The sequence below is a fragment of the Liolophura sinensis genome, chromosome 7 (assembly GCF_032854445.1).
Source record: "Liolophura sinensis isolate JHLJ2023 chromosome 7, CUHK_Ljap_v2, whole genome shotgun sequence".
In the NCBI taxonomy this organism is placed as follows: domain Eukaryota; kingdom Metazoa; phylum Mollusca; class Polyplacophora; order Chitonida; family Chitonidae; genus Liolophura; species Liolophura sinensis.
In genome coordinates, this window is record NC_088301.1 from 43,470,659 (window position 1) to 43,614,837 (window position 144,179).

Below are 144,179 nucleotides of genomic sequence, written 5' to 3' on the forward strand. Positions count from 1 at the left end.
GTCTTCCTTGCATTTTGGAATTTACACATTTTATATAGTGAGTAAATGTATATATGGAAGAGTTTCATATTTAGATTTATTGGGCATATTACTTACCGTGGTAAAGATTAAGATATTTCAGAAATCAATAAATTTTGATGTTTCGGAGAGATTGTATCATTAAGTCCTGTGAAACCAATATATGTTAGCTTCTCGGTTTGCTAAGTGCCGTATATATTACGAACAAATAAGTTCGTACAAAATTCGCTGTCTATATCGATACCTATATTTCACTATAAGATATGTTTTTTTTATTAAATTCTTACCTGAATGTATGTCTGGTACACGTGGAGGCATACCAGTGTTGATAAAGGGTACAAGTGTCAAAGCATTAGTCTGCATATGTAATGATTCATATGACTAACATTTGCTTATTAAAGAATTATAGTCCAATTTACTAAAATATAATGTGTTCTAATCATATTTACTATAATATGAATTAAGTTAGAATTAATTCAAGTGTTAGGTGCTACAGTGCAGTTATATGTCCCAAAATTATAATAATCTTATCATATCGAGCGCTTTAAGTTAGTCACCGAAAAAGTTGATGCAGTCAGCATGCAGTTAAATACATTTGTCTGTAATAACAAGATCTACATGTACCTCAACGCTTGTGTTGTTAGAGTATTCACCTGATCGCCACTACATTGCAAGTCGTCGATTGGGTCGCGTCAGTCTGGTTGAGCCAATGAAATGTTTTCACCGGGCCTGTCAAACCCCTGGAGATAGTCGGTCGTATTGGCAAATAGATTTTACAGTTTGTTTGTGTTTTGTCGTCCGATACATCAACTTTTACTGGCCTGTGGATGTTTGTCACCGACATTCCACTCAGAGCTCGAGAAACTGTTTTACACTGAAATGTCTTCTTACCCTGTATGCAAATTTGAGCGCTAAATCGGAGTGTCATTTTAAGCCTTGTACTTTGACAAATGTCAGCGCCAAGTAGCTAGCTTCGTCGAATTAGGAAAAATCGTAGGTGTTATCAGAAGTGTACTTATAAAGTTAAAACTTCAAAAAAAAACCCTCAGAGAAGGATGCAGAGCATGAAGTTGGGTTCTAACTGTACGCCCGGCCGCCAACCATCAGCGGGTGGGGGGACCTTGCCGCTCCACCATCACATCCCATCAAACGAGACGGCAACCATTTCCAGTGTCAGCCTTCCGGTACACATGAACAACGGGTACTGCAGACGCATGCCTTCCTATCCATCAGAATCTAACAACCTACATCTACAGAACCGACTCTTTTGTGAGGACCAAACGAACAGGTCTTTCTATCGTGGCGGTTGTGCAATTTACTCTTCGGATAATGTGGAGGTCGGCGCAAAGCAGGCCTCCTTGCAGCAACCGTTTATCAACATCTCTGTTGATCCTGTCAAAGAGAACAGGTGGTTAGAGAAAGAAGTCTCTAACAGCAAAGATGGTCTCTACCCTATCAAGAACTCTAACACCGACGCTTACATGCTCCAAATGCCCCTTAGTCGCCGTACAGAGGAAGCTGCCAGTAATCTCGAACAGGCTGTCAACGGCACCATATCATCTGATCAGGAGTTAACAAAGCAAATCCCCACAAAAGACAAGAATGGTTTGGCCATCACTCATTCAGAGAAAATCGGTGAAGTCTTAACGATAGAACATAGGGACGATGGACGCAGCTTAGTGGATGTGAAACCCACATTGTCTTACATCGGACTGATAGCCAAGGCGATAATGGAAAGTCCACAAAGCCGCCTAAGTTTAGGGTCTATATATACTTGGATAGAGAGTAACTACCCATATTATAGGAACCGAGGACAAGGTTGGAGGAATTCTGTGCGACATAACCTTTCCCTTAACGACTGTTTCATCAAAGCGGGCAGGTGCGAGGACGGCAAAGGAAACTACTGGGCAATACACCCGGCAAACCTGCAAGACTTCCTAAGGGGGGATTTCCGCCAGAGACGACGCTCCAGACGCCGCGGAAGAAGGAAGGAAACAGATCTCGGAATGTTTCACATGGCTCCGAACGGCTACATTGGTGCCGTTGCTTCCTCCCTTCCTCCTGGAGTTGCCTTCAATTCACCGCCCCCCATCAACTCGCTGTACTCGCCCTACACCGAAGCGGAGCGGCGTGCATACAGGCTGGACGAGGCACTCCTCAGACAGAGTATGAACAATCCATTTGTGAAATGGTACAATGGGACGAACGGTAGCTATCCTGGCTCAACCCCCAACTCGTCTATGTACCCATCGTCCCTTACCCAGTGGCAAGCTTACCACGACGGTACATCGCCAACTATGTATCAGTTCGCTGGCTTTTCCACTACTAGATAGTGAAAGGTAGGAGTAGGTACGGCTAAATCGTCTAACAGCGCACCGATGCCCACGTCTCAGTGTTATCCAATGCAGTATCATGTGTATGAACTCTCTTTTGAATTTGAATATTGATTCTGGATTCTGTCTCAGGGAAGACCCTTCATAAAATGACGACCAGCAAAAATGAAAACGTAAAAAGTGACGGTTTCACTTTTTTTCAGTAAGATTTAAAAAACATGCATGCGTCACCACAAACACAACCTAAGGCATGTGCATTATAGGAAAATATTAATTTTGAAACGATGTGTATACATATATCCAAAAGTTTCGCATCGGTTCACAGCGTTTTATTAACATTCTTATCAGCTTCGAATACTTATACTGTTGATTTATTTTACAGGTGTACGCGTACCTGCAGACTAATAGTCATAACGTATATAAAACACACTTCGCTGTCATGCACACTGAGACAACTAAATAAATGCTCAGACGTTTCAGCCTCTTTCATTTTCTTTAGATTCAAGTAGCCAAAGGTTTGATTTCCATTAATTTAAAAAGTGCATCAAATAGAAACATACCTTTGTCAAGGTGTATTTAAAGCCATCATATCAAAATTTCGGACCTCATGCACATTCACTCACAGACGCATGAAGTTAGTAAATATTCTTCGACTAGTGTCATACGTATGTTGTGTGATATTATTTCAGTCATTGCTTATACAGGAATGTCTCTTTTTGTCAAATTGTCTATAAAATGAGATATAACGAATCAATTTAAGAAGTGAGAATACTTATACAAAATATTCTTGATACGATTATGGTTAACAAAGTTGTCTGATGTTGCTTTGTCAAATAAATGAAACCCTTTTGTTGAAGTTGTGTTTAAAGAAAACTAAATTATCTAAATTATTTATGTTAAGTGCCTCAGAGTTGCTTTCATGGCGCACTTTCACAGCACTACGGCAACTTCTGGCTTTGATAGTTGGCGTATATTCATCCAAACACGTGAGAAACACGTGATTCTCTTAGACTCTTTGTTTCTATACATTAAATTAAAGTGAATAATTTGAATCTTATTGTTCTGTTCAGTGAGACCCATCATTCCTCCACTGAAGTAAAGCTTCTAAGCATGTTAGAGTTACTTGCATTTAAATTTATTATTAGCTGATGTTGTACTACAGAAAAAAACACGATGAAAGATAAAACAAGCGCTCGGGCTTGTTTAAGGTGATCACAGTTTTGAATTAGTTTTATATTTGTTTTACCTCTTCGGTGACAAACGGACTTTATGTATCACAGTTGTATATTTACTAAATGTCATCTGTGTTGCAGTTACTTGCCAAAATTGGCAGACATGCTATATAAATAATTTATGTTAAACAATGTGCCTGGTTTGCTACGTGGTCCTAAGGTTATTACTTGACGTGAATAAATTGACACCAGTTTAGGGACATGTGTACTTACATTTGAACTGACCACGTAGCCCGATATACACAACAGTTTATGACCCATATTGTTTGGCTTCTCCATGCAAATGCATTGTATTAACCTATGCATACATGAAGCGGCTGGTATTTATATAGACCGTACATTTTGATAGTTTTAACTTAAGCATTATTCATGAATTAACATTCATTTATTAATTCATTTATTTATTTGATTGGTGTTTTACGAATAACTGAAGAATATTTAACTTATACCACGGTGGGACGAAACAGAGGGAAACCCGAATGAAATATACATAAAGGAAGAATACACATATCGTAATAAAACAATTAACAATGTAATGAATCTGATGCTGTTAAGAACCATGAGTTAAATTTAAGAAGATAAACGTATATTGGCAAACAATGTTCCACAATAGCAATTAACTGATGCTTACACGTCGCTGGAATGTTGTCCACTTTCTGCATATTGCCACAGCATGGCAACGGCATGTGTTCAGCGTTTGAGTTATGAACAGAAATGTACACCAAGTTACTAAGTCATTTAAGCCTTAGTTTAACAAAAACAAGCAGCCTTGTGAACCAAGTTAACACAAATGAACGATATTGTGATAAATGAATTACACCCACTGAGGCAATGCACAAACTTTAGGTGTCATGCTTGCACTCTCCGTTGCTTCTGCATTAAATATCCAAGCTCCATAACGGATATTCGTATACCAGTCGCCTTCAATAATCGCGAAGCCAATTTTTAAAACAGCGTCCAACACAAACATATGTAAAAAGTATATAGGTGAAAGCGTTGTATGTGGAGAGAAGTCAACGGGGTTTTCAATGTTCCCGGAAAGACGCAAACGATGTTCTAGGCGCGTAAATTTAACATGCTCAGTCTTACAGGTGTTCACATTCAACTTGGCTGTCCTAGTCAACACGGCGGAAATACATCAAGTGGTCACGGTTTAAGCGAAATTAGATAGAACCATGAAGCCGATCGAGCGAGAGCCTCTCAATCAGTAATCACCCTGAAAGCCCATTTTGTACACGACTGTCTGTTTCGACGCCTAAACTGACACACATAATTCTTGTAGTACATGTAATAACGTTAATTGATTTAAAGCTTCTTGGAGAAGGAACAATTGATAACACATTTGATTTTTGAAAATTTTAAAACAGGTATTCGGTTTTGCAAATAAAATGCATAAATTTGATATCCCATATCGTCACTTTGTTAGTTTTCAATATCTTTGACAACCGTAATTAAAAAATCCATCAGTAGAATAAAGTTTCCATAATCATGCTCGTTTTTCACAGCATGTTATAGCACGTCTTATAAGTCCTGAATATAGTATACATTTCTCTTTTTTATCAGCACTGCAGACTGTTGGCATCCAAGCGTAATTACAAACATGAACTATGATTACAATACATAGTGTTGGTTGTTATACATTTTATAAATCGTGGAATCTCGATATAGAGGTATAACTCCATTGAAGCGAAAAAGGCAGGAAATTTATAAATTCCCTTTACGCGCTCTCACTGTTTGCTTATGGGCCTTGATGACAATGAGCGGTCGACGGCTCTAGTTTTGCCGTTTGCACAGTTTGTTGAAGACCATGCGTTTCCCACCAATATGGTCTGCATATCTGTACGTCACATGTGTAGGAAAGTTACTTTGCCAGTGGTTGGTGGTTTACCCTTGGTTCTCCGGCATCGTATATTTCACACTTTTCTAGCTTGGCATTAAATAACAGTAAAAAATAACTATAAAGTAAAATAAATAAATTCATGAATTAAAGAGAAATATATTTATTCGTAGCAATCCTACAATCAGTAGTTTGTTCCAGATATTATCCCACTTCCAAGAAGATGTCGATCATTGAGTGATGCTTATGAGGTGCCATTTGTCATCGAACGATTGCAAGTATTACAGTGCTAGAATATAAAATGTATTGATTTCCATTTGTCATACGTGCATACTTTCCAGACAATTTCCTGGTACAAGCTGAACAGCCTGGTGAGTACACTGTGCTGTAATATAGTCTCTTCAGATAATGCGCCACAAACTCTAGAGTGTGTACAAGTAAGTTATTCGAAGGGGAATAGGATGTAATCTGTTCAGTCTGGCACCAACATTGAAGCTGATCTGAATTAACACATATGTGGTATTATATTCATCGTGTTTGGTATATATGATGACAACACGGCATTTTGAGTAATACTAGACCAGTGACGTCTGATAAACTGCAATCAATATCACTGTTTTTTTTGTTTTTGTTTTTACTTAATTCTGCTTAAGCCATCGTCCTAGGGGGCGTGTTAATTGCTACTACTTATACATTTACATGAACAGTTAGAATAAAACCGTGACTGAGGGAAAATGACAATTTTCACCGCTCACGTGTGACCATTTGCCAGCTATCACACTGTCATCGCTGCTCTTGTTTTACTCTCTATGCTGTCCGTCTTAATTATATTTTAGATCAAAAACTTACTACATTTAAAGAACAATTTAAAGCGCCACCAAGATGAGAAGGAAATGTCCCGTACAGATGCAATGATACGCATAAAAGATTACAGCATTTACAGTAAAACCAGTGCGGCGACGACACCGTGACAGCCACCGGTGAAATACGACCTCTTGTAAGTTTACCTCAGATAGGATTTATTCTAAACTATATGTTAATACTTAAAGGGTAACAACTTACGCCCCGCTTAGAACAATGGCTGAAGCAGAATTATAGGTAAAAAAGGGCATTCTTATCAGTTTACCTAAGCGAGAATTTATGCGTCGAAACAGACATTTGTATACCAGCCGTCAAACAATAAGGACGTTCCAGGTCAATAATCGCAAGGCCAATTCCCAACACGACGCATAACACAAACCACCAAAGAACTAAGAAAGTATATAAAGTACAATAATAGGACTGAATCATGCAGAGAAGCGGTGAACAGTTTTCAGTGATGGTGGAAAGACGCAAGGTATGTTCTGAGCGACTGAGTGAAGTCAGTATTCAAATCGTGTACCATGCTGGAATATAAGTTGTCGATAACAAAACACCTACCTCAGTTGCGCTTTGATTGGAATTGTTTAACGTGGTGATCTAATTCAACACGATGAATATACACGCCTCAGCGCCGGGTTAAGCGGAATTATATACACTCATGAAGGAAAACGTCAGAGATTCTGGACGCTTTGTCCATATTATTTACAAGAAAAGTATTTACCCACTGAAAAAATTAAGAAACTTGGAGTGAAGGCGTTTGATGGAATAACCTTGACACACTAGTTTTAACAGCAATAACTTGTGACTTTAATTTAAATCGTCACACAATATACAGGATCTAGCAAATGCTACAAGTTTATGGATGCTACAAGTTTATGGATTTTGGTGCAAATGCACACAAAGTATAGCAACCTTGAGACAAGGACATGTACATAAATGGTACCTGGACATATAAACGATATGAAGACAACATTTTGAAAAAAAAGGTATGATCTTCTGGCTTTATGTTATCGATCAGACCACATTTATGTATACAGGCCAAGGAACAAAATCGAGACCACTGTTTGTGGACCCCAATTCATCTGCAAACTCTTGCTTTTCATTCAATTTTGCCTATTGTACAATATTAACGTATTGTACTTGTACATACTCTATTTCTGATGCAATAATTATATAAACCATGGCGTTAAACAACAATCAAACAAACAAGTAAAAAAAAAATAAAATAAATATTTGTTTATGCTTTGCACACGTGTACACTGTCTTAATATCTTGTTTCAATACTGGTATTTTCTCTTCCATACATGCATGTGTTGAAAATAAAAGGTTCAGCTTCTTGTTTGCATTTGTTATTATCTGACCGTGCGCCGCGCCAGGCCAAGTTCATATGGTTCGTTTTCAATACTAGAGACTAAGTTTGTAAGCAATAGTCCATATTAAAGTATAAAATACGGAAGACTACTCCATGGAAAGTGTGTATGTATGGGGTTTAACGTCGTTCTTAAAAATGTTTCGGTCATATGACGCGGAGGAGTCATTAGGCGACCATGGAGAGTACAACACCACTTCGGTAATTTGATGTCTTTATATGTCTGTCCGTTTTACTTTATTTTTGTACATAAAAAACGAAAACATCGTTAATGTAATCTCAAACAGAATGTAAATTTTGAATTATGCACTTTCATTTAACTCTTTGCAGCTATATGACTTTGTTGAGGGCAAGTGGACATGATTGAGCATTATTATGGCTTGTGAAGGCTACCGAAGCCTCTACCCAAGTAACACGGGATGACAGAACTCTATCATGGGGAGAAATCTAACAGGCACCTCTCTGGCTCGCAACACAGCTTTCAGTCTGGAACCACATGTCAGGAAGACTGACATGTTGAATTAACACACGCACTCAGTCACGATGTTGTAATAATCGGCCCGTCGCGTGGCGCGTACACGTTCATAGCTTGTCAATTACAACTGCGGATATCCTGCCTTGATTCAAATGTAGTGAGCTATAAAAGGCCTTTCTGTTGTTATTAGACTAAATCCTCCATCATTGTTACTCGTCTGTTTCCAAACAAAACGCATTTGTCATATTTGTATCTTGAAAGGTAGTGTTATGTGTTTTTGTTTCCTTACACAATATGTGATTTCTTACACAAAAATGTTTACATTTACCGATGCTAAAATTCTTCCACGGAGACACACTGTAGGCTTATAAGTGACACCGTGTAAAAATCATTAAACACACGGTCGTCAACATATGCTTAAGCGCAATTTCTCAAGCGAAATAATAGCCGAAGATTACCAGTAAAACTAAAGCACTCTGTAACATGTTGGAAAATTTTGGAATCCCAACCAAAACGGCAATAATTACTGTTCTTTGAAACCATAACATTTGTGTGGAAACCAGGCAAGGGTATAGTCACAGCATCGCATCATCACACCCTCGCTCAAGGCCTCTTGAACATGGCCCAGGGCGTTCAAGCCACATTGACGGCCATGCTGCGATTCTGTCCTTTTCTACAACCGTAAATTACACAGGTGTATATGCAAACCAAAGCTCTGTAATATGCGACAGACAAGGAATCAACAATGGGGGATGGAAATGTTTAAGATATGTAGTTGCAAAAGTTACTACAAATCGTACACCATCATGATATCCAGTTTGAACTGGAATAAAAACTCAAAGGGCCCTTTCTGACCGCGTTGAAAAACGGGTTTTCAGGACAGCTCACGTGACATTGATGAGTGAGACCTTGGAAGTGCATACATGTACATATGTATTTCGCTGGCTGGAATTCCAACATCTATGAGCATCGGAACACACATTGACATGTCCATCGTCAACCTTAATGGACCTTCCAGATCAATAATTTATCACATAACGGACATCCTTCAATACAAGCCACCAAAGAACTAACAAAGTATACGTGAAATTAAGAGTTGCTTCGGTTTCTTTATTCCAGGTCCTTGTCTGCGCATAGAGATATCACATATGTAAAGTCGGAACAGATTTCAATGGTGCCAGAAAGACACTGTTTGGTTTGCTGTATATTGGCAAAAATTACATTTTCCCACCGAACGTATTCCAGTTGACATACACAATGATGCCACCATTTCCTGTTGGTGTCCTACACCCGAGTATATTCACCATAAACTTAACGACCATCGAATATAAATAAACAGAGTTTTTGCGGAAGGAGTCAACACTTCAGTTAGATTACAATACCAGCATACATATTTATTTATTTATTTGTATGGTGTTTTACGCCGTACTCCAGAACATTTTACTTATACGACGACTCCCAGCATTAGGGTAGAGCCCGGGGTAGGGGGACCCGCGACCAGCGACAGGTTGCTGACAAACTTTACCACGTGCAACTAGAGACGAAGCCACAAATGAATGTCATTGATGGATAGTTAATCCGTTACAGCACATTAGGATTGCTCTGTAGCTCAATCACGAATTACATAATTAGTCTTCTCATGCTCTATTTTGTTTGTTCTCAAAACCTCTGCATCATTTAAAACAGTTACTACGTAAGGGTACACACATACGTATGTGACTGTATATACACCAGAAGTCCTTCTTTTGCTGCTAGTGTTTGGATAAAAACAATAATAGTCATTTCCCGCCAAAGTTACAAGCACGATGAACATTATACGTCTCCTAAAACGAACGAAAGTAAATACATTTTCTTCACCATGTGGGTAACATTCGTGTTGTGTAGCCTGAATGAATTTGCCCAGCAGGTTATGAAGACGTGACAAAAAAGAGCAATATAACATGTATACTAACAGATACAATATTACGGAACACTAACAATAGTTTACAACTATGAAGATAATTTGCTGTATCCGTCTGAAATAACCTGTTGAAAAATACCTTCAGATCGGTATACAAGATCATTGGAAATGCATCCATCATACGCAGGTACCAAAACTAAAATGCTGAATACGTTTATGATTAATTCTATCACGATCGCAATAGTATGCTACTGTATATTTACTCAGACAGCATAATGTTGTTTTGACCATTGCATAGTAGTATTGTAGGTTGAGTATGTCTCTATGAGTGCTGATTGAATATCTGAAAGCCTGACTTGATTACGCTAGAGTGTGTCGGGTGAGTGTGCCGATTGAATATGTCTGAAATCGTCGGTTGAATATGTCTAAGAGCAGATGATGAATGTGTCTCATACAGAGATTTTTTGTTTAACTGAAACAAACATGATTATTTGGCATTTGTCGTAAATAACTATATAGAATAGCTTATTGGTCTAATGTAGCAAGGCATTCGAAATTCGAAAAGTTGAGTCCCAGTAAGAAATATCATTTAAATCAACTTCATACATTTAGACGTAACAGTAGCGACCAGCATCGAAAGAGATCCATAAATATCTGTTTCTACAGCAGAGTAAACTTGTATTTATGTTTGTGTAAATTGATGAGCTGCAGATCTATGCGTCGAAACAGACATTCGTATACCAGCGGTCAACCAGGACGTTGCAGGTCAATAATCGCAAGGCCAAAACGCAAAGACCACTGAAAACAGAATAAACATATAAACCTTCACTTTTGGAATAAATTTTAAAGCCCATATAAATGCATTCATATTTAAATTCATGGCCATATTTTATTATTGAATGTGGAACGTATTTACCTAAAAGGTTTTAAAAAACCACAAGTATTTTAGTTTTCATTTGTGTGTCTGATGGCGACTTCTTTATTTATTTGACTGGTGTTTAACGCCGTGTTCAAGAATATTTCACTTATACGACGATGACCACCATTATGATGGGAGGAAACCGGACAGAGAACCCATGACCACGCATCCGCAGATTATGATTTGTTTATTTATTTGATTGGTATTTAACACCGTACTCACGCAGATTATGAGGTCGATTACTTAATTGTATATGTTTCCGGGCAATCCATCTTTCCCCAACCATGTGGAACATACATGTATATTGGTCTTCATGTTATAGGTGAAAAAAATTGGAATATTGCGTTGAACAATAACCAGTCGATAAATAAAGCAATCATTGCATGTTGCCCTTTTTTAAAAATCCATCTTAAACTAGGGATGAGTGAGCTCAACCACCTTTCAAATCGGTCGAGGTGCTGCCTGTCCTCTGGGTCTAATCCAGTATATGTTTGCTTGGTACAATCTGCTCGTGGACTTTAGTACTACGTTGGCTATAAGAGGTTTTTACATTCCGGCGGAGGTTTGCTGGAGACTGAATCTTAATTTTCAACCCCGTACTCAGGGGTGTTTATAAGCGCCGAATAATTGACTCTCTTTTGATCAAAGGATTTATATAAATAGTTGAGTAAGACCAAGTGGGCAGGGAAAATGTCAAGTAGATCGTAACGGTAAATGATATCTATTTATCAATTTGCCCTTGTAGTCTGGCGCACGTACTCAGGCTAAGGGCGTGTACCTGTCTACTCGTACATATATCGTCCAGACATCTGATGACAAGCACAAACCAGTTTTCTTTGCAATAGTTGCAATGATAAAAAAAACCATTCAAAATAAAAAAAGTAATTAATACTTTGGGCACAATTAAGATTTACACATCTTTGGACTAACCTTAAATTTTAAAAAAGAAATAAATTGTCAAATTCTTTTACTAACGGGCAGCCATTGGCATGCCTCCCTAGGGCAGGGAGAAAGCAAGAGGCGCCATATAGTGGTTTGTTTGGCAGCAAACTCGACCAAACATTCGTATAAACCCCTCATTTACCAACATTTCAGAGACACCATTGACAGATTGCCTATCCTTGATACTGTTTTCATGACCAATTGCAATCTCCTCAAGTCTGGGAGGCCTCTTCTTTGTTCCTCACGACTATACTATGGCTACCATTTACTGGCATGGACTACCTTATATCTCAAGACAAACATCTTGTAAGTCTTTGTTTATTTGCCATGTGTATCTTATACAAGCCCCCAGTTGTGTGGCAACCCCAACAACTTAGCTGTTAAAGAGAACACAATTCTGGTAGCCAATCAGCGTATAATAAGGACAAACAAATCAAGAACAATCTTGTATAAAACACGCTTGCAGAGGTCCTCCCAATGTCCGTGTTTTCTGCTTTGAATCAGTCCTAAAACAAAAGATTATTAATTGCTTAATAAGCGTTTCTTTTGGTTTTGTAATAAAGTTTGCGGTATTAAAAATATTTATTTATTTATTTATTTATTTGACTGGTGTTTTACGCCGTACTCACTCAGAATATTTCACTTATACGACGGCGGCAAGCATTATGGTGGGAGGAAACCGGGCACAGCCGAGGAAAAACCCACGACCATCCGCAGGTTGCCAGCATGAGCTGGACTTAACTCACAGCGACCGCATTGGTGAGAGGCTTCTGGGTCATTACGATGCGCTAGTGTGCTAAAAAAGTGAACCACGGAGGCCCCTCCAGCTCGACTATTCGTGCCTTTTATGTCTAAGATAACACTGCACGGTTCCAAAAAAATTGACTATTCCACCCTTTAAGAAAATGTGCCATCTATATATTATTTACCGCACAGAAAATGTATAAGTATAAAACCCTGAATTATATGTCGGTAAGTAACTTATCGACAAACCGAAACATAACCTCTCTGACATCCGTAAGCATAATGTTCATAAAAATCCAGGATCACCTTTGGAAATAAGTGAGAGGATTTATAGTTTGATATATACGTGGAAGATCGGTAAATCAGAAAACAAAAGTTGGAAAAGTTTTGTCAGTGAATTTTATGGCTTTGCTCAGCATGAATTGGACGGTAGTAAGTCAAATATGTTTCATGTACGTAGGCATACACCGAACGTTGAGTTTGCGGGTTCAACCTTGCAGGTTCTTCCACCGTGACCTCCTCGTATGGGAGAGTCTTCAGGGCGGTGTAGAATTAAATTAATCAAACCAAAGCATCTCAGCTGAAAATGTTATTGTTATTATTGTATGAACTTACGTTTGGTAGCTAAAGGCGTACAGCACAGGTCCTCCAAGCAGTGGACCTACAACAATTGATCGCGAAAAGTGGCATAAAAAAAAGCCCAGGCACATATTTTTATATTCGGCTGTTTATGATTTATAGTGAACTAGGACATAGGTCACAAGACTTTAAATGTGGTGAATGCTTCGTCAAATCTATTTTGATCTTGACAAAAAATATCAAAGTTGACAAAAATTCTTTCATTAAAAGTCTGTAACAGTACCACATCGTCTCGCGTTTTTCTCTGTCGCAACCAAAATTCCGTAAAGGAACAATTGACAATACAGCAACAATAATGTAAAGTAACAGCTACAAGGAATGTGCGCAACTCGATGCTAAGTCAGTTCTGTAAACATACAGCATGTTCTTGTATATGTACAGTGTTTTTTTTAGATCACCAATAAATCAATTTCAGCGATCTGTATATACAGAGAGTTGGAAATGAACCCGAGGTGGCAATGGCGCAAGACTATGGTGGCGAGTACACGCTTTCTATCGTCCATGCTGTCAACGATTTGGTATCATTTGGTAATGATTCTTTGGTATTCGGATGTATTAAATGAACAAGGCACGTTTTCTTAAGATGACACACTATGTATAGCTTTCGGGATCTAATGAGTAACCTCAGAAAAATTCTTTTAACGGAAAAAGTGGCAGCTTACGGGATTAATATACAGCCACCATTTTAAATACGTGATTTCTTGTTGTATTCTGTAGAATACAGTTATTTTAGAAATAGTTTAAGGCTTTAGAAAAGGAAATACACTACATAAAGAAATCAGGTAACCTTGACGCTATAGATGTATTCAAAAGTTAGGCGTCATAGCATTCATAATAATACTAATATTCGCATACTAGTTATCATGGATTTTGGTAATAATCACATGACCAATTTCCAAAGCAACGTTCAACACAAACTATCAGAAAACCAAAATAGTAGGTTAGAAATTAGGTGGAGCCACGTAGAGATAAGCAATCCACACAGTTTTGACGATACCAGAAAGTAAACTTCATTGTTATCTATATCCTGAACCATGACATATAACATACATGTCGTTGATTAATTTAATGTATCTTAGTTGCGCTTTGATTGCTACTATTCATATAGCTCCATTCAACAGGATGCATTACTAACCCCTAACACAGGGTTAAGCCTTATTAGACACAATTATGAAGCTAAACATCCGAGATTCAGGAGACTGTGTCTTTATATATTTACTCAAAAGAGAATTGCGCTCATTGTAAAATTTAAAAAACTTAAGGAAAAAGTTATGCCGCGGAACCAACCGTCGACCAAAATGGATGTTCCAGGTCAATACTGGTGCGGATAATTCCCAAAACGTCGTTTAACACAAACTACCAAAGACAATATATGAAGTACGAAATTAGGAGTAAATTATGCAAAGAGAAGCAGTCAACGTTTTTCAATGATGCTGGCAAGATGCACGGTACGCTCTAGGCGAATGAGTGAAATCAGTATTCAAATCGTGCTTGTATATAAGTTATCGATAATATAATATGTATCTCAGTTGCGTAACACGATGAATATATTGCCCCTAGCCCCGGGTTAAGAGTTAGACAAATTATGAAGCAGGGTTACTCACAAGAGAGTTGAACTCATAGTAAAACAAATGCTATAAATGCACACGCCATATGCACAGTCCTCTGGTTTAGTGCTGTCCAAGTAAGGGTAATTCTCAACGACAAAATTGAAACTTTCCCTCTTGTCGTAAAGTTTACGAGAGAGGAAACCGTTCGGGTCTTTGTACAGTTCTTGGTTCAGATAAGATGTACCATCTGGAGAGTCTGTGGTTTCTTTCAAATCTATCGAAGGTGGATATATATATCTTTTCACCAGGAAAATATCGAACCTGGTAAGGATTATACTCTTTAGTAATTAATGTCCAAGACGATAATTTTTGGCGTAAAAAACAAGACAGGATTTCTACATATAGACTTCAGACATATAGAAAACTATCAAGAGTGGTAGAGATTACGCTGTTTTAATAATTTCATACACAATCGTATTCATACGAGAATAGATTCTGCCAAAAGAGGGGCACAATTTGTACTCCCTATTCACATTCCCTATATCCAATGTTTCGCGGCATTACACGTGTGTACATGTTTCTCCCGGCGGGTACCCAGACGGTAGACTGAAGAAGACCTTGAAATTAACGCAGCGGTGATGTGTGTTTGTCAACACTACAACAGATAATGATCAAATTCTTTCAACTGATCTCCACTAGGAATCGTGGTATAAAGAGTATAGAGATCCCTATTGTAGATGTCCACCATTTTAACCAAATACTGAAACGCAATTATAATTGCGATAAAAATTGTATGAAAAACACTAAAGGAAAACACTAACGTGAAGTATACATCAAATGAAAGTCCACTTAACCCTGTCCACAAAAATAGCTTCATTTATTTTTATTTTTCAAATTTTTTCAAACAAGTAAAATGCATTTCAAAGTTTTAATTTTCGGTGGCCTTCATTTCATTATTCTAAGTGCATTTAAATACTTATCTATACATGTATTCGCGGACTGGACCTTGAAACGAACTATTTCCAGCAAAAAATATGGATGTGACGTCACTGATACCCTCTGGGTCACTATATTTTATTCCGTTGGAAAAATTCTAAAAAAAATAAATCGAACTGTTTTCTTGGACTTTGTTTAATGGTCTTTCATCTGATATATACTTCATTTTTTGCTTTCTTTGCCTTAAAAAAAACCCAACAGACATAATCAAACACAGAATATTATTGTGAATAACGAGCAATGGCTACAAGTGATGTATACAAGTGATGGATATACCATATGTCATATCCGCAAAAAGCGCTCTCAAATTGATAATGAAAAAAAATTGCTACCTAACACCCAAATTACTAATTTGCTGTTATATGGTAAAACGGTTTACATTGTTCATGGTTTACGAGTTTGCTCCTCGACTTATGGCTGCAGCATTGTGGTTCATGGATATATATAACCACAAAATTAAATAAAACAGCTTCGAACTGTACAATGCATTGAAGAAAAACTTATTATATTATTATATAATAAACATGTTTGTATTTGATATAAAACTGTGGTTATTCTAAGTAATCATAATTGGTTAAGAATCGGAAAACCAACTTCCAAAGCAACGTTCAATGCAAACCGCCAAAAAAGTAAGATTTAGACAGTAATCGTGTACCATGAAGTTCACATAATGCAACTCTTCGTGTACCCAATGTGGCGGCATTATTCAACACGGCTCAAATATGTCCGGGCACTTATAGCTCCGGGCGTTGCTAGCATCAAGACTTTGCGAACCTTATATCAGCCTGGAATCGGACCCTTCACGTGCACACCTGCGTTATGCTTACGAAGGCTTGGATTTTATTTTTGTAATAGTCAGTTATCTTAATTGTCTTGGAACACTCGATGCCCTTTTGTTATACGTCTGAATTTTTAAATCTTTTCCTCGAACTCACAGTTTGGCGAAAGGAACGGTGTAGAAGAAAAAAACGTCAGCTTGCACAAATTGTTTTCGGACAAGAATGAGCATTAAGTTTTATTTAATTTACTCTACTTTTATCAATGATGCAGAAAATCAAAATTGTTCCAATCAAATTTGGCGCTTAAAAATGGATTAATTAACGTCCTGTGGGCGTCATTGAATATAGATGTTTTTTATGTGTCAAAACAGCAAGGCGGTTCTTCTTAGTAAAGATCAAACGATTTAAATGATCCACGTAAACGATTGGTTTAAGCTTTCAATGTAAATGTTTGTGGCTAAAATTATCTTTACCGAATGCCGTAAGTGTGTTTGGTTGAGTTTGGTGCGAGCGGCTGGCCAAACCACGGAAGTTTAATGTCCGCCCCACGAATTTCCACATACATTCTCCGTGAAGTCGCTGTATAGTCTGAAGTTTACCTGACGGATCGTGTTAAATTCCTGAAGCCCAGAGGTTCACTCAGCCTGAGACAAACACGATCATTAACCCCGCTGAAGAGGATCGTATCTCCTGAAGTCTGCTTGGCCCGCCCGTCGCCTCCTTTCCACGCTTGATACAATGCAAATAAATATTCCTGGGCCAAGCCACACAGAGTCCATGCCAAGAAAGGAACGCTACGTAAGACCAATGGTAATTAAAGAGGCTGTACGGGAGATTTTTGGTTGAAAAAATCATGTTCGTTAATAAGTCAAATTTTCTATATTTACCAGAATTAACTCAAATTATTGCTTTTCAGTATATATCTCACTCGTACACCTACAACTGAGCGTTAATTTGATTCGTTACGATGCTACCCGCTTTATAAATTGTAGGAACTTTATTAACGACTTTGAAGGGTAACGTGGTATACATGCATGAATTCGCGCGAAATGTTATTTTATGAAAGGAACCCTAATTATTACTAATCTAAAATAATAGTAAAAAAATTCTATTTCATTGCCAAAAATCTCGGGTATATCTCCTTTTAAATGCAAAATTTTAATAACCAGCAGCATCCATGAACACATTCAGGGAATATTTATCATTAAACTCATAACATATACGACTGACTTATATCTGTTTGGGACATATCTCCTCAAATTCACTAATAAAGACTTTATATAAGCACTTATGACAATTGCTACATCATGTGCTCTTGTCTAAAGCAAGTGTGCAGCTAAGATATATTCACCTGCGTAGCAGTCATAGTTTAGCGTGAGAACTGTTAGGGAAGCGCTAAACAATACAATCACCGTGACCTTGCTATCAGAGTAGATTGCCTGGTAATACACTAATGATAACAACAGCAGTCTCACCATAAATTATATAATCAAATATGGACGATATTTGTTCAACAAATACTGTTTAATACATCCGATTATAGTTTATCTTTAATCCAATATTTTGTGTAACAAGTCTGAAGAAATATTCGCAGGGAAATGTAAACGTAAGTGTGGCCTGGTTACTTGTATGTAAACTCTTATATGCAACAAAAATAATAAATTAAGTCGTTACACACTTTAAATTACATACTTTTTATAGCACCGTTTCTAATTTAAAAAACGATATCCTTCCAACACGACAATACCATTAAAATGCATTGACTTCAGATCACGATATATGCCTTTAAAATACGATGCTTTTATTCAACACGATGGATTTATATCAGCGAACAGTTAGAACAACATCTGCTATGCCTGGCCTCTTGCATTCTTTATGTGTGATTGTATATTAAATGCGTGTGATGACAACAAAGTGTAATTCTTGAACAGTGACATCTTATAAATTCCAGGCAATATCATTGCATTTTTTTGACCTGATTATGCTTAAGTCATGCCAGTTGCGGGGGGGGGGAGGGGGGGCTGGTAATTTGCTCCTATTTAACCAATTTAACGAACGGTAAGAGCCTTTAGTTGGCTCATTGGTCAGCCCACTGCCCAAGATTAATTGTCACATAGTTTTGAGTTAAATAAAGAAATGACCTCTGCAGACTGAGAAAAAGAAGTCCAACTTCGTCCCCTCAATAATGTTGATATTTTATCATGTGCATTTTATGTACGAGACTTTCCAAAGAGGGGTGAGAGTTTCTGCGCCTCTTCTATATATTATGTATTGTCTTTTTGCCTACCTTGGACACAATCAAGGAGAGATTTTTATCTCTTAGGGACATTTGTTTGCATTTTCCTTCATTCTGTACAACTCATGTTTTAAGAAGAATTAGATAAACTCATATTTCCAAGAATCACTGAGCAATATACAGGAACTGTGAAACAGTAGGCTGGATCTTCGGAGCTCCAAGTTTCAAGTGGGGCTTTCAGGACTTACACATGCATGTATGGTGTATTTGTATGGCGGCCGGTTGTTATAATGTGATGACAACACAGCATTTTGAGTCATTCTAGAACAGTGACGTCTAATAAATTGCAACTAACATCAGTGCAATATTTATTTTAAGTATTATTTCATTTCATCGTCAACCGCAAAATTCAAAATTCATGTCAAGAAAGAAAGTAATTGTAAACAGCATTGGATATACAAAAGACATCAGCATGGAGTACAAAACAAAGACGACAGTATGACAATAGGTACATGGTGAGATGTAATCGGTGAAGTCAGGCCTCTTGTCAACTTGCCTCTCTTAGGGTTTTCTTATTTAAACTGTAAATGTATAAAAACTTAAACAATAGTAAATGGTACGCCCCTTAGCACCTTAGCTTAAGAAGAATTAGATAAAAAAAAAATTGCGGTGATGTTAAATGCAACTAATTAGGTGTTTATGGCCTAAATGTTCCCAAAAAGTTGTGTTGTCATCACATTTAATGAACATTTACATCAACTCAGTGCAAAGCGATCAGGAATCGGAAGTGCTCAATTTACTAACAGAATGTCTGTTTTTGATGCCTAGGTTTGGTGGAGACTAACTCAGAGCAAGATTGCCCATATTTGTAGACACCTGGGAGTAAATGTAGTGCATAGTGGGCTTAATTTATCGAATACACTGCAAATGGCTGGGTACTCTGACATCAGCTGTTTTCTTAGTACTCATAAAGAGGAGAAAATGTATTATTTGAGTAATCTTTTAACACGCATATAATCACACATTGAAAGCTGTGATTATCTGGACTGAAAAATGTCTCTTGTGGCGTCAGAATATTTTAACATGAGATGTATGGTTAAAGGCCATCAGCATCGAACCGGTGAAATACGGCTTCTTGTGAATCCACCTCATGTAGAAAAAAGCCTCATGTGTACAATTAACAGATTTGAAAGCATTTAACTTCCTTGATTAAAATCTGAAAGAATAAATCTGAAAATACGGTTGCATATTGTTTCCATGCAGTTCTCGTTCTGATGACTCAAGCTTCATATTTTCATACATATATTATTTAATTTTACTAGTTCTGGCGTTCAGTGTCTTTCTTATTGGTCAACCGTAAAATGCGGTGATCCCACAGTCTCCTCCAAATGAAAATGTGTAGCAGAATTGTACAAGTCCTTTCCTTCGTGTAACTTGAACTACTAAATAATTTCACGTTGGATATCATTTGTGGATAAGCGTGGAGTAAGTCACCAAAATTACAGTTGACATTTAAATTAGACTAGAAAATGACTACGCAATAATAAAAAAAAAAACAGATGACGTGACGAAACAATCTTGCCATAAATTAGATCAATACGCAATATCCCAAATGTGTGGGTGCGCATGCATAGTTTTCACTTTAAACCAGCCCCCCCCCCCCCCCACCCGAATCAGCCCAAAAAGCAATATTTACATTAACCAGCTGCTTTCAAAATCATAAATATTATTTTGTATGATAAATTTAATGTCTTCATTAATGTTATGCATGTCTATACCTTGTGTACAATATGTATGTAAAGAACCTAACAAAAGAGAACCGAAAACATTTGTACAATTATAAATTTGTATATATATATATATATATATATATATATATATATATATATATATATATATATATATATATATATATATATATATATATATATATATATATATATATATATATATACACATGTATATAAAAGTTTCCTGACAGTAACGTCGGTAACCTGTTCGACTTTAAAAGATAGTTAGCTGGGAACGGTTTAAAAGAGTTGTGGCGAAACAGTAATACGTGCATCGATGTTTAAATATGTTACAGTCTGTAGCTTTCGTTCTGCCTATCCATTTTGTAAAGATCCATCTCCTTCACTCTTTGACGCATATACTACTATATATGTTTGTGGTGTTAGTGCTCTTGTAAAAACGAGATTCCCTGATGGGAGGATATAGTAAAATAGTTATTGACATATATCATTGTGCTCTATTATATCTCCACAGACCACATGGAGACGCCTCTTGAGAGGGTATGGATATTAATAATACATTAAATTTAGTTCAACATGTCTCCATGTTTTTCAGGCGCAGCTATAGCAACAGGTTGCCGTCGTTTTCTTCCACACAACGTGGGACCTCGTTAGCGATCACCTGGAGATGAAGTCATGTTGGATTTTACTTTATCATAATATTGCAACTACTATGAAGGCATTTGGAACATGTTCTTATCTGTACTAGATACTCCACTATTTACAAACGCTAACAAAAATTTGTTTACCTTGGAATTAATGAAATTTGATTATCTTATCTGAGTGACAGGGGTTGACAGCCCGGTGTTGACTTGAAATCAAGATTGTCACTTTTCTTATTACTAAAACAACGAGCGTCCTTAAGCAAATTCCCATCAACAATGCATGCGATCTTTCTTACAGGTTACACCGACGCTAAGGATACTTCAGCGCTTTGACATATCATCCAGGTAAGATAAATTATAGTTTCATTTCAATAATTCCACGATAGTGATGATAGGCTGTTAATCTAGCTTTGCATGGACTTGATATTTTTGCGATTATAGCTAAGCGTTCGTGTATCTTGTCGGTCACTTAGCTCCCACCCTAGTGGACAATTGAGGCATGTGGCGATTGACTGGTCCTCAGAGTCGGGGTGGAGAAGCGGCGTGTTCCGCCGCACCGTCGGCTCCCCCTAACGTTTGGTCAGGGCGGGTGCGTCTCGCGTCCACTGGTGTTTGCTTGAACGTACCACTTAACGCGTATCACTACCCTTCACACACCACCTCGACATTCCTTACGCCCGAAGACAATGTTATCTATCAGACAGAAACGATACTTAGACAAATCATTTCGTTGACGATTTCTGTTCGAAGCCTGTCACCGTTTCGCCAACAGTAGATTTGAGGAGGGGACCAATCACTCCGCTGCAGCGACAGCGATTGGTCAAAGACGACCGCAAAACTTCTCAGCAAATAGTCAACGGCCATGTTATGAAAATGTTGATGGCAAACCCCGCCTACAACTGTCAGGACGCTTGACTCTAGAAGAATGAAGGGGTTTCGCTAATTGATAAGATAAGCAGCTAGTACTAGACAAACTGGCTACCGGGCCGAGTTGACACTCGCGTCGAACTATGATCGGCGAGGGGATTATAACCAGCTTGTGTCCCTGGCCCCGTGTATTACATGGACCCTGCGGCAGGTGGAGCGACGTTCGTCAGAGTGCCCGGTGGGTCAGCTCGGCTTTCAGTCTGCCATGCGAATGGAGGACTCTCACCCGATAGCGAGACACGGGTTCGAATACAGGAAGTCACCAGTGCAGGACACAAGAACTGCCCACCCTTACAATTTCTTCAACGGACCCTTCGAGGAGGCATGCCACAATGATGGATCCGTAATCAGACGAATGTACACAGTCCAGCAACGTGGACAACATGCAAGTCTCTGCGTGCAGTCGTCGTCGTACTGCACACCCTCCGTGGAGTGTCTTGCGGGTGAGACAGAGAACGTTCAATCACGGGAAACCGAACAGGAATCTGAAGTGGACCGAAGAGTTATCACCCCGGACAGCACCGACATGGTCTCAGATGCCCAGACCAAGGCCACAGCTACCAGCGCTGGTTCCGCATCATCAGATCCAAAGGAAGGCCCGGAGACGAAGCCTCCCATGTCTTACATCGGACTTATATCGAAGGCGATATTGCAGTCGCCGGACAGACGAATGAACCTGGGTTCCATTTACACCTGGATGGAGATGAACTTCCCGTACTTCCGACAGAACAGTCGCGGGTGGCGTAACAGTGTCCGACACAACCTTTCCCTGAACGACTGCTTTATCAAAGCCGGCAGGTGCGAGGACGGCAAGGGGAATTACTGGACGATACATCCGGAAAATTTGGACGACTTCATTCGAGGAGACTTTCGCTTAAGACGACGTTCCCGACGTCGTGGACGTAAAGGTGACAACGCAAGGCCTGACGTGCTGGTCAAACCGACGTACCAGCCTCCTCATTCGGCGGCTGGGCAGCTATATGTACCCGCTTCCATGACCGGGGCCGTCTCATTTCCGGCAGGCCAGCAATATCTCCTGCAGGACCCTTCACCGTCCTACCCTCAAGCTTACAACGCACCGTACACCATGTACGATTCCAACCCCGCCCAACACGGACCTCCAATACCCCCATACGGTACGTGGACGCACCCCCAAGGCGGGGATCAATGTGTGGACCTTATAGTGCCTTCCGGGGGGCACAATTACAGCCACAACCCCCCTCATTTGTACGGGTACACGAACTATTCTTACCCGGCTTACGGTTATCAACCCGGGCAGTGGTAAAGGCGCCAGAATCCACTTTATGGTCAGCACATCATGATCTGAACAGCCTGTGTATATCACGGAGAATTTGTAACATTCTGTAGCAACGAATGATGTCCAGGGGTCTTATTTGTGTATTTCTGATAATGCTTTTCAAAAAATCATCATTGCACTCTTCGGACAGTACTGTTGGGCAGTAAGCATTTTATAGGATTCTAGAAAATTTTACCATCAAAAGTAGATAATGTCTAAAAAAAAATGATAATATTTTTTTTAAAACACTATTACAGCATCAGGTATAAGAATCTTGTACACACACTGGAACGTTTTATTGCTAAATTATTCTGGAAACATTCTTCATTTAATTGTAATTGTACAAATTTTTCGGAGGCATGCATGAATTGTGAAACTGGAAAGTATGGATGGTTCTAAGTTTAGTTAATTTTTAGTGAAATATTATGGATGATATAATAATATCTGCTAAAATATGATGACATGAATTGTAATAAAACGCGTGGTTATTTGTTATTTTATCATGCTATGCCAATTTTTATTTCTGACGCATTGAAGTCAAGTGCCGCAACCCTATCTCACGTGCATATGTATAAATTATGTTCAAGGTCATGTGTTTTTCTGAGTGGAAAACGCTTCGTTTCAATTCATCTATGAACTTTGAAACACTGGATATCTCCATGGTCGCCATAAAATGCATGGTATGGACACGACTCTAATATAGTAAAACAGTAACGAACGCATTTTCTAAGAAGTGTAATACATTACAATGAAAGTCTATACGCATGAATGACGCATCTTGTAGTACTTTTGTTTCACGATATATGTATTAATTTGTTGTCGTTTTACATTCGAATAAATATCGATGTGTTTCTTTCGTTCATGTGAAATGAATGAAATGTAACTATGCCTCCTGTTTAATTGAAAGAGGAATCACTTTTGATAGATATGAACAAAGTTCTCAAGCAAAACGGGCGGCGCATATGTTTGACGACTAAATGAGGGACAGTGACCAGTTTTTGAATAGCATGTATGCAAGGATATATTGCTTTGCACACATGCCGTTGTGTAGCTCGCGATGTAAGCAAGATGTGTATCACAGGTACTCAGTTTGGTACACAGTAAAAGTGTAGCCACAAATGCAATGTATGCAAAGTACACAGTAATGTTCCTTGCCAAATTTGCTACAATTATGCGTGCCTGTGGTACATATGTTTTTATGGGCATTTTTGTACACAATTGCTTTTAGAGAGTGGGCCAAGCAATTCATGGTATATGTATATACCACTGAACTGCAACTCCTTCTGCATGTTTTGAATGTCTTAAAAAACATCATAATTTTTAGAACATGTGTTATTCATATTTTTTGATAATATCTGAAAATTCAAACAAATCATATATATGTTATTTACAGGAATTGGCCATTGAAAAGAAGTACATGGTATCATAATATACCAAGGTAGCGTTAACAGTTTCTTGTGGGAAACAAAAGTTTACAGAAATATTATAATTAATTATATAAAAATCATCATAGAAAAAAATCCTGCCTATAGAAATGTATAGAGATGGTCTCTTTTATACATTTTAAGCTCGAGCCAACAAATAGACCTAGGTATGCTTTGTGTATACTATTATAGCATTCATCTATATTTTATATATACGACGCGAGGTAATGTTCAACTTAATAGATATCTTCATACAGGATCTGTGTGAATGTGAGAAATCGCATATGTTTAATATGTAAATCTCAGGGATTTGTCTGAATAAATGTTCACTTTTTATTTCTACTATGTCAATATATTTGGGTTTTACTATTGAACATATTATAAGATATATACTAAGGATTATTAAAGTTTGTTGATTTCTTTTTCAGCCTCATATGCATATGTATACTGACCGTGAAATATTCGAAACTTATTCACAATGTCACTATTCAGTGTAGACGAAATCATGCAAGTACCGGACTCAATGGTAATTTCTGACTCTGCATGTGGTGATTATTTGCATCACTCTCAGTATACATTTTCTTTAGCCGGTTGTTCATACTAAACGTTCTATGACTTACTACTAGTTTATACCACCAGAATATTTCCAGACGAGGATAGTTTACAACAGTCGAAGCAATCGTATTTTGCGTATGTATATATATATATATATATATTATCCATTACAGTATGTATACAAATATACTTTAGTCTAAGCCATGCGACTTTTTCTTTGCCATTACGTTAAACTTCAGATTTAGTTACGCTTAATTAGAAAAGAATTGGTAATTTGTATGTGGTATTCAATTGAACTATCACATACATTAATGAATACCAATAATATAGGTGATAATTTGTGTTGCATTTCAGGAAACTTTAGTGCACAAAAATGAACCCCTATCCGGCAATTAGCATCATTTATTTTTTGTCAAATTATCTGTTTCTCACAGCTTTTTGTTTAACTTGGACAGATTACTACTATATATGGTCCAGTTAGAATAAAATATTACATTGATTGATCAATTTATTCATTCACCAATATACCATCTACAAAGGTATCCAAATTAATAAATCAATACTTTTTACGAAGGTAAAATCAAGCTCGCTAAATACGACATGCTGGATATCAGGTATAGCTCTGAGATTAGTTGGCCATGCATGTTCAAACTTTCACATTAAATAATTAGTAGTCTTAGGACAGGTTTCGAGATACTCCAATAGCTCACCACAGCTATTTGAAAATATATACGAAATCTAATCATGTTGCAAAAGAGTCGAGATTTTGTTGGAAATGATTGTGTTGGTAATTGGATTATTGTACATCTGGGATTAAAGAGGTGTAACGTATCCTTTTTTGAGTATCCATGTGCAAGACTTAATATATGGATATCTAACTCGTGCAAGTAGCTATATATCTGGATAAGATCTATTGCTCAAAAGATGTCACACATGAATACAGGAACAAAACTTACAAAATGTTACAAAGGTAAGTACTGCACTGATGATATGGTGTTAATTCAGACGTCTTGCACTTGCATACTTAATTACATGTGGACAATACAAAAGGAATTAATTCATGCTAAGACCCGCACAATTCTAAAGGCTCCACGTGTATTACCCCGAGTTGATATAGAGAGAAACTGACAATTGCAAGATCAACTTCCATAAATTCTGCCTGTATTAAGCAAGGTGTCATATTTCTAAAACCCCTTGATAAGCAGCATACATTTCCCTCAGACCATCAACATTGACAAAATTAACTAAAGCCATATACCTTTAAATATGTTTATTTGATTTATTTATTTGATTTGTTTTAGCAGTACTCAAGACTATTTTACTTATAGGCCTATATGACGGCGGCCACCTACGGTGGAAGGAAACCGGGCCTTTAATTATGCATGGTATATATAATACATATATTGTATATGTAATATCCACTCAGTTCACCCCAATTGTGTTCCTAATACTCACAGTTTGTCAATACATTGTAGGGTACACATTCCTAATGAATTATTTTCTGTTTTAAACCAAGTAAACATACAGCATATAACAATAGAGTATATTTTATTCAAGATTTTATTGTTTTTATTGTGACTGCTGATCATAGAGGTTGCATTAATACTGCGTCAAGCTCGCCCACTTCCTATACTGTGAAAAAGGCTCATTCACAAAGAGATGTTCGACCTTGTGATTGTATGGACACAAGTAATCGGTAGATATACATTTAAATTATGTTCAAGAGTTTTTGGACAAGGTGATTTGTTGCGTAACATGCAGCTGGAGTTTCTGTACATGCGAAGGTATATTTAATAACCCAGACTGATGAATTGAATCCTCCTATGGAAAAATATCATGTAATATAGCAAGATAAGAAACTGTGTAGCTTGTCATGATGATCTTTCATATACTATATGGGTTATGGGTTATCTTAATGGCCAAAAGCTTTATAAAACAGTTATATACTTCAGCATACTAGTTTTTAAGCCTTATGATATATGTCTACATATGTCAGTTCGCGTTTACACTGCAACGCATACAGCGTATACAGCATATAAACCAAGTTATCTACCGACATGTTACGCACTTCAGATACTGTGTGGTCGAAGACATCCAGGTACATGCTCTTCAACAAACGCTACAATACGCCCGGCTTCCTCCTACCATAACGCTGGCCGCCGTCGTGTAAGTGAAATATTCTTGAGTGTGGCGTAAAACACCATTCAACTAAATAATTAAATAACAATGCGCAAACAGCAATGCGCATGGGCTTTGTAAGCGATGCCCAAGAAAGAGCGAGTGCATAGAGATCACAAAACTGCTTATGCATGTTCAAGGACGGGAGAATACCATGTTGCCATATACAACGTGTCTGTATGAATACTTATACGACCCTCTGGTGCTTCTTGCGGTGGTGTTTGATTTGAACATTACATATGCTAAATAGAATTCACCAGTTTGATATTTGGCATTAAATTTTATGGAGATCAGCTGAATTGCAACGGTGTCATTCCGGCGTAGCAGTGTCAAGGCTTGTGCATCGGCATACTGGGCTAATTGCATAAACGCAAACTCCCCATTGTGAAGAAAGGTTGTTCATTACTTTTATAATGCACATACCTGAATCTACCGGTATATTTACATTTTCTCACTGAATAGTCATTTGAGTGAGTTGCTGGTTGCAGTTCTTTCAACATAATAAATTTGTGAATATCCCTAAAATAAAAACATTCACCTGGTCACTTCAGTGTTTCGATAAAGAAATATAATATTTGTTAGTGGCTGAAATACTATATGCGCATACCGCAGCCTGTCAGATCATTGCTTATTTTTACTCATATCATCGTTGGTTGCTTCTGGTTTATAACACGCATACATTGTAAAGTGCTGTATTATATACAATCAAGACCTTTTTCTTAAGCTTTTCAAATCGTAGACAATTACTGGTGTATATATATGTGTGATTATTTTAGCCATGGTTCAGCAATTACATAATTATGAAGATGATTGTTACTTAAAAGGCATATGAGTTATTGCTAGCGATTTAAGAATAAGAGTTTGTTTAAACTCTTTGCAGACAAAAACATACATTACTTTTGCATTCATACGATAGTTTAATATCACAATTATACAAGGTGAGGGCTCAAGTTCATTTTTGTAATTTACCTCTACACATCTATAAGACCTTTTAATTTCCAAAATTCAGAAACACATTTAGATAAGGAAATACAAATACAAGAATGCATTGTTTCACACAAATTTAACTCAAAAATGGTCAGCATTTCGGAATGTATAGAACGTTAACACTAAAGTATATAAGTCTGGTAGCTATAAATGCTGCCTATTTGATGTGGCAAATCCAGTCTTTGATTTTTGTTTCGTGATTGCTCCCAGTAATGTGAACTATAATATTCATTTTATAGTCTTCAATTTAATAAAAAAAAATAAGAAGAAAAAAAAAACATCATAAAACAAAACAAATTAAATTCACTTCAAAATCATAAAACTCCTTTCCACGACATTTATATACACCATCCTCCCCATATATACCGGTATAAATATATGCTCGACTGTTCAACACAGGCCTTCTTATAAATTAAGGCAGGATATTCATGTAAAGTGAAGCTTAGATTTTTAGTAATACATGTATCAGGAGTAAAGTTGTGAAATGTATAAATCAATAGATGTATATAGGGATATAATTTGTGATGCTTAACATGCCCCGGACGTAAAATGAGATACATGTACATCACAACCGTGAAGCGGAAATTCAAAGATCCAAAAGTTCGATCAATATCTTACAACAAGAGCGTTGTACTGGCTGTAAACGTGCAAGCTTACAAACAAAAGTCTACTATAAGTTAGCATAAGGAGATTCAGTAATGCAACCCAAGATGCGATTTACCTCCCCTCCTTTATGGATCGCCCTGCTTTTGGCACGAATAACATTTGTAAGGCATGTAATGACAAGTGAGGATTCAAGGGTTACTTTTTTAAAAGCCATTTTATAAGAACAATTATAAATCTTTTAGTAGTTTTAATTTGTAATTGCAAAAGTAAGTAGTCTACATACAATGAAAATTTATATCACAAAATCGGAATATTGCATTCGAAACATTCGTAAATTAGCATAACTAGTAATTCCAGACTCCTGATGTCTAATAAATTTTTTTCCTTATTCTCCATAGATCACGATCCTAACGGACATATAAGTTTCTATTATTTAGGCATTATTAACAGAATAATAATCAAAATGACATATATTAAGCCGTATTTCAACGGTTGAGTGTGACTGTCGTCGCTGCTCTTTATGTCTACTCTCTAAGTACATGTATTTTACAGTCTTTTAAGCAAGACAATTTCCTTTCCGCTGCAAAATACATCAAAGTGAAAATCTGTTAAGTGACAAGAACCGCTGCCATCGCGTATATCAAGCTGACACATACAATGCAGGTGGTTTGTAAATTCTCTGCATATGTTTTCTTTTTTGTGTGTCTCGGATGTCGGCGGCCATCTGTATAGACTCGAACATACAGTGTAGGCTTTCGCCTTAGATGACAAAGATAACCGAAAAAAAAGAAAGTACACGCTTATGATAGATGGTATCTGCCAGTTGAGGACATTTCTTTAACACGTATACATGTTTTGGTTGTCGAGATAAACTGGTGTTTTAAGAAGTGCAACTGAGATATTTTACAGAAGACTAAAAAGATTTAAGCAACGCTAGCTACACCTTATGAATGTATATAAAAAACGACGGTAATGATTAATTCCAATTCAAAATGACATTACCTCGATAAATTAAAAAGAAAAAAAATATGTGCCCACAACATTTATGTCTGTTTTTTATTTTCATGATTTTTTAAAAAAAATTTATGTATTAATAGCCTTACAGATACTTTAGCCCTTGTCAAAATTGTATCTTCTGTAGTTTGGGATATAATGGAAAAACTTTGTATGTGAAATACATGTATGAAAAATTGTTAAGTGCGATGTATAATACAACCACCACATACATACATACATACATACATACATACATACATACATACATGCATACATACATACATACATACATACATACATACATACATACATACATACATACATACATACGCACCCATGCGCCCATACACACATACACGCATACATGTGAATGCCAATTGATCATGAGATTTTTTTGTATACCTATAAAACTGACCGCCATGGTATATGTGAAAAATTCTCATAAGTAAAACACATAAATTTCAGGTTTCATATACCCAATATGGTTCTGTGGCCTTTACAATTCTCTCTAATTCGTTAGCGTGTCCGCGCAGTTCAATGATCCATGGAGCCTCTCACCATTGCGATCGCTGCAAGTTCAAGTGCAGCACATGCTGACTTCCTCTCGTGGGTTTCCCCCAGGTTCTGCCCGGTTTCCTCTCATCACAATGCTTGGTAGCCGTAGTAAAGACCCCTAACTGAAATATTCTTGAGTACGAGGTAAAACACCAATCAAAATAAATCAAATAATTAATCAGGAATAATTAAATATGCAAAGACCCATTCAGTTTTTCAACTTTAATCTTAAACTACATAAAAGAGAACCTGGAAACAAAATTTCATAAAACTGGGACAATATTTAGAGAAGATATTGCACTGAAACCAACGACCAATGAGATCTTCAGGAAAGAACCAGGCTACTTTTCGAACCTGAGCTGAGTTTTCTGTTGCAACTCTTATTGAATTAACTTACAACTAATGAAATAAATGTTTCAATAAAGCTTTACAAATGTAACAATTGATCTGTTTGTATTGTTTTTAACTTTATTTATTAGTCCAAAACCGGTCCGGAGTCTTTGCATTCTATTTAACAGGATATCAGTCCGTCAGCCCATCACAAAGGTTTTCCAAAACTTATGAGAAAACGGTTCATCGCACTGGAATAAAATTTTTCGTACGTAGATTCATCATCACAAGCTACATATCAAGTTCGAGTTTCGAACACCCACATTCTCACTGAACAAAATATGGCCTGTTTTGTCCACAGAGTTTTCTGGACAGATCATATTGAATAGGCCTGCTCTGAATTACCTCCCTTGATACACGACAGCGCCTATGAGGCGTGAAACTACGAGAGGTGGAAACTTACGTTTTAAAACATGCAATACGTAGGTTATGTCACTATAATGACAAATATGTTCTGGGCAACAGAATGTGAAAAAACATGATATCAGCCCTTGAGATGAGCTGAAATGGCGACGGATCTTAAATGAAGTGTATGTTTCTCGGTTGAAGAGTTCCCCGAAGCTGTTTATAGTATTTAATTAGGGCCAGGGTTTGAAAATTACCTCCGGATTGATTTTAAAAAACACATAACTAGTAGACCTATCCTGGACTTTCCAACTAAGTTTACACAATTAAAATTTGTGCTAACGCTTCGTTTTCAACTAACTTATATTCCACTTGAACTCCAAAACTTGCCATTAGCCATTATTCGAGGTCCCACCTAACCACAGCTTACTCCTAAAAAGCATCTTTTAAACGAGAGAGGGATAACAGTTAAGAGAGTTAATTCGGGAGTTATTGTCGTATTGATCCCTTTGATCGAATAAGCTACCAATGATTGGGCGGTTGGGCAGGTTTGAAGGAAAATTCAATATTATGTCAAACTTCAAATAGAAAAGATTAGGCTGAAACAAAGATACTTGAACAAACTCAAAGTCATGAGATAGCACAGCTGGGCTACAATCTCATCCTCACAACAACCTCCACATTTAACTAAAAACCAACCAACCCAAACAACCACCCAGCCAACCAAAAATCCACACACCAACATTAACACCAAACCCACGTCTGTCCTGTCCATGTTAATTAATACAAAAAAGTTGCAAAGATGCGAAATTACATCCGCAGGAAAAAGTCCTAAATTTATCATGATTCTTTCAATAAGACACTTTATGTTCATGACAGAATTTGAATTGGTCTTACTGAAATGCATATTTCAGTAAACGTATCAAAGGTAACCCCTATATACAGAAATATTTTTTCAGTAATTGTTGGAATTGCAACGCCTGTTGAAATAATTATTGCATTAAGCGTTACTATGTGAACAATTATGTCAAGAGTGGTATACTTTATTTCGGTCTTGCAGCAGGTCTCATATAAACAATATAACCATTGAGATTTATGTTGTTCTTCTTCCTCTGATTAGTTTTCAAGAAACGAGCAAACCAGACCCACACATGCACCCATGCACACAGTTACCCATTCACCGCAAAATCTGTAAATTGCTGCCGCTTCTTCAACATAATTCATACTTTTCATATTACATGCAGTTTGCACCTCGCTACAGTAGTAATAATGTAGGATTTCTGGGCGTTCACGAGTGTATCAAAAGGAAATTCGACTAAGGCGCCCCTCTCCTGGACCAATAGTCCTTGATCAAAGAATGAACGAATGATTATGGCCTAACGCTGCCTTGAACCAAGAGGCCGCTTACATGCTGCGGCTTTAAGTGAGGAGGTTTGTCAGGTAGCTGGAGAAGAGTGATGGTTTCCCCGAGTTTCCTCCATGCCATAATTCACAGATTCTCTGGGAGTTATCTGTCGAAAAACGAGCCATTCGCAAGAATTCTGTGGTCAAATTTAGCCTACTGGATTGAACTAATTAACGAACTTCATTGATCACCTGTTCATAAATAGGCCTGCAGACACTGATGACGATTAACCAGCTGTGTACATGTATATTATATTTGTTTGGACATTCTTTTCTTTGTTAAAGGTTTTTATATCGTATATTTAATTCCCCGTGATATTATTCTCAGTTATTATCATAATATATAATATAAACTGTAGCTTTAGCTAAACGATCTGAATCTCAACGATTAGGTGATTATAATTTATTTTCACCTGGTAGCCTTCTCATTGACATCAACTTTGCCAGTTAATTGCTGTAGCACGTAACTATGACTAAAACTATCGGATCTATATACTAGATGAATATTTTTTTCCAGATGATATATAACACCTTGCCTAATTTTAGCTGCAAGGTATGTACAATGATAAGCACCATGTGAATGACTACCCGTCATATTTCACGGGGCAAGAGCAAATAAATTTGAAGTAGTGTGAAGCATAATTTAAGGTGCTCTGTATATGGGATGGGACTGAGTAGAGACTGCAATATGCCAATTACCTCCATTCGGTCGTAACGATCATTTCGGTCAGCTGCAACACATGTGGGATAGCCGTCTTTTCATGTAGGCTAGAGCATTCAGTGACCCAGTCACAGGCGTACTAGCGCAGCCCAATGACTCTGGATAACTCTCCCCAATGCTATTCCTTGCACGTTGACAAAATGAACATACAATCATGGTTTGTGAAAAATGATAACGCGTTCCTTAAGATGGTTTATGAAATTTATGTTCACTCATATAATTTTATTGTGAGGGCCCACCTCCATGCATGCTTTTTGTTGGATGTGATCCGAATGATAGTTTTCCTAGTGTAGTAAAGTGAAACTCCTTTCGGAACATCCCGAGATTTCATTTGCATATCTTCGCTTAATTGGGTAAGAAAAATATCTACAATTACAATTGAATATATTGAAGGAATGAAAAGCCTCTAGGTGTAAAAGACCAAAGTAACGCACTACTTTCAGGAATATTTTATACTCTACAGAAACGGGGTTGACTCATTGCAGACTTATAAGCCAAAATTTAAAACCTTGCCAAAATGCTTAGTTTGTGGGACTGCATGGATATTCAAATTTTGACACATTTGCATGTCCTAAGATAATATTACTGAGTTTGTCAAATTTTATTTTCTAGGATACAAAAATTAGTTTTGACATGAGTCAGAAAATACTTTCTGTATATAGACTTTCCATAACAGAAACCACAAACAGTCTTGAAACTTAAACATAACAGTGTGGATATATTATTTGTATATATACGGGTTCACTAAATCTCTTCTGAGGGAGAATAATTTGCTGCTGTATCCCGAAGTGGTCAATATACTTACGACAGAATTCATGATCACAGCTACTATAATTTGATATGACAACAGCGTCGTGATTTTATTCGAAATTTTGCTCCAGTCTATTGTAAGAATATAAACAACAAAATAACATGCAATAGCGATGTTTTGTAGATAAATCATACCGGACTGCATAGATCTTTATGTTGCTTATATATTCTTTTCAAGAAAACATTTAATGCATGGTGAGAATTTTTGTAACTGCAGGCCTACACATGTTGATTATATGTTACTGGGTAAGAATTACGCTTGTGGGTATGATATTGAACGGTCGCGTCACTCTTCAAGTCAAGAATATATTAGGCCTACATGGACATATTATATATTTAAATATATATTGAAACTGAGCATACAAATATAACAGCAGCAGGCTTATATGATGATTAATATATAAGGCTTTACAACATTAAGTTTGATACAAAACTAAAGTTAAACCTGGCATAAGGCGTATTGCTGAGCGGGAAATAAATGAAATCTCCGTTATACGGAGGAATATGTGCATGGCTCCATTCATCATCAGCTGGCTTGGAAATCTTCTTGTTTAAAAAAAAATAAAAATGCGTATGACATTTGTTGTATCTATATACATGTCTGTAATGTATGTTCTGTAGCATGCAGCAATGTTTTTCATATCATTGACTCTGTTATAGTACTCGTAAAAAAAAAAGAAATTGGTAATTAAAACCACTGATTTTCTGGGACTTTTCAAGGTTAAACCCTTGACTTTTCTGGAACATTTAATCTTGTTCCCTCCTGTTCGCTCTTCCGGTAGAGCAATTAACACCTGTGCCATCGCCATGTTGGATTGGGAATTGTTTCTAACCTTTAATAGTTCTACAGATTTCTAAATCCAGCCATGCCGACTGAACATTTCACCTCACTGACGGATATTTAGACAGACGAAACTGTTAAACCTTTACTTACGTTGGATTTTTCCTTTTCCAAAGAAAACAAATATTCCACACAAATTTTCATGACTTCAGGAGAGAATCAGGGCATCTAGAACCCATAGTTACATGTCCATTTACCTGACCACTGTCTAACACCAAACACTCAGCAATGTATGACTGGACGGAGGAAAGTGGATTTCCTGGAGAAAACCATGCACTGCGATCTTCGCCAGGTACCTAAATTAAACAACCTAAATTATAGCCACAGTCCAACCAAAAAGTGCATGGGTTAGAGTCTGTAGGGGAATCTTATTCTCGTTGCAGCGTGAACAGAGTCAAATGAAACATCCTCATTATACAGTTTATATTTTACATTAACCAAGCTGTCACATCTGTTACATCGTAAACCAGTTTTCAGACAAAGCCAATTCATGAACTGTAAGTTTTAATAAAAAAAATAAACATGAAATTCGAACCGCTTGATATCCTTTCTGGAGCAGAGTTTCACTTCGAAGTTACCGAAAGGGTTAGGGAGACTGAAATGACTGCACTGAAGATAATCCTTGGGTTAGATTGGCTAATTTAAGCCCCCTCTGTGGATTGCTGGAATACATACTAAAATCATCCAGGTATGAAACTGGACTACATTGTCCTCATATGTGTCCTATAAATAACAACACAACATCGGCGGATAAATTTTTGACGATTTTTATTGTCCCCAATACACTACTGCCTACAATTCTGCTGGGGAAATCCCCAAGAAATACATTGTAGAATGACTGTGGAAGATAGCCCATGTTAAAAATACTCAACGCATGGGCAGATGTGGGTTTTCAGTCTGATGGTTTTAATTTTGTACACTAGGGGTATTCAAATTTGGCTAAGTCCCCCAATGGTGACAATCACATCCGAAACACGGGTGATAACTTTAACCGTGTTCCTGAGTGACAATCAACAAGGGTTAACGTAACCTTGACCTAATTACAACCATATAACCTTGACCTGAATAAAATATCCCGGTCTACGATATGCAGTGTCCTTCACCCTTAAGTAGCAATACAGGGTCAGTACATGGATTCATCAGCCAAGGTACAAACTATACATGAATGGTCCATTTGTTAAAATAGAGATCGCTAACAGACAAAAAATTATATATATAATTTATATATATATATATATAGATAAATATAAGCACGGGCTACACTTTTCTACTAGCTAATGTCTAGCAATATTTCATCATAATGTACACAGGTTCCTCCTAAAATGCAAAGTTCAATGTTATTGTAAAGGGTTGACATTGTAATTATGCATTTATACCCGACAGACGGATGATCATCCGTCAATCTAACAAGGGAGCTAACTCAGTTAAAGATGTGACTAGCACAAGGCCGGGGCTCCAGGATTTTAGTTTCATCAAAGATAGCATTCAGTTCTCTCAAACTCCTCACATATACATTCTGTTTTTGGTCCAAAATTAAATAACACGTAACATTCACATTTTTAACACCTCTGATGAATTGTAGAAGTTGCTAGTTTAGAAGCACGTATAAGAAAGCACATGATCACCTGCACAACTGATCACCAGAGATGATAACGAACAGACTACAAGTAACTGGTGACACCACAGGTTTCACAGGTAAATGACTTTTTTTTTGGTATTGCCCCATATAAGTGACAAGATACAATTAATAACTTTGATATCCTTCCGAATACAATGACAAAAAATGTCACATACCGTAAATAGTATATCTGGCATTTCAAAACAATTAAATTCGTCACCTAAAATGTGGAACGGTAAGGGAGAAAACTCTGTATATTATGATCACGGTTTCTATGCATACGATGAGAGAAGGGGAATCCCTGATGTGAGAGCACCACAGCAATCAGTAAGAATGGTTGCTAATTCACTATTATGCCATCACACAAAACAATACAAGAACATCTAAAACAGAACCTCTCTGCAGCAATCTCACCTCATGTGATGAGTTGGTTGCTACAAACAACACAAGAATTACCTGGGAATGTTAAAACTAGACAATGGTTGGCGACTGAAAAAAACAATGGTTTTGATATTTAAAGAAGCACATTAAGGAAGTACTGCTGGTAAACGTCAGACTTATACCTTATTAGACATTTCATTCACCTTTACAAATAAATAATTCAAAGTGGGTAAAGTATTGCAGTGCATTTAAAATAACCATCTTTGGTCTTCATAAATTTTAAATTGCTGTCACAACTGACCACATTTGCTTAAGTAGGCTTCAGCACCTAGCCTTAATGATCAGAACCGGGACACAAGCAAAATATTTTACACCCTTCGGAGTCAAAAGTTTTATGACCGTTAACTGGGCAAATGAGATCTATGTGTTTTGTGGGTACACCAATGAGAACAGAATAACAGCTTGAACAACTGACTAGGCTAAAGATGTCTGTCATCTTAAAGAATTAAACAAAAGTAATTCACCAGGTGGCCAAAATTTAAATCAGTGAGAGAATACAATTCAAAGATATGAGCACTATTTTCTAGACCACAACACCATACGTGACCTTCTGCCTGGACATTAGAAAAATAACTGTAGAATGCATGTTATCTAATACACATCATGAGGTATGGTACCGGTTGTTTGATTGTACACATAATTGTTTTGTTTTTTTTATTCGGTTTTCTTTTTATACACGCATCACCACCTGGAAGAAATATTCACCAACTGCCTCCGATTAAAAAAAGGTATAAATGTTCTAAAATGTTTGATACAACCCTGGAGGCCTCCCAAGACCACAGTATGACAAGTTTCAACACTCTGAAAGCTGATAGAAAATTAACACTAAACAAAATGTGTAGATAAATATATCAGCTTTTCCTTTCAAATTTTTGATACAAAAAAAAAAAAATAATAATAATAACAACATCTGTTGGTCATCAAGTTCAATTCGGTTCTTTTTATTAAAGAATTAAATTACTTCAGGTCTTTGGTCTCAATGTCATTGGGTTTTGATGACAAACAATGAGTTTTCTAACTCATGCTCAAAACTGACTTTTCTGTCAAAAAAATCATGTATATAGATAAGATCCTCTTAAAAAGTCTATACAATGTACACATTTCCTACATATATGGTTATGAAAACTAGTTCCTTAACAAATGGCTGAAAAAGTAAAATAAAGAAAAATAGAACTAGACCTCTGGCAAAGCTGTAATATGTATATCCTCTCATGCACTCTCAGATTCACACAGAAAATGACACAAAGAAAACACCAGGGGGCAGCACATATGGGAGGCAACTCTGTGCATGCAGCAGAAAGACACACACCTATGTCTCTCCTTCCTGAAGTGCAGGCACCCATCTCAGGTCCTTGCCCGTTATTGCACAATCCTGGACAGAACTCGGTTTAAGGTTGATTTTGTAAAGCTTTGATTGTCGAATTTTCACCAGTGTGTCAATAACGGAGCACTTTTGCCATTATAGCCGACCACACTATATAAACAGAATAGCATAAAAAAAAAATAAATAAAAAAAAAAAAAATTTAAAATAAAATAAAACTACACAGGACATACAGCTCGAACGTTTCATTGTAAAACACAAGTCAGATCTGTAACTGGGTTTCAGCTGTAAAACGCCTGGCTTTGCTCCAGCCAGCACAAAGTCAACAACGCACTGGCTTTTTTTAAGTCCTCATGGGAGATAAGTAGTTCTGTTTATAAATTAAGTTTGCGTACACATTATCGGTACACATGATTTGTGTTTACAGTCTCGAGTAACAGAGTCTGCTGTGTGGACAGCGACATCCACTCCTAACGTAATTAGTCAGCATACTTGTAGCATAATGTGTTCCTTCAAAGCAACTCTCAAATTTCTGTGGAATGTGCAACGGTTTCCGACTGGCTGCTCTCTGCTGACAGCCGTTCCTCATTGGTCAAATCTGCTCCAACAGAACTGGGTTTACTCATGTCCATGGGAACTTCTGACTCCTCCCCATTTGTAAACTCCTCCTCCTCCTCCTCTAAGGGTTCCACCCCGTCTAACCCAGCGCTCTCTCCTTCCTGCTTCACTGACAGCATAATTTCTTCTTCCCTACAAAAGCCAACAAAAAATTTGACTGTCAATAGGTACACAGAGCATCAACATATGGAACATGACCCCTCATGTTATTATACTTTACACCTGACCTCCACACATGCGGTACATGTTGAGATAGCACCCGTAACATTTATCTTAATACTGATTTCAATAAACATGAATCAGGAATATTTTAATTTGTATTAAGGCGATCATTAGATCTAATAAAATCAGGTCAACTTGTTTTATTTTTTTTTTCAGGGATTACAAGTATTTCATTTTTTGTCCACTGCAAAAGTCCAGACAGCCGCATGTTATCTGCAGCAAACAACTTTTTAATGACAGCCTAATTAATATGCACAAAAGGCATCAATGAAAAAACACCAATTTTTGGACAAAACCTGGCATCAGTCCATGAAACGCTTTTTACAATAAAAACCTTCACATTGTTACCAGACGATGATGCCAGTACTTGGGGTATCATGTAAGCAATTCATATACTTTCAAATTAGAAAATTTAAAAAACATCAGAAATAATGATGAGTTTCACATGCATACCTTGCCATTTCTGGTGAATTTTGGCTTTCTGAAAGATTTGTCTCCCCTTGTGGACTGGGGTGACCTTTCATGGAGAGATCTTCTGCTGTGTCCAGATTCGTCGTCTCGAAGTGCGAGTTGTTGATGAGGGGAAGGTTTGCATCAGACAGCGCCGCCTGCGACAGAGATAGCTGTGTGAAATGACACAGGAATTTTATTACAAAAGTACAGATACAGACGTGATAAGGTTCATGCAGCACAAATATCTGATAAATTTATCCGATACCCTCAAAATTTTAATTTCTGAATTCCACGACTTTCAAATATTCTTCAGGGCTGCATAAACCCTTATCACATGCATTTATTCACCACGATGACCCACACATTACTGGTGAAGTCATCTGCATGAGATGCCACAACACAGAGGATGAATTTAAAATCTTTTATCGCTAAGGGTAATACAAGTCCTACTGAGTCATGTGACCAGTTGAGAAATTTAGGGAACTATTTTTAATCATATTTACTTCAAGATGGGCACTGAAAAAATTTGAGCAAAAGGATTTTACTATAGACGAACAGAAAAATTGAGGAGGTGAAGGAAAAATGAGTCATGTGCCTCTGGAACATGGTGAGACAGGTGATCAGTAAATTAATGTCAACAAAGGTTGCCTAAAATTATTACCTAAGTCATATGATACAGTTTGTCTGTTTTGGCCTTTAGTGACAAAAGATTTTGAACATCTCTATTAAAACGTAAATTCTGTTGAAAGTCTCATAGCATTGTTTTGGCAATGTATGTCCGCTACCAGCTTGAGTTGTTAAAATAATGGCTGAGAAATGAGCAAATGTGAAAGTACATATCAAGTTTCAATTCAATCTGACAAACTGTTTTGGCAAAATGTTTGGAAAACTTTTAAAGTCCAAAACACCACAAAAACAGCTGGAAAAGGATTAAATCATCTGAATGTTTAACCTGATAGGTAAGACTTCATCATAAAGTCCTATGCTACACTTTTATTTTATCCTTAGTTGGCGGATACATATTTCATACTCCTAAATCTACACAGGGTGCCAGTTTTAACAGAAATTGCCACTAAGGAGTCATGTGCGGTCATAAGCTGACCAGATACAATGACAACAGATGTACCATGTCACAAACTGCAGACTATATCAGACAAGGGCAAATCAATATTTACATAAAGCAAACAATTCTGCACCTCTTGAATGTATTCACTTACTCTGCCAACAGCCCACTTGATAATTAATGGAACCGATCAACGGCGGGATCACAAGCCAGATTCCTTTTCCTACAGACTTGGGATCTTTAATTCATGCTTTTAACATGCAGCTTACAGATATCCTGATCTAGACACTAATATATCAGGGAGAAATATCTATTTATAATATGGCTGTAAGCTATAAAATGGTAATGGACATCCATTTGCCAAACTATATTCATGTACATACGGTCAAGCAGGAATTCCTCATTTTAGCTCAAGCATTGAATTCTAAGATCCTAAGTGTATATCACTAAAATGGTGATAATTTTGTATGAGCCTACAGCACAATACCTCAAAAAAATTTGGGGGGGGGGGGGGGGGGGGGGGAAATATTCAAATTTAAAAAAATTAATTGAATGAAAAGATCAATTTATTAGCAAAATTTGAACTCAATCATGCATAACTTACTCGCAAACTAGCATTGATGGTGTCTCCATACAAGGATGGCTCTTGAGATAATGATGGAGATTTCATGGAAATGTTCCTTTAAAGAGAAAATGAAACAGTTTGTTACATGAAGCAAAAACATCAGAAATGTTCATACACAATAGAAATATTCAAATTTCCAATTTCAAATAAAAATGCTATGCATCATTCATGATCATTGAAATGCCTTAAATGTCACTCTAACAAATAAGACACTATTACATTTTTACTACTTTGAATCATTAAGTTGACAAGTATTCTTCAAATTAAGCCAAGGATAAACAACACCTTCTATTCCTGGACACCTGGCATGTAAGCAATCAAATTTTGTCATTTCAAAAATTATATTTCAGTATCTTTCCTCAAGTGTTGCCTAGGATATTTTCATGTTCATACAACAACTACGGGAAATTCAGAGACAGCACAACCTACCTACCTACCTGATACATGCTCTTAGATGATACAGATAAATTGTACACATTTACATACTGTATGTATATGTAATGCATGCTTGGGTAAGAGTTAACTCCCTTTATCAATTTGACAGAAAACTGCAGAAAGCATTCAGTATCAATGCAATAGGTGTTACAGAGGCGAAAGTCTTTCCAGCTTGAACTGCACGAAGCAAAAGCCGTTCATGCATTAGAGAAGGCCAATGTTGACCAATTACATATTATTATATGGTGTATTTCATCAGATGCCAAAAAACAATCAAACTGGTAATGATGGTGTGAGTAATTAGCATTCAGAGAAATTCAAATGCCAACAGACATTTGTTGGTTAGGTTTAATTTTATGAAATGAAGTTGTACAGATCAAATATATCCTGCTAGAAATTACTTTTTTTTTCCAGATGTTCGACATGAAACTACAGAGTTCTAACTACAGGGGTCTATGAGTATGAGCTAGTCTATGGCGTCTACATGGAATGGTAGCCATGATAGCAGGCAGGGCAGGGGTCAGAGGGCAGGGGTCACAGAGAGAAAGGCTGCTTACTGTGGAGCCTCATTTTCATGATATTTTCTGGGCCGTCCTCGTGTCAAATGGCGTCGTCTTACAAACTCTAAGTCGTCTACCATCCAGAAGGAGCCGAAATCATCCTCATACCTTACAAAACATTTATGCAGCGACAGATTGGTGCGAATAGCATTCTGTGCAGCAAGAGAAAAGAGGGAGAGAAAACAAGAGGGCCCTGTGAGTAGGAAGACAACGGGAGGATCACTGACATGGGGGCACTGTCAGGGGAAACAAGCACAACTTATATAGTAAGACACAAAACTCACATACCCGCTCATTTTTTGCGGTCTCCTTTTGTAGAATTCGACTTCATCAACGGTCCATACGGCCCCCTTAACATTCTCAACTCGCATAAAACATTTGTGTAGGCTAAGGTTGTGTCTCACAGCATTCTACACAAAAGAACATAAGAACAAACACATTTACTACTGCAATCTACTCAAACAAAACTTTAAGGAAACAAACGATCTACAACCAGGGACCGTCCATTAAAAACATGGCAACACTGGATGATGACCATGGTGAAAACATCATATCACCCCTTCCCACCTTCGTCAAAGTGACGGCTCAGTCAGACCACCCAAAATGTTTAGGTGAGTGTTCAGATTTGCCAGGCAGTGCCTGGACGGTCCCTGAAATCAAACATTTTGCTTCATTTTGGAGGGATCTAATTAATTGAAATTTCGACTTTTTTTTTTTTTTTTTTTTTTTTTGAAAATCAAAACTGAAAATGACATTTTACGGCCTGTTTGGCTTAACTGTACAATATCTCAAACAATCTTAAGACAAAAATTGCAAATAATCAGTCGAAATTTTTCTTTAGAATAACTATTTGTTTTAAACACCACATACACCACGAACCAAACATGTCACAGCACTGACAAGTTAAATTCATGATAACACCTCCAGAATAACGCAACTTCTACATCACTACCTACAAAGGTGTAATTCACTCTGATGTAATTAGTCTCCTGAGGATTGTGCAACCCAGTGCCAGACCATGCAAGCTAAATATCCAATAGTCCCCTTACCTGCAACTTTATTATGATGTGTACACAGTATGGGCTTTGTATAGTCCACAGTGTGAAGTACCATTATAGGGATTACATACATGTAAGAAGTTTGCCATAATAAACCAAAATTACCTTGTCAAGACCAATCATATAGTAAGCCTTTTTAGCAAATACAAATTATACATGTAGAATGTTTTACTGGTCTGGGTTTTTTTTCCAGATCTCGGTCAAAAGAATTTGTCTTCGTCAAAAGTGATGTTCACATTTGAGATTTCCTAAAATTTAGCTGCAGATTGCACTTGTTATTAATTAATTAACTAGCGAGCTACAGTTTTCCTTCAGATAAAATGCTCAGAGCTAAGATCACCATGACCAATGTGGCTAAAGTGATCACAATGCTTTAATCCCTTTGCGTAAAGAACCACCTTCACAAGACAATATTTTTTCCTAACTTTCCTTGCAAATCTAGGTGCAATTTATGACGTAACAATAAACGTTACACGACAGTGAACTGAAGATGGTTCCAAGAACTAAAACCTGCTGGAAAAGTATAGTTTCAGTCCCCTTGAAGCACATCCTACAAAGCTGAACAACAAATACAGCATTCACTACAATAAAGACCATGCAAAAACAATCATCACATACAAATATGCTTAGTAGACTCAACACAAACTTGTGGACTTAAGTGAAAATTTCAAATTCGTTCTTAAAGCTTATTTTTCGATTTGATAACGTAAAATTTTGCACCCCCCCACCCTCACATGAGTGTTATCTTAAGCCAAATGTATCCAAATTTCAACTTCCAGTAACAAAAACTCAGCGTTTTTGAAAGATTTTAAATGTTAAGAGAAATGGCTGTGAAATAGAATAGGCTCCTGCATCTTACAGCTGTTCAATACTCTAGTACATGTACATCTACATGTAAATGATAACAGAAGTTTCATTATGCGTATACTGGTATAAAGTCTCTCATCTTACATCATGTTTTTGGACGTTTAATTCATTTTCAAATAGTGATATGATCATAGGTACAATAGGCTCAAAAATAGGGCGCATGGGCTTCCCTAATCAAATCTAGTAACACCTCCCCCCCCCCCCAGCCCCACCTCCTATTCTCCCAATTTACTTTATTGCTCCAGAGTTTATGTACATGCATTAATAACTAAATGCAATGTTCTAAACCCTTGTCCCTCAGCAAAAGCCCTTGTCAGTCCACATCAATATTAATAAAATGCAAATCAATCACGATATGCTGTTAAGAGAGGGGTGTTTATCTTGAGTGCGAGTAGCTGGCGCAGATGATGTTGTGTACAGGCCTGACTGTAAACAAAGTTTGTAGTGCTCAATACAGGTCATTACACAGAGCAAACAAGGCCTCTTAAATCATTACCTACTGGAGACAACCACAGTGTTAGAACAAATGGTGACGACAAAACAGGCTTAACCCGCTGAAAAGTGTAGGCAATAAAAACAGACACAGACATTGGCTATCTTGTCCCCGGTAAATATGGATTTGTGCCCATATACACTGGTTGTTAAGCTGTGTCACCAAAGTATTAGCAGATGATTCAGTTGTCATTTTCCTGTGATAAATGCTCCATTCCTTTCAGAATATAAGAGAAATCAATGATAAACTGTGGATGTTGGGTGTTCATGTCTGAAGACTGGCTTGGATATGGGCATGCAGAACTGACCTCTACTCACACCCATCAAGGTCGTTATCACCCCCATCTCCCCCAAAGCCATACCAGGGAACACACCCTGGATTAGCTTGGACTAGAATGAAAATAAGTCCACTTTCATTGGCTAACAAATATCTTCATCAGCCATAAGGTATCACCTGATCTATTTCCAGTGATGCAATCACTATGCCCAGATCACATAACATGTTGTTTACTACATGTCAGTGACCTTTATATGGTTTCCTTGTCACAACGATTGCAGTCAATTCCCTGCTAATGCAGATAAAAGAGGGTTGAGACCCGCATATAAGAGCAATTCCTGCTCAGAACAACAATATATCTTCAAACCATTTATTGACCACTAAACCTGAGCTAAATGCTGCAAATGGACATGTATGGAAACATGTATTTATTGTTTTGTTTGTTTGTTATTTCTTGAACTGGAAGTGGACTTCTAAAGAGGAATTACTTTTGTGCAAGGTACTTGTGACTGACCACTGGTACAGAATTCTGAAAGGGCTGGACCTAGCCACATCTCTAGAGAATAGATGCACAAAAATCAATAGGCTATCCATAAAGAGCTGGCCTGGCCTGCAGCACTTCACAGGGAAATATCAAACTGGGCTGTGTTTACATTAACCATTAAGATAAACAACCCTCCAGGAAAAACTAGGGCTGCCAATACAAGCTGTAGTCTGGCTGGGCCCATTGTAAACAATACTCAACAGGCCTGGGTTTTCTGAGGACAGATGGCCACTGTGTAGGGAGAGAAATTAGAAAACAGCCACAACAGTCAAGAGAAAGATTTCTGGCCCCAAAAATGTGTCGCCTTTCACACATCCTAGAGCTTGACACAGGCACCAGCCAGAGCACAGACTATGAATAGCTTTCCTATGGTCTTAAGAAAACCTGAGGAAGTACATAACCATTGCAACATAACATATGTCCTTTGTCAGTAATTCTAAACCCAGTTGTTTGTGACATGAGCATGTGTTCTGCTCACAGAATACCTTCCATTATCGGGTTTTAATGCAGAAAATATAGCCTACATGTATCTCCACACAACAAATTAATCACTGTAGTAGCCATGGAAACCATGATTTCACAGTCCATCACCTGTCAGCCTACCTGGTCCAGTAGACTGGAGAAGTCTTGGTCAGTGTTGATCATGAACATACAACACTGTCCATAGAAAGCACATTAACTGCAAGACGAATCAGTCATAAAACATTCATATTTTCAGACTGCAATTCTCCTGATTTTCTTTTGTTAATTAATAATTAATCGGTATCATTTCAAAGCAAGAAACAAAAATAAACGTCCATAAAAAAAAATCAATCTTATAACAATATTGAAGTATTTCTGGATAAAGATTACCGATATAGGAATTCAATGACTTACAATAATCTGTATCTGGCTCCACCTGCTGCTACCTGTACACACAATCGGATATATCAACTCTGGACAAAGGCCTTCTAGCTCACTGCTAACAGATTGGAGCTAACCATTCAAGCTTCAAACTCAAGTGGAACCAATTTCTCCACCAATTTATCTTTCACTTCAGTTTAAAACATATCGATTTGATGCATTCCCATGATGATGATAGCTTGACAAAAACAGGTAATTCACAAAGTCTGTTGTTTTCTTTGTACATTTCTCAGTGTCATGTGGAATCCTTTGGTTTCCAAATGGTTATGCTATAACAATGTACCATATACAAACAAATACTTTAAAGTTCAGATCATTCTTAACATCAGTGGCTAATAAGTAAGAAAAAAATCACACTATGCTGTGCACATGCACTATGTTTTCGTAAGAATGCTAAATCAAGATGCAGCAAAACATGCAGACTGGAGACGCCTTACTATAAAAAAAAAATCCCTCTTTGACACAGTGGGTATTTGCTACATACAATGATGTAACACCAGGATAGACCTTCTTTCTAATGACACTAGATTCTTTCCCTCAAGATTATATTGCAAAAAAAAAAAAAAAAAAAAAAAATGGTGCAGGTAGATTACCATTATTTTACAATAATGTCCCATTTTGTGACACTTTCTGCCACAAAAATCAAACAACGATTTCCAATGCCAGGGGTAAAACATCATGTAGGAGTGTGAAAGGAAACCATGAATCAAGTGCGGATAGGCCTCATATGTACCATCTTTTCTAGGTTGAACAGATTGTACATACAATGAACACAGATTTAACAATCAACAGCATATAAATAACAACATGAATTTGAACAGGATTCTAGTGCTTTAACCCCTGTTATACTAACGTGAGTATATCATTAACCTGGTCATTCCAGGTGAGGTAAGAACTGACAACACCTGGATTCTCAATTCCCTTAATTAACACAGCAGAGAACTTGTACAATAGTACAAGAGACAAGACTAATCCACTATTGGCCGCAGGTACGTTCACAGTTTAACAGTTGGAATAGTCATAAAAACATTACTTAAGACACAGGTCTCAGGTGAGAACCCATAGCAATGTTATCACTGATCACATTATAAACACACACACACATGTACATGTATAACAAATGGGGTACATGGAGAAACACAAAAAAAGAAAAACTAAAAAAAAAAATATATTACCCACAGAATATCCAAATCATTATTCAAGAGCATTTAACCATTAGAGGCAAAAATTAAAAAATGATTAAAGAGATATATATTCTACCAGGTGTTTACATAATGGATTCATTCATGTTAAGTTTGAACAGCTTGTTTCCCCCAAACTGTCCTATACAATAAACCAAAATGTCACAATTTGTTAACAGAAAGGAATACATACATGTATTCAAATATGCATGAACATTTATCTTTATGTTTTTTTTTTTTTACAGCTCTAACTCACCTTCCAAGTAGCTTCATTCCGCCGAAAGTAGGCAAATGTGTTTTGGAACCATTGGTAGATTTCATTCAGTGTTAGTTGTTTGTGAGGAGATTCAATTATTGCCTAGAACAAAAAAGTACATTATTCTGTACGTATTATAAGAAAAGAAAACAAACTGAAAAAGTATTCTTGTATACAAAATACATTCACACATAATGGTGACTTTGAAATAACAATTCCAAACACATAGCAAACTTGACAAAACATACAAAAATTCCAGAAGTCCAAGAATACAAAACCAAAATCCTCAAGCAAGTATTGTTTTGTTGACAAGGTAAACCAGCAAAGGCTGTTGACCACGTTCTTGGAGCAAACAAAATGTTACTTTTGAATGACACAGAGGTTAAACGATTTAGTCGTTCTTTCCTTTAAAGTATTATAACTAACTCAAACTAATTGTGTGAACATGTAGTGTACCACAAATGAGAGGGGGGAGAGAGAAATTTTCTTAATAAATTTGTCCAATGCAGGCAGCCCAAAAATAATGGCTAAATAATGACATTTCTGCTTCCCATACTAAAGAGTTACTCAGAGATGTGTTTCTTACCTGTCGTATAAGCGAGGCATATGTAAAAGGTGGTCGCACATCTGTATTCTTGTAAAATTCACGATTTCGCTGAATTTCTGAAAAATATAATGATCATTTGAAAGAATATCGGATAGCAAAGAAGCAAACAGATAAATTCATCAATTTAAACTCTAAATGTTACATTAGAAATCAAATCTTTACTCAACGACACATTGCATTCTCAAGTTACAACACAGTGCAAATTAATATTCATAATAAGCTGAAACAAACTTTTACATATGTCAAGGTAAGCTGAGTTAATACTGCAAAGTGAGAAATAAAGATGGATGTTTACCTAGGATCTCACCTGCTGAAATGGGGAGATTGCACTTGTCAGAAACGCGCCTGCGGATAGGTCCCGCAGCGCTGGGCGACTGGAGGGAGGCTGGGTTAAGATGGGTTTGGGGGGTGGAGGGCTGGCTCGATGGAGTCATCATCAGGGGCGTCGACACTAGCGACACCGCTGATGGCGGAGACGTCGGAAGTAAACTAGCTATACCCGTCGATGCTTGCTGAGGAGAATGTTGCTGTTGATGTTGCTGCTGCTGTTGTTTTGGAAGAATTCGGATCTAAGGAACAAGTAAAAACCAGGGGTCAAAATTAACTACAAAATATCTCTGGAAATATAGGACCATTGATTCAGCTGAATATAGCATAACACTAGTAAGCTGTTTTATCAAAAATACAAAATGATTTGTCTTTGGCTTGAATCTCAAACTGCTTTGCAAAAAAATACTTCAGTGAAAATAGGTGCGCCTTTGTACAAAATAAATGTTTGGTGTAACAATACTTGCATATAAAGTTATTAAGGTTTACAAGTTCCTTTATTAAGTACATGTAAAACCTTAAATAATGGATGTTATTCCAACACTCTTACCGTATCAGATTTCTCTGACTGGGGTTTCATATGAAGATGCTGCATCATTGCTTGCAACCTCTCTTTTTCTTTGGATAACTGAAATCATAGAATAAATTCCTTTGCAATCATTTTATGTTTATTTACCACAGCTAATTCCATTAAAATGTTAATATTTGTTTCTACCCTTGTACGAAATATCACTAGTTAGTGTTAATGCTTCAACCTTTAATTTTTCACCTGTTTGCAAGGTATTTATTCTAGCATACTCTGAAGGCATTATTCTGTGTTAACTGATAAAATTATACTTCTTGTGAAGTCCTGAATTCTCTAAGAGAGAGCAGATTAGCAGATTAGCCAAATAGGTGCCTCAGTAGTTGTCATTCTAACCTGTAATTCCAGCTGGCTGACAACTTGCATCTGCACTCTGGCCTGAGCTGTGTTACGGTCATCAAGCTGATGTTCACTGTTTAAGTGCCTGGAAAGTAATTATCACCATTACTGATCATAACTGTTATTATTTTCATCCTCAGGGGAAATTATTTGTTCCATAAAATTAATGATAGTTTTGTCATTGCAACCCCCCATCTACATACATGAAGACATGTAAAATAAGCATTCCAAACATTTATGAAGAACATTTATTTATCCCATTGTTAAAACCCACATGCTGCGGCACCCACCACACTGAATTAATTAAATCACAATCAACTTTTGAACAAATTCATAAAGTCCATCTAACAGACAGTCAAAGGAAAGAGCAATAATAATGTCTTAAAAGTATTACACTGTAATAGAAACCTATAAAACTAAGACAGGAATTATAATGTGAAGACATGAAAGATGCTAAATAAAATGTGCCCCGGGAAAACAAGCAAGGGACAAAGGAGTCTTGTCCTTAGCCGTACTGGGTAGTTCTACAATATATTTATTAACCAGTACTATTCTTTGCATAGTGTAAAAGTAATTTAATATACATTAAAGAGAAACTAGAACAACTAAGCCATCTATGATCTTATCTTATTATTGAAATATGAAATTAAAAAATGAATATTGGAAGCACATGGCATTAAAGCATATGGTTAGAAAATGTATCAAAAGAAAACCTGTCTTAGTGGAGTAAATATCAGCTGTCTACAGAAAACAAGGCTGCAGTCTATTAAGAAATCTGAACGCTGTTGAGACCGACATGAATAAACCTCTGTCACACTCTGATTCAATATATCCACAATGACAATGGTAGGCAATACTTTAAAGGATACTATAGAACGAAGATTATGTTTCTCCGCCAAATGAAGAAAATTATGACCCAGAATTTTTGCCAAAAAAAAACTTAATTTTGGGGATATTTTTATACTTGTTAATTACCCCTCTATATTATGCATATTTTCCATTAATGGTCAAATTTTTTCAGAAATAACGTCATCGTCTTGCTTGGAACTCGGTGAACACTCATGAAGTGCCCACAGCACGGCTTCTTCAGGCCAGCTTGGCGCCCACTCTGTGCCTCTATTTGGTCTGTTCCCCACACCCCGCCCCCCATTAGTCCAGTCCCTTTCAGTCTGTCCCCAACCAGAGTTCTTTTTAAACAGGGATCAACTCTGATGTCACCGCTGCAAGCTACTTAATTTCCAGACTGACGTCTGCCCCCAAGTTTAAGTTGAAAAATTTGATTGTATTGTTATATGTTATTTTACACACTAAAACCTGCACATTAAGAAATAAAACCAAAGGGTTTCATGTATCCTTTAATATAACAAAGAGTGAAGATCAATAGTTTCATCAATGCCATGTAACATACATACATGTAAAAACCGGAAATTCCAGACAGAATACATGAACTAAGACGGTGATGAAATCCATTTGTGTGAAGACATTGTCATTTTACAGATGATGGTGCAAATCACTGCATTGTAACATGGGCAGGTACATACAACAATGAACATTATCCACACTTCTTGAATACAACTCCTTGACCTTGTCCTCATCCTCAGGGGAAATTATTTGTTCCATAAAATTAATGATAGTTTTGTCATTGCAACCCCCATCTACATACATGAAGACATGTAAAATAAGCATTCCAAACATGCTTGCTCTAAAATAAATATTTAACAAAATAAGCCATGGATTATGGATTACATGACATAGTGCCAATGCTCAAATGCCCGGATTTGCCCCACCATACCTTAAAGCGACAATGTCACAGTCAAAAGGGTGGTGTCGACCCGTTAAACTCCATATTTCATTTACACAAAACAAAATGGATGGGAACTTATCACTGTATTTTGCTTAGACCTGCAACTTGGGAGTTAAAATATCCATGCATGTGTTCTAAACATACCTTATTCAGTGATATATAAAATATGTCGACACGTAGTTATGAGACAGCATTTTATATATGAGAGATCACAGGATCACAGGTGAAACTTGGCGTTTTCCTCAGTAGGAATCCACAGGTTTGTTACAAAATATCATGTCTAACTTTGGTACATTAGCTTTATTTTTTCCCCAACATTCCCTGATACGACAAATACCGAAGGAATAAGCCCAAATTCGAAACAGCTGAGACAAGACACTAAAGGCATATTAACTTGACCATTAACAGGACAGGAAACTGAATGTACATTGCCTTACTTTAAAAATGTTGGAAAGTCTTCACATGGTGTGTCACAGCCTGGCCATTTACACACACCATGCCCATACAGCGGATGCGAATTGGGCACTTCCTCTGCTTTTATCCCAATCTGGGGCTGGCCCATCATCATTCCACCTGTGAAAGAGTCAAGTCACAAATACAGACACCATCTGCAGCAGACACTGACAGCAACTTTAGCCACGTGCCTCTGTACTAGGCTACACCGCCAGATGTTTGCATTAAATTGGAATAATGTTTTGCCAACACCAAAGTACAAACAAATACAATACAATACACCTGCAATGTGTTTGTTTATGATTTGACAGACATTATTCTGGTTTGTTTTTTTTTTCTTGCTCTCACAAATGTTTTGTCTTCACTAACAAGTTAGTAATAAACGAAAAAATAAAATCAACAAGACCGGAACAGAAAGAACATTTCTCATGAAAAGTAACAAATTTGCCATCAATAATCAGAACAGTTTTTTTTAATAATAATAAACGAAAATGTTTGTTACGCATAACACACCAGAAAGTAAGAAGCTGTCCGATGACACACCGTTTGAGAGGAAGTTTGGGTTGTGGAGGAGTGAAGATGCCCCTTGGTTTCCCATGGACATACCGTTGACTGGACTCTTAAGACCTCCTTCTTCCATGCCACCCTGTTGGGACACCTCCTTCCATAGTGCCTGGAGCTCCGAAGGCGTCATCCCTTTAACACATGAATTCAAGCACATGATATTAGAGTTCAGGTAAGACTGGGCTCCAGAGTGTGTTGCATGCCCCTCACTCAAGTGGGCCTTGCTCAGTTGCATATACTGACCCACTGCCATGTCCAGATACCACCTATACAGTCCAGAGTCAGCTGGCACTGGAGTAACCACATTGGCACCTTTCCTCCTCCACATCACTTGTTTTTTTTTTTTTTGCTTTAAGCAGGTGTGAAAATATTACACCAAGCACAATGCAGCTCAATACTTGTGTAACAGAAAAAACTAACAGTCAAAATCACAGTAGTAATTCACTGTGGCACATCAGGAAGACGATTATTCAGGCAGAGTAAATTGGAATGGAAGTCTTTTTTCCTAGTAAGATGTGTATAAGTGTTGCCTGTAAATGTCTCAGGTAATAACATTGTCATCACGTGATTGCATCAGTGAGGTAATAATTCTGCAGCTGGGCATCTCTTCTTTAGGTAAGACAGCAGCACCATGTCAGAGTGCATGTACATGAACCTCAAACGACCAGAAACCCCAGCAAAAATACAATATCCAATGCTGAATCCAATGTCTTACAACTTCAATCATCTCATCATTAAAATGTCTCTCTTTTCCACAATCCTGAGATAACTGGCTTTCTGCAAATGCAGGCTTATCAGGAAAAAGATGCTTAGGCTAGCTCTATGAGAATCAGCCCAGGTTCTGGTAACAGCCTTTGGTCAAGTTAAACTATTCATGGATTTCTCCCACTGACCACCGAATAGTCTCCTGCTATATTTGGCGCAAACAAAACAAGTGATTTCAACACTGATCAATGCTGTGGCAAGGCAAAGCTTGCCCCTGCTTCAGACAATTCCAGGCACTAATGAGAAACGTGTTGTTTACACACAATCCCTTTATCCCACACCGAACAACTCTAACTCTGTCCATCCAGTTTATCACCACTTCAACTTTTGTGTCAGCCCTGCCAATAAATACCTGTTTATCAGATTGGTGGTGTGCACTAGGCAGTGAGAGGGGAGGATATGAGAGCCTGTACATAACACATACATGTACAACAGTAAACAAAGACTGGGCCATGTTGATAGTGGCAGGTGAGGCAAGCCCACTACAACATGTGACTAAGGCAGGTTAACCAATAACACTTTATCAAGTTTTAGCATCATTTACTGTCTGGAGCCTGGAGTGTATTTTAAATTAGAAGCCTTACTTGCCATATAAATACTGAGAAAACAAAAAAAGCTGATATGTTAATTCATAGACTGTGGGACGACTCTCTTATGTACAGGATTATTACCCATCACACCCATGTGTCTATAGTGGACTGGCCCACTCAGCTAGGTCATTAGTTTACCAGAATCGAGTAAACAACGTCTGTTTTCACACTGTAAGCTCTGGGTACAAAAAAACAACACCACAGGATATGATTGTGAAATGATAAACAGAACGGCTAGGACTAAATCCAACCCATGTTTGTTTAGTGCCTCAGAATATGAAACCCAAGATGACGTTCCGATAAAATAAACATGCCAAAGTAGACATAAATGACCAAAATGAAACCATCTTCATGTTCTCATGCACAGCAAAACACTCCCAAAAATCAATAATATCTGATATTATTATTTGCACACACGTTCTTTCACAGCAGCATTTAAGTAATACAGCATGGAAACCGCAGTTATACTGTGAAAATGTATATAGGCTTTAATACCCTGTTAACATCTGTACATAATCAGTACAGCAGTCCGTATAAACTCAGCTGTTAAAATAGATGAGAAAGTTTTCTTAGGAAATAAAACTGGATGAAATTTGATTTTCATTCCCCTTGTTTTCCTGCTACAAAATATTTATTTTAAACTTATACGTGTAAACTGTGTGTACATGTACATAAAATGAAATGCACCTTAGCTTAACCTGTATGTCTGACTGAATATCACAAGGCAACTATGCACATGCACAGACTGTAGAACAGTGCAATAAACTGAGATAATCCGAATTCTTCAAAGGTGAATATTAATGGACATCCTGAAAATCAGCTATTTCCAACATCAACATGTAACTGAACACAAAATGCTTAATCTGCAATTTATGCATACACTAGCTGGACATGAAGGTTTCATACTTGAACTCTCTTGGTCTGTGCATATGCATGCATTTGCAAATCAAGTATGTGGCAGCTTCTTGATTGACAATCAAAAGTTATCTCCCTTGCATTCTCACACTACAGACATATCCACTACTTCTCATCAGCATCACCTTGTCGATTTTTTGAGAGTTATCTATTCAGAGAATCACACCAGCTTTAGATGACTCATGACTTTAAAACAAAAAAAGTGTAATATCAAAACAATTTTTCAGGACAATTATTAACAATTTCTGCTATACAGGCAAATTGTCAATTATTATCAAGGGGCCAAAGCGAAAATGTGTTTCTGAAATCAGCTGCTCATCAGTTTGTGAGGACTTATCTATTACAATGTTGCTGTTTTCTCTTCTCTCCCAACTGTGGTGGCCCAAAGGAAAATGAACAAATCTAATTTCCTTCACCTCCGCTCCGGACGACAACTTTATTGGTGCTGGGGCACACAGAGCGCACAATTGGTTAGTTTCCTAAAGTTTTGTTGTGCTAGAAGACGCAATCTGCGGGGGGACAGACAGGGCTTAGCCTGGCCTCTGTGAAAAACTAGCCGGGAACAGTGGCGTTTGTTTACGCACGGCCCAATCGAAGGGCCACAGTCAGCAGACTGATTGAATTTACGTCGTGCTCAGCTGGGGCCAGGCCACTGCGAAGACGACTAATTCTAAATATTGGCATTTCCTGCGCCTCACAACATATTTCTACTGTCAACACTGAGCAGAAATATATTTATGGCAAGTTAATTTCTCGAAGCCCCAATTCCAATGATTTTTGGTCATTGGTAAACAGCCAAGGGCACAGCCAATATGTAGAGGGGCTTCCTCAAATAAATCCTAAACACACTCGCCTGATGAATCTATTCAGCTCTAATTCCTCGCCTGCCATTCTCAAATCAGTCTTTGTACACAACAGGCCATGGCTTTGGGGCAGATGGTCTCCCAAGTAAATTAACTTTTGCTTTTGATCTGTGGTTATTTATTTTACGTCCTATGTTTACTCCAACCACTGCCGGGTCCATGTTATCGGATTTCTCTCTTGCCAAATGGTGGAGGGCTATCTGGGGCCTGAGTCCAGGGGAGCTACCAATTGTGGGACTGGAATCACAGGCGGAACCAGCTTTCCTCTATTGACACAGGTCAAGTCAGACTACTTCGCTAAGCGTCTTCTTCTAACTTTCCAATATCCTTAGCCTCTGCTCAATCAAGCCCTCATCGAGGGTCTTTGATTTTTACCATAGCTGGTCACGAAATAATCCGGAGACAGGGTGAAGTAAGATTTCTATCCACTCATCCCATTACCAGTGATATCCAAGCCACTTGAGATCCTCAATAACACATGGTCTGGCCAAAATATAGCGACAACTCAAACAAAACAGCTCCCGTTTCCAATAGCCCATTTACATCGGCTTCTGAAACAGCTCTAAATCTAACTGCTCGAAGGGCATCTTTATATTTCAAGCCATCCCCTCAAAATCTCACTTTTGGCAACACTCTCAAGGAATTTATTTAAACAATACCTTAGCCGGAACTCAGCATTGTAAATAATTCAGACATCAGCTATCCATTCACTGTGTCACTTGTTGCTAACTTTGTGTACGAGTTTTTCGGCCATACAAGGACCAGAAAGTTTCATGACCTTTGAGGTCTGAAAGGTCATTGTTTGACCTTGAGGGGCAATGGTGTGCTCAGCAATGGCAAGATTGATGTGATGGAGGTCAAGTGGACAGCTCCATGTAGGACATTAACCATTATTGTAGTCCATAAAACTAGACTTCACCTGTAAATTAGGGACTGAAAATTTCCACCAAAGTTTGATCAGTTTGAGGCAGAGTGACGGTAAAGCTTTAATAATTGATATGGCATTACATCAACTGGCAGCAAAATGGTTCACAGAAATGATTCAATAACTTCAAATTTACACAAGGGCTTCAAGCCAATATTTAGTAGAATGATGACATATGTGCCTTTATAAACCAAAACCTGTTAGAAAAAACAAGGCATCTTCATGAATACGAGTCATAGGGATAGATTTAATGAGAACTAGTTAATATTCGTGTAGATGATATTGAAATACAAGAATGTATGATGTTGGTATTAACTGAGACAAATGACTGCCGTATGAAAGTCTTATGCTGGTATATCAAGACAAACAAACTAAGCAATTTCGAAGTACATCTACACATGCATGTCATGCACACCACACCACAACACCTCAAGAAATAGTATTTTTTTCTTTTTTTTTTTTGCTATTTAAAAATTAAAGATTGCCACTGAGGACAAACTACTAGAGGTAGTTTTGATCTCACCAGTGAGTAATTGTAGCACTAAAATGAGATACAAATCAATACACTGAAAGTCAGAGTGTTTTCCACAACTGATAAACATGTGTAGTATCAAAGAAACTGTTCAACATGTAGATAACTTAATATATTTTTTTTCTTTTTGTAGGGGACAGAAGGATAACAGTTCATAGAGTGTTATAAATACCATTCATTAGACTGCACAGTGGGTGAGTGAAGGGGGGGGGGGGGGGGCTGGAATAGTAGGGTTATTGCTCCACTGCATGTAGTTTCCTTATGCACTGATTCTCCCAGGTTTAATACTGCTCAAACAGCCCTTAGGTAAACAGACAAGTTCTCCACACTTGGCTGATTAATGAATAAATGAATAGTGTGATAAATAAATGCATAAATAAATAATTAAACTAAAGACATACTACATGTTTAAAAGCCAAGAGATAAAAGATGTACCCTGAATGCAAACAATATAAATATACATATATATTAATGGTGTTGTACTAGCTGACCTTGAGCTCATTCATCTTAACACACAGTCGACATGTTACATCTGTTGTTAAATTGCTACATTCACTATCATGGGACTCAGACCTGCTGCTGCAGATGTCTTCAAATTGTCAAAGCTGTATGTGACGAAAACAAGTTTTACATAATCTTGACAGAATCCTGAATCATCTCATCATGCAGTAATAATAAAGACCATAACTTAGCAATTAACACAAGTATAATCAACGTATCCACTTAGACAGCAATTTTCAAATCCCTTGTGTCCTACTGCTATGGTGGACTTGGCTCTTCTTCAAGAACTTAAGATCATCTTCTTTTTTTGTAACAATAATTCACTTCTGTTCATCATCAAAACAAAAATAAACCTTAAGATTCTCCACAAGTTACCAACCATTCTTTTAATGGTGTCATTTTCTTAATTTCAATTCAAATATTCAACAAGTTTATCTTTTATTGAAAATAGTATTGACTCGTATTGTAAATGGCAGTTAGTGAAGTTGCTTTCAATGTGATTGGTACATTTAATTTTGACATTATGGTCTTTATTATTCACAAATAACTAATAGATACAAAGTAAGAATTACTGAAGGATTACAAGAAACATGTTTTTATAGCTTACAACTTTGACAGGTTAAGGACAGCACACTCTACAAACACCTTGTTGCAGATTAGTGAATGGAAGAGTACAGTTGATTATTCCTTACTGCTTAAATGGAAAGAATAAGACTGACCTCAGATCTATCTCCACCAGCACTTGCATGCTATCATAAAATAACCTCTTGCAGATAGTTTGTCATGTATACCAATGATAAGAATAAAATCACTACAAGTACAGGTGGGTGTTGTGAAAGGTAACTGTCAACCAACAGATTCTCTTGTAGTTTACCTGTATAATATACCTGAATCCTGTCAGGTGTTCAGCAACGTAAAGTCAAGAGTGGGCTTCCTCAGATTTGCCATCTCCTCTAACCTCTGATATGGATTTTATTTGTAAACTATTTATTTGGAACATTCTCCTGGGGCTTGAAATTCCACAAAGATTCACACAATTTGACTTTGTATCCCTTATTTGTTTTTCTTGTTTTACATTTATTCTTTAACATCTGCTGAGAAACTAGACAATGCTATAAAAACCTTGGGTAAATTTATTTTTCCCAAAACTTTGAAGACATAAATATTGACCTGGATGTAAAAAGGAGACACATGGATATTATTTGGAATTATACAGGCGTGTTTGTCTGTCGGGGAGACATCCGAAGATGGGGTGATGATGAAAATCAGCCGGCGCTTTGAGACTGATTATTCTGTGAGCACAAACCTTACCAATGGCCACATATAATATCTGTTCATGATGCACAAATATTTACTGTTGACCCTCTGGCCGCACACTCATTGACATGATAGGAAGACGAGGTCTGGGAGCCAGCCGTGTCCTCTCTCAGTCCTGGACCAGACGCCTTGGCTCCCATCACACCTAGCGCCTACAAACACTCTCGCATCTTCAAAAGACATTTTAATTTTCCTCTGATATGCCAAAGTTCATTGTTCCTCTGCTATTGTCTTTTTTGTTTTCCCTTCCACCTGTGTTCGGTTGCTCAAAGCCCTTCCCAAACAAGCGAGTAAATAATATTGGGCCGTTGTAATTTAGCGGGTAATACCGAACAAATTTGAGGGGTCTTAAGAGGAGATTTGTGCTTGGGGAATCTAAGCACTACACCTGGCTGTGGAAAACAACCCCTAAGACAGCATTGGACCACATCACGCTGTCATAAATACTTAAAATGACACAGAGACCCTCTCCGCATCACCATCCTCACTTCTATCTGCTTACCTGTCACTAAGGCCGGTCAAACTCATAGCCACAAACTTAATTACCTGACAGTCACAAAAACAGTCTGTCACTCACAAGGCACAATGTTTGGCCAGCACCACTACATCAAACCTGCACACAGTCAATTAATTACCTGCAGATTAACACCTGTTTACAGACGAGGAAATCCCCAATCCTTCACCTCATTGTTTAATGCTCCACAGAAAAGTCCCACAACTATGGAGGTCAGGTGGGTCAACAAGTTAGAAACACCAATCTTAAGAAGAAACCATTGCCTGGTCCTCAGCAACCAAGTACTGACTCTGAAATTAGATTACTATCCACGCCTGAAAAGACAAACCCTTAACTTTGGGATACCTAGTTTCAACAGCATCTGTACAGGGCCATATTAACTTTACATAAATTAACATTAATGTGTTTCTTGTTCTCTACAGACTTTACAAAAGAACTGAGTTATGGAGATTACCATGTGCTGTTGAAGAAGTGAATGATAATATGCATATATATATTTCCAGACTAAATTCTTCCTGACTTTCTGACTTCACAAAGAGTACATAAAAAGCGTGACTAACAGCACAAGGCAATAATTATGAACATTCCACTACAATTTCTGCTTGCCTCACAAAACACACTATCTCAAATTTCAACAACTTTGACGTTTCACACAGCTGTCTGTAACACTTGATTTTTTAGCTCTATGTCCATAAACAGCTCACTCTTTTTAATCCTCCCCACCACAAAATTGGTGTAGCCATTAAAACAATAAGGCAATAATAAACTAATCAACAAATATCACACCATACATGCAGGTGCAATGTATCCTCTGAACATGGGAAAGGTGTTAAGAGCTGTTGAGGATATCAGAGTACAAGGGACAAAATAACCACAAAATAATGAGAACCCCCCCCTCCCCCAAACAAAATTATCCTCTTACATGAACAAAACAACTCCTACAGCACAATGTCCAGTATTATATATATATATATATATATATATATAACCTCTCACTTAACAGTACATTAAGACTCATCTTAACAATAATTACTGTAAATCTTCAACCTTTTCAGCTCTGTTTTCAGTGGAATTTATGCATATAATTACCGGGTAATATGAAAATGACACAAAAATGGTCTGTTTACGTCACTTAAGTTGCAAGCTTCATAAAACTGTGCAGATTATTTCTCTACTGCAAAAAAAGTCTCTCAGAATGTTTCAAAATACCGGTAACAGTGGTGGTTGAATAGGTTAAAGAATAAGGGAACACAGCTTTCATAAGAAAGTATGACTTACTAAAATAACCACAAATCATATGTACAAATTTTAAATAGGTGTGTGTCTGAAGTTTTAATCTGTTCTTGGTGAGTATGATTTATTCAACTTAGTCAGGAATAAAATAACTCAATGTTGTTGTTTTTTGGGATTAAAATAAAGTCTCTAACAACAAAGGGCTTGGGATTACAATGTCAGTAATCTGGAGTTAAGGGTACACTGATCCAGGTATCTCCTCAGAAACTAGCTCAAACATTGTAATCTGTTTAAATGGGAATTACTTAAGTTTCAAAACCTCTCCTCCACCCTCCCACCAACAGACACAGAAAGAATAACAAGTCCTGAAGCTATTTCACCAACCATATCTAATGCTCAACAGGTCATACGAGAGAAAGCCGTATATCCTTATCCGGATACCTAATGAAACATTTATCACGGTAAATGATTTAAAATATCACCCATAACTATGTTACACGTTTTACCTGATTCGGAGTTCTATAAAATCTTACATGTAGGTATACTGAACTTGTCTGGAAAGTAAAATGATATCCTACTTGGAATATATTAGTTTCCAAAAATCACTTTTTGGGGGACTAAATTTTTGGCATTTACCTTATGTTAAAAACTCTTCATTGAGTAACACCCTTAGTGCTGACTATGGATGCAAAGCTATTAGAAATCTCCAACATTGGTACCTGGTGACTGGGAGATCCCTTAAATGCATAACACCTATTCATATTCACTTTGACAATCAGGTATGTCCAGGATACTAGTTTTTCACAGAATGAGATATATATATATATATATTTCCACGGTCAACAATTCTGCTGAAGATTAATTTAACGTATTTCACCAAAAGTTTGGTATGCAAATATGCACTGTCAAAAGCATATAAAGGACTTACGATACTTTGATGTGTCAACAGCTTATGTTTTCTAATAAGAACTTAATCGAACTTCACAAAATGCCCTCAAGCGTCCCAATAAGGTGGACGAATCAAGAGCAAAATGTGTCACTTGAAAAATGTTAACTTAAAGTGTAATACAGCAATACAAAAATGTCTTACCTTGAGGTACTGCAAATGGCTGGACGAGCCCCATTCCCTGAGATAGAAGATACTGGCGCTGAGTTAGCTGGATCTGCTGTATTAGTTGTTGTTGTTGTACAGCCAGTTGCTGCAATTGTTGCTGAAGGTGTTTGCTGTTTTTATTCTTATCAGACTGTTGTTGTTGTTGCATCAGTTGCGACTGCTGTAATACATTGAGTTGTAGCTGTTCATTTAACTGGTGCAGAATTGTTTCTTGTAGCTTCTGCTGCTGTTGCTGTAATTAGAAAACAATGATTTTTCCAATGATCCATTGAATTTGATCCAATTCAAACAATATTGAATCAATATAATACATGACTAAGACTTTCATAGTTTCATTTATGACATATCATGGTGACATGCCTGCCATTACACTCTAATATTAAAAGAATATTGTATAGAATCATATGAAACCAACAACAGTTTACAGTTATATTAGACTCATCACCAAACGGGACCATTTAGGCAATTTATCAGCTGGGCAGGTGTATCAACAATGTAGAGCATCAAATAACATACATGTACTATTCCTTTATAAAACGAATCAAACATATATATACATAAACTATATATATACGTATTTTACTACAAGTATATTTTATAATAAATATTTACAGGTAACATTTAATTATGATGCATATAGTGCATCCTTCTCAACTCTAATTTGCCATGAAAATGGTGTAAAAAAAGTACATGAATGTGGTAAAAAAAAAAAAAGAAAAAAACCTGTTGAACTATTTACATCCATTATTACATTAAAAAAATTGTGACCATGTGTCATATATTATGCCACAAAAATATTACAGTTCATAATGAATAGCATAGAATAATTAGTTGTGAGTATTATGTGTGTTGTTTAGAAAATTTAATATAGTAGTGCAGCACTTGTTAATATTTGCTCACTCGGTAGGGTACAAGTCACTTAAAGCCTGAGACAATGCACCAATCACTATTTACAATAGCAGCCGGAGGGACACTCACTATCTCTTCACTGCTAGGTCTGCAGTCCATCTCTTGGTCAGGAATTGTACCTCAATGACCTTGCTAGTCTTTAGTGACCCTTACCCACAAAAGTTTATAAACACCCAGTTCATGGGCAAGCGAGACTGGACACTAGATGACCCATGAAAGCAATGCAGGGAATGTTGCCTCTAATCTGCCTTGGTCAGTGGCTGGACTTGATTGTAAATGTCATTGTGGATGGTAATCAGCTATTGTGTCCTCTCTTCCGTATTTCACACCTCAAGCTCCACGCTGAGGTCTTACAATAAACACAGTGTGGTCGGGTGACCGTCACTGTTAAACATACCTCGCCCTTCTCCGACAAATCTGAGTCGCTCGCCGTGCGGCACAGGCTCTGACGTAAACACAAGCGTGGTCAGCCCGCTCGCCGCAACTCAAGCTGCACTGGCAATCGCTCTCATCACCTTATACCTATGTAGCAAAAAGACACCCTGGCTTCCCCACTTTTTCCGCGCCCACTATGTGATGTTTACGTCTTTACACATCTGAGGTGTGAAGGATTAGATTTCCAGAAGGAAGTTTTTCCCGTGTGTTTGGCCGCACAGCTAATCTGTCACGGCTCAGCCCTCCATTTACCACTGTAACTATTTCAAACATGATTCAAGCTCAGCTCTGCCAGATTGCTACATGATTTATTAATTAATATCTTGTTAAGAATTCAAACAAGAATCCAACGTGATGACAAATTTGTACAATATCGTATCGTCGACTAATAGAGTAAAGAAAACATACCTAAGAGTATTATTTTAATGGGGCGGGGTACAGTTTTCAGAGAATCCCTGCCCCCTACTTCGCCAGATGCATATTTTTGATCACTACATACTTAACCATGTAAATCTACTTTTTCAGCCTTAGTCATGATATTGCATCCCCACTATATCACTAGCATGACAGAAGTGTTATGAACTGTTTTCAGACACAAAATTGCATGCAAATTCATTCACAACTGCATTTCTAATGGCAGAAAACATTCCGAACTGATAAGTGTGCAACTGCATCTTGGTTTTCATAATCCGAGATGGATTTTCATCTATCCTGTAGATTAATTTTTTGTTCACTTAATAACAACTACTTCAAAATGGTAACATGAGGAACATAGCACTTGACTGGTTGGCTGGTTGGTTGGTTATTCCATGACATTTATATGATTATGCTCCATTGCAAATCACTTGGTGATAGATAATTGGTTAATAACAATGTACGCTGAACTATTAAACTGACATTATATTAACAATTGCTGACCTTTCTATAAAAAAAAAAATCTCATTTGCTATGCTACCTAATCACTATTATATTCTTGTTGTTCAGATAACTTGCGTTGCCCCAACTTTGCAAAGCTACGTCAAGCTCTAATACTATGCTGCCATGATTGTTACACCAGGTATATATTCTACGAGCAATATCCTTATAATGCCTACTTACTATTAAAAAGTGTTGCTGGAGTAAGAGGGAACATATAAGCGATCATATATTACCTGGTGCTGCATAAGCAATGACTGTTGCTGCATCATCTGTTGCAACTGCTGAGGAGAAAGGATTTGTTGCTGTAGTAACTGCTGCATCTGTTGCACTTGGTGTAGTGTCATGCCATGTTGTGACATTAACATCATCTGTTGTTGCGCCTGCTGCACCGCAGCCTGCACTGCTTGTTGGGCGTGGTGGTTTTGTTGCGAGGAAACAGAGACCATAGTCCCCGGGGTACCATCCATTCCTGACTTTCCTTTCCGTTTCGACAAGCTTCCTAGTCCCCCTGGTGGAGAGAGTTTTGCCAGGGGAGATAACTGACCAATACCCTGTGGAATAACAGCAATAAAAGACTTGTCTGTTCACATGAATCCTACTATAACCTAAATCTGTTCACACGAATCAGAACGTGTGTTCCATCATAACTCTGAATCCTAAACCGTTAGGTGTGGTGACCACTAAAAAGGAAATATATATATATTTAGATGCAATTCTGTGTGTCTCACATGTATGTGAGACATAAAAAAGAGAAAAACAACGCGTATCTAATAAACAAGTTTTCTGTGAAGACAAGTTCATTCAACACAGAAGCTCTAGCATGACAGTTCAATGGAGAAAACACTGAGGGTAGGAAGGCAGAAACAGGTAATTGCCTGTTGAGCTTGTAGATCCATCCCACCAACTAAATCCAGGCCGACAACTGTTGGGCGAATGGAGGAAAGTTGAGTTGGGACTGTGATATGTACTGACTCAACTTCTGTCCATACAGGACAAGATAACAGCCAAACAATAATTAGAGGGATTCATAATGGTTGGTTTGAGTAAGTATTCCTTTCCATTGAGAAACGGCCCCAATTTGAAGTCTGTCAACAAGCTGAAGAATGAACACACAGTGTGTGTCAACAGCAGGCTGGCTGGACAACCCCATACCCTTCTGAACATTGAAGTACACAAGTGGCCCAGACCACTGACTGTAGCTTGTGAATCAAAATCAAAGATAATATTTGAAAACTAGCAAGCAACCTGAGCTAATGGATACTTGGAGAAGAGGAGGAGGAAAAGGCAGGGATGATGGCAGAAAACAACACAAGGTGTGTACTCAAGTTCTTGTGTGGGCCCTTGAGTAAGCTGGACCGTCACCTGCAAACATTGATCCCCACAGAACATGCGCCGCATAGGTGACAAGATCCGCCACAGGGCCCGGTAACTGTCTCCGCCCCCGGCAACCAGTGAGGACTGTCACACATAAACCTCGATCTCCGAGGGCTGTGTTCCTGCTGCCACTTTCACCGTTTATCAAGTCGTACACCTTAACTTGTGCAGTGCAATCAATCACTTATAACCACTCACAGGAAGAAAAAGAAACGTCACGTTTGGACTCTCAACAGAACACATAAAGTAACTTACGATGGAAGCATCCACTTTCGTTGCAATGAACACTTTAGAACTTTTCGAACTTTTAGTGAGAAGTGTGCTATGAGAGTTTATGGCTACACCTAATAATTTAAATTACTAAAAAAAGAACAGAAAGATAAATAAAATAAAAAAATTAATAGAATGGTTTAACACTAACTGCAAAGATACAATAATAATGAAAATACACTAAAAATAAATAAATAAAAAAAGCACATTTAAACCAAATGAGAAATAGATTACATCAAAATTTATCAATAATGCTTACCTTAAAATATTTTCCCTGACTAATATTTTCCCTCAGTAGTTTTAGGCAGGGCAGTGTCTTGCCAACCCACTGCAGCCATGTGACAGCAGTGTTATTGTGTTAATTTTGGATTGACTAAGATGGGAGAGCACTGCTTCTCTGACCAGAGCTGTCTGCACACTAACCTCAGGCCCTCAGCCCCCACCTTTGACTCTCCGCACCATCCCCTTCCCTCCACTCAGATACCTCTGCCAACGAGAGTGCTGCTCTGACTCACTAAGTTTACTTTTGTGGCATCATAAATAGATTGTGTTGACATCAGGCCACAGTGGCACTATCAGAAATTCGGCAGCCCGATACAAAGAGCGTGGCCGGCTCTGTCTTCAGACAGAACACAAGGGGAAGCCACAGGCATTGTGGTTGTTACTTTTGCCACCGAATTCGAGTCAACAGTAAAAACATGACCAGAAAGAAAGGAGGAAAAAATTACCCCGTGCCCACTGTAAACAAAATACGGTCCTGTCTGACAAAAAGGGATGAGATGGAAAACAAATATTGCACGCAGAAACGCGGAAACCAAACGCTGCTGTGCATCGAGGAACGTAAAGCCAATCTGGCCTCTTTAGAAAGCAGAGCATGTCCTAGCCTAAGATGTGATCAGGCCCATTTTGATCACACACAGACACTGACCCAGCCTCATTATACCCACAATATTCCGGCCAAGATTGCCTAGACATTCACCTTAACACTGGTCAGATGACCTCAACACTATGGGACATATTGGTCTGCAGAAAAGGAAGTGGAAGTTCCTGGGCTATAGGCCCAAATCCATACAAAGACCGTTAATGCTTGTGTCTGGTTATTGCAACAACAGGCCATATACCAGGAAATGACCCTTAAATTAACAAGAATGATAAGCATTTGTACAAGAGTTTTGCTTAAAAACAAAGATATACATGTAATAACTCGAAGGTAGTGTGAAAATTAGCATGTAAGAGGGAAACCAAGATAACATTTTTATTTCTTCTTAAATTTTCTTCTTCATTTTTTCAATCAGTGTTGGCTATAAAATGCTACAAAATACACCAAATATATGATTTATAGAAAGAATTACACAGAAATAAAGAAACAGGAAAAACTCTCACAATGTCTTACATTTAGGGCTTGGTATAAGATAAGTGGTCTTGAACATTAGAAAAGTATTAATTCAACACAGAGCTGGCTCAAGGACAACAATGCCAAGTCACAAGGGAGGATGTTGAAAAAAGCAAAAGCCAGTCTGTCATGGACAATCAAGGCAATACATGATTTCGAAATTCCAAAATGACAACAAAGAAGTGATGAAATGCCATCACTCTACAAAACATCAACATTCAGAAAAAAATAATGGAAAAATAAAAAAAATCTCACTGCACTGACTTAATATATTGATATCAATGACTGGTATATCCACCATTGATCGATATACAAATTTAGTTGATTGACAAGTAGATAAACACTCCTATGATGCGGAAGCTATTAAGGACCTGATTTTGTCCTGAAAATTATGATTTAGTTGAGTTTAAAAACTATCCAACCACCAAACTTTTACAGCTTCTAGAACCAATAGTCACATGTACATGTAGATTTTGTACAGTAGTGGGGCACACAGATAACTTCCAAGGATTGTCCAATCTACTGTATCGCGAAAGAAAAAAAAATGACCGCAAAAAGCAAGCAAGTGAAGAAAATGAACCATACTTACAGGGGAATCTCTGCCATCCCCATTTCCGTTCACACTGCCATTGGACATGGTGTGGGGTAGGTCATTGCCATGGTTACTGGTGGTGGTTGTTGTTGCAGTGCTTAGATTAATGGCTAAGTCCCTGTCTCCCTCCTCTCTCTCCATTATTCCATTTTCCTTCTGTTGGAAAAAACAAAACACAGACAATCAGTTGCAGAGCACCTTCATATATCCTGAATAGATACAGTTCAGAAAAAATTACTAAATTAATGCCAATACAGCTTTAAAAACAAAAACATATTTATGGGTGGGGGAGAGGTCTTACAGTTTGTTCTTCTTTCTTCAGGTCTGTTTAGAAGAACAGTTAATTGATGCACATAGTGCAAGACTTTGTTCAACCTATTCCAGATGTTACTTGAAACAAACTCATAACCATATATGGTACACCTGTGATTACTGCCATATGTCATACTGCAGTCATCCTTACATACAGCATGCCTGACTTATGTGAACAGCCAGGATCATCCGACCTCACATTTAAATGTCAGTCTCAATGAAACTGTTACCTTGGGTGGTCAATCTCAGTTATGTGTACATCTTCTATGTACAGCTCGTGACATATGAAGAAACGGAATGAACACTACAGATGAGCTTAGTCTTTACAGTTAAATAAAAGATTATAATCACTGTTCACAACACATACTGTATCTGTGAATGTAGCACTACAGTAAACATGACTCAAATTACCTGTATACATCCACAGAACCTTCTTTCAACAAATATGTCCCCCATTTTTCTTTAGGCTATCTACATGTACATGTATCCTTCAAACTCCAGTTTGACTCCAAAGACTCCAAATCTATCCAGTTCTCCAACAGTACCCTTACTGAATTCAATAGTTATTACTGAATGAAGTTTTTATATGTATCTTCCGACATGTGGTTTATAGCAGCTTTACAGGTGATTTGTATGTGCCCACCTGTGAGTAGTTCTATAATGTGTTTAGTCTCCTGGATGATCACAGGTGTCACATTACCTGTCCGTGCTCCAGTTTGTATTTATAGAGTTCACATTAAACACTGCAGACAACAGTGACATAACAGCTAGCCAGTAGCAAGTCAATCTTAGATCCAATCAGTTAACAGCTGAGCATATTGACAAGTATGTGCTACCATAAATACCCCTATCACCTAACACAGTCCCATGTACACAAAATGCAATATTTACAACATTGACCCAGGTTTGACAATTCACTGAGTAATTCTTACTCACATGCAATATGACAGAATAAATTCCTGCCTTTTGAATTTCTGGAATATCATTTAAGAAAATTAAGCAAATAGAAGCCAAAGTTTTAGGAGGAACACTGTACAGTGAGGCTTCTCTCTAAAAACTTATGTCAGGATTGGCAGGTACAAATTAGTTGTCATGCTGATGTTTATTTTTATCTTGTGTAGTGTAAATGACACTAATTAGACAGATCTCTTTATTGGCTTGTTATGGGACAAGCTAGAAGATTACATCTTTCTCAATAAGGTCTTCAATTAAACATGTTTCAGTTGTGAACATAGTACATGTTCATAATTTCTGTGAATGTCTAATATCTAATGTACAAGTAGCTACTTTAACAATTTTGTATATTATAAGAAACACAAGCCTCTCAGCATTTTTTTTATATATACTATTCTTTAACACTGTTGCTCCAGATAATGCCTCCAAAATGTGCACATCAAGTAAGTACACCACAGTAGTTCAATATACATGTATTCCAAAACTGTTTTGTTCTATACCCAATTGTCTTTCAAGCTGAATCTAGAGGTAAAAAAATGTTTTTTTTTAAAGGAATGAACATTAAAACATATCTTACAATCAACAACAGGCTAAATTCAGATAAGAATAAAAAAGGAGACAAGGGTTTCCTAACCAAACAGGGTCTGTTAGACCACATTTACATCTACCTGAGCCCTGTATCTTATTTCTTCTGACAGGTATATGTCAACCGTAAATCAAAAATGTCTATACTGACTGTCACAATATTTGTTCACAATAATAGTAACCTTACAATTAATCTCTACTTCAAATCTGTCTGAGAAAATACAAGCAAAAAACAAAAAAAAGTGAAAACCACACACATAATTTCACCTGTCAAACAAGTCATGTTTTCAAGCTTCCTCACAATTTGAGGTGTGCTTTCATGCACATGATGTGCCAGTGTAGAGCCACGGTAGGCGTAATTAACACAAAACATTACAATGCTTAGCATTTTAGAGACAAATTAATACATCAACCCTTAAACTAGAAGAAGAAACAGAAAGAAAGAAAAAAATATTACTGTAAATAGATTTCCTAATGTTAGGTGCATTTTTGCACCTGCTGACTAAGGTTGGAAATAAATATCTATATCTGGTATTGCATCAACTGGTAATTCCACTTTAAATGTGACAACAAATTCACAAATTTTTACGCCTGTGACTTCACTCAGTTTAAAATTCTCATAACTACTATCAGCTTACATACAGTAATCACACTTAGTTCTGAGACTGTCTGATAAAACTTTGCTATTAACAAATACACGTACACAGATTTAGTTACACACTTCCACACAACAAACAAAAAGCCTTCTCCAAACAGAACAAATATTCACCTGTCAGAATAATCAGTCATTCAGCATGGTGGTGTGTTTTCCAATAATTTGACAATAGATGCGGGAACTCCACAGAAAGATCTAACGCTAGAGAGGTAACTGAGGATCTCTCTACTAGGAGTACTTATTTACTTAGAGCTTCCCAACCGAGCCACCTCACAGTGTGACCCTTCAACACCACATCGGTTCTCTTGCCATCTTCACAACTACACCACTAATCCGGGAATGGCAAAAATGTCAGCGAACTCACAACATCAGGGGAAACACTTCTCCAGAGCAACGGAAAAACATTTAGATGTAAGAGACATTGACATCAGCACAAACTTCCCGAAAGTGGTCCTTTCCCAGCACACCTGATGGCGCTGTTCAGGTACACGCAGATGGAGGAGATCCTCCCAATTGTCAAAAACAGGTATACAACATAACCTTCAGGGCATTACGCTCTTCTAACTTGCCCATCATCTCATCAAAATTTCATTTAAATATAGAACAAAAGAATTGTCAAATTTAATGTCTCAATAAGTGTACACAGTAGCCGCATCTATTTAATTAAATTTCAAATTTAATCAACGGGTTACCAGGTCAGTTGAATCATGTAGAGTAATGCTGTCTGTGAACAAAGCGATGTTTTATACAACACACACAAACTATAAGACATTATAAATACAAAACTACTACAATTAATATTAACACACCGCAAGAAAATACTGATAAAACTCGTAAAATGGCAATTCCAGATCAAAATTTTATGAGCTTTATTTTAAGATCCTAAACAGATTTTGAAGTTTAAAATAATAAATTTTTCACATTTATTTATGACTAATACAGCTATGAAATCAGCCAAATAAGTTTATACCGGCTTTATATTTAACCTGGAAGTCAAGGAATGCAAAATTTTGAGATTATGAATCACGGAAGCAAAGATCCATGATCAGTGGTTTACATACTCTTAGTCACTGTCCACACTGGCTGTGTTTACTGTACATGTACATCTCCCAATGATTTCACAGGTAGCACAATGTAACCTTTGCATAAATCCCCTGTGTGACAAGCGCAAAACCACATGTACACATAACTCACCTTTAATATTTCATATGCAAATTGATAGCTATTCACATTATCCAACATTTGAAAAGGCAGCCAAAAAAAAAAAAAAAAACTAACAGAAAAAAAAAATTTGTACCCACATGTCATAAATGAATGATCAGAAACCTATCAGAAAACTTCTAAATAACAGTGAATGACCATTTTCAAAGCTTAAAACAACACTGCAAGCTTAACCATCTTGAAGAAGCAATCAAGACAATGTGTTAATGATGGTCTACATGTAGCTTTCATGTTACAGGAAATGGAATTACTTCAGGTTGCATTTGAATATTATAAACAGAACAAAATACATGACTGAAAAAAAAGGAAAAAAAAAATATCAAAAACCCAACAAAAATAACAACTAACATCCAAAACATGTTAGGGAATTTACACGAAAATATCAGCAGCTTGAAAATTACTTTCAAGATAAACTCACCTAATCGTGGTGTGTTATCCCAAGAACTGTTTGTAAGACGTAAGAGTGTAACCAGATAATCGGCCCTAGAGTGACTAATCCCTGTTGGATGTCTCTCACAGACAGTTTTGCTTACATGCTTCTTACTTAATTATGGCCATAAACTGAGCTCCAGAGACTTATCAGAGTGACTGATCAGTAACATTTTCACAGGGGTTCTCACATACTTCATTCATGACTAGGCCCTTGTAGCTAAAAGTCGTTTTTCCACTGGCGATATTTGTGCCTTATTAAGAAGATCAGATTTCCTGCCATCTCATTATTTGACACAGATAAACAGATGTCTCTAGAGTCTATCTTACAACCAATCTTTAATTAAACAACGACAACACTGCTGTTACGAACTGTTCTAACACTAATTACTGTGTAACTGTAAAAGAAAGAAAGAAAAAAATTTCCTACAATTACTTCATTCACATGCATTTTTATTTCATCTCTATTATCAACATTCTTTCGCAGACGCTGTCTATAATTTCTCAATTTATGATCTCACAAGAGCCTAACCTTATGCAAATAGTTCAAATTTAATTCATTTCTTTTTGTTTTAATCCTGAACAATGGCCTCTTGTGATCAACCCCACATTCAGAGGAGTTACCAATAAAACTGTCTTGACAAAAACAAAGGCTATGACGATGACCTACCTGACTCCAAAGAAGGTCAAAACATTTAATATTTTTAATTACACGTTTACATGTAACATCAAATCCTTGAATTTCTCAATACAATGAAAATTAGAGTCTATTTCATTAATATTTAGTAATTTATTCATATTTCATTCAACTTATGAATTGACTTCAATACACACAAATAAAAAGTGTCAACTAATACTTAAAAATAAATACATATTAATCTTTGCTGACATCTAGCAATACTTATTTCAATTCTCTTGTTTCAAATGAATATAAATGCACATTTAAGAATACAGAAAGCTATGAATCTTGAGTTTTCATGCTATGTTGAGATGCAAACACATTCAAGAACTTTTTGATGTTTACAGAAAATTAACGTACATAAATTTAACGGTCCCCAAACCACAATAATTTCACTTAAAAGACGCATTTAAGGTAATGACACCTGTTCACTATTTTTATCTACTAATCTGTTCTCTTGATTACTTCTGTGATGTGGAAAACATTCAAATCATCTATGTGGGTAACATATGAACTCTTAAACAATAAAAGTGATTGGTTAAGTATTTGAGTTTTTCTTCAGCTCAGCCCAATCTGTTGCTTATCACTGGGTCTCTTTCATCTGGCTAATACTGATGAACAAGCTAAGTTTATCCCTCATGTTACAAACACCAGAATCTGTAAAATTTACCAAATAAATTTACCCACGCTTCAATAGTTGCAGGTCTCTCCACCACCTCCCCCCCACCCAAAGCTCCACACCTCCCATTTAAATCTGTGTACTTTTCTACAATGCATTGGTACATGGCTTAACTGACATTAACATTCTTATATGAAAATTAACGAGATAATTTGAATGCTTTGGTTAATAATAAAATTTTAATCATGAACAAAAGAAATGAATCTTTAATGGAGCGATGAAAAGCAATAGAAATACATCATTCTATTTGTACAAAACCTGATCAGTAGGCAATAAATCTAAGAGGTTATTTTAATCGCCTGTGATCTTCCTAGAGTAATTCGACAAGCATGTTGTCAAGCATGATGCCCCACAAAAAATGCTGGAATGTTTTTCAGCACATTCACAACGTCAATTATCTAATGAGGCTTGTTAACACATAATTAAACCAACAAAAAAACAATGTCTTCACGATTCTATTGTGCTGTGCATCTTACTGATATTTGATTTTGCTGACATGTCAGCGTGATATTTAACAATCAATCATCCAAGGAGCATAGTATGTGCATATACATGCAAGTCACATGGTAACACAGATCCCTTCCCCCGAAAAGGCACAAAGTTATGATGTACTCTACTATAAATAAGAAATGCCTCCAGCCACATGTTTAACTCAGTTACCTCCCCTTACCCAGCAGTCCTATATGTTTAGTAATAGCTACATAGCAGCTTAACCAATCGATTAAAATGAACTTAAAAGTGATTTTAAAAAAAATCTTTTAATATACTTTAAAACCAAATAAATATGAAGTTATACAATATTTGATTAGTTCTGAACACGAATTTTTATCTTCACATTTAGGAAGGTCTTCATCTTGAACAGGATGTTTGTTTATGGTAATAAATATGTACAATTGCCTTACTTGTATTTAATAACTGAAAGCCACTATCAGAATTCATGATCTATACATTACAGATCTAACCATTCACAAATGCACTTGACTGATACGCCATGCAAAGGACTAAAGGTGAAAATATTCAAGTCACACCAATACTCCATATATAAGAAATTGTAACCTCACCAAACTATACACTTTTGCAACTATGAAACTATACAAATAAACTAATCAAGATCTTTGAAGAAAACTACTGAATTTATCTTGGAACACCTGTTTGTACATTAATGTGTACACTACTGAGAGCAAAACCTAGAAGTAGCAAGAAGTCGACGCTGAGCGGCCAATCATCACAACTGTGTGCTAGTGAATTTTTCAGCGTTTTGCCACCAGATCCGACAGAAATTGCTCATAAATTACCATTCATATACATGTATTTGAATATTACACGTACTTTCAGAATGAGAATCTGTTCTCATGATTTGTTTATCATTTACCTGAATATATATGTAATGGTTTGGAGCTTCTTCTGGCGACATGAATGGAAGATTGTTTTAATATTGTTGTAATAGCGAGTTTATAGAGTGGAGGATAACACATTTCCTGAATGGTTAGGTGCAGACAGGCAATATAAAAACCCAATGAATCAAAGTGTGAACACTAAATACTGAATGGAGGCACAAACTGACATATGACTACTTTAAAGTGGAACCAGGCAATATACATGTGCAATCTCAAAGTTCCATGCCATTGTCCCCACACTCCAAATTTGTGTATTACTTTTCATAATAGGGGGACAAATATGGTGTAGACACTACTGTAATTCTTCAACCTATTTGCATGTTTACAAAGTGTTTATTCAAGCACATTCTTAAGGAATTATTCTGAGTAAACTGACACTTATACTTTCTGTGAAGCCCTCAACTTGTCCAATTCAACTAATGTAGTTTTCTCTGCAGAAGTTAAAAATGTGCATCAATTGCACGGAAACTTGCTCCTTCATATGCGAAAAAACTAAGGAATTAGGATAATACATATATCATATTTTATACAGGGCCCCAGCCCTCCCAAGTAAAGTCATCAATTGTTGACCACAACTGTTAAGGCATAATCATCTTACCTCAAGTTCACAGTTTAGAGTGGGACATAAACAACTATCAAAACGGATCATGCATGGTCCAAATATAGAACCAAAAAATTCATTACCGTTAACAAATTGTACAGGGCGCTAGTTCCAAGCAATTCCTTTGATATCACTGCTGAAGGAATATCTTGGTTATCTCCCTTACTGTCCCACGCATCTTCTTGTTTCAGCAACTGTTTTCCATCATACCCTGAACATTGATGGAGGAATGCAGAAGGAAGTTGATTGTCCTTGATCTCAAACTTTACATGGGTCTTGGGCTGCCATGATTTGTCTGTGGTGGTTGACTGCCTGCCTTTACAGGACAGGGAGAAGGACTGTTTGAATGTTGGAGACAGCTGGTCACCCAGAGCGTCCCTGTACACTGTGCAAGAGCTGTCTTGGGCTGGCCAGCTTTTTCCTGGTTCCAACAGTGGGGTGAAGGAACCCAGCTGCACACGAGGCTCAGGTCCCTCCAGGTGAAAACTACCACTATGAGCATTCCGTACACCTAATCCCTTGGGGAGGCTTAAAGGTGCTCGAGGAATTAAGGTAACCTGCGCGAGACTATGCCGAGGAGAAACTTTTACAACATTGTTTCCAGACCAGAAGAAATCCCCTTCAAGATCCTCTGGGCTGGACAATTCACTTTTCTCAGACTCACTCTTTCTGGAGGTTGAAGACGCACTGCTATAGTGAGACAGCGCGCTGTGGTAACCGTCATCCTTAGGAACTGGGTGCACCTGCGGTTTGCTACATGCAAGGTCCAGGGTGTCTGATATGCGCCGATGCGGTGTCTCGTCTTGAGCGCCACGATGGTTGTCTGCCCCCTTGGACCTGCTGTAGTCCTCCAGATACCTTGCCAACAGGCAACTCTTCATTGTCACACTGGTCGGGATAGAATCAGACAATTCCTAAGGCTGCTATTCCAGTATTCCACATGCAGAGAATAGAGTGCAGCCTTGAGGGTTCTACAAGCCCACATGTAATCAGCTGGGAAGGTTGTTGAGCAGTGTCATCACCGATAACCTTTCCACAGAACCATGCGCTTGATGCGGCCTGCACTGACTGTCTCACCAATAACAGACTGGTCAGACAATGGGAAAACAAGCCTGTTTACCGGTGAAGTGACCGCCGGTGAGGTCAAGTGTGGCCTGCGGTCATGGATGACCAGACTCTGGCTTGCCTCTTCGCTAACCAGTGGTTGTCGGCCCAGACGTGCAACCCTTGTACCACCAGGTAGCTAGAGTCACCTATTGTCATATGACTATGGGGGCAGTGTCAGCTGGCTAGAACCATTCGGGCGTGCGATTCCTACCTAAAAACACACTGTTACCAGTGAACCGTAAAACGAGGAGAAAAGTCAGAAAACAGAATAGGAGAAGAAAAACAGAGAAATGAACGCAGTACATGATAGCCTACATAGAAGTGCAAATACTACCAGACAGCCGACAGCCCTGTCTGGTAATCGCTTGCTCTGAACAGATGATCCAAGTGGATACACACACACACACACATATATATATATACATATATATATATGTATATACTGTATGAACATGGGTAACTTTGACAGAGTCAATCCCCTTGGTAGCTTACTATTCCGCTCCATGTTCGGACGTGACAAAAAAGCTGTTTAGTCTGGCAAACAGACAACATTATACTGTTTCTCAAAACTGACCTCACATTTCCCACGTGGATCGGTCTGCTACATCTAATCTGAAGTTCTTCACAAAATCCATTCCTCTTACACAGGTCTATATGTACATAAAATCCATTGAAGTTTACTGTAGCCATTGATGTAAACTTTCCCAATATCACGGAATAACCTTTAAGAGTAGACAAAATTTTTGGTACCGATGTTATTTTGAAGTCAGCTCATAACTTCCCTGTGGCCATACAACTCCTGGAAAGTGCAACACTAGCCTGACCACTTACTGCCACATACATGTAGCTACTTGAAAGTATATGTACCTAATTTCACAGCCATGCAAACATTGTCTAATGCTACTGCCTATCCTATCCCATGCCATTTGAAAGGTACAGGGTATTGTACTCTGAAAGTACATACGAAACTATTTGGCCTCACAAAGGTAGATCAATTGTGAAGAAAACACCAGAAACCAAATATCACATCCAGAGATCAGGCCTAATGTGCTTATTGCTGTGCCAACGTATTTCTGTAGTAAATTTAGGTTACATCAGCTCTTTTTGCAACATCTTGCTGCTAATTACATGTTTTCTGCATAAGTTTACTTGGATTCATATTTTTGTCATTGATTCTTGGGTAAATAAAATCCAGTTATTTGCCTGTCATATCTAATTACAAAAGTCAGTAGACAAAAACTTCAGCACGTGGCATAACAATAAAGATTGCTCAACAAAGAATGTGTTTCTAGCCGCAACCCTTAACAACTTGCCCAAACAAAAGAAACAAAATTATTCCTGTAGACATCTCATAATTAGTTATAATAATTAGATATAATCATAAATAGCCTGGTTTGTTTTTCTTTTTTCACCTGTGTCCTATCAATAGCAAAAAAAAAAGGGGAGAGACATTTTAGGAAGGTAAGAGTCATATGGCTATTTTGAAAATAACCCTGAAAAAAATGCCATAGCATTGAGCGTGTATTTATTATTGACATGGTTATGTCAAAGTTCGTAATACAGGTGCAGAGTCAACTATTAACCTGGCCAACAGATCATTCATACTAGGGTTATTCCACCATTTTTCAGGAATTTCAGGTGCAACTTAGAGCTTAGCTAATGCAAATTCGTGACCATTGTATACAATATATGGTGCTTGTAAATCAGCAACAGTTTGACTTATCCACAACTGATATTTATGATTATTCACGTATCAATTTGATTGTTCCTTATTGTCCACAATAATTTAATATTAGCACTGCATCACGTTTACTTGAAATTGTATGATCCGATAATGAAATAGCCTCTAACCACCTGATACCTGTCTGAATACTTAACCAATCCAAGTAAATGTAAAGGTGAGGTTATGTTGATAATTACCATTCTCATTTGTCTCCATAATAATAATAATAATAAAAAATCTTGAAGTCAGATACAGTTATCTAATTATCCATGAAATTGAACATTTCAACAGGTCCAGACTGATGTATTTTTGTCCTCTTCAGGTCACACTTGTACATGTACACAGGTATGTATATCACACAGAGTATATCAGCACCACCAGTCCTGTCTTAGCAGCATACAAGGCACGTATATGAGTATTGAAAGAATTAACCCCATTATTGTATTGTTGGCATGATGTTAAATAGAAATTTTCCCTAATCCTGTCAGTGATATTAATAACGAACACTCTTAACACTGAACAAGCACATCTATTTTGGTTGTCTAAGAGTCATGGATTTACATTTCCTAATTCCAGAAACACTGCAAATCATTTGAGCATAGTGTAAACTTTATTTAAGATCCTAAATGTTGTTCTAACGCTTGCACCACACATGTGTCTTTAAGGACATACTGCTGAGCATCATATTTGATCTACAACATACATGTACATGTATCAAGGGATATATGGTATGGTTTGGGGAACCTATCACCTGAGCAGCTATGGTGGTTAAACAGAGTTGTCCGTCTTGTTTATTTTAAACACTCTTTTCGTTTTTATGAGAAGTTAAATATTCCTTATTTATTATCAACACAGCTGCATTCATAACTGCCACTTGAATATTTTGTAACTCTATAAAAACTAATCACAACCAATGAAAGTCACACTGGACATGTTTTGGTTTTTATTCCGCATTTTTCTGGAGTTCAGAATCAAATGGTTGAAACTATATTGTATATGATATGAAATCAATCTTTTGAATTTCCTGTTTCTCATGACATTAAATTTCGAGATATAAAATGATTGAGACAAAATGATAATCAGCAAATCTTACTGACAACTGCTGCAGGTAACATTTAGGAGATGGCAAACAATGGTACAATCAGCCTTATCACTCTAACATAAAGGTAACGCTGGTGACAACACTTTTACATCTGGCTGATGTGTACAAATAACAGGATGGGACCTAATGACGTCAGAGAATGTGGGGTAGACCAGGGAGCCAGGAAGTCATACAGATGGCCGTAACAGCCCTAGTCCTTTTCCCACACTGATCAATGTATTATTACTGTAACGATCACTTATACCAAGGAAATACTAGTTCTTGTTCAAGGTAAGTTGTCCAAAACATTTTTTACAATGTTGCCTATCAGATGAAAACCCCCCAAAAAACTTTAAGGGTTAATTTATGAGTTAGTTTAAAAAAAATTCTGACTAAAAATTATAAAGACTGGATTGAAATTAAAAAGATTTAAATTGTATACATAACTGTCAGTGAAAGTCTTGCACTTTCTTTTCATTTGGGTATTTTATTACGTGTTGTGCAATGCTAAATGCATCATTTGTTTTCTATTTGGACTGTAATGAAGAAGAAAAAAAAGACAAAAAACTTATTTACAAAGAAAAACTACATAACATCTACAAGTGTCCATTGAAAAAGTAGGACATTACTTGAAATTATCCATGCATAAACATGTACAGAATTGAAAAGATGTAGGACAGCATCCAATAAGGTCAAGCTGACCAGTAAACATCCCCCTCCCCAAACCTCAAAAGCTCCCGATGTTTCACCAGTCACGTGACTGTTCCTCTGTGATGATCGCATGTACTGTACTGTATATCCTTATCTGAAGGAACTGTACACCTGTGATTGATGAATTCAACAGGTATAATGAATATGGAGGAAGATGAGTACCTGGTGAGAAGTTCAAACAAACACATTTGTACCAAACAAACCTGTATGACTGCAGTAGTGCTCAAGGTAAATCAAACAAGTACACAATACAATACTGCAATTAGATTGTTTGTTTGTCAACTTACAACTCTGTATAAAAGTGAAAAACATCACTGACCAAATATAAACAACAAATTCTTAGAAATAGTGATTTATTACAATTAATTCTTTTTTATAACCACTTAAGTCACAGGCAAGAGAATATTTCAGCAGCATTAGTAATTTTAGGTTTTCTTTGATTGAGTGTTATTTAAAGCCATGCTAAAAAATTGACACTTCTACGATGATAGTCAGCTCTATGGGTGGAGGAAACCACAGTACATAGAATAGATGATCGACCTTTGGCAAGCCGCTAAAGATTGTTCCAATGTGTAATGCAGACAATTTGACTTTCAGCACTCCTAAAACCACTCTACGATCACCACCCACTGTCTGCTGTCACACAGTGATCAAGAGCCTGGGGAATCAACAAATTCCACGGCTACAGTCAGGATTGAACCCCCACTTAGTGTGCGTGCTGCATGGTTTGTGCACCTTGCTCAGTGAGCTATTTATTTTATGATATGTGGATAATTTTATTATTTCCTGTTCCAAATACATGCACTGATCCATGGAAATCTAAATTTTAAGAAGCAACCTTATCTTTCAACATTCAAAGATTCTTGTTTTTTTCTTGCTATGTTTCTCACGTGGCTAAAGGTCTATGAATTCCACCATGCCTCATGTCTCATATGTCATTGCGAGATCAGTCAACTTGGGTGATTTACATGCTCTACAGTCCACTGTGTACACTCTTATTGGTGTAAACAACGCAAGGTTTTCTCTTGTCTGATTCAGACCAGTGGGCAGTCAGGTAGAACAAGTGACCAACACTGACCTCAACTGTTCAAAGCTCATAAACATCCTGCATGGCAATGGTATGTATAAAATTCTATTTAAGTGTGTGACTTAGATCATGATTTCCAGTTTATACACACAAAATGACAGCCATTACATGGCACAAGAACATGTATTATTCTGACGACCTGTGAACTACAAAATACAAGATAAGAAAATACGTGTAAACTTCATATAACTTTTAAGGTTAATCTCGCCATAATATTGTTTTAGAAGCAGAGCTCTAGAGTTTCCAGAATAACTGTAAAAGACATTTGATTTATTGGTTGTTCTTAGTATCAAAATCATCAAAATTTGACTGATTGTTCCTTAGGATGTCAATCTCAAATCAATGCTGGTCTCTTCCAATTCTTCAATTCTTTCATCTGTACAAGCATTGCCAGCAAGTAACATGTCTTATCTGCTAAAGGATCTGCTGTCTGTCAGGAACAGCTCTTAGCACAGACTGAACCCAGGATTAAAATTCACAAAGAACCAAGGAGTTCACATACATAAATGCTTGCTGACAAACAGGTCTGATGCCAACCCCTTTCACTGCAACATTTACATATGATTTACATAAGTGTATACATCTGCGCACACACACAGCTGTCGGGCAAGCAACCATCTGTATTCTAATCCATAAACTACCGGGGTATTACCATAAACAAAAATACAGCAAGAGTTAAATAAACATTTAAGAATTCAGAGGCAAAGGTACCAGGGGTCAACTGTAGGCTAACAAATGACCCCTGGCTATTTAGTACACCATCAATATGGAAATACACATGTTTCCCCTGAATTAAAATCCCAACAAAATATGCATGAGTGATCGCTGAGTGGCTTGCTCAGCTTTTATAATGAAAGGCCTGTTGACCATTTATGTTTATATCTGCATTTTTGTTTGAATTATGCTTTTACACCGTATCGGACCTACCATAGATGTATATGTTTATTGCTCTTGGCAGGGCAATCGCTCTTACTATGCAAATTTATAAAATAGACCTAAAATATTCATATTTTTTCCTTTTATACATTACACCAGTTATACATTCAGCATCAACAGGGAATAAAGCGCAACTTTTTAATTAAATTCAGAACAGAAGAAACTCAATAAATCTTTATTTGAAAACATACACTTTTCTAACAGCATCCCCTGGGAAAATGTTGGAAATTTATTCCATTTAAGACTAATTTCCAACTGGGGTTACTTTTCTTTACAAAGTTATTAAGTGCTGCCCCAATGATACTAGAACTGTGCACGACAAAATGAAGGGTTTTCAGCACTTCCAAAATAAGTAAGGAGGTCCTTGTTCTTGTCACAATGTTCACATCGACATCAGGCCTATGATTAAAACTATTCTTTTAAAGCAGAACTTACATTAATTACACCAGTATGCACACTGTCAAAATGTATGTGCACCTCAAGGCCCTACATTCCCATTTTTTGTGCTGAGTGCACTTTGTATCTGACCATGAAGTGCTCCAAAACACCTTACATGTAAGGAAGTGTTGACTGAGCAGATTAATCAATAAATCTGAAAGCCAGACATCCTTCCACCTTCCCAATCCCCCTTTCTCTTTTGCAAGCAATAAATCAGTTCACAAAAATTCTTAAGTAAAACATATTTGTAGTAAATATAAAGTTCTGAATGCATCGATGTCTTGTTGACCTGTGTACTCCAATTCTATTGCATGAAACACTGTATGAATTCTGGTAAACATCTTTTCCTTGAAACTGCAAACACAAAAGATTACCATGTGGTTTAAATCGAGTCACATTCTAGTTTGGGATTGAGATTTCATAGAAATGAAAGGTGTAAACTGCAAGCAAGGGCTTGAAACTGTGGTTGGCAAGAAAATGTGCCATGAACAAATCATTCCATCAAGTTTATAGACTAAAGAAAAACTCACCTTTGCTGGTTTGAATATGAAGTACATGTAATCAACATTTTGCATGGCCTTCCTTTCTAAAACACTTTTAGGCTACGATAACCATGGTTAGCTAACCATACCTTCCTCATGATCAAAACATACTTCATTGTTTCCTCTACATACATTAAATAATTCGTAAAGGTAACAGGTGCCCTTAGTTTCTTGTTAAGGTATGGGAATGGTCCTTAACAAACTGATCAAAACTTTTTAAAACAAGAGTAAAATTTTCTTTTAATTATGGACGACCAAAGAGTTGCTTTCTAAAACACTTTTAGGCTACGATAACCATAGTTAGCTAACCATACCTTCCTCATGATCAAAACATACTTCACTGTTTCCTCTACATACATTAAATAATTCGTAAAGGTAACAGGTGCCCTTAGTTTCTTGTTAAGGTATGGGAATGATTCTTAACAAACTGATCAAAACTTTTTAAAACAAGAGTAAAATTTTCTTTTAATTATGGACGAGCAAAGAGTTGCTTTGGAACTGCTAAACTACTAGTATCTCCTGTCGCCACAATGTTAATTTCACATTTGATATTATCTGGAATAAAAATCTTTTTATCATATGAACTAGCATATGTATAATACTGTTAAAATGTAAAAACCTTAAACACACATACCGTTAGGCAGAAAATTAAGAAGTAAGCCACGCTTTTGAGTTGTAACATGATGCCATGCTTAAATTTTGGTGTTCATCATTCAGGGTTAATTATAAAATTAAATTATCTCAGAACTGCTGAAGCACATAACAGTGTTTTAATTATTACATGTTACACAAAAAACACACGTGTACCACTGATGAACTTTCAACTTCGTTTCATAACATAAGTGAAATATTTTTGAGTACAGCATAAAACAATAAAATTTGATAACAAACAATGTTTGCACTGTTCTAATTCTCATAGGTCAGCAGATTAATTGAGAATATTTTCACCAGTATTTTTCATTCAAAACTTATTGAAACTGAAATAAATAACAAAAATATGGAAATATAACTTCTTAATTTAATCTTAGATTACAACATTTATCTTCATACTGATGATGACTCCAGTTAAAATCAGTAGTATACTGTCAATTAAATCATAACATGCAAGCTTATTGTCAGCAGAAAGTCATTATTTAGGCAAAACTTATTTGTCAGATTTCTTTTACACTACTCCTGTTTTAGCAAATACCTAATGAATAAACTCCACAAATACTTCTATCATTATGTTCATTCAATTTCAAGTCTTGAATTACAAGCGGCAAATATTGGACAGAGACATATATATATATATATATATATATATATATGCCATATAGTGACACTCTATGGGTTATTGGGCAAGGCTTTGACTGGCTTTAAAAAAAAAAAAAAAAAAAAAAAAATGCTAATGCCACAATGCATCATTCTCAAGCTGAGTGTGTACATATTAGGCTGTGTGGAGGGGAAGCCCTGCTTCAACACAAAACAGTGCCCCAGAATTGCTGGGAACAGTGTTGACTTAAAGCTAACCAATACAGGTAACTAATGTTGTAAACACACCAAAGTAAACAAACACCACTGATAAACTACACTACATATCCTCTGTGGGTCAGACCAGTGCAGATCTCTTCTGTCAGAACCATCCCCCCATACACTGTTCTACAGCAATAGGCTTTCCATGTACAGTATTTGTCATGTCTCAAAAGGGCAGAAGACAGTCAATGTGCCTTCCGAGATGCTATACACTTGCAAGATACTATATACATGTAATAATCTGAAACATCAAATGTCCTACTTCATAGATGTACTTCATTAATTTTTTTTTTACACATTCTACCTTTCTATCTTGTAAACAAACAAGAAAAGTTACTGATCAATGTTCTCTGTCATGCAGTCATAAATACACTGTAGTTGCTTATATCGTAATGATGTGTTTGTGGCACACGTGCGGCCATTAAATTCCTAATGAAACAAAGACATTATCCAAACATTATCAAAGTAGTTAAATGCCATCATTAATATGAACATAAGAGACTTTCCTTGATGTTCGTTTTAATCTTCTATTGTTATGTTTAAGGGGAGTTAAATGTTAGGTCTTCTAAAGCAAAAAAAGCACTTCTCCTCAAAAGTAGGGCCTGTCACCACAATACACACTGTGCATATAGTCCCCAGCATCTCATCACTATTTAACACTTTGTATTTCTACATTAATAAAAAATTTCTTTCTCACACTTGAGACCTCGTTACATATACCTCATTACCATATGCTTAAATGCTCAATATTTGCTGATAACCGATTTAAGTTTATAATAATTATTGGTGACAACTCATTCAACCTCATTATAAAAAAAATAGAAAACTTGAAACATACATGTAATATTAAAGGAAGTAACAATTCATTTTCATATCAAAGGACCTGAAATACATTGTAGATGTGAAATAAATAATTTAAAAAAAAGAAGATTATACCTCTGTGTCTTTCCAATTCCATTTCTCAAAAGGGGAAGAAAACCACTTGTAGGTTCCATGGAACCTGATAGGGGCAAGAGTCTGTGGTGAAGTCATTCTCCCACTGCTCAGGTGACGCTTAAAGATACAGGTGTCACTGCACGTTACAACACACTTGCTGGTCAGCAAATCACAGGTAGGATGGTCAGCAACAAGTCTACAGTGACATTTAGTATTGCCAAGATGTTCATCCAATGTGTTGATCTTCTTCAGATCAGCATGGAACGTTGCCACACAAGCACGCCGATTACATTAGCTGGTTGCCAGGCAGTAGGCACAGCTTGGCCAATGAGGGCTTAGTAGTCATACATATGAATGAGCTTTGTAATAGCCACTATGCGTTTCTTTTCGTTATCCTCCCCCAACACCTCCCTGATTCCCCTTGTCTAATTTATGTACAACTGTGCAGGACTTTCGCTTCAGACAATTAAATTGTTTCCGACCAGTGATTTCTATCACTGGGCCCCAAGGTGAATTCATGGGAAAACATGATGTAGAATTCTTAGGATAACAAAACACCAGACCATTGATAAAGTCTGTTGGATATTTTTGACTTCTGACACAGCTGTGTGTAGCAACAAATCATCATATGTGGACACCATTTCCTCTCAAAACACTGATAACCGTACAATCTCATCTTTCTCAACAAGCCATTAACATTCTGTCATAATATTATGCTCACCAATCCTGGAATTATCACACCTGAGAACTAAACCAGGCAAACTTCAATTAGATTCAGCGATAAGCTACACTGATCAATACAGACTATAGAGCAGGAAGCAAACAATTGGAGAAATCCATGATTTTAAAGGGAGTTTAAACTTAAGGTCATAAATTATTTGCATGAATACTGCATGGTTTACTTTCTACCATTAGTCTTTCATGAGCCTGCCATTTTAGCTATATGTTATTGGTAGCTGTGAACGAGTTCCATGCGTGCACCTGGACAACAGAAAAACCTTGGTAACTTGTATAAATATAACAATACATTTTCTTCTCATTAATAACAGCAAAATTCATTATACATGCACTTGGCACCGCAAAAAGAAACGTCTGCAACTACAACACTCTTGAAATGTGGAAAACAGACGTGAATGTTTGACTAGGCAGTACAGTATATACAGTAAATGTACATATTAAGCTAGTTTTACTTAAGAATCAATAAAAACACTTCAAAGGCACATCTACGTAGTACACATCTCATTTTAATAACAGGACAACCACTTTTATTACTCCCATTAAGTCAGCATCTGACAACATCATTTCCCTGAATCACATGCCCTGGGCCATGGGACTAGGTGTTCCTAAACTCCACAATACACGGATATCTCAATTCTGATAACACTGATTCTTCAAATTTAGCCCTTTTTGTTCTTTCTGCTTTCTTTTCACTGACCTCAGATGCAAAACTACGCAAAACTCATATAACTCAAAACTGGCAAGATTTACAACACTTTAAACATGTATCAATGTCACAACTACTGCATCTCAGGTTTTTTTTTTTTTCTTCCACTGTTTTAAATGAATGAATGTGGTTAATGGCCATAAATAACTTTTGCAGGGCAAGACAAAAAATCCAGTTGTTACAGTTGAAAAAGTCCAGAATTATATAAAACTTGTCTTGTCAGATCAGCCACTGGTGATAATGCAGACAATAGATGAGGAGTTTCACCTCCACTAATCACTGTGGAAACCTGTATGTTGTACAGCATGCCGGTTCCCATCATGCTTTGTGGTTGTCTGGTCCATGGAGCTATCAAGATGTGGCGAGACAATAGATATTGCCTCCCCCCCTAAAACACCTGGCCGTGAAATCCACCCCTGCGTTATCACCCAGAGAGGAAGTTCTCTAGAATACAACCATGTACTTATCACATAAAAATTAACTGGCTTGGTGGGAAAATTCATGGTGGCTTATAATGCTACACAACAAATGTGTGAACAATCCACATATTTGCCTAATTTTAGGAAAATACAGTGACACATTAATCTCTCTGATCAACACGTTTTCCCATTGTGCATTCTTCAATGTCAAGTAATTTGTAATAAATTTTTTTTTCCTTCTCCTTGTTTTCACTCTGTACATATGTAAGTATGATCGTGTAGGTACACAAATTAACTCCAGATAACATCTTCACCCCATCCTGATCTTTTATTAAAGCTAAAATCCATTCAAATTTCTAAAATACCTGTCCTGGGTTAAAACTGAGAGATAAAAATTTAGTGAATTTCTTTTGTTATCTTAAAATATGAAATGTCAAGTACATGTTTGAATTCTCACATTTTACATCTAACAATGAACAATGGTAATTAAGAGCTGATAGTGCTTTAGCCTATTCTTCAAAATCTTGGAACATAAATGGAGACACATAAATATAAATTAAAAATTGAAAAAACTTTTCTTATCCAAATTCTTTTTTTTTTCTTTTTAGGAGAAAAATTTTAATGATATGTATCTAAGCTACATGCATTTTCCACCCTGCAAGAGTACATCCTACAGGCTCTAATCTATATACTACTACATCTGGAAGTGCTGAAACTTGGACTTTTTGGGAATTTTAAATTAATTAAAAGATGAAGAATGTAAGAGATATTTATAAATTTAGTGGTTCAAAACTGATTTTGAATGCAACTGATGCAATTTCATCAATGGCATTCAAACATTTAAACAACTATTAGCATCAATGGATTGTTATGAACAACTGAAGAAAACACTAAGAAAACACTCCCTTTCACAAAAAGGATAATGAAAGCTAGATATCACTAGGCTATCAAATCAAAGTTTAAAAAAAAAAGAAATTTCATGACAAGAGTTATTTCCCTTGAATAGCCAATACAGATTTTTTTTTAAAATAAATCATTAAAGCTGGTAGATCTTTTGAATCTATAATATTCATGATTTTTATTCAATTTTTTTTCTGACACTTTACTTTTTTCTTCCAACAACATAACTGTATTTTATTTCACTCCTGTGTCCTCCTCAGGGATTATGTCACACTTTGGATCTACATAAATACAATAGCAAAAATAAACTGCAGAGACCAGTCAACTTTATGGAGGGGACATAGGGTTATACTTGTTTTTTCTTTTACTTAAAATTAAGTTCTCTTACAGGCCAATGAGTATTTCTTTTCTACCTGCCATTTCAAATTATGTATATCACTTCCTTTTCATTTCCGTCCATAAGTAAGTATATCTCAATACATGTACTTCTGAATTAGCAAGAATGCCTGAAATAATTTAAACATACAAAAATTTGAACATACATGGAAACAAACAAAAAATTCTAAGCAAAAAATTATTGATAAGCTAGTAATAGGATGAAACAAGCTGTCTATTACTGTGTTGGCTTCTGCTGTGAACATTACATCATTACACTTCATGCAGTCACACACTTTTCCGACCTTCCACAAACTGGACACAAAAAAAAAAAAAAAAAAAAAAAAAAATCAAAAGTTAAAATTATTACAAATTCACTATCCGATGATATGACATGAATACAGACAAATCACTATTATTTCTCTGATCGATGACTATAGACACATGGCTGCTTTAATAGACGATAGTCTATAGGCAATGTAAATCTTCAGTTTAAAGAGCTACTACAGTGTGAACGTCCTAAAAGGAAGGTTAAAATAATAAGGATTGAGATAGTCGGAATTGCTTTTGTAAATTGTTAAAAAATAGCAATGCATTAAAACCGCCACTTTTGGAAACAAAAGTTTTCTGTCGTTTCCAATTTAGCCTGGTGTGACGTTATGCAAGAACACTTGACGTCACCCATCGCTGATTTATAGCAACAAGTGATGTCATACTTTCAAATGCGCATGACGTCATTCCAGAGTAACTGCCTTACTCGACGTCACATCCACTTGATTCATTGTCACATAAGGAACATTGTTACATCAGGAACATTATCACGTCACATCAAGAAAATTTTACAGGAACTGCCGAAGATTTTGTTTTTGAGAACTCTTCACATATACAAGTTAAATAGTGTTATTCGTCGCAAATTTTGTTGAACCCTGGTGTTAGCTCTGTTCCCTAGGGTATCCTTCATATCATTTTAATATTTCCGCATAGCTTCTCTTTGGACTGAAGTAAACTTTAAATATCTGAAGGCAGAGGGACTTATCTCCCTTGACATAAGCATAACAGTACACCAGACAGTGGCATCTAACCAGAACATGCACACAGTCACAACATTTTAGACGCAGTAGCACACATACAACACCATCAACAAACTGATATATAAAGCACATACAAGAGTATTACAGGACACTTGAGTGTGGAAGTACAAATCAGGGCATACATATAGAGATCAACGCCTAAGTCTGATTACCATGCGCAATGCAGTACACATGGATACAGTCTGTAGGAGGCACTGAATTTGTGTACCACCATTACATTACTCACCCACTGTCTTACAGCCCCTTGTCAAAAAGGTACTGGTATGATATCCACATGAAAAGCCAGGTGTTACACACGCCACAAGTTATGACACAAATACATGGGCAATGTACAGGTACTGTAGGTAAGCGGTATTTGGGGTACAGTTCTGCTTTGCCCCCTAGCTCCGTCTCCCTACTGCAGTAGACACATGTACTATGGCACCAATGATTTTTCTCTCCCAAAATCTAGATCAGAAGCTAGACAAACCATTTGTAAACAACCCTAATAACATAAACCCACCAGCACTTTCCCCTGTTGCTATGGAAACCATGGTAACGCTGGACATCGCATATAAGCTAAATATAAACAAGCCATTGAGCAAAGTGAAAGGAAGTTGCAGGGACTATTTTATTTGATAAAGTGGATCTCCGAGGAGATTCTGACACCAAAGCGACCCCCACCTAACCAGGCCAACCCAAAAATATGTTGTACTTATAATACTTATCAACTCTACACCACAGACAATAGCAGGAGCTTAAGAAACAGCAGCAAGTGCTAAGTGCACATGTAAAGTCAGAATAGTGCAATACGTGTACATAATGATAAGTACACGTCGCACAATGACAAGTTCATATGTACAGCATGTACAACAGGAATAGACTTCAGAATAACATGCAGACATACCGAATGAAAATAGTTCACACAATTACAAATTCACACAAACGTGTACATCAAGAACACATAGCTTACAGTGGCAATCACACATACAGTGTTAACAGTTCACAAAATGACAAATTCACACAAGACGTGTACATCAAGAATATACATCGTGAATAGTTCACGGTGTATATGGCAATTATGCATACACAACATGAATAGTTCACAGTGTACATGACAAGTACAAGCCAATCGCACGCACGACATGAATAGTTCACAGTGTACATGACAAGTACAAGCCAATCGCACACACGACATGAATAGTTCACAGTGTACATGACAAGTACAAGCCAATCGCACGCACGACATGAATAGTTCAGTGTACATGACAAGTACAAGCCAATCGCACGCACGACATGAATAGTTCACAGTGTACATGACAAGTACAAGCCAATCGCACACACGACATGAATAGTTCACAGTGTACATGACAAGTACAAGCCAATCGCACACACGACATGAATAGTTCACAGTGTACATGACAAGTACAAGCCAATCACACACACGACATGAATAGTTCAGAGTGTAGATGACAAGTACAAGCCAATCACACACACGACATGAATAGTTCACAGTATACAAGCCAATTACGCATACAAAGCACGAATAGTGTACAGAATCAGAAGCTCACTATCCAAATCACGAGTAGATCACACAATATCAAGTGCACCCCTACACATTCAAAATGTACAGGTAGAGCATGGATAAAACACACACAAGCGAATGTACACATACAGTGCAATCAGTGCAGATGTACAGAGATTACATGATTTACATTAGAATGGCCTGACAAAGCTTTAGCTGCCTAGTGAGTGAAGTAGTAAAGACAGATGAACTTTTCTTGGTGTTTATTCCCGCTCAATGACGACCTGCCAAATCCTGTACCTAGAGACAAACAACACCACCAGTCTGTATACATTGCTGTCAAAAACACCCCCAGCTGTAAACAATACCCACTAATAAATTACCAGCTCCCCTGGGAACACCTCCATAAGGCAATGTTTACAATAGTGATAGCTTATGTTTGAAATATTTCACATTTAGCAGGGGTTTTTTTGTGTGTGTGTGCACCAGTGTTATCTGGCGCACAGAAGTTCGTGTGAATTAGGCTAGTGAAGTTTCTAATTTTTTATCCAAATGTTCGAACAACCGGTGCAGCACTAGGTTTATTTAATACACAAGCTGCTGCCTAGCACCACTGTGCATAATCTTCACTTCCCGCTGTTTCTCAGTGCTCTAAAAAAGACTGCACTATCTTCACTCGTACTAGTGAATGGTACAGCACAGTACTTGAAACACTGAAATCATTCTCCACGCCCCCACCTCCATGCAGACCAGTAAAAAGTCATTATCCATAATACGTTAAAATTTGTATTAATTTGCAGTAGGGCTCTAAATCGGTAGCTCTGCACTGGATTCCTACCTGGGTCTTGCCAATATTCCATACTGTGTTTTGGTTTTAATGTGCAATATGGCAATTTATTAAAACTTGAAAATACAAAATACCAGAATATCATAAAAGTAGGTATGTACATGCTTGAGTGTTTATGCCGTACATATACTTAACGATGTTTTCCTTTAGTCCATATCGCCAAAGTGCTGCTGCTGCTACTTAAGCACCACGTCAAAGTCACCAGTCATGACATACATTCACATCATACTGAAACCAACAAGCCCTGTTTCTCTGGTCTAACATGTCAATGAACAGTGCCAAGCGAGCCAGAAACAAGTGCAATTTTAAGTCTTTGATATGACCAGACCTTGGTTTTCATTCCTGGTCTCTTGACTTTCAGGTAGCCACAAGTTCACCTGGTGGATACCCTCCTTAGAACATTTGTATTGCTGACAACTTGTCCCAGGAAACTGAGTACATCTGATGTGTATGCATTGAACAGGCTTTTCCAACACCATGCATGAGCAATCTTACAGTCTGCTTTTCACATTTTCAATTTAGGTGATAACCAGCATAAGAGCATGTTCCCAACAGCTCACGAGAGCTTATTTCACTTCAGTCATACCTTGCTAATCACTGTAAACAGGCTACAAGTGTCAACTTTCTTCTGCTGTTCTACATAAGGGTATATTTATAAAGTTAAAAACCAGAACAACACAGCTGTGGTTATGATTGCATCAAAGTTGAACATGTGTGTGTGTATATATATATATACATGTATATCAATACATTTGACAACACAGCAATAATGTTGTCCGCTTAAATACAAAAATTAACAAACATAACATTTGCTGTATGTTTTGTATATGTTTATTAAGAATGTATATTATATCCGATATGAATACAAAATGTACCAATCATATGCGCAATTTCAGTTTCAAAAGCCATTATAAAAATGTCCTTTGTGGAAGATTAGATGCATGTACATGGCTTTATAAAGAGAAGTAACATTCACCCTTATCTCACAACAAGAATTTCAAGCTATCCTAGTTGAAAATGAAAGTTGAAATAACTCACCTGTGACATGCCAATCTGTGATGAGGTGATACAACACCACCTTTCACCTTACCACACAGCTCACATCACATCACTCCTGCAAGATAACAAAGCAACATTCACAAAAATCCATCAATTACAGCATATATTCATAAATTTTGTGTATTTTTGATGAGCAAAACCGTAATCATTCATTCTGCCCACATTTTAGAATTTAAAATGCACTGAAATTGAAGCCAATTACAGCTCTAATTTTTTTAATGAGAACAACTAAGTAACTGCATGTACCCCAATTCCTCAACCTTTTTGCATATGAAAGAGCAACTTTCAGTGTGATTTAGGCTCATTTTAAAGTTGATATTGGGAACAAAACTACATTAGTAGGATTGGCCAATTTCATGGCTTCACAAAAAGTTCAAATTTATCACTCTACACATAATAACGCCTTCAGGATATTCTTAAATAAACACCTTACAAATATGCAATGTTGAAGAATTACAGTAGCCAGTCATAAAGTTTGAAACAATATACACACACTGAGTGAAATACACAATGTGCACGACATTATGAACACTAAAAATTTCTGTGAAATGTTTCAGTTGGATGTCTCGTATTGACCTATATTGGGCATTATGTACATGTAATTTTCATGTGAAGTACAAGTAGTCAAACAATGTAGTATTATTTGTTTTCAGTCAAGATTACACCAAATTTATACACATAGTTCTTACACATACATGTATATAATGAACACACAATTCTTGTCTAGTTAATGCTACAGTACCTACCACCTACGTTTAGCAAGAGTTGCAGAAAATGACTTGACTAAATTATTTGAAATACACCTTACTACCATGTAGGCCTACATTAAATCCTATTGAACAACATGAAATAATAACAACACAAAATGAGTAAATACAAAAACACCTGGAGTGGCACCTTATGGGAAAGTAAAGGTTAAGCACATCTGCTGTTTGTCTGACTGGAACAAACAAATGGAACTTTTTTCGAAGCTTTCAACATGTCACACACATGAAGAAATTCATAGCAAATTTTAAAGAGGCTAGCATACACCGTATTATTTGGCCCTGCTGTACACGTGCAGAATACTGTAGCAGATAAATTGCAAAACATCCAGATTTATGTATTCACAAAAGTTAATATGCTAACATCCCTACAACTACACTAATAACTTAATTGTGATGTAGCAATACACAAAATATACTCTTGCATACAGGCGCATAACTAACTGTTTATTTTTCCCACAATATAGAAATGGAGTATCTCATAAATATGAATGTAATTACCTTGGAAATCCCAAGTGACCAGTGAAGCTTTAGTTCCTATCACTGTACCAGAAAAATTACCCTGCAACCCAACTGTACCTCATCAACTGTGCCCGTGATATTTTTAATTGCTATCAAATGCACGATCACACAAACAAATTCAACTTACATGTATCACACTATGCTCACAAAATTCCCACTGTTAAATTGAGATCACCACATTAATGACTGTGCCCATGACATCTCCATCAAATGCTAATCACTTTTAACTGTAGCACTTACAGTGAAATCACTTTACTGTAGCTCTGACCTCTGTGCCCATGAAATCATTTCACTGTAGCTCTTGCCACTGTGCCCATGAAATCACTTTACTGTAGCTCTGACCTCTGTGCCCATGAAATCATTTCACTGTAGCTCTTGCCACTGTGCCCATGAAATCACTTTAATGTAGCTCTTGCCACTGTGCCCATGAAATCACTTTAATGTAGCTCTGACCTCTGTGCCCATGAAATCATTTTACTGTAGCTCTTGCCACTGTGCCCATGAAATCATTTTACTGTAGCTCTTGCCACTGTGCCCATGAAATCACTGTTAAATGTAGCTCTGACCACTGTGCCCATATGATTTTACTGTACCTCTTACCGCAATGCCCATGAAATCACTGTTAAATGTAGCACTGACCACTGTGCCCATGAAATCATTTTACTGTAACCCTTTACCACAGTGCCCATGAAATCACTGTTAAATGTAGCACTGACCACTGTGCCCATGAAATCATTTTACTGTAGCTCTTACCACAGTGCCCATAAAATCCCTTTACTCTAGCTCTTGTCACTGTGCCCATAAAATCACTGTTAACTGTAGCGCTTACCAATGAGCACATGAAATAACTCACTGCTAAATATAACTTGTACCACTGTGCTCAAAAATTACTGTTAAATGTAGTACTTTGCATATAAAATACATGCAACTCCATGAAAATTACATGTCCATGAAGCCCGACCAATATGGTCGCTGTCTATTCAAATCCTGGCTGGCTTCCTCTTCGGTCGTACTTTGGAAGGTCTGACAGCAACCGGTCATGATCATGGATTTCCTCGAGCTTTGTTCCGTTTTCTCTCACCAAAATCCTGGCCGCCATTGTATAAGTGAAATATTCTTGAGTACAGCATAGAGCTCCAATCAAATAAATAAAACAAATAAAACCCATACCATGGCGCACATGTAATTACTGTTAAATGTAGAGCTTACCACAGTGCACAAGAAATCCTTACTCTCTGCTGTATTAATATTCTGCTCACAAAATTATCATGGATAGCCTTAACACATCACACTGAGCCCATTAACAAAAAAATACAAGAAAAACAAAAACAGTGCCACATGCACCAGAGCTTGTACAGTACCAATGTGCTAATGAAATGACTACCACAGTCATCAGTGGTTCATGCACCTTTCAACAGTACGTACATCATTCAAGTTCACAATGCTCGTAACATTTACCCTTTCGAAATGTAGCCAAAATCAGTGTGCTCATGAAATCATTACTGTTAATTGTATACCTCTTACTCAGAATCCCTAGTACCAATAGCACATGTAGCTCCTATCACTGCAGTCTTCAAATCACTAAAATATTGCCGCATGTTGTGGAATTCACCACTGTCCACCTCTAACAGCATTAACAAAGGCACAGCATTTACCTTGAATATGATTTAAGATATATACAGCTCATTATCACTATTCATGTAAATGTACTGTGGATTTCATAAGCACTTCTGGTACCTTTTAGTTCTTATCATCTGTAACTCCCATCATCAGGTTAAACACTATATACCCGTATTGTGATCAAGTTTATTAGCTGAATAGGATTAATTATTTCACTTATCAATGTGTAGACAACTTTCAGTCAACCCAGCTAACATACACTTAAGTCAGATAATGTTATAAAGCTAGCTACAAAAATCTGAGATAAATACAAATTTAAATTTCATGATAGTATGGAGAATAACACTACTACTCCTTTTTTTCTTCTCGTTAAGGCCGAATGTGTTGATTTTTCCTGTTAACACATACTTGTGAGTTAACTGAAAGAACAATAACGACATGCATTCCCATGTCTTATGTTAACATGTTGAACTGATACCTTGTTTTGGCACACAAACCTGATAAAAAACAACGCAACTAACCACATCAGGACATAGTATAGCTACATATGAGGCCCCATAATATATGCAATCAACTGTCTTAATTATAATACAAGTACACAAATATCCAGTCATAAATAACAAAGGAGTCAGCAATACAATTTAGTTAAAATAAAATGGTTTGAAACATACATTAACAGATGCATAAAAAAAATCAGGAATAAATTAATTATCATATAATTACAATTGCATTAATACACTGTGTTTATTTTTAACATCAAATTAAACAGAGCATCAACACAACTGACCAGGTTAAACAGGTAAAAATGTTTGGGTGTAAGCATTATCATTGAGGGCTACCACTAATTTATCAACATATGTGTATAACTGATTATTGAATTATCATACAAATTCAGTGCAGTAAACCAGTCATAACACACTTGCATACATGTATGTAGCATGAGTATGCATTGTGTACATATCAGCAAATCAAGATTTATCAAATCAACACTGAAAGAAATGCCTACTTATCTAATGCTCCAAACACACATTTCGGATATTATAAAAACAGAGTTTCTTCTGCACTGGTTACAGGTTTATACCTGCTCAACTGTTCTACTATGTGTACATTCAATTCATAATTCGTTTCCACAAAAAAAAAAAAAAAAAATCAACCTAAAATTCAATGTAATATTCATCCATGCTTTGTGTGTCGCTTCGCTGAGCACTACCATATCTAAACTAATGTCAGAGGGGTTATTTCTGGGCAGGGAGGGGGACAGACCTGCCTGGTTGACATGACTAGTCCTACCACGTGTTGTGCCCTCCGAGATCAGGAGTAAACTGTCAGACTGACAGTCCGAACCCGCCGTAACGAATGATCATGGCGATTCTTTCTAGCCCAGAATGGGGACGGTGCAGTGACCTCTTGGGCTGTCATCCAGCATCAGCGATGTTTACCCTAAGCTGACGAGGGCTTGGCCAGCACACGCCGTGCTGCTCCCGTTTCTTCGCACACACGCCTAAGCTTCTCAACGCGACCGTACCACCCCAAGCCGTACAAAAACGAAAACACTTTCACATCCACAATGACATGCTTCCAAAAAAATAACTGCCCAAAAGAAGATGTCAACTTTCTGACAATTCATGAAACATGCAGGTCGATTTGATCACCTTTGAAGTTACCAATGAGCAAAAAAATTGACGTTGTTTATGAATAAAGACCCGTCCGTAATGGCTGCCACAAAATCAACAATACAATCTCCACCACCGGTACCATGCCTTTGTTCCCATTTCATCTTTTTGCCGACTACATTCTAACTTTTCCTGAACAACTTCTCGTGTGACAGTAACTGTGCTGTCGGCTCGACAGGCTTCGTTTACTGTCTCCCAATATCGTATTTTTTACGCAACTGGCGGGAATAAAGTTCACAGAGGACGGTTCATTTACTATGCAAATTGTTTACCCCAGACCGAATGCCGTCTCTAAACAACAACAATATGTCATGTCAATAGCAAGCCCAGATAGCGCATTTCGACACGACATCAAAATTAGGATGGAAGACTGAAGAAAGCAGAGTCTATTTTACACTAACCTGACATCGAGATTTTGCTCGCTGCTTTTCCCGCTTCGTACAGTGAATTTTTCTGGCTTGAAAGACAACACTTCGGAGGCCGGACTCTTTACACATGTAAATAAAAATATATCCTTCCGCCATCAGAAGCACCATGACATTCCGGTTCTTGCCAATGTGGTTCACAGTACAAGTTTTGTTTTAACTGGTTGTGTTTGTGTTTAACGTAGTAGGCATTATATGGCACGATGAGACTCGGGCAACCTTTAATACACAATAACATCTGACCTATTTTGTGTCGCGGATGACTACATTGTTATTAAAAGGTGTTAGCAAGGGGTTCTAAGTGACGTCAGGGGCACCTGCTGTGTCAACAGCAAAATAACAAACAATGGATTTTGGCCACTGTCTCAGATTCGATTATCGGTCTTCAGTTTTCAGTAAAATCATATTGTTGAGGAGAAGTAGAACCATAGATTTAGCGTCATGTCATAAAATACTTGATTTATTTTGCCTCGTGTCCCAAAGCCAGATGTAGGACGGTGAATTATTGAGGATCTATACAAGAAAGAAATGCGTTTAATAGTCCTCCGTATTATAAATACAGCTCGGTAAAATCAATTTGGCTGCAAGATTCCTCTACAGTGCATCAAACATGCATGGACAACATACTACTTTCGAAATATTGTAAGATTCAAACTTAATTTATTTGCTTGTATAGGATGATGACTCTTAGAATCAGGTGAAATGGGAGTTGGCAGGTCGAGACTGGTTCTTAGTTAAACAAAGGATCGTAAGATAGATAGAAATTATTTTTTTGCCAAGATTATCCTGTTCTTTGTTTGATATGCTTTAGTAAAGAATATATTAAAATTTAGGCTTACTGTCAGTATTATCGGATGCTGATGAGTTGTATTACATGCAGTCTAATATATTTATTTATTTGATTGGTGTTTTACGCCGTACTCAAGAATATTTCATTTATACGACGGCGACCAGCATTATGGTGGGAGGAAACCGGGCAGAGCCGGGGGAAAACCCACGACCATCCGCAGGTTGCTGACAGACTTTTCAGTCTAATATAAATCCAAGGCTATATCCGGGAGAAATTTTAAAATTCGGACGCCTATACATGTATGCGGAACGTTTTAATTTTGCTTTGGCCACCTTTCCCCTCCTATAAAATAAGCATATCGTGTTATAGCTATAAGTAGATAAAGATACCGGTACAACAAAATATAAGATTTAAGCATACCTATTATGCACATTACTACTGTAATAAAAATATAATATATAACTGGTTGTATATATCTGTCTGATAATAGCTGGGCGGTAGGCTTACAATAAGCCTTAATGGATTAATATAAGCAATCGATGTTCATGATACTGGTTGGTATGTTAAAGCTGTTTACTTCTCTTTCTGATCAGTTTTGTATATAAGAAATATGATATTGCCAAAAATGGTATCATCCGTGGTTACACGCCTTTTACAGGGAATTAACTGTCGTAAAATCACAGCACATCAAAATAGTTGTACATTGTACACAATGCAATACGTTTAGTAACATATTCAATTCATACACGTATATAAGTCGTTAAATTTATATGTTTATAACATTATGCATAGGCCTATGATCCGTTTGTTTACAATATATAAATTTTTTCACCGGATCTATATGCTGAAAGAAGCAAATATACGTTATCCGTAACGAAGCTTGAGAATTAAAGAAAAAGGAAACTCAATTAACTGGACTCATATATATGTGTTCTACATGTTATCAGAAAATTGGAAAAGTTAAACTGTTTTGATTAATGGTGAATTCTGCAAAGAGCTTTCGATTTGCTTTTAAAATTTAACAAAGTAAACACTTTGCGGTGAATGTGTTAGATTGTTTTGCATCATTTTGTAAGATAAATTACGTTTGACTAGAAGATTATCCCAGAAATCTGAATTGTCTGTAATTATATTCCAGTCTTCCTTTGATTTTAGAACGTCGTAGATTTGCGTTATACTGTGCTCCTGACACGTACGTTTGATGCATGGTGACGTCACCCAAAACGTTACATTTCATGAAAGATGAATGACGGAAACGGCTAAATATATATACGCGTCACGACGTTCAGAAAGCAATTCCATGATATATATATATATATATATATATATATATATATATATATATATATATATATATATATATATATATATATATATATATATATATATATATATATATATCACCATCCACTACAGGCAAAGATGTAGTTAAGGGAAAATAGTGAACTGCTTCCATAACGAAGTTGTGTCAGAGATTTACATATACACTGACAAGTGAGGCATATGAAACATATTTGCAAAAGTAAAAAGGTTTGAATGCAGTTCCCCTTTAACACCCGAATTGTTATGCCCATAGAGAGAACAGTCAGGTGCAAATTAATCGTTTCATACCATACATAAGCGATGACACACATATACCATATATATACCATTGATTCAGCCTATATATGTTTTGTATAATTTATTTGGTAGTAATTAGGAATCTTACGGAAAATATATTTGCAATACAAAGATTCTGATCGACAGGGCTGTATAATGCGGTTCTCGCTTGCTCATCCGGGCCAATATAAAAAGTACATCTGAATGGTGATCGTTCGCGCTTGCGTCCTCGTCTGCATATCGCCTTATGATCAAGGTTTTGTTCACCTATGTCCACCGTCAACTCATGAAGATTGAAATACAGGTCGTGATGCACGAATAGCCTATTACTGAGCACACACAACGCCACACACCGTGTATTTAAACAATGTTCGAAATGGATAACAATAAAAACGATCTGTTAAATTTTACAGAATGTATGTATTCTGCTATAACACAGTATTGTGTCATATTCAACATAATATCCTGTTAGTCTAATAGACTGGTTATGTCAAATTAATAGATTATGTGTATTTTTTAAAACAGAATAATCTGCTGCAATATATACATAATAGCATCACTCAGACAACAAATTTTCTGTTAAACTTAACAGTTTATTTTCTTAAGAGTAATGTCGACGAAGTATATGGATTACAAACTTCCATTCTTTTTAATTTACATTCACATACAAAACAATTTACTTAATTTACAAAAAAAACATGACGTTTATATACGAAAATAGGAGACATAAAAGTTGAGTGCAGTCAGTGCATAGTAAAGGGCGTGAAAAAGTGAAAAAGAAAACATGAAAGGAAAAAAGATTTGCCCTGAGAGCATAACTGTTGTTGAAACATTGGCAAGTGTGTATGGAATTGAAAAAAATACTGAGCGCCAAACGAGGCAACAACAGCCAATAACATTTTTAAAAGGAAAAGACCTCTAAAAATCGAAATAGTCATCACTAAATAGACCACTTAAAGCTATGGATAAATATACTTTCATTTATCTTTTTTAGATTCGTGTGAAGAGATTTAAAGGCGTTGAAAAATTTGAATTCTAAAGTAGGCTTTATGGAACCTCTATCAGAGTTTGACGTCACAGAAGTTTTTCAAGCCCTAATCACAAATGATGGAATAATTCTTTTTATCCATAAGTGAAAGATTACTCATGAAAGATTCTCAAAAATTGCTTCCTGTTCGTGAACATCAGGAAAAAAAAGGTGACGTCAGAGTTCCTCATGATACCGTCAGTATATTACTATTCACATATCCGAATGCCCGTCAAGAATCTTTAAAAAATCTGAAAAAATAACTGTAAGTATTTTTATGCACAGTTTTCAGAGGTCTGTATCAGGAATCTTGCTTCACATTTTAACTTCCTTTTACTTTAAAGTCTTGGGTACCCGATACAATGCAGTATACCCGGTTTCACAAAACTTCCGTTCAGTAAATATCAGTTTAATAATATGTCCAGAAAATTTAATACGTCGGTATTTTTGCTCCAGTCCATCAGAAGACGAGTTTTTTTTTCGATCACACATAAGTCAAACACTGACATATGTATAGTATTATGTTGCTTAAGCTAAACAACTTAAGAAGTTGAATTCGTGCAGTGGGCCGTGGCCTTCCGACTTCGAGGCGGACGCACTAAGCACTCTTAAATGGATATGGAATATATAGCTTGATTTACACTAAAGAATCAGTGTAAAGTAATCATATATCAGATAAACTGAGTGTTTATTTGTTTATATGTATGTAGGTTGTCGCGACAATAAAATTGTAGGGAGAAGTTTTAGGGTATAGCCATGATGGTAAGATCGTCGATTAAGCAGTATATATATGGCCGATATTGCGTTTTCTTTATATTAAAAAAATGTTGATAGTTTCCATGCATACTATACAGCATTTCAAAGAAGATGGCAAATAAAATGAGAAAGTTTGTAAATATTAAGCTGAAAAGTTCACACGATTTTAAACTTGAATGGCGAGTTACAGATATACGCTGCGAGTGAGATGGTACTGTATATGAATGCGTGCGGTCCTATATTTCTCTACATATCTCAGGTTCTCAGGTCGGAAGAGTGAGTGCGAGTGTGTGGTTAGGGTTTAACGTCGTACTTAACAATTTTCAGTCATATGACGACAAACACGTCTGAGGATGTGGCAAGAATATATATATATATATAACATATACTGAAATTGCAATACCTTGCGACACAATATATGAAATGAATTAAATCAACGAAAAGAGGGTAAAAATGTGGTGGAACCGCTTCAATTATTTTTCGCTTACCGCTACCTATATATCCTAAATATATAATGCTAGCCTATACTAATATATGCCTAACACTATATCGTGCAATTCGTTTATGCAAATATACATTCCAGTTATAAGCTATATAACTGAATTCATATATATGACGAGTAAGCGATAAATTTGAAATGCAGGCATATGTACCCAAAAGGTCATTCTCACGAAAAGATTAACAACTAAAACATTCTAATATACAAGGCCTATAGCTCTATCAACAATTGCTTAAAAGTGCTATAATTAAAAGCCCATTCAGTTCTAAGAAGACAAAAAATGTTACAATTTTGAAGGTAAGCACACCCATTCTCTTAAAGTGTAGAAAGGGAAAAAAACGTCGTTTCATAGGCATCCTCGAAAAAGTATACAGAAACTGGGTCAACATTTACACCAGTGCCGTAAAAAACCGTTCACAGCATGAAGCTTGACAATTCACTGTGTGAAAATCACCCGGGTAATATTCACGCAGGTATATGTCTGTTCGTCTTTCCGCCCATCGGCTCAGCTGATCGAGGGAAGAGAAAGGTTTGGCTGCTGATGGTCAACACTTTGATCACAATTTATACGGAATGGCAGCCAAATCTGACCATATAGATGAAAGTAAAGAAGATCATATTCGCCTGGCTAACGTTGTGAAAGGCGTTCATGCCGGATTACGGCGAAAATACAAAGAAAGTAAGTTGATGTGTACCGGCGTTTTCGCTGTGCTGTCTACAGAACTAAAAAAAATTTTTCCCCTCGGCCCCTGGATATGACGTTTTTCTCCAGTTTCTTTGTGAGAAGTCCTTGTTTACTTCGCTTTGACTGAGTTTTGGAAGATAGTGCCGTACTCAAATCAGCATTGTTCACAGTATTTTGAACCAAGTTTGTTCGTTTATTTCTCGACCGATTTCATATAGTAAGACTATATACTGTCCTTTTATCCACAGATTGCCGGCAAACTTTTTAGTACTCGGGACACCAGAGTTAATAATAGTAAAGAATAATAATAATAAAATGACTTCAGTATATTCTCCAACAGCAGAGAAAAATGTTGTCATGTCTGTACACAAGTTCTATGATAGTACAAGAACGATGACTGAGGAGCCTCCCACGAATGCAGTCATTGTGAGTTCAAGTCCAGCACATGCAGGCTATCACTCAAGGTCTTCCAACAACCTGCTGATGGTCGTTGGTTTCCCCAAGGCTCTATCAGGTTTCTTTCCACCATATAGCTGTCCATGGCCCTGTAAGCGAAATATTCTTGAGTACCAGTATGGCATAAAACACCAATTAATTCAATAAATAAATAAATCCATCTTGTACTAGTATGGACGAACTCATAGTGCTGTATTGTGGCAACAGGAATCTGTGTGCAAAAAATGAACAACAACTTAAACAAATTTTGGACTAAAAGTTCCACAAATTTGTCAGTATTAATTGTTAATTCTCAAATTCAGTTTTTTGCCGTGTACTTAATTTGTTTTACCCTTAGCTGAGATAATCCTTCACTTTGGATATCAGCAGTTCAGTCAAGAAACAAGAATACAGTTAAAATGTAACCAAAAAAAAAAAAAGAAAAAAAATCTGATTTTACATCTGGTAATGTTGTTAATTCTACTTAAATTTTCACACCCTATGTTTGTTTCATTAAGGCTTGATGGCGTCTCTTGTAGGTGGGGATTTTGTGAGAACTTGGCAGGATCATTGTCAAGATGAGGAAGTTTTATCAGAATATGCTGATGCCATGCATCATTTGGCTGTTGATCACTGGACTAAACGACCTGATACAAGAATAGACTGGTGTAGAGATACATTGCTTGAATACTTCTTGCATGGAGGCTTGGTGAAGGTCTTGGAGAAAGATGCCAGAAGGTCAGCCCTTGAGAGGCAAACTGTTCAGCAGAGCCCCAATGCTAAAGGAGATTCACAAGCCAATGAATGTGCAGCATGTTTGCTCAAGAACAAGAACTGTAAAGCATTGGGAGCAGGGGATCAGGTCAATGCTAATGGCAGTCACATGTGGAACAAACAGTACGACACTGTGTAAGTTTATGCTTTGTTACTTTGATTATAGACATTATGGTCTGTAAATATGAAAAAATTAGAATTGGTTTACTTGAGTGGGTTAAGGTGGTTGCCTTCCTTTAGCCGGGAAACAGGTGCAAGTTCAAAGCAGGGAATGCGTAGATTCGCTGTTTATGGGTGAATTGGTGACAATAACTATGTGGCCATGTGCACAGCCAAAATATTCATTGGAAAAATCAGTGTGGCATACATACACATGTACAGAAGTTCATCGTAACTTGCCATATGTCGGTGGTTAACATACGAAAATCTAATGTCCTGCACCCAAAAAATTACTGCCATTGTATAAGTGACAAGTTTTGGGTATGACATTAACATTAAATAACAAGTGAATAAACAAATAGTGATTGTTGTTATATGTGTATTCTGGATCACAGAATGGAATACTCTATTTTCTTATACATAACCTGTTTCATACATTTTCATATTATTGGCCAGATGTATTGGTTTCATACAATATAGGTGTATTATTCAAACTAGTAATGAAATTGAAACTTTTTACAGGTTACTTGTCATATTGCTGTCGTATCTTTTCATAATGCTTTCTTCTGCTTGTAATACAAATCCATTTGTGTTGCAGACAATTGCCTCTTGAGGGTAAAATTCGATTGCTAGATGTTGGAAGTTGCTTTAACCCTTTCTTGGAGTTTGAAGAATTTCTTCCTGTAGGAATTGATATTTGCCCTGCAAAACCGGTAAGACTATAAGTCCATTTTTCATTTACCGCTAACCTACAAAATAATTTTTTTTTTAAGAATAGATACTTCAAATTTAATGTCGTTTTCAGTTTAGGGAAATGAAGCTGATTCCACAAGTTCAGTTTTTATTTAATTCAGCATTTAAGTTTATTTGAAACATTATTTTAAGGACTGTGCTACATATGTATTAACAATTTGAGACTACAAACTTTGCATTATAGTGGAGTATATAATTTTGAATTAAGTCAAAAATCTGTTGGTGGAATCAGCCCAAGATCTCCAGTCCCTCCATTATTTCCTTGACCCTGTGTTTATTTATGCAATTGATATACTGATTTTGATTATAGCAAACTTCTACTTTCAGAGTGTTTTTCACTGTGACTTTTTACACCTTGAGACAACTGAAACGCTACAGCTGGCATGGGACACATTGGATACCTACATGAGCAATCTCAGGAGCCCAATTGAAAAACTTCCCAAGGACAGTTTCCATGTGGTTGTCTTCTCATTACTTCTTGAATATTTCCCGGCCCCATACCAAAGATGGCTGTGTTGCCAAAAGGCCAGAAAACTTTTAATGAAGAATGGACTTCTCGTAATTATCACACCTGATTCTCACCCTCAGCATCGTAATGCTCCAATGATCAAAAGCTGGAGAACGGCCATTGAGTCAATGGGGTTTGCTCGCTGGCGTTATGTGAAACAAGACCATCTTCATTGCATGGCCTTCCGCAAGGTCCCTCAGCCTAGAGACCGAGACCGCCATTTGGTTGGGGATGCTACTCCAGACATGCTGTACATTCCACAAGATTTCTCTGATGACGCTGCAAACAATGGCTCAGACGTGGCACCAACCTATACATCCACTGATGAGGAATTCTTCCGCCAAACTGTTCACGAGCTTCCCAGAGCATTCACTGATGACGAGTCTGAATAAAGGCTGACCTAATTTCATGAAGCAAGGGACACTCCTTGGTTCATAAAAATGTGGAGAAGTGCTATTGGAAAGCAATGTAAAGAATTTAGATTTTGGGGGTAACTGATTTAGTTACATTTTCTTTGGCTTTGATCATTCAGACCTCCCTGGCATTCTATTAGCATGTGACTGCATATTCTTATGTATTGCAGTGAGTAGGGTAAGTCCATGTACATGTAAATTCAGGCTGGTTATCCATGTGTACTTTTTTTTGTGATTGGCTAGACTTTTTCGCAAGTATAGGTCGCTATTGATGTGCCATGTATGAAATATAATTGTGTAAATGTTTCCGTCAATTGGTCAGAATGTTTTGACCTGTTTGTTTATTGGTTTTTTCTTCATTGTTTCAAATGTGCAAAAGCTGATTTTTTTTTTTCAGACTAGAAATCTTTCTTGGAAGTTTATTGAATTACACTATATCCACCCCGCCGTGTCTATCCTTTGCTGAATTGTTTGGTGAGATATTCTCGAGCACTGTCCCATAAGATGCTTTTTAAATGCATGGTTATCTGATGAATATCTTGTGATGAAATTGGAATAATTTATGTAACACGATGGCAGCATATGCCTCCTAGATGGAGATGGTGATCAGTGCAGAAGTGTGGTTTCCAATTAGTGTTTGACAACATTTTCAAAGTCAAGTGTTTTATAAGTTATTTTTAAGGTATGATGAGCTGTTTTACTGTAACCACTAACACAGCATGGCAGTATCTAGTATGGATCCGAAAAGTTACTTTTTCAAAACCTGTTAGTTGACGTCTGACGGTCCCCAGCTAAATATTTAAACTTGTTCCAAAATATTTATTTTAAAATTTTTAAAAGTGCTATGTAATGAATTCTGAAAAGTTGATTTGAAAAATTTTAATGTTTGGATTGTCTTAAACTCTACATTACTGGTACAAATATTTTAAAACATTGTAGTAGAGGACCAGTAAAGCCTGCATATGGGGGCGATTTAATGCTTTTTGACAGACTGATGATGCACCTACAAGATAGAAAGGTTAAGGGTATCAGAAAGAGTTGTGTTTTATCCAATATACACAGCTTCTACTATCATATACATATTATATATGCCTTTTGTGTGAAAATTTTTTTTCATGATTTGCTTCATTAATGTGCTTATTTATCTAAGTCATTTGACTCTGGATCATTCTGTCAGTACTTCCACATGGTAGTGTTTGGAAATGATAGCACAAAATATAGTGTATTTTGAGAGAAAGAAGAAAGAGATGTATTCAAGAACAACACACACCAAGATTGATATTAGTGCTACATCGAATTTTACTGGAATGTAAATAAGCTTTGTGGAACATTTTTGGTATGTTTAATATTTGGATATAACAGCTTATTTGTGTCCATTGTGTTAGTGGATTTTATGGTGTGCACATTGTGTCAAGGAAGTGGGAACATAGAGGAAATGATGAAATGAAATTTAAGAAGCTTAAAATAAGTGCAGAGGGACTTAGCCCACCATTGAATTTTTTTTCCGTTTAGATGATATACTCCCCCCTTTTTTCTAATTCAATCACAATATTTGAAAGGAACACATGAAGAATTAATATTCTACTTACAGATAGCCCAAGTGCACGTGCTCGGTAACACTGCAGTATTCATGTACAAGCATGTGGGCAGTGGTCATTTCTGAGAAATATACAGCAGTATACACATCGATGAATGTGATAACTTTTTTGTTGAGCATTGGTTAACAGTAAGAGTTCAGTTCATATTAAGGCCAGTTGTCACCCATGTATTTATGTTCCTCTGAACTAGGAAATCGCTCCCAGCAGAAAATTATCAAATGTAACTGACAGTCAACTTTCATATGATCTGTTTTTTTTAATATATATATATATATATATATGTATATGTATACATAACATTACATACATTGACATTCCAAGCTCTCTTTATTATTAGTAATCTTATTTATTTATCTTTCTTGTTTTTAAGGTGTGGTTGGGGTGAGAAGACAAGCATTTAATGGTTGTCAATTTATTTTAATGCAGCCAACACATTTTCTTTTAGCATGTTTAGTTATCTGCTAGACTACAAGAAGATACTGGTATTTAGCCTTGTATCAGATATCATTAGAGATGGAAAAACAAATATGTGTCCAGACAATGTTTTACTTCTCTTGTTGAACTCCTGGACAACTGCAGCTTTGGGGGATCTCTTGAATAAGATATGAAATCCACAAATGAAGTATAGGAGGTTTTTTCCACTCTGCCTGTCTCTGAGACAGTACTTCATTGTCACCAACTACATTTTTGTAACATCTGTGACCCAGCTTTACATGTACTGTTGAGTGAAATTTTATGCATACATCTATGTGATGACTCAGATCTTGTCAAATATCATTTTATTAAAATGCCACATTAATCAATTTTTAAATTTTTTAAAGAGAAAGTGAGGTTTTATGTGCCATGTTTGATTTCAATGTCAACTACCGCCTGTTTTCCACCCAGTCATAGCCTGGTATTTGTTATCTTTTTGACCTTTTTTTTTTCTTTTTTTTTGGATGCCAGGTATCAATATTCCACAAAGACATGTTGCAGTATTAGTATTGATACATATTTTGTGTGCAGATGTCAAGAATGTGAGGGACACAGTGGTTATCTCTTATTGTTTTATCCCAGTAATTGCTGCTCACATTGTGATTGATTTCTTTCACATTTGTGTGAAAGCTACAGTTCAGAATGGTTTGGCATGGGTGATTAAGTTCTGCAAGATTTTCAGGACAGATTGGTATACTTTTAAGTATGGTTATTCAAGTGCGTAGTGATATGTTGTGGATGTTGATGATTGCAGTGTTGTGTGCAACAGTTGTTCATGGCTTCAATTATTCATGTAAGTTTGCCCTGGTTACAAGGATACATGGGAGTTGTTTGTAGATGCAATGTTGCAAGGTTGTGCTTATGGTTGAACTGATGCATGTAAGTTGTTAACAGTGGTGCCTTAGGAGGGTCCAAGGCTGCTGTGATGCATAGATGTCAGTCATGGAAGCAGTGAGGCATGGATGGTTATCATGGATGTAATGATGCATGAAAATAGTCCTGGATGTTGTGATGCATGAAAATTGTCCATGGGTGTAGTGATGCATGACCATTGTCCATGGATGTAGTGATGCATGACAATTGTCCATGGGTGTAGTGATGCATGACAATTGTCCATGGGTGTAGTGATGCATGACCATTGTCCATGGATGTAGTGATGCATGACAATTGTCCATGGATGTAGTGATGCATGAAAATTGTCCATGAATGTAGTGATGCATGAAAAATGTCCATGGTTGCAGTAATGCATGGAAGGTGTTTATGGATACAATGTTGCAAGAAGTTGTTCATTGTTATAGTGATACATTTCACAGTGGTAGATTGAATTTTTTCGTAAATGCTATAACACGTGATATTGTGCAGACGTACAAATGGTTCTTGGTGGCAAGCATGTGGGAGCGTTGTTTGTGGTGAGAATGATACAGGAATGGTCATGTGCTGATGTACAGATGGTTCTTGGTGGCATTGAGGTGGGCGCAGTTGTTTGTGGTGGGAATGATACAGGAATGGTCATGTGCTGATGTACAGATGGTTCTTGGTGGCAAGGAGGTGAGCGCGGTTGTCCGTGGTGGGAATGATACAGGAATGGTCATGTGCTGATGTGCAGATGGTTCTTGGTGGCAAGGAGGTGAGCGCGGTTGTTTGTGGTGGGAATGATACAGGAATGGTCATGTGCTGATGTACAGATGGTTCTTGGTGGCAAGGAGGTGAGCGCGGTTGTCCGTGGTGGGAATGATACTGGAATGGTCATGTGCTGATGTACTGATGGTTCTTGGTGGCAAGGAGGTTGGAGCGGTTGTGTATGGTGAGAATGATACTGGAATGGTCATGTGCTGATGTACAAATGGTTCTGGGTGGCATTGAGGTGGGAGCGGTTGTTTGTGGTGGGAATGATACAGGAATGGTCATGTGCTGATGTACAGATGGTTCTTGGTGGCAAGGAGGTGAGCGTGGTTGTCCGTGGTGGTGAGAGTGATACAGGAATGGTCATGTGCTGATGTACAGATGGTTCTTGGTGGCAAGGAGGTGGGAGCGGTTGTGTATGGTGGGAATGATACAGGAATGGTCATGTGCTGATGTACAGATGGTTCTTGGTGGCAAGGAGGTGAGCGCAGTTGTTTGTGGTGAGAATGATACAGGAATGGTCATGTGCTGATGTACAGATGGTTCTTGGTGGCAAGGAGGTGGGCGCAGTTGTTTGTGGTGGGAATGATGCAAGAATGGTCATGTGCTGATGTACAGATGGTTCTGGGTGGCAGTGAGGTGGGCGCAGTTGTTTGTGGTGGGAATGATGCAAGAATGGTCATGTGCTGATGTACAGATGGTTCTTGGTGGCAAGGAGGTGAGCGCGGTTGTTTATGGTGAGAATGATACAGGAATGGTTATGTGCTGATGTACAGATGGTTCTGGGTGGCATTGAGGTGGGAGCGGTTGTTTGTGGTGGGAATGATACAAGAATGGTCATGTGCTGATGTACAGATGGTTCTTGGTGGCAAGGAGGTGAGCGCGGTTGTCCGTGGTGGGAATGATACAGGAATGGTCATGTGCTGATGTACAGATGGTTCTTGGTGGCAAGGAGGTGGGAGCGGTTGTGTATGGTGGGAATGATACAAGAATGGTCATGTGCTGATGTACAGATGGTTCTTGGTGGCAAGGAGGTGGGAGAGGTTGTCTGTGACGGGAATAATACTGGAATGTGCATTATGTGGTTGTGTACAGAGATGGTTCTTGATAGTCAGGATGTGGAAATGGTTGTTTGTGGTGGGAATGATACATGAATGGTGATGTGCTGAGGTACAAAGATGGTTCTTTGTAGAATGGATGTAGGGATGGTTGTTTGTGAAGGGAATAATACAGGAATGCATGTTATGTTTTCCCTGAAGAGGTGGTGCATTTTGACATTGATTTAGAACTGCATGAATGGTTGTTCATGCTAGAACTGATTTGATTGTTTGTGAAGGATGCTGACATGGCTTGTTTGTAGTATCGGTGGTTCAAGACATGCTTGATGTGGTAATGATGCAGATGAAAAGATGAAAAATGAATGTTGATTTATAGGAGGTTGTGTACTGGGATTATCTTTCAAATAAAAAATCTACTGCAGAATCAAAATAGTAAGATTTTGTAGGAGCAGCTTGTGAAACTCCAAGGATATCTTTTATCCACTGAATAGCAAGGAAACAAACATGTTTTAATTTATTGAAATAGTTATCATGGGGATTAGTTTAAGTCAAAATATTGAATACATCAATATGTAAACTTGTTCTGAGTTAGCTGGATTTTGTACTGTGTTTTTTTATGTTTTATTATCATTTGTTACAATGAGAACTTGAATACATTTTGCTGTGAGTCTTTTAACATTTACGCCAATTCCGATGAAATTTTGGATATCCATATCAGTGAGTGAAATGTACATATGCCAGAGAGTTTGAATTGATATCCCGTCTGTCTGTATTAAGGAATCTGTTAATTAGATGGCATGTTATGTCAACCCATGTGCTTAATTGTGCTATTACTTTTTCAATATGGTTTAAATGTTTTTAATTTCATTTTGGGCCAGTGAAATTTTTTCTCAGTTTTGGGAAACTGCACTTGAATCTCAGCCATCTTTTAATAGTTTGGAAGATACAACATAAAGCCGTCTGTTTCTGGATGGTTTTTATTCTCCATTATTTCCAATAGATATCATCAGGAAAGTAGGAGATGGGGTGGTTGGTGTTAGCATTTTTTATTTTCTCTTGTTGGGGTTGGGGGGAGGGTTTTTTCAATTGTTGTAACAGGGCTACTGCATTTGCGTCTGATGTTGTATTCCATCATTTTGCATTCTTAGTGCTTAAAGATAATAGCTTTGCCTTTGAATATTGAATGCAGTACTGGTGGAAGTCAGATTGAGCTACTTGTGGGAAAGCTTGGATCAGTTTGGTGGCCACATTTTGTTTGGTGAAGGCATTTGTATGTGTCTACCTCAGTTTCAAGTGCATATATAAACTGTAGTATTTTCCCACCATCAGTGTTGCTGAATATCAGTCTCCACGATTTTGCCAACTTTATTGTTGTATACTAGATAAACGTGGAGTTTCACTGTATTACATGGACAAGCTGTTCGGGTTTACAGTAGTATTAAATGACCAGTAAATTTAAAAATTGGGTAAGCATTTACTTGTAGTTAGTTGAAACCAGGTTTCATTTGTTAGTTTGTATTCGGAAGTTATTAAATTTATTTGTGCCACATGGTGAAAACCTTAACCTTTCTTTGTATTTGTGCCATTGTTGAATATTTTCAAGTTAAAAATTATTGAATGAAAGACTTCAATTTTGTGCTTTAGTAGATACTGTGAAGATTGATAGATGTCTGGCATGGAACATTTTTGGGCACTAACATCACATATCTCTAACTTATAAATATGTTGTTTTACAAAACTTTTACAAGTCACATTAACCGATATAGCTATCCTACAGTGTAACTGATGTGGTTGAAGATGGACTGTTTGAAAATACCCAATTGTGAAACATTGTGAATGTTACCATATCCTTGGTCTCTGTGAAAGGTAACATAGGTTAAATTTTCTACATCCGTTAACTGCAGGTATATCTTTTAAAGAAAAACTCTACCATCAGCATCTTTGAGTATTTCCAGATGCAGGAGCTTTTTAATATGTTAAACATATGATAAAAAGAATGGCCCGAGAGTAAGATTCTCTGTAGAGTCCTGTAAATTTACTCAGTTTTATGGTTGTCATTATCAAAAGTTTTACAGGTTTTGTTTGTTTTTGCACTATATTTTTGCTCTATATTTTATTGCTTATTGATATGTTCCACAATGCGCAGTGGCTAATAAAATTATTTATAAACCACATAGTGAAGACTGTGTATTTACATACATACTCAGTAGATAAGGTACATTCCCTTCAGAATTTATGCTTAGATTTAAAACATGTAATGCATATATCTGGCTTTAATTGAAGCTGTAATTAAATCAACCCTATTTTGAATTCCCTTTAGGAAGGGGATATTGAATAATATAGCAGTATTAATTCATTAGGAAAGAAAGTAATAACTGTGAACCAGATTTACTTATAAGAATTGTGTATTGTGTGATGCTGTAAAGGTTTGGATAGTATGATGGTTGAATGAATACTTTAGGGATTGAGCTGTATCTTTTAATTGAATATGTGTATGCCAGATTTACCTTGTTAAGGTGTTTCCCTCAATAGGTAGATCTGTGCTAATGTCTGCAGTTTTGTCTTTATGTTGCAGCAAAACTCTGTATTAATCCACTTCAGGTGTTGCCAAGTCTTTTACACACCACTGTATGGTTGTCTTATGCACATGGTGTATCTTTACAATTCCGAGCTTTAAATAAAGTGTTTTGTAAATCGATGCCTTCTTTGTTTATTGAGTATTGCTTGAATGTTTTTTTGTCTCTCCAGTGACACATAAGACAAGTTAGCTGTCTGAGAACAAATGTTATGTTTTAATGTGATGTTCTATATCTGAATACACTGCAGACACAGTTTATGTCCTACTCCAAGTATCTGGCCATGGGGTACAAAAACAAGGAGTTATGTTAAAGTAAATGTTAAGGGTGGTGTCGTAAAATGTACTGCATGTGCTGAGATCAGGTTTTGCACACATGTATAGAACACAGCAATATGAAGGTATCAGGATTGAATATTTTCGGTCGAGAAATGTGGAAGCTTGCTATTGGTCGTTTTAGTCACATGATGACCTACGGTTGAGATTGACCTGCTGAAGACAACCGTGGTTTTAGTTTTTTCCTACGACATATAGTTTTTCTTTAAATTGCAGTTGTTGTTGTTTTTTTTGCATAATAATTTTCACGTTATGACCAAAATATCAAAAATATGAAGTATGTACGTGTGCATACATACCAAAATTGACAAAACCTTCCATTCAAATAACACGGGAGGTTCATGCTATACTGCATGAAACCTGTTCACTGTAGAGTACTGGCTACAGGGCATCTCTATATATGTGACACAGTACTGCTGTTTGAGAGCAATGTCTTTTTTTTCTTCTTCTTTTCACTGCCTTTTACCATAGCCCCAATGAACATCGCCCCTAGCAGTCACTGGTTCAAATCCAGCTGATTTCTGCCAATCTTTGTTCTCTTTTTTTCCTTCAATTACCATGAAATTATTAGTCCTATCGGCCTGGGGTTCCAGTCCAGTCTACTCCTTACCAATATTACCAATTCATGTGGACGCTGTGGTTCACTAATTTGTGGGAGGTCGTGATGCCGGGTATTGCTGAAATAGTTTTGTTTTCGTTGAAAATATAAGATCTGGTTTCGACAAGTTACATGCAATTCACTTGTTCAGAGAGTTTATCGCGTAATATGGATTGCGTCAATTTTTTTTTTTTTTTTTTGCTTATATTAGACAAACCTGGGGTCTTTTCAGAAGAACATAAAACTGATAGATTTGAACGGCCTGTGGTGGAGAAAGTGTTAAGTTTTAGAAAATGGACTCTAAAGGCAGTGTTTACAGACCGCTTGGAAGCCGTATAACTGCATGCAGTTCTAGTTTTTAATTAGAATCCATGTTAAGGTAAACGTTTTAGTATTGAGCTGAACAGAATTCGTGAGCTCTGTGGTAGCATTGCTGTACCAAATATAGATTAAACGTTAAGGAATTGCGCGGTGTCCACTATGATGGCCATAAAACCGCATATAGTCGCGCTTTCTCTAGAACTGATTTGAATCTATGCGTCATTCGTATACCGATCGTGAACCAAGATGGACGTTCCAGGTCAATAATCGCAAGGACAATTCCCAAAACGATGCTTAAAACAAACTACCATAGAACTAATAAAGTATATAAAGTACGATAATATGACTTAATCATGCAAAGGGAAGCAGTTTTCAGTTATGCTCGAAAGGCGCAAGGTATGTTCTAGGCGACTGATTGAAATCAGTATTCGAATCGTGTACTATGCTAGAATGTGAACTGTCGATAATAAAACATGTATCTCAGATGCGCTTTGATTGCAACTGTTCATATACCAAACGGGGTGATCTAACTTAACGCGATGAATATATACCCCCTGGCCCCAGACCAGTAGTCTTTATGACTTGAAAACCGGTGCAGCAAGATGCCAGTGGTAAGCGTGGTGACATATAGTATAAACTCAGGCATGTTCAACTACTCTCACTTCGGATATACTGTTGAAGAATCAACAAGTCAGTTGTTCGTAGACCTATACATGAACATGTCGCTATCCCAATCACGGGGCGTGATGTGCGTATATTTCAGCTTGCCCGTTAACATTGCCTTTGGCTCTCAGCAAGGTACGGAGATTGTCCCTGCTGTCATATTGCCGAGTTGTGTAAATATTTATGTTTGTAGATAATTTTTTTACTGAGGGGAAATGGCGGGAGGAGGGCCCGGGTAAACATCGCAGCTGTGGCCTGTTTTATGGAGGCCTAAGCTGTCTGGATTCAAAAGCATGCACTTGGATGTTATTTTATAGACAGGGACATCTGTTGTGATTTGTAAACAGTTCACCCCATTTTCAGATCTCATACATGGCTTGATCTGGGTCGTTGAAAAGTAATTTGTAACAGACAAGTTTTTTTCTTATGTTTCTGCATATGTCACCAGGGTTTTATCAACATGGTAAGGTCACGTATACATATTTAACATAAACGCGCAGAATTAAATCATTATTGTTTTATAATTGTGCATTTTTTTATTAAAATTTACAATCCCATTCGAGATGATGCAAGTAATATATCCCAGTGTGCAATCTTTGGCACCCGGTGTCTTACAAATGTCACCAATAGTAAAGAGATGGAATGCTGGCACATTGATCTAAGAAATATGCAGGTGTCGGGATTTGAACTCCTGCCTGCAAGGCTCCATCGCATCCAGAGATGCGCAAAGATTGTCATTTATCCTGATCAGTCGCGGGATACACTCAACCCTTACCATCTTACGTGGTGTTAAATGACAGACAAGAGTTAAAAGAAGAAATAAAATGTAGCAGCGTTCTCTTTCATTTTAACTGATTGAGTGATTGATTGACGGTTAACGCCGTATACGCATTAGATTAAACTTTGGAACGACTCACCTTTTATCCTCTTATACCGGGTAGATGACAGAAAGGTGAAGGAATTAAATATAGCAAATGTTCACTTTCGTTTTGATTGATTGATGGATCGAATGTTTAACGCCGTAATCAAGAATGTTTCACATATATAAAGGGCCGGATATGTTAAGACATGCTTGTGTTCTTTCTTTTGTGTTGCTGTTAATTGTAGTGTGGTAACAATGTTGACTGGGTGATGACTGTGGAGAGATTTTGTTGGATGATGGTATAAGAAATACGGAGAAAGGCGTATAATATATAGCCCTGTGTATCGGTAGTTATATATTAAGAGTCGTTACAAATGTGTTCATGTTTATATAAAAACCCACACTTGGGTCTTTTAATAAGTCTCCTTTTTCCTCGTATATATAGCCGTTTACCGCATATCTCTCAAGTCCAGCCTTTTGTCTGTGACAAGCATGCGACATCGATCAATATATTGACCCATCTGTGTTTGTGAGTTTTTCTTTTTCTAAAGTCCTAAGTGTGCTGGAGACCCGGATAAATACATCTAACCCGTGGTGTTGCACTTAAGAGAAAACATGGACACGTGGTGTTTGGGCCGTTGCTCAACCCTTGTAATCACACACACAGTTTGTCAACCATATCGATCTCTCAGTTTACGGGAGAAACAGACCTTCGTCTAATACCACCATCGTCGAATATCGAGGTGCCAAACGCTAATCTAAGGTACCCGTATCTAAAAGGTGAAAGACAAGCTCACAGGTTTCGCGTATAGGCAGTCTAACTAATACCTGTAGGATATTTCACTGTATATATGAGGACAGTTTACGGCTACAGCTGGTTTAAAGTGATTCGAATATTGTAACCTCTTATGTTGGTGAAATAAAAAGACTGACAAATCAACAAGTAGTATATTTAAACACAGATACATCTGATGCGTGTAGCTGTATAAATTGTATATTGATGAAGTAAAATTGATCGACTGTGCATGTTTTGCAGTCATGATATAACTGTATTTACCACGGAAAGGTAGAATCGGCTTTAAAAAATGTTCCGACTACATAGTTACAGTTGTGTACATAGTATCCTAACTTGCTACATTGACCTGTGTTACAACATAGCACGGTATACCGTATAATCCACAGCCACGCTGTGCAGCGCATGCAGGCCTACAGGAGCTGCAGAAGATTAAAGCCCGGCTTCTGCTGATCAGTGTCTTTATCAGTGAGGTCGAAGGCTCGAATCCAGGTCTGGCTGGGGCTTTTAGCTGAAGGTTTGTCATCCAGGAAACTGGCGAAGGGTGGTGGCTTACTCCGGGCAGTCCGGTTTCCTTCACCTGTTCCATAAGCCTCCGCCTTTGCAAATGAGTGAAAATTTTTGAATATGGTGTTAAGCTTTATGAATTTCGACACTGTAAATTATCACTACAGGTATAGCAATATAACGAAGGGTCATGGATATGGCGCTTACATAACCAGCCTGGTAGAATATGTTAGGTCTTGTATGTTGTGTGTGATGCAATAAATGCTGTGTCACTGAAATGAATAATGAATGTAATTCTCTTGCTTTATAATTGTGTAAAGTTTTGCTTTAAACCTGGGCCCAGATATTCATCCTGTTAAATATCATCTCCACGTTGGACGTATGAATGAATAAATGCAACCAAAGCCCAAGTTAGACGCACATGTTTTGATTAACGACAACTTGTAAAGAAGCATGTGCATGATATGGATTTAATTCATTCGCCTAAAACATTCCTTGCGTCGTTCCGTTATCATTGAAAACTGTTGGCTATTTCTCTTTGTAAGAATTTGTCCTGTAATCTCTTACTTTATATACTAGCTATCTTAGTTCTGTGATAGATTGTGTTGAGAGTTCTTTGGATATTGGTCAGCTGATTATTGACCCCGAAAGTTCAATTGGGTTGACTGCTGTTAAACAAATGTTGGACGCCTACAGACCCACATATACAATGTGAACCTAAACCTGTATCTGTTTTACTTATCACGTTATCCGAAATTTATTTATTTCGCTGCGTGAAGACAATTTTTGCTTTCTCGTGGGGACCAAAAAATTGCCCCCGTTAGCGATATTATCAGCCCATATATAGGCTCCAATATGTATCCCACGCTTTCACGAAAAGCAAGGGATATTAATTGTGAAATATGACAATCTCGATCACGCTCTATTTAGCAAGCCATGTTCAATTTTAATACCATTTATGAGTGTTAACTTTATGGAACCTTAGATCAAATCTAAAAAAAACCCCATGCAACCCGATTCATGCATATGTTTTGCATATTCAATGAATTCCTTATTGGCATTAGTCGTTTGTTTTAAAAGCTCCAAATATTGTATAGTTGTCAAAAAAATCTGTGTACAAGTTCATTTTGTGTAAACCTCAGATCAAGTTCGAAAACTAACAACATCCGAGCATAAGTTTTGCTAATTTAGTTGATTCAGGTTGCTCTTTGTAAGAACTACTTAGACGTCAAATACTGCTTGATTTTAATAAAAACAATTTTTTTCTTTGATTTTTTTGTGAAATTTGTGTCCTTTATTTTAGATTAGCTTATTTGCCCTCCTTCCCCATTCCTCTCGAACCGCTGTTTGTGGGTCTTTTTCCGTTGTTTGTGGCTCTCTCATCGCCTATGAAGGTACAATCATATAAAATGGGACAATATATATCAATCTTTTTGCATGTATGCATCTCCTTCTTAAAATGTACATGTATTCATAGGGGAATTTTGACCGACCATTGCGGCATATCATGCACCCCAATTATCGAGTTTTTAAACATTTATAGAATAGTATGTACACATCTAGGAGGCCTAGATACAGATCAGGATACCTATATCACGACCATTCTATGATAAACGAAGATAACTGGACCTAAGCAACTGATGTTGACAAGATACATTGTCATTTTGCAGGAAAAGACATATGGCCATATGCCTTTCAAGGCCATGAACGGTTAAATGTCAGCTCGTGCGTTTTACGTGCATTTACAGCTCATGCACACACACACATCCGCTGGAACGATGATGACTCAAGCGCGCATATATAGGTCTACAGTGGATTTCAGACCCATACAAAAGTAATTGTGGCGTATAAATTAAACGGCTTCAAGGTACTCAAAGAATCAGGCCTGTTTTAGTTTGGCTGGGAGAGTGATGTTTATTTACGTGCTTTCAACAAACAGGACTACATAATAAAAGTATGAGCAGTGCTTGAACGAGCAGCAAACTTGTTTTTGTGTGCATGCATGGGTGTATATCTATTGACGTCAGAGAGTTGGGGTCCAGTTTGAATTTCCCGTTTTTCTTTTATGTGTTTTGTGGAATTTTCAGGGAGACTTGAAACAGGAACAAAGGATTGTTGATATAGCCGTGTGTTCAGAGAGAAGACCAATTCCACATCTGTCGACTGAAAAAAGCAATTGATAATATTAACACAAATAAAACCTCCTGCGGCACGCGGTACTGGGAATGGCTCCAAACAACCCTTTAATTTTATCCTGAGATCGCACAAAAAGTGTTATTTGTCGATGTATTGGAGCTTTTCAGTGAATTCCCTCGGCCCACCCACAACCATGGTTATCAGTGGGTAAAAAGCCGGACCCCGCATTTGTTGACAAACACCTATAGCAAGCGACCAGCCCAACAAATGCTCCAAGACCTTTCAAAGGCTGGGTAAACAGTCACGAGACAGCAAAAATAAACAAGTGGCTTTTCTCTTTTGTGTCAGTAAAGCGGACGGATCCTGAGCCGGTCTGGCATGGGGTGGCAAGCCCAGCAATACAAACATTAGCAAACCTGTCTTGATAGTGTTTATAAGTATACAATTTCAGTCAGCGCTGTTTGCTGCCCGAAAAATGGACAAAACTGTTTATTTCGAGCGGTTTTCCTGACACTGTTTATTCTTGCGCACAGATTAGAGGTAAAAAGTTCACTAAAGGCGTACTGTTCTAGGACCATCGTCGGCCAGAAATGTTTGTCAAAAAAAGACAAACGCTATAGATGAGAAAGGACACTCTCCATATTGTGGTCTTGGATAGCGATGGCTTTCCGTCGTCATATTGTAAACTGTATACAGCCGTGGTATCTAAACTTGTTTACCGGCTGCGTCTGGTAATGAGTTACCGGTAAACAAACTGGATCTCACGCAAAGTCCCTTCATTAACAGTATACAAAAAACACAGTCACTGGTAAACAAAATCTGACGTTCTGTAATTCGGAAAGCGAGGGTGTATTAATAGACGGGATATCCAACTAAGAAACTAACAAATCGTTAGAGAATCTCGGACAACATTCGATAGCAACCACTGCGTAAAGCAGCCCCATTCCCCATTCATGAGTGCTCACAGAGCAAGTGTAGACCCAAACTTGGAGTCCATGTTAGTGCGTATTATAACGCTCATCCAGCCAGGTATAGAAGAGCTACCAGTATATGCATGCATATTCAATAAGCGCATGCGTTGAGAGAGGAGTACGTGCCAAGAAGCCCTGATGCCAAGTCTTTACATGTGTTTAAGGACAAGTCTATGAAGTGTCTCCTGACATTAACACTTTCATGGACATGTATACAGTATTGTCGACAATAGGAATGGCCACGCTATACTTGTTGTAAATGGCGGGATAGACGTAAATATAGATAATAAATAGGCATCATAGATTCCAGGTCAAGCCTCGCATAGCTATAGTTTTCTGGCGTTTTTGTTGGTATATACGTTTCATAAGATTTATATGTACAACTATATCAGGTGATTTTCTTATCTGAACTAAGTTTGTTTTGACTGGAAAGAATCAAATCCATAATAATATAAAAAGTATAGCGTCCACTGATTCAGTTGCATGTATTAGCTTGAACTATGTCTGGCAGTGCCATGGCCATGCAAGAACCTTTCCAAGAACCTGGGGAGAGCAATACTCCAGCCCTATTCCCAGCAAAAACTCATCTATATACTGATCTTAATGTATAGTATATGGTCATAAAGTATAATGGCTATAAAGACGAACTGGATGCCTTGAAGTCTCCAACTTGTGACAATATAGTGGCAGTGCTTCAGGCACAGGGGGTCATTCTTCAAGCTCACTAGAATAAGTCCAATTTATTCAATGTGTATTCAACTCAAATTCCATTCATACCTAATATACAAGTAACGACTAAACCATTCGATGAAGAAAATTACATGCTGCACTTTGAACTTGTCCCTAAAATTATGAGAAAAAAAAATTGGTATTAGGTAAAGTATTTGTCTCTGTCTAATACCAAAGATACTTTCCGTTTCACTAGTGTTTATACGAGTTGGGAAGTATTTAGAAACTATTTTAAACAGTGATAAAGAAAACATACATTTCGTAAAAATTAGGCCTGTGTTTATCCAGTGAAAAATGAATACCACATAATTCTGCGTCATTCACAAATTATTGTTTTTTGGGTGTTTGTAAGAGGACAAGGTGTAATGTCATAATAATTGGCGTCAATTAGCCTGTCCGTCTGTCCATTTCTCTGCGAACTCTCTGTTGAACACATATAGCCGGGTTTACCAAAACTTTACACTAACCTAATCATTGGGAAAAACCTATTACTTTTCTGTGACCTTGATAATTTTGTACAAGTTAATTGGGATAGTTTTAGTTTATTTTTTGACAGTAAACAAGATATTTCTTGAACTAGATTTATGTTTTCCTTTTTCGAATTTTGATTACACTCGAAGCACAATTGCGCTTAGTAATATAGAAAACTTTATTCCTTTTCATTGACCTTGACCCATTTTTCAAAATGGTGTAGACCCGTTTCTCACCAAGTTCTTGCAGTTCGTTCAAAACTGTACTGTAATGGGTATATAAAGGTGGGAGACATTTGTTGTGGGCCTAGACAGTTATATATACGCTATAAAGGTCTGTCTAATGACCTTTAGTCTCTGATGGAGAATAGACCATCTCAGTAGTGCTCAATAATGCACTAGTCTGTCTGAAGCTAATTCAGTGGAAAGTCGCTAGCAATAAAATAAGCAGTTAAGTAAATTTCAAAGCATTGCCAGAGCGCGTTATATTTATATACATTTACTTGATATAAGTTTCCTTAGTAATCGTTTCTAACAGTATAATGTTATTGAATTTACTCGATTGTCACAATGATGAAATCCCTCTTGTTATTGAAAAATAAACACTAAATCTGCTAGTAGCATCCTAGAATAAAGCTTGGATTAGTTCTTTAAATACAATTATACGATAACTTGTTTTAAAGCGCAACTGTCAACTATACACATCACTTCTTTCCACAAGCCAAATGGAAACACTTCCATCTGGCTTCCAAATTCTAAACCTTTCCAGCAATCAGTTTCCGTGTGTATTTCGGTATATACTATCTCGCATGACCGTCCCCTTCCGATTTTGCTGACCTTAGCTGACCTTCTCTGCGATGCAGGTATATACTGTCCATTCGCTGTTGTTTTCTATCTCTATATATACCTCTCTTTCATGAATACAATCACTTGCCCTGCATGTATAGCAAAAAGATGAAAGCTGAGACAGAGGTGCCACATCTTTGAATCACATATAGTTGCTATATGCGCATGTTGAATACAGTAGGTCTGTTGGTCTGTTGACGGGTACATTGCATTGGTCTTAAGACTTACATAGAGAAGAGTGCCTGTAAGGGTCGAGTAAAGGTCTTTTTATGTCTATTTACTATTGATGTTTACCTAGGGTGTGTTCGCCGTTTCCAAACACGCTCTACAGGCGTCCTATTTTAACATTAATAGAAATAAATGTGTATGTGTGTACGTAAACAGAGTGGCAGGGCAATTTCGTTTTGTTGTTGACTTAATATATTGCGGAAGTCCATCCGATGCTATGCGGTATGGCACTAACGATATAACGTTACACTGATGTTTGTTATCCGGCGCCACGATCTCTCGGGCGACACGTCAAATACACGGCTATCGATGCTGGGCCGCTTGTCCGTAGGACTGTACTTACCGTACAACACGACAAGGCTGACTGTGTCTGAATTATCGACAGCAGAGGCTGCCGGTACATATGATATACATGTATAGTACTTCTCATCAACCTCCTTAATTCGGTGCCTTGCTGACCATACGTCACGAAAGGTGTCGATCTAATTCGGCCTTTAGCCCGGGTTATGAGGAATTAGGCGCTGTTATAAAGTAGAGGGCCAGCGATCCTGGACAATCGGACCATATTCACTCACAACTCACAATGAGTTATGCTCATTAACATGCAATAATAACAATGACACGTTCTGCAGTAATAACATAGTCAAACAAAAGAAACATATGGCATTTTTTGGAATAACTATGACATACAGTTTTACGCCAATAAGGCAACTAATTTAACAAGACAATCTCGTTTGATGGAATAACCTTGACGCGCCAGTTTTTGCAGTATAACACAGAATCTAACAAATGTTATGAACAAGGCGATATGTACACGCCATATACAAGACCCTTCAATGTATTGCTGTCAGCGTGACATAAAACCTTTTCGGTTTTTGTAATAGTACCGGTCCAGATAAGATGCACCATTTGGAGAGGCTGTAGTTTCCTTTAGTTTAAGGCCCATCCTGGTTCTGACGCGGTTAAAGCACTCTCTGAAACGATGTGTCCGCGCGGTGAACGATGAGATTCCGTGTTCCAATGTAGCTCTCGATTCTTTAAATGTGGCTTTATGTCAGGAGCTTATAGGGCTACCTGACGACGGTCGATGGTTTACTGCAGACACTCAAGTTTGCATCATGTAGCTTAACAGAAAATTCTTGAGAACAGCGTTCAACATCAAATCTCTCCATCTATCTATCAACCTACTGGAATATATACGTACATGCCCTGTTTCACAATGCTCTCCGAAGGATCACAAACCCGTTTCCTTTTCTTTTTTCGTTTTTCAATGTGTCAAAATATATAACATAATTGGTACAAAATATTCGAAGATTTTCAACAGTCTCACAATACTGACGATACTCAGATACTGAGAAAACTTTACCTCCGCTACACACTTTTTCAACTTGTGAGATTCACCTGACGACTTTTATGAAGTGTTAATGTTTAACAATCGCCAAAGTGTTCACATTCCAACTACATTAAAACTTTATCTACACCTTAAACCAACACTTACAACAGTGTTAAAAATTCAACACTTTTAACGGAGTTGAAATATGAATATCTCAAAAGAGTGTTCTAACATTAACTCTTACTAGTCAGATAAAACTGGTTAGATACCTGTACCTTATAGGTGTGACACTTTTACATTTCTATGTCACACAACAATAAGGCACGACGCCATACGTATCTAAGTCAACTGCCATGGCCTATGCTTGCCGTTGATTGGTCTAAAATGCATGACCTCTGTGAATGGTGTGAAACAGTATGGCAGCATGAATTATACAGTTTTGGCCACACTTTTATGAACTTTCGGGGGTAGAATAGACTCTAACACTTTCGTCTTGGTGTTTGTTGTGTAACCCGATACCGCTTAACCTTAAACCCGTAATCATATAATGATTGATCTGTTTGTGGTAACTTGGATTGTACGGTCTTCTTGAACTTAAAGACTTATCTCAATATGTGTACACAGGTGTAGATCTTGGAACCTTTATAATTATACTTTCCCTACAATAATTGCAGGTTTTGATCTTTCCTGAACAAGTTCACTTCGTTTGAATCTGTACCTGTACAAACTGGCGTGACGTTCTTTGTGGGTTGACATGAAAATGGTTTTTCCCTGGCATTATGCAAATGAGGATGAATTATCGCATGTAAATTTCCACCGTAACATCGAGCACGTGTTGGCTGCATTTAGTGGCATTGTCTATGTAAATGCAGTGCGGCAATCGGTTTGTTCGCTCTGCTTGAAGAAAAGCTGTCAATGATATATGTTAATATATGTGACGTTGCCTATAAAGTTCCAGCAGCTGTACTCAAGCAGCTCGGTGCACCAGGTCAGAAGAAAGAAAGATGGCAGGATGAGAACATATACATGCACACTTGTTAAATAGTCCAGTTGCTGTGTCGAGATTGATTTCTTCGCTCGCCACACATTTCTGGCTTACCAAGGCCAGGGCTGTAAACAAGGCAGTAAACAGGGCGACCGAGCGGCACGAACTGCTGTCGACTTCTCTTTGTGGAACCGCGTTAGAGAGCGACTTTTAAACAAGTGCCTCGTGTCGGACCGCATAACTCGCAGCTGATATTGTAATTATGTTGGGTACGGTGTGAGGGTGTGCAGATTTCAACATTCGGCGCATTAGACCGGCAGATTTGTTCAGAAAATAACAGCTCTGTTACGACACTGGGAATGGAGTTAAAAAAAAAAAATACCGTCAATTATGAGGCTTATATATATATATGTCATATCGGCATGGTAGTATACGATAAGGCGATTTAGTCACGACGCCTTGACAGCTTATTTATACACCTTCGTTATTTATTTTTCACTGTTCTCTTCAATTCTTAAATATTTGGGAGTTACGGATTATCACGGTTGTGTTAAAATCTGTCGGCCTTGTGGCCTAGGATGTTCTCGAGTCCACGGATAAATACAGCTGCATAGGCCCTATATACGCCGTTGTGTTATCTTGCGCTAGGTGCAGTAATTGGATAGACAAACGGTTGCCTTATTGTGGTATATGGAATTTAGCAAAACAGGGTAACATTCTCTAACAAATGAGCAGCACTAAAACATACAGGTTTTACTGGCAATAGGTCATCGTCTGTCCTTTCGAGTGTGCACAATGCGGCATAGTTTCGCGTACGGGCATATTTCAAGACCGTTTTTGCTGTACCATTTCATGTATATACTTGTCAAGGATACTGTGAATTTATATCTGAGAGAAAGATGGTCACATACATATCCATTTTAGACCCAGTTAGACATAAAAATGTTTTGTCATTCTTCTGTATCAAAGGTTTGCTTTTCCGTGGTACTATGTATAATATTGGCCTAACAAAAGTGTTATCGATTTCCTTATTACATTATCTATTAATATATACGTATAAAGGTAAAGTATATTCAACAATATAGCAATTTACAAGCACAATTCAGATACGTACAGGTACTTTTCGAAACAAGTACAAATCATTTGTCAGCTACAACAAAGATTCTCGGTAGGGGGAGGTAACTCTAACAATTGTATTTTTATCTGACGTGGTTAAGGTTCTTGTTCTGCCTATAGCTTTTTGGCGCGTTTGACATTTCTTAAGCGGATGACTTTTCAAATATATCTACTACACATATACAAATAAATAATGATAAAAAACAAGCAATAAAAATTACCTTCTGGTGACAAACTCTTATAATTCACAGTTTATACACCACCATTCTGAAACAAGCATTTAATATGATATGTGATTTATGACATTCCTCTGTAAGGGTCACTTTATTATACAAACTAGTAAAAATAGACTTTTGACATAGACTGAAAAATATACACTTCGAATAATATACTAACAAGCCTTACAAATATTCCATATATATATATGTGTGTGCGCATGAGTATGATTCTCAGTACACACTACCACTAACCTGCTACTCCACATAGTGGTGCGGTTTATGTTAAAACGAGTAAACAAAGTCAATGAAAGAGAATCACTTAAGTCACAATACCACATAGAGCAATATGAACTAGAGCAACAGCCCTTAGTGTAATACATGCCACAGAGCAAAATACACTACACCTATATACCTTAGAACAATATGCCAAAGAAATGGAAAATGGGATGTAGTGAGATTTATGCATGATGGAAATTGGATGAGCTGTATGTGATTTAGATACACCGAGTATTAGGTGATTAGACAATGGGTGCGAGTAAGGCATGATTGGGCTTCGGGGTATACTTATTAGGAGTTAGGTGTTGTAAATATTGGATTGTACGAGAGCTAGGAGTGAACACTTGGTGCAGTAGTTTGGAGTGATCAGTAAGGGCTGTGCCAGGCAGGAGCTGGGCACGATTTGATTTTTGGGTGCCACGTGGACGGGATCACTATTTGAGCTATACCAAATGAGAGTTTCACGTGATCAATAGTGAGTGTGCCAGGTTGGGGTGTGATTAAAATTGGATGTGCATTTTTTATTTTGGGGGATGCCAGGTCAGAATTGGGTGTAATTAGTATTGGGTGTTTCAGATGGATATTAGGTGTTATCAGTATTGGGACGCCAGGTGGGAGTTGGAGGCAATAGGTATTGGGTGTGCCAAGTGGGAGTAGGGCGTGATTGCTATTGGGGTGCCGGGTGGAAGTTTGAGGTAATCAGTACTGGGTGTGCCAGGTGGGAGTAGGGTGGGATTGGTATTGGGGTGGCGCGTGGGAGTTTGACGTAACCAGTACTGGGTGTGCCAGGTGGGAGTAGGGTGGGATTGGTATTGTGGGAGTTGGGTGCTATCAATATTTGGGTGTCAGGTGGGAGTTGGATGTTATCAGTACTGGGGGCGCCAGGTCAGAGTTGGGTGTTATCAGTACTGAGTGTGCAAGGTGGTAGTAGGGTGTGATTGGTATTGGCGGTGCCAGAGGTGTGTTAGGTGTTACCAGTACTGGAGGCGTCAGGCCTGCTTTGGTAGTTATCAGTATTGGAGATGCCAGAAGGAAGTTGGGAGCAATCAGTATTGGGGGTGTCAGGGTGTGATTGGTATTGGTTATACAAGGTGGAAGACAGCAGTTATCAGTATTGGGCAGAAGTTGGGAGTGATCAGTCTTGGGAGATAAAAGTTATCAGTATTTTGGTTTCACCTGTATTGAAAGAGCCAGGTGAGATCTGGGTGTGGTGAGTTCTGATTGTGAAAAAATGAGTAGAAGATACATGTACAAGTTTAAGAATATGGAACAAGATAATAACATGCACTGTGCAGCATTTAACACAAACAGATTCCTCACAGTGTTCATATACACAGGCTAAACAACAAGATATTCTAATTTTACTTTTTATATTTATCTCTCAAACAAAATGAAAAATTGTCTAATGTGCATTCACTCTCTACAAGCTCATGTGAGTGACTGGTAAAATGGTTCACTAAGTCTGTAATCTTTAATTACAAGTGTTCTATTTTTAAAACTTTTTTAAATCAAATTCTTAAAAATCTTAATATTAGTGCAAATACCACATATATTTTACAGAAATGATGAATACGATGAGGCTAGGATGATCCAATAAAGCTTTATAAAGCCTTCAGCATAGTCAATCAAGACATTGTACTACATATATGTGACGTTAATCCAAGCTCATACTTTCATACTAAATCTAGTGGACTTGTACATACACAAATCCCACAGACAGACAAACTGTATTTCACCTACAGTTTGATATGTAAAAATTCACTTTCAGGAGCACATAAACGTTTATAAACTAATTCTATAATGTGAACGAATCAATCAGAATCAGGCAAAATGTGCTACATGAAAAATGCTAAAAGGTGAAAGATGAAAAGTGAAATCTTTTGGTGAAATACAGTATTTCATTTCTCGATGCAATTACTCTGTAAATCAACAGTTTATCTTGTTTTACACGTTAAAAGGTCTGCACAATAGAAAGTTCATATACCAAAGTTATCTTGCAGGATAAAACTTATTTTACAATGTTAATACTGCATTAGCAGTTAGTAGACAGCATTAAAATCACATAAACAGAACTCATCATAAAATAACTCTCCTTCAACCTTTTCGACCTCTAAAGCACTTTTTCCAGTGGAATTTATGCACACAATTGTTATGAACATGATACCAAAATTATTTGTATGTGTCACTAATGATGCAAGATTCATAAAACTGTGAAGATTATTTTTATACATCCCACAGTTCTCTCAAAATCATTGTTGTCATAGTTAAACAATTTGTTGTACGATGATCAAAATGGTAGCACAAGGCAAATTTCTACTTCTGAAGCTTTATCACAATCTTGTGACACACTGATTTGCATAACAATTCTGAAATGGAAGAAAAAAAATTAACTTCAGCTGTATCCTTTTGTTCTGAAGTGCACAGTATACAAAAATATTTAAATAGTAGGTGAACATTGTTTAAACATCTGTATGTGGGAAGCACAAGAACAAAATCCTGCAAAAATACAAAATATATGTTTATATTCATTAATACATATTTATTTTTAAAGTCTAAAATCTCTGACAAGCTTAAAACTTAAAATTAATGAAAAAACAAAAGTCAAGAGAGATAATTATACAGTCATGTAATATGTTGACTCCTCAATGCCATTCAAGCCTGAATGGCACAGTTCGTCAGCTTAGATATAGAAGTAACTAAAGTATTTAAATATACATGTAAGTTGTTCACACACACAGGAATACTGTTTACTCTTTAAAGCATCTATGGTAAATCTTCAACTTTTTGGACTGCTAAAGCACTTTATTTCATTGGAATTTATGCATACAATTATTATGAAAATGATATCAAAGATGCAAGCTTCATAAAACTGTGAAGATTATTTCTCTGCACCCTATAGTTCTCTGAGAATGTTTCAAAATACTGTTCTCAGTGGTGGTTGGAAAGGCTGAACAATTAGGGTGTTAAGTACACTCTTCTAATGATGGTTTGGAGAGCAAAATAACATGCAGGTTTGTCAGACCTCTGGATGTATAGCAAACAAAATTTCGGAATTGAAGACAAACATTGTTAATTCTGCAAAACCATTAAAACATGTGAATTAAACACTTTCTTCATGCCATGAGAGCAGCATGACACACCATTTCTTCACATAATTCACCACATGAAATAGATGTAAGAGTTGTGGACTGATGATACTGGATTTACAAGAATGACGATGAATACCACATACTACATATACATCTAAGGAAATATTTTCTCTTTCTTTGTATATGAAGGTATTAACAAAAGCACAAAAAACATTTCATCCAATACGGAGTCCAAAACACGAGTATATTCCCATGCTGAGCAGGAATGTGCTTGATTCTCATTCGAGCCCTCTGTTATACTCATCTCTGTCAATTCTCATTAAATGAGAAACATTAATATTTACATTAAGTACTTTGTAGAATATTTTAATGATTGCAGGAGTAATACTTTTAATGTGGAGAAAATGGAACGAGATTTACATGTAACTAAAAAAGTCGTCTTTGACAATGAATAAAATATATTTGTTCTCTTAGTAGAAATGATCAATGTACTCCAAACATCTATTAAAAGGAGATAACTGAATAATAAATATATATGAAGCTCAAAATAAAAAAACTATGAGCGTACAAGCTTGAAACCATGACCAGTGTCAATTTCTTTGGGTGGCAGCCACCTCATCTTTTTACGCTTAACCCACCGTGTAACACAGTCACTGCAGCAGCACAAGCTACCAGCCTGTGGAAAGTTTACCGCCCGAATAAGAGGGCGTGTCAGCTTTGGAAAGTTGTTGTCCCAATGCTGGGCGAAATCATGCTCTGTGGGAAGGTGGAACGAGAAGTCCGTCCATACGCGGGAAACTCCGAACACAGACTGAATGGGTCTCCCTTTGAGTGACCGTGTCACAGAAGGTGACTTGCCAGAGTTGTAGTCAATCCAGTCAAGGGTGAAATCTCCTATCCCACACTCTGTGCTTGCCTCAGGGTCGAGTTGGGGAAGGAACTTGCAGGTTTGGACAGCGACAAAGGCATCTTTAACATAGGAAACCTGTCTGGCCCAGTGGTAAGAGTGCAGTGTATCTAGGACCAACAGGAGACGTGCACCAGAACCCCTGTTCTTCTCCTGCCACCACTCCAATATTGCGTCCAGACTTAGAGAGACATTACCTGAGGAAGAAAACCAGAAACTGTTAATTCTGCATGCAGTGCTTAACGGGTCATAACCTCATGACTTTTAATACACAATGGCATATAGTAAAGATAAACCATTTTTGTTCCCTGCGTGTACATTGTATGACGTTAATACCATGGAATGAGACAGGTATATTACAGAAGCCATGGCTTGGACATCTGATTTGCACTAACAGACATTTCAAACTGAACCCATTCCCTTAGAAGTAAAATGTGGAGAATTTGTGCATAAAACAACTGGTCAGTGTTTACTGTAAAGAGTAGATTAACTTGTTGAAATAACTAGGAAACTTATTTTCTTCCCCTTATAACCATATCAACTTTAAGACCCTCCATAACACTGCTCTCCCAGTGAAGGAAACAGAGCAGTGGCACACGTACCTATGTCATAAAAATGGGTGTTAGTGACTGATGTAGCACACAATAATATGATATACGACTCCAGTATATATGATGTAAAACTACATTCAATGTGATCTAGGACTCCAGTGCATGTGGTGTAGGACTGCCTACTTGTGATGCAGGACTCCAGTACTTGTGATGCAGGACTCCAGTACTTGTAAAGTAGGACTCCAGTACTTGTGATGCAGGACTCCAGTACTTGTAAAGTAGGACTCCAGTACTTGTGATGCAGGACTCCAGTACTTGTAACGTAGGACTCCAGTACTTGTGATGCAGGACTCCAGTACTTGTAACGTAGGACTCCAGTAAATGTGATTTAGGGCTGCCGCACATGTGATGTAGGCAGTTAAATATCACATGCACATGGTGCAGTATATGTAGTACATATAACTTGAACTGCAGTACGTGAAGTAGGGCTCTAGTACATGTGATGTAGGGCTCTAGTACATGTGAAGTAGGGCTCTAGTACATGTGATGTAGGACTAGTACATGTGATATAGAACATTTGTGATGTAGGATGTGCCCGATGTAAGATTCCATCACACAGGTGATGCAGGATCACTTCCATCTGTTTTGGGACATATCTTTATAATGCTGTGGACCAGCACAAGTGATCTGAACCACCATATTTACTTCATTACTGAACTTGTCTATTCCCTCTCTCTCTGTACACATACCTCTCCCAGTGGTTCTATCCGTAGAACTCCAGAATGAATCAAACTGAGGTACAATGTACAAGAAAACTTTCTAGTATTTTACCCTCACCTGCTAAGGCCCAGTTACCATTGTCATATACATCTCCACTGTAGTACACTATGTAGGTATCAAACCGGGGACCATCACTGGTGTGCCGATCGAAAAATGCTCTCAGCTTGTTGTTGACATATTCAAGAGTCAGCCCACTTGTGGAATAGTCACATCCATAAGAGTCTATCATGTGATAAGCAAAGAACCTCTGTACCAGGTTAATGATGGTAGTGGAACGGGACCCGATTTCTTGAAAAGCATGTGGAGTTAGCAGTTTAGCACCAGATGAAGGACTACAAAAGAAAACCATAACCAATGGCCGTAATGATTAACAGGTCATAAACAAACATTGCATACAATCACAAAACCAGCAATGACTGAGATTGATATTACATACATGTACATGAGGGAACATTTTTACATGTCCTTATCCATTAACATACATATAATCCAGAATTTATTCAGAAGATGTATTAAAATAGAACAACCAAGAAAATAAAATAAAATAAAAAAATTCAGCTTTCTTCTTGGGGAATTAAAAAGAGCTTTAAGCTACAATTTTTGTACAGGCTGCAGAGGTAGGTTTGGAAATCAAGAAGCCTGCAGTGATACTGCCAACAGTGATAGCTGTCAAAACAATTTTGTGGGGAGGAAAGCCTGAATGGGGAATGTAAAGCTGGTCCTGATGCAAAGTAAGTTTATAGATGATGCCCTTTCTGAAAATTCTCAACACTGACAGAAAATATGCATTTTAAATTTGAATGGATATCGAGAGGCATACCTGAAAAATGTTTTCTTTTTTTGGTGGGGTTAAAAACAGTTAAAACTAAAGTTTTCCGAGTACCTATTCGTGTATGCTTTAAGACTATGAATTACAAAAAGTTCATAACTTGAGGACTTAAATAACAATAATCAATGTATATCTTATGGAGCATAAGGCTGCTAATCTTACAAGTTTTCCTTAGCGAGAATATTTATTTATTTACATGTATTTATTTGATTAGTGTTTTACGCCGTGCTCAAGAATGTTTTACTTACATGACGGCAGCCAGTATTATGGTAGGAGAAAACTCAGGGGGAACCCACAAACAGATGCAAGTTGTGTATTGCCCGAGAGGAAGCAAGCATGAGCTGGACCTGAACTCACAGCGAAAGCATTGGTGGGAGGCTACTGCGTTATGGTGCTGTGATGCCACACTAACCACCTTGGTCATTTGTGAGAATACATATACATGTGTAAACTTGCCCTGAAGAAAATAACAATACATATATCACCTGAGCAGGTTTGCAGGTGCGACGAGCCCAAACCCTGTGCATGTCCCTCCCAAGTAGGAGCCCAGGTTATGGAAGAGACTGACAGCCATACTGTCTAGTGGAAGGATGATTAGCCCTAATGTCAGGCTTAAACCGGTTCTTGTTTCCCAGCCTATGGCAAGCAGCACCAGCGTCATCACCAGTCTCAGGCACAGCAATCGCTGTGAGATCAAAGCAAAATGGCGCACACCTTTAGAGGACATGACCCGGTTCATGCTCTTTGCCCCGTCCTCCGTGATGCTCAGGTTCGTGTGGGTGATATTACAATCTGTGATCTTCACCATTAGATTCCAGACACTTATGAATGAAATCACATGGAAACAGAGCCAGATAAATACACACACAAAAAATATTGGAACCACTATGTACCACTCCTTGTGACTGTATGCTAGCACCCCTGTCAACGGACACAAGGCCATCTTCATCAGGAAAATGGTTAGTATTCCAAGATGTCTTATTACTTTAGACCTTGACAAAATAACAGTCCACCTGTCCAGGCTTGTAGATCCAGAGAAAAGTAGATCTTTTATAGACAGAATCGCAATCCTTCCAGCAAAGCAGGAGATCCCGTACAGATTAATGGGATTTAGCAATGGAAAAAGGAACATACTAGATACAACAAGAAGAGTGAAAAGATTAAGTATGCCAAGTAGTGACTTCAATCTTATTGAGACTGTTGTAAAACAGAAAGCTGTTATGAGTAGGAACCAGACAAGAGGATCAGCCTCTGGTGCTGCCAAAGCTCCCACTGCTAATCCCACGACTTCATATATTTCCACATTTGACAGTAATACAGTCTCTTCAGTCGTTAGGCTAAATACAACTTCTATAACATTCCATAAGCAGTTGAAGCTAAGAGATACAAGAAATAAGTCATTGGTGATTGTGTTGGTGTAATTGTAGCTTTCTTCCTTGCTCAGGTGCAGAGGCTGGGAAAACACCACCATGCCCAGCACGCCCCCAAGCCATATGTGCAGCACTGCTTGTCCGAGCTTCTCCCAGGTAAAGCAGTACCTTAGAATCAGTCCACCGCAAATCACCAGCAAGGTCACTACATTCTCCAGCACTGTCCAGGAGGTGTACAAATTTACTCCCAATCCACCAAGGAGGCAGGCTGTTGACAGGTAGCCCACTAAGTGAATGTTCAACTTTAACCTGGTTCTAATTAGATGTTTCAGTAAATTGAACAAACGAACCAGTAAAGCCATCACTGAATGGGCATACTGGGTGGTTTTGGGCATTGTGGATGTTGTGGAATTACTGCAATCATCAGCATCTATGATCATGACTTCTCTTTCCACCTGTCTGCTCTTTGCCTTTATTCCAGCTAAGAAAGAAAATACAAGTACATGTACATGTTAAGTTACAACACAGGTAAATAAAATTTAGAACCAAATATGAAAAGCATACATGAATTAAGCAGAAATTCAGCTGAATTTGATACCAATTTTTAATACAAAAGACAATGTATCCACCAATAATGCACCCCACTTAGTTTAAATTAAAAAGCATAACTTTTTATTTTTCTGATATTCCATAAACAAGATATTGCTTTTTCATTAAAGTGAAACACAGCACCTGATTAATGTTTATGTCCGCTCAAAGACTACCATTCAAAGTATCATAAAACTGCATTAAATATCTGTTTAGATTTTTTTTCAACCCAGTAAAACTTTAGTGAAACTTTGTCTTCACACAGCTTCAGCATGTCTCCATTATTGAGAGCAAGGTGAAGTCACGTTTACTCTAGCTCTCTAACATCAAAGGTATTTTCCGTAAAATAGTCTAGGCAGTAACCTACATGTATTGCAGATAAAAGTTGTGAATTTTGGCGATGAAGGCCTAAGTGATAAATATAGTTTTCTGGGAAATAGGACATAATGGAAGAATTTCTTTAACCGCTTGAACTGTTGAGAAAATAGGCCTACTATATCACTTACAAGGAACTCCAGTGACCCTGTTTCAATAACCCAGCTGTAGATGCACAACCGTGGCATTCCTGGATCAGATCGCAGCCCGCGGAGGGGTTGTGCTGGTGATTTTGACCCCTATTAAATGTTTACAAAATTACAATAGGATTGTTGTACAACTAGATTCATGCTCTATTCTGAAGCAAATGGAAATAAATCCAATCACCACTGAGGTTGATCTACACATTCAACTGTCGCTGGATTTTATGCTTCAAATTTGTAGCAGTGGCTTCCAAGATGAAAGCAGTGCGGACCTAGTTATCGCGGACATCAGAGAAAGCCCCTCGGCTTGAACACAGCATTTCAATAATTTTACTGTATTTTATAAGAGGAAACAAAAAAAATCCCTTCATTACAAGAGAGACTAAGGAGCACAATTTAAATTCTTCAGTTGTAATAAGATCAGAGAAAAAAAACTACATCTTCAGATTTAATTAACATTAAGAACATTAGAATGAGATGCCACCTTCTCATTCCCATAAAACTTTGGCATCCCTAATGAATTTTGCAATGACTGTGATATTTATTATTTACAATCTTCTGACTAAGTGCTAAAATAAAGGACAAAAAATATAATTTTGGGAGATGAATGCAGTTTGAGCCAAGATGGTATGCTACTGTGTGACATAATTTGTCATAACGTCGAATTACACGGCTTGTAAATCAACTGATTTTACATATGTGGTGGTCCGTAAATGATACAGACCTGTCCTACAATTAACACTTTGTGAAATGTACATGTTACACATAACTAAATCGTTGTAAACGATCTCAAAAAAATGTCTTATGGTAATGGTGATTGAGTGAGCGAGTGAATAGGTAATGGCTACATCACAGCTTAAGCTGTGCAACCTGATAGCAACGTGTTTGATTGGATAAAATTCACAAGATGGCTGCCTCAACTCACACCTGCCATTTGTGCAGTACTGTCAATTTGTTCTACATAATTTTCGTTGAAATCTCATTATTAACAATGAAGCATGATACTTTTTAGAAAGCTTGAGTATCCTGCTTTCGACTGAAATTTGTTCAGCCAGACCTGTACTGTTCTCCTATTATTAAGCAAAATCACGCACATTGAGAAAATAAAAAGCACCATGCTGCTATCAACTTTAACCAAACAGGTGCTATTTTAGTTCTATAACCCAAGGACGCAGATGTTTCCGCTGAGGTTAGACAAAACACTGTTATGCCTTGTCGCAATGTGAGCATGTGGTTCAAGCAACACATCTTGTTTCTGGCATATCCCAGAAAGAATGAAAAGACCTGGTAAGAATTGCAGATTCTTAGTTGATTTATAGAGTTAAAAAGGGCATCAGAACCAAATGGCTGTGGCTGTTTAGGTTTTTTTCCACCATTCTTTTGACAAACCTAAGGCTATCTGTTGTCTTTTCTTTTAATATAGATAGCATACATCAATTTTCACATTTAAAGTGTTTTAATAATTAATCTGTATAAACCATCACATTTATTTACTCTGTAAGTTGTGTAGTGGGGAGCAATGCTGTTGCATGAGTTAAGGAGAGAAACAGCCCCAAATGTGTCGGACTGACGGTAAGGAAAATTTATCGCTGTTCACACATTTCTAAAGGAGAAGAAAACTTAAAAACATGACACTATGGGATGAAAAGAGCACATTTTTTTCTATCTGGTGGTGCCGGCTGCATAATTTTGAGATTTTTCCTTGCCATACAGGTAAAGCCTGAAAACAGCAAAGCTGGCATAAATCACTGAGTTCATCAAGTCCTCCATCTTTAACACCCTGTAATTTATGCTGGGGGTGTGTTGCCTCTCAGCCAATGAGAGTCGTTAAAACTGCTGGCTTGTTCATGTAAACTCGGAACCTACGTCCAACATTCCGGTTTCCCGATCGTCAAGAGGAAAACGCACTGTACTCTTCGCTACCTTCTGGAAAGAAGAGTTCTACCGGAAATTTACGACTGCACTTTGGCGGTTTCTGATGGCAATTCTCCTCCTAACACAGAAGACTTCAGGACTAGTTCTTAGGCAAAATAGAGTCGCGCTGACTTTATTTATAATTTGTCAACTTGAGGTACATGTTTTTTTATGGCATTCAACCTGCCAGTCAATGCATACTCTTTTCAATGGTATTTGATTGATATTTAAATTTTCTTCTCCTTTAAAACTTCTCTAGCATAAATCAACTTCAACCATGTTATCTCTGTAAGTACCACAATTCTTCTAATTTTTGGGTAATTGGTAAGACAATAGACCCAATCTACTTTTTTTAAAGGCAAAGAAAACACAAAAAATGATGCATGTATGATCAGATGAAAGACCATTAACAACTGCCCAGGAAAATAGTTGGGTTTATCTTTTACAATTGGCCTAACCTAGTAAAATGCAGTTTTTACATCTGATTCTATGGTAGCCTTTTCTGACGACATTTGGACAAGTGATGACATATAAGGTTTTTGCTACTTATCATACATAAGACTGCTACATTTCATCATTCAAAATGCATATACAAATAGATCTATAAATGCCTTTGCCGATTTCACCTTAAAACGAATTATTTCAGGCAAAAAGTATGGATGTGATGTAAATGATATTCTCTGAGTTACAACAGACCAAGGTAGAATCTAATCTTTTAACACCATTTTACTCCGTTAGAAAAATTGTAAAAAATTAAGTCAAAGTATTTTCCTGGACAGTTTTTAATGGTCTTTCATCTCATATATACTACACTTTACTGTTCTCTTTGCCTTTAACCAATACACATGTAAGTGTAGCCAGAATATTTAGTTTCATTTTTTTTTCACATGGTTCCATTTAATAACCAACAAATTCATATCTTTACTTTCCCAAAAACTGAGAGAGAAATATAACTGTTTGCACTACTTATATCTTTCGTAAAAATTAGAAGAAATAGGTAACTAACCTGTTGTCGAACTAAACAGGTTCATGAAATTAAAGTCTATTCATGAAAAATAATCACATTTTCCTAGCCTATACTGGAGGCTTGAAGTTATTAAGATGCTTCCATATCTAGATAATTTTCTTTTGTTGCCACTTTGTGTGAGTGTCACAGACTATTTTGGGGTTAGGCAAACCTAAGAACAGGTTAGTTAATTAGTAGGAACATGTGGCTTGCATCGATTTATACTAGAGAAGATTTAATACATGTGTTAACACCGGTGAATGTTCCTTCCTTTCAATCCGACACATTTGGGGCTGTTTCTGTAATTTTCGCAGCTGTATTATTCCATACAAGTTACCCCACTCCTTAACTAGAGTAATGTTATGATTTAGATGAGAAAATTGAAGATACGTCTTTAAGTAATAATATTTATTTCATTTATTTGACTGATGTTTTATGCTGTACTCAAGAATATTTCATTTACATGGAAACGGCCAGCATTATGTTGGGAGGAAAATGGGTAGAGCCTGGGGGAAACCCACAACTATTCGCAGGTTGCTGGAAGACCTTCCCACATGATCGGAGAGGAAGCCAGAATGAGCTAAACATGAACTCGCAGTGACCGCATTGGTGGGAGGCTCCTGGCTGATTGTGCCGAGCTGTCATCCTACCCACTTCAGCCATGGACACCCCTCACTTAATAATATACATGCAGACGTACCAACATAAGAAGCATTCTACACATATTAACTCTTTGGTCTTATGGGGGACATCAGCTGCACAGAATTATAGCTCACTTTTCATGTCAAAATGTCCTGCTTTGAACTTAAAAGTTTGCCAACAGAATAGAGCCAATGCCTGCTGATTTTTTAATTCCTTGTAAAGTCTCTTTTAATGCACTGTATGTATCAACAATTTAAGTATCAAATAACCACTAGTGAACGAAGTAGCTTGCGAAGTAATGTTGCTTTGGTAACGTACTAGTAACCAAAAAAAAAATAAGTGCAATAAACTAGACATAACTTAAGCCTACGTTGTTGTGGTTGCTCTCTGACAAACTTGAGCAGTTTGACAAATTCCTTCAAGAATTCGCTCAGAAATATTTGAAGATTGATGGTGCTTTCCCGTTCTTAAATGACGAAGTTTAATCATGTTTATTAGGATTCACTCCTATTTTCCTGCCTAATTAGACTAACCTTGCAGGTGGTTCCAAGTATCGTTGACCAGTCCCAAGATGGCCTCGCAGGGATTCCCCTTCAGGCTTCGTCATGTGGCGATGTCGGAACGAGGCTGGAGGAAATCCCCTCCTGTGGCTCAGGACACGGTTTGACTATGCCGATATTTCAAGCACAGTAGGGATACAGTGCATAATGTATTAACCTTCTACAGTGATCTCGTCCAAAGCTAGGGCTTTTGATCTACTTCTGGTACAAGACGGCACGCGCTAACTGGTGTCAACTCTAAAAAGCATATAGTAAATAGGAGCAGATCTCTATAGCTGCTAGATGCATGTATATTCATACATGTGCATAGCGTCTTGAATGTACACGTATGTACTCTCTCGACTCACACCGCTCTAATAAGTGGGATTCACGCTATACTGTGTGGTGAAAATAGGAATGATTTATCAACTACGGAAGCTCAAAATGTATACATTCATTTCATAGTAGGTCTGCAGCATCATAGTAGCCAGTGTTTTACTAATATAGGAACATGGGGCAACAGTGACCCTAAAATGTTATATCACCAGTACAAAAAATATTGAGAATCTTTGACTGTTTGCAAGTTATGTGGAAGTCAATTAATTAACTAATTTCTGTGACTTATATATACCGGTATATAGTTGTGACAATCAACGTAAATAGATGAGTGGAATGTATTTAGACATCCAGATAAGCAGTAAATAACGGTTTGATGATAAACAAGATAATCCAGTTCACTAAAAAAATTAACCAGTTAATTTCAGTAGAAACTAGTCCGTGATACTAACATGTATTCTGTTGCCATAACGCAATACTGCGTCATACTTCAACATATTATCATGCTAGGCTAAAGCAATCTTTATTTTGAGTTAATAGAATGTGTGTGAGTGAGTGAGTGAGTGAGTGCTTGGGGTTTAACGTCGTACTCCAGAATGTGTGTGATATATTAACAGAACAATCTGCCACAATGACAGAATACATTCTAGTATCACTCAATCAACATACTTTCTGTTAAATTTAACAGACTATTTTTAAAATAATTTTTGACCTTTATTTATCAATTTCTGTAGCTGTAGGTAAAAGCTCGGTCATAGCTAAATGAGATGAAGCACAAAATTTCACAAATTTCAACAGTCTTACGTCATGCATGACTTTATGATAGTAAGTCTCGACAAAAATTAAACTAAATAATCTTCAATATGTCAAGCAAGCCGCGCAATATCTGCAAGCAAAACCAATATTCGACATTTCCATTGTGGAAGTGCATTCACATACATACGCTTTCATATAGTCCATGATAGAGAGGATCACAAAATCATTGTGTGGTGCTGCGTAATTGTGTCGTTATATAATTGCTTCACAGAAATCATAGATAATACAAGAGCTAGTCTGTTTTGCGTACAGATTTAATGTGGAGTCTTTTTCTCGTGTCTTTGAACTAGAGGACAGTCGATATACAAATCACTATAAAGGGAATGAGCAATTATAAGACCGTTGCAGAAGGTGCATGGACCGTGAGAAATGTTTTCCAATTTCTAAACAGTGGGTGAAGACATTTTTTTTTCTTTCGGATGTTTTAATATAGTACCAAAGGTATGCACCACCTTTAAAGAGATTTGATGGGATAATTTCCAGAACAATCATTCAAATAAACTAATATTTATTCACATGCAGCAATTATTAAAGATGAATTCGTGTTTTGTACAGGCAGTTTTTGTGTCCAGAACCCCAGTTGTACTCTTTGTAATGAAATGTGTGCGTGCTGTATGTAAAACCAGGACCTATATTGATAGGATTGCTACCAAGGCACGCATGTGTGTATGTGTGTGTGTGTGTGTGTGTCACAAATTCAATTGGCACTGGTTCTCCCCTATTGCATATTACTTGCTCGTGGGGGGGGGGACAAAACTCCCGCGGACAAAACACCGCCGGACAAAACCTCCGAAGATCATCCATAAGCGCCACGATCAGTATTAAGTGTATATGGTAAAAGACATAAGCTGTTTGTTTGTTTGAGAAAACTTGAAACACTCTCCCAGAAGTGACGTTTCAGATTTCAATACATGTTTGCAATAAATAGAACCCCTGCTTATTCGTTCAATCTCCATGTATTCTAACCGTTTTTGACGACATGGGAAAGAGCTACATATCTGTCAGCGGTATACAGAATGCTCCATCTTCTTTCCAGGCTCATCTTAAAACTAAAGAAGTCTACAAGTATGGTAAACAATTGCTGTTTTGCAGCTTGTGTTTTTTCCCTATTCTAAGAACGCAAATCTTATATATACTAGTATGAGTCAATTGTTCCTATCCCGGAAATATAACTTACATGCTATAGCCTAAAACCTCTAAAGAAAATGGTTGATTCCAAATACTTCTAGCAGTAATGGTTTTAACCTCAGAAAACAAAAGAATCAAAACGTGCCTATTTCGATTTGTCAGAGTGTTTATGTTCAAAAACATGCACCCAGCATTCATTTTACCGATTTCGGGGAATAATATGTAAACTTTAATTTACGAAATTAATCTAAAATACTTCCGATTTAACGTTAAAATCACTGATTCGTTTTATTTACCAGATACATCCATGTAGGGCATATAAAATAGAAAAAAGTACACAGTAACTTAGAAAAATAAATTATTGTATTTTATTCTCATAAGAGTATTCAGAAATAATATTTTTCTTGTAAACTATGATTTGGTTTTCGAAATTTCTAAATAATCAGCATTTTAAAACACATCTGTTATACTGAACACATAAAATTGCATAGTACAGGCGCGAGGTGATACTGTGAATCAAAGTTAGCTATAACATGTGAAGAGTTTGATTCCAAAACGCGATAAATCCATTTCCAATGTTTGGTTAAAAAGCACATTTTTTACCTAGAGTGATTGATGACTGTAATTGATCAATTATATTGGCTGAACCTTTAGTGACAAACTACTCAAAGACAATCAGCACAAATAATTAAATCCAGAACTAATTACTACTTTCGTTTGATGAAATTAATTATTTTATTTGCAAAACGCGACATATCCAAGTTTAATCTTTTTTTCACAAAATGCTATATATCCTGATTTAATTTGTTTAACTGAAAAACGTCACTAATCCAGTGGTGTAACTTCATGCATCTGGCAAAACAAAGTGATTTACTTGATGAAACATTAACTGACTAGTTTTGCAATAATTACAGGTATCAAAAAGAAAACTGCTGCCAAATTCACAACTTCTGGCCGTAACACACAGGCAAGATCGCTAATAACAACAAAACACAATTCATACCGAAATGGAACACACAATTTCAACTTTAAGAAAGGTTAGGATCTAACCTAGAATATCGCAATGAAAAGAAAAAGAGTTTAATTAAACGTTTTAACCATCAACACACAATTTCGGAAAACTAACTCTTCAATAATTACTGTTTCACTGAGCACAGCGCGGGATTTTAACAGTCTAGGTTAGGCCTACTCCTCAGCACTGCTATTTTCAGAGTGTTCGACACTACCGGTAACTCTGTTTGTTAGAGCACTGTTGTAGAAATCGAATACTTCTTCACTTGCTCCAATTTCAAGCAGTAAACTGTTCACGTCCCTAGCTTTTGCATCACTGACTGTGCTTTGGGTGTGCAACTGAGTGGGTTTAAAGTCTGCCCACCTTTTCCCCCGCTTAAGGATACTGTGATAACAGTATTCACCATTATAAACGGTTTTGAACCCAACTTTGTCATTCTCAATCTTTAACATGCGGGCCTCGCTAATTTTAAACGTTTTCTGTGATTTTGTAAATGCCTGTGTGGCAGACTTGTAGTCAAATGCCTGCCAATCTTTACCATACACAAAGACATTTCCATAGTTTCTAAGGATCCCATAGTAGTCCTGAGGCATAAGGATTGTGTGGTGTTTCCGTATATTTTGTTCTATCCGACCTAACACGCGATCAGCTGGGAGGAAAGAATGACCTCTAATAGGAAAACTGTATTCAATGTTAACATTGGGAAAGGCATTCTTTCGCAGAGCAAATAGCATAGATAGAACGTTCATGTTTTTATTCTGTCCAAAACAGGAATCACT

General features: G+C 37.3%; 5 protein-coding genes across 12 annotated transcripts; 3 read left to right on the plus strand and 2 right to left on the minus strand.

Moving 5' to 3' along the window:
• The first annotated feature begins 859 nt into the window (after positions 1-859).
• Positions 860-3,191, plus strand: LOC135471803 (forkhead box protein E4-like). The gene has a single exon (XM_064751155.1). The coding sequence runs from the start codon at positions 1,074-1,076 to the stop codon at positions 2,349-2,351; it is 1,278 nt and encodes a 425-aa protein (XP_064607225.1). The 5' UTR covers positions 860-1,073; the 3' UTR covers positions 2,352-3,191.
• A 19,048-nt stretch (positions 3,192-22,239) lies between these two features.
• LOC135471520 (forkhead box protein D3-like) lies at positions 22,240-25,174 on the plus strand. Its single transcript, XM_064750785.1, has one exon. The coding sequence runs from the start codon at positions 22,358-22,360 to the stop codon at positions 23,435-23,437; it is 1,080 nt and encodes a 359-aa protein (XP_064606855.1). The 5' UTR covers positions 22,240-22,357; the 3' UTR covers positions 23,438-25,174.
• Positions 25,175-36,516: 11,342 nt separating this feature from the next.
• Positions 36,517-98,322, minus strand: LOC135470069 (forkhead box protein P1-like). 8 transcript variants are annotated; one of them, XM_064748797.1, is made up of 16 exons: positions 98,238-98,322; positions 93,237-93,312; positions 68,031-68,189; positions 64,638-64,955; positions 62,119-62,374; positions 52,853-53,005; positions 52,294-52,429; positions 50,050-50,137; positions 49,681-49,758; positions 49,099-49,372; positions 48,783-48,859; positions 48,197-48,298; positions 42,616-42,770; positions 41,603-41,678; positions 39,936-40,105; positions 36,517-39,392 (listed from the first exon to the last, which is right to left on the minus strand). In XM_064748797.1, the coding sequence occupies exons 2-16, from the start codon at positions 93,243-93,245 to the stop codon at positions 39,167-39,169; spliced, it is 2,277 nt and encodes a 758-aa protein (XP_064604867.1). In that variant the 5' UTR covers positions 93,246-93,312; positions 98,238-98,322; the 3' UTR covers positions 36,517-39,166. The 8 variants fall into 8 exon arrangements, with proteins under 8 accessions (XP_064604867.1, XP_064604864.1, XP_064604869.1 ...); XM_064748794.1 differs by having other exon boundaries at positions 49,111-49,372; positions 52,823-53,005; XM_064748799.1 differs by lacking the exon at positions 42,616-42,770 and adding an exon at positions 42,907-43,028 and having other exon boundaries at positions 49,111-49,372; positions 52,823-53,005.
• Positions 98,323-103,450: 5,128 nt separating this feature from the next.
• LOC135471150 (S-adenosylmethionine sensor upstream of mTORC1-like) lies at positions 103,451-108,484 on the plus strand. Its single transcript, XM_064750237.1, has 4 exons — positions 103,451-103,611; positions 104,592-104,961; positions 105,584-105,698; positions 106,066-108,484. Exons 1-4 carry the CDS (start codon positions 103,506-103,508, stop codon positions 106,636-106,638), a joined length of 1,164 nt encoding a protein of 387 aa, XP_064606307.1. The 5' UTR covers positions 103,451-103,505; the 3' UTR covers positions 106,639-108,484.
• A 21,968-nt stretch (positions 108,485-130,452) lies between these two features.
• On the minus strand, positions 130,453-135,369 carry LOC135469991 (transmembrane protein 168-like). Its single transcript, XM_064748671.1, has 3 exons — positions 134,017-135,369; positions 132,760-133,034; positions 130,453-131,568 (listed from the first exon to the last, which is right to left on the minus strand). The coding sequence occupies exons 1-3, from the start codon at positions 135,339-135,341 to the stop codon at positions 131,021-131,023; spliced, it is 2,148 nt and encodes a 715-aa protein (XP_064604741.1). The 5' UTR covers positions 135,342-135,369; the 3' UTR covers positions 130,453-131,020.
• Between the last annotated feature and the right edge of the window lie 8,810 nt (positions 135,370-144,179).

Coding starts and splice junctions, on each gene's coding strand:
- LOC135471803 (XM_064751155.1), top strand. CDS start 1,074: ATGCAGAGCATGAAGTTGGGTTCTAACTGTACGCCCGGCCGCCAACCA.
- LOC135471520 (XM_064750785.1), top strand. CDS start 22,358: ATGCGAATGGAGGACTCTCACCCGATAGCGAGACACGGGTTCGAATAC.
- LOC135470069 (XM_064748793.1), bottom strand. Junction 64,956..68,030: donor GGGATGGCAGAGATTCCCCT/GTAAGTATGGTT, acceptor GTTATTCCACAG/GGTATTGGTCAGTTATCTCC. Junction 52,430..52,822: donor GGACAGCTTCTTACTTTCTG/GTGTGTTATGCG, acceptor ACTCTTTCACAG/GTGGAATGATGATGGGCCAG.
- LOC135471150 (XM_064750237.1), top strand. CDS start 103,506: ATGGCAGCCAAATCTGACCATATAGATGAAAGTAAAGAAGATCATATT. Junction 103,612..104,591: donor ACGGCGAAAATACAAAGAAA/GTAAGTTGATGT, acceptor CGTCTCTTGTAG/GTGGGGATTTTGTGAGAACT. Junction 105,699..106,065: donor ATATTTGCCCTGCAAAACCG/GTAAGACTATAA, acceptor TTCTACTTTCAG/AGTGTTTTTCACTGTGACTT.
- LOC135469991 (XM_064748671.1), bottom strand. CDS start 135,341: ATGATCATAGATGCTGATGATTGCAGTAATTCCACAACATCCACAATG. Junction 133,035..134,016: donor GCACCTGCAAACCTGCTCAG/GTGATATATGTA, acceptor TTTCTTTTGTAG/TCCTTCATCTGGTGCTAAAC. Junction 131,569..132,759: donor TGGTAACTGGGCCTTAGCAG/GTGAGGGTAAAA, acceptor TTTCTTCCTCAG/GTAATGTCTCTCTAAGTCTG.